At 37.4% G+C, this 125,677-nt stretch overlaps 1 protein-coding gene and 1 long non-coding RNA gene across 2 annotated transcripts; one reads left to right on the forward strand and one right to left on the reverse strand.

The window, feature by feature from the left end:
- Nucleotides 1-7,342: 7,342 nt before the first annotated feature.
- Nucleotides 7,343-100,361, forward strand: LOC135733724 (Fc receptor-like protein 5). The gene is made up of 19 exons (XM_073813728.1): nucleotides 7,343-7,376; nucleotides 7,526-7,786; nucleotides 12,371-12,634; nucleotides 17,386-17,646; nucleotides 20,918-21,196; nucleotides 55,765-56,031; nucleotides 66,284-66,553; nucleotides 74,163-74,432; nucleotides 79,031-79,300; nucleotides 80,576-80,836; nucleotides 83,274-83,561; nucleotides 90,949-91,218; nucleotides 92,956-93,051; nucleotides 95,854-95,955; nucleotides 97,178-97,234; nucleotides 97,322-97,396; nucleotides 97,473-97,559; nucleotides 97,933-97,989; nucleotides 98,100-100,361. The coding sequence occupies exons 1-19, from the start codon at nucleotides 7,343-7,345 to the stop codon at nucleotides 98,144-98,146; spliced, it is 3,516 nt and encodes a 1,171-aa protein (XP_073669829.1). The 3' UTR covers nucleotides 98,147-100,361.
- LOC135734095 (uncharacterized) lies at nucleotides 21,289-25,800 on the reverse strand. The gene is made up of 5 exons (XR_010527152.2): nucleotides 25,188-25,800; nucleotides 24,568-24,615; nucleotides 23,517-23,584; nucleotides 22,497-22,613; nucleotides 21,289-21,801 (listed from the first exon to the last, which is right to left on the reverse strand). It is a non-coding gene; the product is annotated as an uncharacterized lncRNA (long non-coding RNA).
- Nucleotides 100,362-125,677: the final 25,316 nt, after the last annotated feature.

The following is a 125,677-nucleotide window of genomic DNA, read 5'->3' on the forward strand; positions in this document are numbered from 1 at the left end:
GTAGCTCTGTGTTGAATCACGGGCTATGATCTCGTCCAGGTTGCCATCCCGTTGCTCTCGGTCTCGGCGCTGCAGATCGTTGGCGACATTGGGCAGGAGGTCAGATGTCGGATCGTTGAGCAATGCCTCCAGCTGGTCACAGTGGTTGGCAGGGCTGGGTGATCTGGACACGTTGGCGCACTGGTGGGTGACAAAACACAAAGAGCCAATACAAGTCCGCAGAATTTTAACGAGCTAAAATGAAAAAAAAAAAATATGGGCTATGTGGGTCTAACTGACGTGATCAGCTAGTGGCACAAATAAAACTATTATCGGGGCCTTGCTTCGGCGGCACAGATAATTAGTGTGGGTAAAAAGGGAAAAAAAATTAGTGAATGGACGATGTGTTTTAACCTATTGGTCGCTTCAGACATTTGGTTAATCGTTCGCATTACTAATACTTTTTCTCATGGTTTGTGCAGATATGGTTTTTCAGCCCAAAATAAAATAAGATCAAAATAATTAAAGTTAATTAATTATAATGATAAAATAAAATTAAATAAAAAGCAAATAAAAGGTGAGAAAGATAAATTGCTGAAAATAAAACAAATAAAATAAAATTGATAAAAATAAAAGAGATTCAAATAAAAATAAACTGAAAAGAAAATAAGACAGCCAAACAGACAAAGTCAGAAGGCTGAGAAATGAAAAGGATGTGAGAGGAAAATAGGGATGAGAAGGGGATCCCTGTTTTAGCTTAGCAGGTTCTCTACCCTAGATTTAATGACAGGGCCTTACAGGGAGAGGGCACTATGAAGTCATGCGAGCTAGGGGAGTGGCTTAGCTAGAGTGGCTGGGCTAGGCCCAACTTGCGAGGGACAGGGGGCTTATCCTATTGCACCAGTTAGAACATAAATGAATTCACTGAGAATGGGACTTATGGGGCTAGATTCTATTCACAGTAAAGAACTGATTCAATTAAAATTTAAAAATAAATCAAACTGCATTCAATTTAAATTCAAACTTAAATAAAAAACAATCTCTACGGTAGAAAAGAAAATGAGAGATAGTAAGGAGAGGGAGAGAACAGCGAAAATGAAATAAAATAAAATAATATAAATCAAAATCAAAATAAAAATAAAATAAAGAAATAATAAATTAATAAAGCCACAGCAATATTAATTATTATTTATAATTTAAGACCATAACATTCAATATGTAGGAAACAAAACTACAAAGTAGTAAAATAACCTAGATATCGAAGTAAGGTCAGAAATCCAAGTTTGACTCCTGTCATACACTTCCCAAAAGAGTTTATGAGAGGGCCAAACGAACTTTCCCCACCAGATGGCGATATTTCGCCCAACAAACAAAGAAAGCGGAAGTCAGGCGTAAAGTGAGAGAGAAGGAGAAGTGTTAGACACTCAGGACTGACATCTAGTGTTAGAACTAGGTAGTACGCTTTAAACTGACAAAGATTCGCTTCCATACAATAATTACATCGGCGACCGCTGCGTTGCTAAGACTACGGATGTAATTTGAGCTGTGTTCGTCCGGTGCCAGTTTTGGCTTACGTTACCGGGACACACAATAAATAAAAGTCTAACGGGCTTTCTTCTCCGTTGACATAAGTTACTTGATCAAGGTTTATCTCCTTTAAAATTGAAAAGTCTTACAATTTTAAAAATCCACGTACGTGAATAAAATGGAAAAATACAATAGACAGCTTCTCTAATTGTAAATCATTTCCTGGAGATTTAACAAAAAGGCCTTATCAGATGGGAGTACTCACTCGACCACCGCTTCGCTCTAAATAAAGGAATTATCATCTTTATTAGGCGGAATTAGACGGTAATGCAGCGTATCAAAGGGTTTTTAATACGGTTACCTTAAAGACTGCAGTTAACTATACATAACAGGGGCGCGAGTCTGTTATGTCCTGAAAATGATACAGGAAATTACATTTTCATTCATACCAATATAAGAACGGACACAGTTATAGCTGATAGTTCTTTTCATTCACACAATGCAAAACACATTTGACTTGTTAACTGTTTTTGCTCAGAAATGATGTTTAAATCTGCCCGCATTCTCCACCATTAATATGTAGCGAATCAGCGGGAAGAGGAGAACGGCATTATTTAAAACACCATACACCTCCAACCGAAACACTACGGGAATTTAAGGGAATTTGGGGAAATTCCCATATTTAGCTCAAATAGAATAATAAGTACAATTAACTAATTAATTATACAAATTATTAAGATTTTAAACTGATTTAGCAGAATAATAATAACAATTAATTAATGTATTTGTCCAGCAAATACTCATAATTGTTCATTTAAGAAGTTAATTCTGTGGCCTTTAGAAAATAACATTCTTACTGCTATAAAGTATTTTTAAGCATGTAGCTTTAAGATCTTAACGGCAGATTAAGTGACATTTATTTCATGAGCATTGAACACAGAAACAATTCAATTGTGAAATGCAAAACCGGTTTATTAAACTACGTTACACTACAAAAACACACAAGACTAACTATACATACAAACAACAAACAAGAAACATATGAAAGAGAAAGAATGGAAAATTAAAAGAGAGAGAGAGAGAGAGAGAGAGAGAGAGAGAGAGAGAGAGAGAGTGTAAAAGAAGGGCAATATCACTATAGACTTAACTTCTACACAAATCATCAGAACTCTAAGAATCACCTTAATTAAAAGGGGCACTAACTTTTTACAGCGAATGAACAAGCGATACTTGCGTTTGGCTTTTGTGAGGCACGTGTGTACGTCCAGCTGTATGGGCGCGTATGCGAGGAAGAGAGTTCCTGAGTTTGTGGTCACGTGACGGAGTCCTTGGAGGTGTCCGTAGGAGTTGTTCCTTTTTGGGTTAATCCGTCGGTCTGGTTAATCTGTGGCGATTAATTTGTCCAATTTGTTAAAGTTTGTCCAAGTGTCAGGGTGCCCGAAAATAGAAGGATAGGGGTCCCACAGCAGGAAGCTGAGCTGGGAGCTGAGCTGGGAGCTCAGCTCCACGCCGTGAACGGCGTGTCGTCGAGAACTGTAGGCCAACTGTGTGCTGATGAGCGTCGATGAATTGGGGTGCAGGCCTCTTAACCTGAGTTTAGACCAACCCCTTGAAGTTCAGATGACCAATCCAAAAGGGTGTTGATAGAGTAGGAAAACTTTGTCTTTGTTTTACCAGACCCATTTGCATAGATGGACTATGCTAAAGATTTTGTTAAATAATAATTTTGATTAATATTTAACAAGTTTGATATCAGTTATGGTAAGATGATGCACATCATTGATCAGGAAAGGAAAAGGGGGTTATTAAGAGTGTAAACAAGGTATGGTTTGAAACACACATCAAATAGTAATCTCATGAATGTGAATTATGAGACATGCTAAGATGAACAAAGCATCCCTATAGTGTTACAAGAAAGTGGTTCATTACAGATACAAACATGCAATACAAGGATATATAATATATACAATTTAAACCAATTTATTTGGGTCTTAGCTGTGAGACAGACACATTTTTGTGTCATGGCTGCTTTGTCTCTGCTCACGGTTTGAAGTTTGCTTTGAGGTGTTAATTTGCTTAGACTGGCACAATAAAACAGCCAGAGAGAGAGTCGATAGGTCTGGAAATGTGTGTTATCAGGAGATTAGGATCTTCTGATGAAAGCGTCCGAGCAGACCTGGTGACAAAACTCATTCTAGGGTCACAGCATGAAACCGTTAACGACCCAGACTGAAGAGACCTCCAGTGAACGTCCAGCCAGATGTTACAGCTTATAGCTTTATATTCAAAATATTGATCTTACCGGGCGGCCGCAGGGGAGACCTCGTCAGGCATGTGTCCGCTGCACAGGGCTCGTACCACGGCAAGCGAAGGCTATCTTTGGTTCTCAGCCGGAAAGCAGCAGTGGAAGACGCTAGACCTGGATTCCGCTATCTTCAGTTCTCAGCCGGAAAACGGCAGGGGAAGACGCTAGGCCTGGATTCCGCTGCAGGGCTTGTGTCGACCGCGAGTAAGGCTTCTTCTTCTTCAGAGCAGCGAGAGGTTCGCGCTGAAGGAGAATGCGAATGAGTTATAGGGCATAGTCCTGCCCCTTTCCCGGGCTCGAACGGCATAGGTCTGTAATTTTTACAGACGTTAACCAATAGGCTTCAATCGCGGAGTAAACAGGAGTTCCCCCCCCCCCATAGCGTCAGCAACTGATGCAATGCGAAGTGAACCATATTGAAAGGGAACAATCATTCTCTGGAGCAATCTCTCTCCTCAGAACGCAAAAACATCGCAAGGTAACTGCAAGGTAAGCACTGCAGCTTTTAAATTGGACAATTGATAATTTATTTTATCATGACGTGACTATTAAAACACGTTATGAGATATCGCCACTGATATATTTATAAGCAGCATGCAAAAAACATCTGTAACACTTATAAAAAACTGTTTTATATAGTACTGACAAGAGCAAAGTCTAATAATAAGCAAGTGCTCGTATCACGCTAAGATTAAATGGGAAAGCAACGTTATTTAAATATAGTTTTATTTACTTTTACCTCGCACCAAAACAATAACAACACAAAATATGAAAAAGAAAACAAGTAATAGTTTCATGAAACCAAATACTGCAGTGTCACAAGTTCTACAACAATGCTTAGGTGCCCGCAGATGCGCCTGCCTATTAATCGGCCTAATTTTGCAGTAAAATCGGCCAAAGCCAATTTTTTTAATATGCCAAATATCGGCCAAATTATCGGCACGGCCGATAAATCGGTCGACCTCTAGTCAGCAAGTTCTCTGACTAAATATAAAAAATCTTAAACGGTGTTCCGAAGATGAACACAGATCTTACGAGTTTGGAACGACATGAGGGTGAGTCATTAATGACATTATTTTCATTTTTGGGTGAACTATCCCTTTAATTGTAACACAGCTACTTTACATATTTCTATAGGGCGAGCCATCAGTGCTTTTGGTCTTTTTCTCTTTATGTCAGATGATGATCTCTTGTGAATTTGTGAAAAGTTTTGATGTGTTTTGGTTGAGAAATTGAACAAAGAGTGTTTTGGAGGCATACAAGTTAATTTCTTCATCTTAAATATTTTTCGATTTCCAAGTTGGGTGTGTAAGTCATCAAATTCAACCTTATATTATTTTAATCACTGTCTTGTTACATAAAACATAACAACATTTTGAAACATGTCAGCAACTCCTAGTAACTGTAGCGATTCAGCGGGAGGAGGGGAATAACGTTATTTAAAACACTATAAACCTCCGACCGACACACTACGGGGATTCCCAAGGGAATCTTAGATTTTAGCTCAAAAGGGAATATTATGTATAATTAACTGTAATTAACTATACAAATTTAGCAGGATTTACCTGGCGTAGCAGAATTAATAATAACAATTAATTAATATGTTCGTCCACCGAAGACATATATCCATAATCGTATATTAACGTCTAAGAAATGTTATTTCATGGCCTTTAAAATTAACCTTCTCACTGATATAAAGTGCTACTCGCAGCTTGTAGCTGGATCCAAAGGCAGAAATAGTGACTTTTTCATGAGCATTGAACACAGAAACAATTCAATTGTGAAAATGCAAAACCGGTTTATTAACTACAAACGAAGTTCACACAACGACTAACTAAACATACACACATACAATAACATAAAACATAGATGAGAAAGAAAAGATTGAAAACGAGAAAGAGTAAAAGATTGGCAATAGCACTATTGCTTAACATCTGCACAAACCATCGGAAAATCTCTAAGGATCTGATGGTAGTTTCTGATGCACGCGGGTGCGAGCAGGGAGAGAGAGAGAGAATCCAGGTGTGTTCGTAAGTCCGTTACGTTGTTCCGTATGGCGGATTGTTCCGCGTAAATTGTCCAAACTCGAAGTGCAAAGTGCAAGCCAGGAAGACTGTCCCGAAGAGTAAGAAAGGGCTCAGAGAAAAGATGATGAATCCGAGGGACTCTGGGTGAGTCTCAGCGAGTTTCCAAACTGCGCTGACGGGTTACCTGAGTAACCGAGCGACTGAGCGAACTGAGCGGTCTCAGCTACTGAGCTACTGAGCAGTGATGGCTTGGGCGATAGGCCGTTTTGACCTTTCACGCGCCCAGCCCATTTTAGGTGAATGACCAATGTGCGAAGTGTTCGATCGCGCGGGAAACAAGCCTTTGTTCTTTCAGACTTCACATTTGCGTAATTGCATAATGATAAAAGTTTGTTTCCATAACTATTCAAATCGATATTAAATGACATTGATGCGGCTTATGGTAATATGATACATAGCAATGACTAGGAAATAAAAAGTAGATTAATTTGATAATAGACAAGACATGGGTTTAAGATCACGTTAAATAATAATTTCATACCTAAGATATGAACCATGCTACAGTGAACAAAATCTAACTAAAGTGTTAACACACCGTTACATCACATATACACCATCATGCAGTAAAGGGATATAAAATATATATACATTTAAACAGCTCATTGTGATCTTTAAACGTGGTTTCATCAGAGACCTATAGTCTGTGCCCCCTGCTGTGTCTCTGGCGATTGTCGTTCGATTGGCTCTCAGGTTTCTCTGGTGGAATTCCTTTGAACCTCCTTTGACGACTGCATTTGTTTTAATTGTCGCCCATTTTACAACCTTGATAGGTGATAGAGATCTTGACAATTCTCACAAAGGAGACAGGGTTATCTAATTATCACAATTTTAGGGCTTTTACGATCCAGACGCCAAATGGCCCCGATATGACTCCGAGCCATCTGTTACATAACTGATAGCTGGGATTGAAAACATTTCACACTGCGGGGTTACAGTAACACAGTGTTACAATTAAGCCTCTAGTATACAATGATAATGAAATAAAAACAATGTAAATATTTATCAAAATGATAACTGTCACTTACAGTGTAATTGTAAGATAACGGTTAGTTAACGTTAAATTAGATGCATTTTATTTTCTACATTTGTAAATGTAGAAATGGTTTCATAAACATTTATGGTTTTAAAGATATTTTGGAGCATCTAAACCCACCCTTTCCCTAAACCCATCCAGTTTTAACCATATAAAACACAACACGTAAGCAAAAGTACAATCACAGGTGTTTATTGCATAAATTGACCAAAAAAACTGCAATATAAAAGTATAACAAACAAATTTGCGTTGCAAACCTTGTGAACAGAAGCCATACGATCACTTTATATGAAGAAATCCATGAATGTAATGCAAACAGTCCGATCTCATTCAAATATAAACCGGAACATAGATCATGATGCAGTCGCTCACGACAGCCAATAGCGCTTCAGTTCCATAGCTAACGTAATGATGAAATCGGTCACGAGACACATGAGAGCCAATGGTATTTCAACAGTTAAACAGATAACCCAGAGTTACATTTACCAGTGTTTAATGACATGGAGTTAACTTTTTCAAGTGTGAAAAGCCTTATGTCAGTAGTCATGTTGTATTAGTGTTTATAGTGTCAATCTCATTTTCTTCTTTCCTCAGCTTCACCCAAAGCTACAGTGAGAGTAACACCAGACAAATCTGTGTTCACTGGAGAGACAGTCACTCTGAAGTGTGAGATAGAGGATCAGTACAGTAACTGGAGATATCTGTGGTATAAAGACACAACTGGAACTTCAGTGTTTGAGGGAAACATCTACACCATCAGTTCACCATCAGATCAGGATAAGTTCTGGTGTAGAGGAGAGAGAGATGGACGACCCTCATCACAGTACAGTGATCATGTGACTCTCACTGTTAAAGGTCAGTAATTAATGTGATTGGATCACTTTTTTAAGGAAACATTTGTCATTTATTTGTCAAAAATGTATTGCCAGTTTTAGTCACTTTATTTGACAAAAAAAAAAATGTATAATCAAAGAACAAATGGTTTCCTTTTCTCACCATTTTTTTAATGGGTTGAAAGAAAGAATTTAAATCAGTGTCAGAAGTTAACAATTGCCAATGTTTTTTTTTTATATATACCCGTAGATAAGGTTACACATGGGCGAATATGTTGTGATGAAAGTAAACAATATTTTTTACATTTTTGGTTTTTGTCTAGTCTGAAGTATATTTGAATCTGTTTTTTTAAACGCATCTTCATTCCATGTGGATGGATTCCCCATCCCAGGAATCTTTTTATTATCCCTTCCGACTAAAATCCAAATCGAAATGGATGAGCAGCCATGATTTTCTATGGGCAGTGAGCGTTATGCGCGGTGTTGATGTACGCCGAACGCCTTGCTTTTTTGTCATCTGTCGCAGTGCGCGTCTTTAAAGGAGCACTGAAAGCGAAAAAGCTCCCGATATCATTTGCGTTTTTCTATTATCCAATTGAATGAGGGGAGAGGCGGGCCTTCCGTTGTGGTGACAGAAGTTTACAGTTGTTTGGAACAACGGACTCCACTCACTCTCCTGTGTGTTTGTGCACCTCTCTTCCTCCATCAAGGTCATAGCAAGCGTCCTCTTTTTAAAGTTTCTGCTAATATGACAGTTAACAGCAAAAGAGCGCTCACGCTTCAATATTTGCTTGACAGGACAGCTGCCTCGGTGGTTGCCTATATAAAAAGCCACGCCGCACTGCTCTTTTTTTAAAGTGAACAAAGAAAGGCAGTGCAGTGCAGCTTGCGTTTGCAGGTGTTTAAAACTCGTTTGGTCTGATTGGCACCTTAGCCTGCCCTGATTTACATTAAAGACAACATATCACGAAAATCTGAGTTTTCCTATGTTTAAGTGTTATAATTGTATATAGTAGTAAACCATTCTCTGCAAGCATGTGAAAAAATAGGTCATTGAACTTTGGCTCCCCCTGTGATGTCAGAAGGGGATAATACAGCTTAATCTGCACTATCAAACTTGGCATTGGCTGCAGAGTTCAGGTCATTTGCAGTTAAAATTACACACCCAAAAACGGCACATTTTGCTCACACCTACAAAGTGGCAATTTTAACATGCTATAACAAATCTATCTATTTTGAGCTAAAACTTCACAGACATATTCTGGGGACCCCAAAGACTTATTTGACATCTTAAAAAGGTCTTGTAAAATGTCCTCTTTAAACTCTAACTGCAATTTTTGAAAAAAGCAAGAGCAGAACATGGAAAACAAGCGATGGAAAAACAGCATAAACATACAAAAAAATTAAATATGAGCAGAAAATATCTGAGAGAAGAAAAAACTTTATAAAAACTTTTTTATAAAAAAGAACCCTTGACTATGTATACTGTATTAGACTTGATTAGATTAGTTGTAGTGCATTAATGTTTTGCTGTTTTTTGTGTTGCTCTAATTGCTTCTATTGTTGCCTCATTTGTAAGTCGCTTTGGATAAAAGTGTCTGCTAAAAATGACCATAATGTAAATAAAGTAATATAAACAAAGAAACGTGATTTTGTATGGGATTTTGATAACTTTGCATTGGTCTTCCAGTTTTGTGCAATATAATTTTAAAATGTTGTGCTGACGCTTATTATCTTTTCATTCACTCTTATTATTTTTTGATCTGTGACCACAATACATCAGGTAAAATATTAAGCCCATAGAGTGGGGCACAACCTACTGTAACACCTTTTGGTTTTGGCACAATCTTTGAAAAAATATTTGAGTTCGATTAAATATACTTTTACACAAGCAGCACAAACATCTCTGCTTCAAATGAACACTTAAAGGGCACATGGCTCAATCGTTTTTTATTGTTTAATACTGTTGTCAGAGGTCTACTTGTTGATGATCTCTTGTGAATTATTGAAAAGTTTTGATGTGTTTTGGTTGAGAAATTGAACAAAGAGTGTTTTGGAGGCATAAAAGTTAATTTCTTCATCTTAAATATTTTTCGATTTCCAAGTTGGGTGTGTAAGTCACCAAATCCAACCTTATGTTATTTTAATCACTGTCTTGTTACATAAAACATAACATTTTGAAACATGTCAGCAACTCCTAGTAACTGATAGCTGGGATTGAAAACATTTCACACTGCGGGGTTACAGTAACACAGTGTTACAATTAAGCCTCTAGTATACAATGATAATGAAATGAAAACAATGTAAATACTATTTATCAAAATGATAACCGTCACTTACAGTTAATTGTAAGATAACGGTTAGTTAACAGGTAAATTAGATGCATTTTATTTTCTACATTTGTAAATGTAGAAATTGTTTCATAAACATTTATGGTTTTAAAGATATTTTGGAGCATCTAAACCCACCCTTTCCCTAAACCCATCCAGTTTTAACCATATAAAACACAACACGTAAGCAAAAGTACAATCGCAGGTGTTTATTGCATAAATTGACCAAAAAAACCGCAGTATAAAAGTATAACAAACTATTTGCGTTGCAAACCTTGTGAACGGAAGCCATACGATCACTTTATATGAAGAAATCCATGAATGCAACGCAAACAGTCCGAACTCATTCAAATATAAACCGGAACATAGATCATGATGCAGTTGCTCACGACAGCCAATAGCGCTTCAGTTTCATAGCTAACGTAATGATGCAATCGGTCACGAGACACATGAGAGCCAATGATATTTCACAATCAAAGATGACGTATAATCGCTTCTTCTGGCGGCAGTTTTTGAATCAGTATCTGATATCTACGGTGGATTGTGATCAGTTTTGCGTCTTTTCCTCATATAAATCGATCGTTTGGCCTCGGTACACTTGGAATATTTCAAGTAATTTTTGAAAAAAGTTGTGATTGTTTTGTATGCTGTGTTTTATATCATATAATAAATAAATGGGTACGTTATTTGCCCTAAATGAATGCCTGAATAGTGTAATGTGTAATAAAATACAATATATCCTGGCAGTTTAAACTGAAAATCATATTCAAATGCAAGTCATTACAGCAAAATTATACCCCAAAATATAATTTCATACCCTAATATATAAATGTTCACCTGTGGCCGGTAGAGGCGCTAATTTAGTAAACACATCTGTTGGTCGTATTTGAGGGAATGGACAAACGACCAAAACAGTCGTATAGGTTGGAGGATATCTTGCAAAAAGTGTTAGGTTGTGCCCCGCTCTCCCCTACCGTTACCATGAAATAAAATAACTCATTCCGTAAAATAGATTTTTGGTCATACCGCCCACTAAGAAACATAGTTTTTTATGGTAAATTAGCTCTGCGGCCCTCCGACAAGATGTCCATCTGAGAAATTGCCCCAAGCCAGTTTGAGATTGAGACCCCTGTACTAGAGGTTGTTACTGATTGTACATCTGTCTAAAAAGATAGATTTGCCCACATCTATTCATCCATTATTCTTTATCTAACATCCTTGTATTATACATCAACTGTAACAGTATAGAAGACTGCGGAGACAGAGGTAATGACAAAGTTTACTGATAGTTTGATGTAAATGAAGTAAAATGGTTAGATGAATGTCCAGGTGAAGATCCAACCCACACACGCACACACACACACGCACGCACGCACGCACGCACGCACACACACACACACACACACACACGCCAGGTCACAGATGCAGAAACCAGGAAATCCTAAATCCTTCTTGGACGACGATGAATCTCTGGTAGTGAGAGATAAAGTCAGGTTAGTAGATCCAGCATACAAGCAGTAGCTAGCATATACGAGACCGGACAGTGTGTGTGTGTGTCTGTGAGAGAGCGTCTTTTATCAGAGGTGACGTGATTTGAATTCGAGTGACGAGGATCTGGTGTGCTGAGTGAGAGGAGAACCTGGCAAATCCGTGACATCAACACATATGGATATTTTTTAAAGGGATGCACAATTGGGGAAAAATTTTTTTTCTTGAAATGTGTCCTCTGTATTTGACAGCTTTCATACACAGCCTATAAAGTAATGTAGGGAATAGTAAATGAGGGTATAGGGGGGTTTTCAGACACAACTACGGGATGTGTAAACAGTTGTTTCGGCATTTGAGAAAAAAGTGATATGAAAAGGTGTTGGTAAACGCATGAAATGAATTAAAAACCTCCCAGAAGGTTTTAAACAGCCAAAAATGATTTGTGTGGTGACATTTTCTCTCACTGGTGCAAAAGTAAGACACAAATAAAGCAGACAAGCACTGTATTTATCTAAATAAATTAACAGTGCTGTATTTATTCAGTCATGCTGTTAAAAAAGCAAATATGCAAAATGTAAACATTAACCCAGACTTTAGTAATGTACATTGTGAAACAGGAGGGTTTTTTGACCCCTTGTGAAGGATGAAATGTTAAACAGATAACCCAGAGTTACATTTACCAGTGTTTAATGACATGGAGTTAACTATTTCAAGTGTGAAAAGCCTTATGTCAGTAGTCATGTTGTATTAGTGTTTATAGTTTCAATCTCATTTTCTTCTTTCCTCAGCTTCACCCAAAGCTACAGTGAAAGTAACACCAGACAAATCTGTGTTCACTGGAGAGACAGTCACTCTGAAGTGTGAGATAGAGGATCAGTACAGTAACTGGACATATAAGTGGTATAAAGACACAACTGGAACTTCAGTGTTTGAGGGAAACATCTACACCATCAGCTCACCATCAGATCAGGATAAGTTCAGGTGTAGAGGAGAGAGAGATGGACGACCCTCATACTCACAGTACAGTGATCATGTGACTCTCACTGTTAAAGGTCAGTAATTAATGTGATTGGATCACTTTTTTAAGGAAACATTTGTCATTTATTTGTCAAAAATGTATTGGCAGTTTTAGTCACTTTATTTGACAAAAAAATGTATAATCAAAGAACAAATGGTTTCCTTTTCTCACCATTTTTTTAATGGGTTGAAAGAAAGAATTTAAATCAGTGTCAGAAGTTAACAATTGCCAATGTTTTTTTTTTATATATACCCGTAGATAAGGTTACACATGGGCGAATATGTTGTGATGAAAGTAAACAATATTTTTTACATTTTTGGTTTGTGTCTAATCTGAAGTATATTTGAATCAGTTTTTTTAAACGCATCTTCATTCCATGTGGATGGATTCCCCCTTCCAGAAATCTTTTTATTATCCCTTCCGACTAAAATCCAAATCAAAATGGATGAGCACCCATGATTTTCTATGGGCAGTGAGCGTTATGCGCGGTGTTTATGTATGCCGAACGCCTTGCTTTTTGTCATCTGCCGCAGCGCGCGTCTTTAAAGGAGCGCTGAAAGCGAAAAAGCTCCCGATATCATTTGCGTTTTTCTATTATCCAATTGAATGAGGGGAGAGGCGAGCCTTCCGTTGTGGTGACAGAAGTTTACAGTTGTTTGGAACAACGGACTCCACTCACTCTCCTGTGTGTTTGTGCACCTCTCTTCCTCCATCAAGGTCATAGCAAGCGTCCTCTTTTTAAAGTTTCTGCTAATATGACAGTTAACAGCAAAAGAGCGCTCACGCTTCAATATTTGACTGACACGACAGCTGCCTCTGTGGTTGCCTAGCAATATAAAAAGCCACGCTGCACTGCTCTTTTTTTAAAGTGAACAAAGAAAGGCAGTGCAGTGCAGCTTGCGTTTGCAGGTGTTTAAAACTCGTTTGGTGTGATTGGCACCTTAGCCTGCCCTGATTTACATTAAAGAGGACAGATCACGAAAATCTGAGTTTTTCTATGTTTAAGTGTTATAATTGTATATAGTAGTAAACCATTCTCTGCAAGCATGTGAAAAAATAAGTAATTGACTTTGGCTCCCCCTGTGATGTCAGAAGGGGATAATACCACTTAATCTGCACTATCAAACTTGGCATTGACTCCAGAGTTCAGGTCATTTGCATTTAAAATTACACACCCAAAAACGGCACATTTTGCTCACACCTACAAAGTGGCAATTTTAACATGCTATAACAAATCTATCTATTTTGAGCTAAAACTTCACAGACATATTCTGGGGACCCCAAAGACTTATTTGATATCTTAAAAAGTCTTGTAAAATGTCCTCTTTAAACTCTAACTGCAATTTTTGAAAAAAGCAAGAGCAGAACATGGAAAACAAGCGATGGAAAAACAGCATAAACATACAAAAAAATTAAATATGAGCAGAAAATATCTGAGAGAAGAAAAAACTTTATAAAAACTTTTTTATAAAAAAGAACCCTTGACTATGTATACTGTGATAGAGTTGATTAGATTAGTTGTAGTGCATTAATGTTTTGCTGTTTTTTGTGTTGCTGTAATTGCTTCTATTGTTGCCTCATTTGTAAGTCGCTTTGGAAAAAAGCATCTGCTAAAAATGACTAAATGTAAATAAAGTAATATAAACAAAGAAACGTGATTTTGTATGGGATTTGGATAACTTTGCATTGGTCTTCCAGTTTTGTGCAATATAATTTTAAAATGTTGTGCTGACGCTTATTATCTTTTCATTCACTCTTATAATTTTTTGATCTGTGACCACAATACATCAGGTGAAATATTAAGCCCATAGAGTGGGGCACAACCTACTGTAACACCTTTTGGTTTTGGCACAATCTTTGAAAAAATATTTCAGTTCGATTAAATATACATTTACACAAGCAGCACAAACATCTCTGCTACAAATGAACACTTAAAGGGGACATGGCTTAATCGTTTTTTATTGTTTTATACTGTTGTCAGAGGTCTACTTGTTGATGATCTCTTGTGAATTTGTGAAAAGTTTTGATGTGTTTTGGTTGAGAAATTGAACAAAGAGTGTTTTGGATGCATAAAAGTTAATTTCTTCATCTTAAATATTTTTCGATTTCCAAGTCGCTCAGTCGCTCGGTTACTCAGGTAACCCGTCAGCGCAGTTTGGAAACTCGCTGAGACTCACCCAGAGTCCCTCGGATTCATCATCTTTTCTCTGAGCCCTGTCTTACTCTTTGGGACAGTCACCAAATCCAACCTTAAATTATTTTAATCACTGTCTTGTTACATAAAACATAACAACATTTTGAACCATGTCAGCAACTCCTAGTAACTGATAGCTGGGATTGAAAACATTTCACAAAGCGGGGTTACAGTAACACAGTGTTACAATTAAGCCTCTAGTATACAATGATAATGAAATGAAAACAATGTAAATACTATTTATCAAAATGATAACCGTCACTTACAGTGTAATTGTAAGATAACACTTAGTTAACGGTTAAATTAGATGCATTTTATTTTCTACATTTGTAAATGTAGAAATGGTTTCATAAACATTTATGGTTTTAAAGATATTTTGGAGCATCTAAACCCACCCTTTCCCTAAACCCATCCAGTTTTAACCATATAAAACACAACACTTAAGCAAAAGTACAGTCACAGGTGTTTATTGCATAAATTGACCAAAAAAAAAAAACAGCAGTATAAAAGTATAACAAACAATTTGCGTTGCAAACCTTGTGAACGGAAGCCATACGATCACTTTATATGAAGAAATCCATGAATGCAACGCAAACAGTCCGAACTCATTCAAATATAAACCGGAACATAGATCATGATGCAGTCGCTCACGACAGCCAATAGCGCTTCAGTTTCATAGCTAACGCAATGATGCAATCGGTCACGAGACACATGAGAGCCAATGGTATTTCACAATCAAAGATGACGTATAATCGCTTCTTCTGGTGGCAGTTTTTGAATCAGTATCTGATATGTACGGTGGATTGTGATCAGTTTTGTGTCTTTTCCTCATATAAATCGATCGTTTGGCCTATGTACACTTGGAATATTTCAAGTAATTTTTGAAAAAAGTTGTGAATGTTTTGTATGCTGTGTTTTATATCATATAATAAATAAATGGGTACGTTATTTGCCCTAAATGAATGCCTGAATAGTGTAATGTGTAATAAAATACAATTAATCCTGGCAGTTTAAACTGAAAATCATATTCAAATGCATGTCATTACAGAAAAATTATACCCCAAAATATAATTTCATACCCTAATATATAAATTTTCACCTGTGGCCGGTAGAGGCGATAATTTAGTAAATTCATCTGTTGGTCGTATTTGAGGGAAAGGACAAACGACCAAAACAGTCGTATAGGTTGGAGAATATATTGCAAAAAGCGTTAGGTTGTGCTCCACTCTCCCCTACCGTTACCATGAAATAAAATAACTCATTCCGTAAAATAGATTTTTGGTCATACCGCCCACTAAGAAACATAGTTTTTTTATGGTAAATTAGCTCTGCGGCCCTCCGACAAGATGACCATCTGAGAAATTGCCCCAAGCCAGTTTGAGATTGAGACCCCTGTACTAGAGGTTGTTACTAATTGTACATCTGTCTAAAAAGATAGATTTGCACACATCTATTCATCCATTATTCTTTATCTAACATCCTTGTATTATACATCAACTGTAACAGTATAGAAGACTGCGGAGACAGAGGTTATGAAAAAGTTTACTGATAGTTTGATGTAAATGAAGTAAAATTGTTAAATGAATGTCCAGGTGAAGATCCAACACACACACACACACACACACACACACACACACACACACACACACACACACGCACACACGCACACGCACACACACACACACACACACACACGCACACACGCACACGCACACGCCAGGTCACAGATGCAGAAACCAGGAAATTCTAAATCCTTCTTGGACGACGATGAATCTCTGGTAGCGAGAGATAAAGTCAGGTTAGTAGATCCAGCATACAAGCAGTAGCTAGCATATACGAGACTGGACAGTGTGTGTGTGTGAGAGAGCGTCTTTTATCAGAGGTGACGTGATTTGAATTCAAGTGACGAAGATCTGGTGTGCTGAGTGAGAGGAGAACCTGGCAAATCCGTGACATCAACAAATATGGATATTTTTTAAAGGGATGCACAATTGGGGGAAATTTTTTGAAATTTATCTTGAAATGTGTCCTCTGTATTTGACAGCTTTCATACCCAGCCTATAAAGTAATGTAGGGAATAGTAAATGAGGGTATAGGGGGGGTTTCAGACACAACTACGGGATGTGTAAACAGTTGTTTTGGCATTTGAGAAAAAAGTGAAAAAAAGTCAAATGAAATGGTGTTGGTAAACGCATGAAATGAATTAAAAACCTCCCAGAAGGCTTAAAACAGCCAAAAATGATTTGTGTGGTGACATTTTCTCTCACTGGTGCAAAAGTAAGACACAAATAAAGCAGATGTGCACTGTGTTTATCTAAATAAATTAACAGTGCTGTATTTATTCAGTCATGCTGTTAAAAAAGCAAATATGCAAAATGTAAACATTAACCCAGACTTTAGTAATGTACATTGTGAAACAGGAGGGTTTTTTGACCCCTTGTAAAGTTTGAAATGTTAAACAGATAACCCAGAGTTACATTTACCAGTGTTTAATGACATGGAGTTAACTATTTCAAGTGTGAAAAGCCTTATGTCAGTAGTCATGTTGTATTAGTGTTTATAGTTTCAATCTCATTTTCTTCTTTCCTCAGATTCACCCAAAGCTACAGTGAGAGTAACACCAGACAAATCTGTATTCACTGGAGAGACAGTCGATCTGACGTGTGAGATAGATCAGTACAGTGACTGGAGATATCTGTGGTATAAAGACACAACTGGAACTTCAGTGTTTGAGGGAAACATCTACACCATCAGATCACCATCAGATCAGGATGAGTTCTGGTGTAGAGGAGAGAGAGATGGACGACCCTCATCCTCACAGAACAGTGATCATGTGACTCTCTCTGTTAAAGGTCAGTAATGAATGTGATTGGATCACTTTTTTAAGGAAACATTTGTCATTTATTTGTCAAAAATGTATTGCCAGTTTTAATCACTTTATTTGACAAAAAATGTATAATCAAAGAACCAATGGTTTCCTTTTCTCACCATTTTTTTTAATGGGTTGAAAGAAAGAATTTAAATCAGTGTCAGAAGTTAACAATTGCCAATGTTTTTTTTTTTATATATAGATAAGGTTACACATGGGTGAATATGTTGTGATGAAAGTAAACAATATTTTTTACATTTTTGGTTTGTGTCTAATCTGAAGTAAATTTGAATGTGTTTTTTTTAAACGCATCTTCATTCCATGTGGATGGATTCCCCCTCCCAGAAATCTTTTTATTATCCCTTCCGACTAAAATCCAAATCAAAATGGATGAGCAGCCATGATTTTCTATGGGCAGTGAGCATTATGCGCGGTGTTTATGTACGCCGAACGCCTTGCTTTTTTGTCATCTGCCGCAGCGCGCACCTTTAAAGGAGCGCTGAAAGCGAAAAAGCTCCCGATATCATTTGCGTTTTTCTATTATCCAATTGAATGAGGGGAGAGGCGGGCCTTCCGTTGTGGTGACAGAAGTTTACAGTTGTTTGGAACAACGGACTCCACTCACTCTCCTGTGTGTTTGTGCACCTCTCATCCTCCATCAAGGTCACAGCAAGCGTCCTCGTTTTAAAGTTTCTGCTAACAGTTAACAGCAAAAGAGCGTTCACGCTTCAATATTTGCTTGACAGGACAGCTGCCTCGGTGGTTGCCTAGTAACATAAAAAGCCACGCCGCACTGATCTTTTTTTAAAGTGAACAAAGAAAGGCAGTGCAGTGCAGCTTGCGTTTGCAGTTGTTTAAAACTCGTTTGGTCTGATTGGCACCTTAGCCTGCCCTGATTTACATTAAAGACGACATATCACGAAATTTCTATGTTTAAGTGTTATAATTGTATAGTAGTAAACCATTCTCTGCAAGCATGTGAAAAAATAGGTAATTGAACTTTGGCTCCCCCTGTGATGTCAGAAGGGGATAATACCGCTTAATCTGCACTATCAAACTTGGCATTGACTGCAGAGTTCAGGTCATTAGCATTTAAAATTACACACCCAAAAACGGCACATTTTGCTCACACCTACAAAGTGGCAATTTTAACATGCTATAACAAATCTATCTATTTTGAGCTAAAACTCCAAATACATATTCTGGGGACACCAAAGACTTATTTGACATCTTAAAAAGGTCTTGTAAAATGTCCTCTTTAAACTCTAACTGCAATTTTTGATAAAAGCAAGAGCAGAACATGAAAAACAAGCGATGGAAAAACAGCATAAACATAAAAAAATATGAGAAGAAAATATCTGAGAGAAGAAAAAACTTTATAAAAACTTTTTTATAAAAAAGAACCCTTGACTATGTATACTGTGTTAGACTTGATTAGATTAGTTGTAGTGCATTAATGTTTTGCTGTTTTTTGTGTTGCTATAATTGCTTCTGTTGTTACCTCATTTGTAAGTCGCTTTGGATAAAAGTTTCTGCTAAAAATGACCATAATGTAAATAAAGTAATATAAACAAAGAAATGTGATTTTGTATGGGATTTGGAGTCTTGTGCAATATAATTTTAAAATGTTGTGCTGACGCTTATTATCTTTTCATTCACTCTTATTATTTTTTGATCTGTGACCACAATACATCAGGTGAAATATTAAGCCCATAGAGTGGGGCACAACCTACTGTAACAACTTTTGGTTTTGGCACAATCTTTGAAAAAATATTTGAGTTCGATTAAATATACTTTTACACAAGCAGCACAAACATCTCTACTACAAATGAACACTTAAAGGAATAGTCTACTCATTTTAATATTAAAATATGTTATTACCTTAACTAAGAAGAGTTGATACATGCCTCTATCATCTTAGTGCGTGCACGTAAGCGCTGGGGCGCGCTGCGACACTTCGATAGCATTTAGCTTAGCCAGAGATAAAGTTAGAAGTGACCAAACACATCAACGTTTTTCCTATTTAAGACGAGTAGTTATACGAGCAAGTTTGGTGGTACAAAATAAAACATAGCGCTTTTCTAAGCGGATTTAAAAGAGGAACTATATTTTATGGCGGAATAGCACTTTTGGGAGTACTTCGACTCGCCTGAATAATCCGCTCCCCTTCTCCCTCTCATAATGGGAGAGGGAGAGTGTTACTGCGCCAAGTCGAAGTACTCCCAAAAGTGCTGTTCCGCCATACAATATAGTTACCCTTTTAAATCCGCTCAGAAAAGCGCTACGTTTTATTTTGTGCTATCAAACTTGCTCGTATAACTACTCGTCTTAAATAGGAAAAATGTTGATGTGTTTGGTCACTTCTAACTTTATCTCTGAGTGGTACCATTGAATGAATGGGGCTAAGCTAAATGCGAAGTGTTGCAGCGCGCCCCAGCGCTTACGTGCACGCACTAAGATGATAGAGGGATGTATCAACTCTTCTTAGTTAGGGTAATAACATAGTTTAATATTGAAAATGGATAGACTATTCCTTTAAAGGGCACGTGGCTCAATTGTTTTTTATTGTTTTATACTGTTGTCTGAGGTCTACTTGTGACTGTAATGAGTCTGTCTGTGTTTGCCCTGTGTTTCTGTCTGTTGTTTTTCCCACTGCTGATTGTTTGCTCTGCCCACTTGTTTGTTACCATGGACATTCATTGGACTCATTAATTCCCTCTCATGTGCTGTCATGGTAATTCATTGTCTCTGCCTTGTGATTGGTTCTTGTCTTTTATATGTACGCTGTCTGTTCATTCACCTGTGGCTAGTTGTTGTCTAATGTTGTCGTTTGTTAGCCCTGTGTTTGCTCGTGTTCATTCTGCCTTGTCTTGCCTGTTCTTTTGGTTATTTAATAAATATATCTTAACTGCATTTGGATCCTCACTCGCCTCTGCCTTTCATCACAACAGTGACGTTCACGTGGTTTTTACATCCAAAAATTTTACACATATGGTTCTTGCATTTGTATGTTTAAAACATAATGATGTTTATTTAAATATTTTTAACTTGCAAGTATAAATAGTGTGCAGGATTATTTGTTCATTGACTTCCTAAATAACTGGTAATGATTTTAATTTAAGTGAAATCACTTCTGTTCATATTATTCTTCAGAAATGTTAACAACAAATATAATAATTTTATGATTTTAGATTTCTGATTTCATGTTAACAGACTGTGATGAGATTTATAAGATTATTTTCTTCTTTCCTCAGCTTTACCTACAGTGAAAGTGACTGTAGAGCCAAACACAAGTCCTGTGTTCATTGGAGAGACAGTCACTCTGAAGTGTGAGATAGAGGATCAGGACAGATCATTAAAATGGAGATATCAGTGGAGTAAAGCCACACCGTTTCACAGTTACACTGAAAACAGAGACTCCCTCACTATCAGTAGAGTTACTGAATATGATCAGGACCGGTTCAGCTGTAGTGCAGTGATACACGGACGACCACAGACGTCAATATCAAGCTCTGTTGATCTTACTGTGAAAGGTGAGTTCAGTCTTGCTGTAAAATTGAGAAGTTAACACAAAATAATCATATATCTTAGGGTTTTTAACATTGTGCTTAACCCCACACTGTAAAAAATTTCGCCGTAATTTTACGGTAAAGTACTGGCAGCTGGGGTTCCAGCAGTGAACCGTAATTTTACGGTTTCATTACCGTATTCTAAATTACGGCTGTTCTGTAAATTAATAGTAAAATACCGCAAGCCTGTTTTAGCTGTGTACCGTAATCCTATGGTTTCATTACCGTATTCTAAATTACGGTTGTTCTTTAAATTTACGGTAAAATACTGGCAGCAGGGTTTCCAGCTGCATACTGTAATCCTACTGTTTAATTACCGTATTCTAAATTGCTGCTTTGTAATTAAATAATAGAATGGCAAAGATAAGATGAGGAACCATAAAATTACCAAATAGGTTTGTGCAAAAATAACCCAGTCTATAGACATATTTAAACAAATTCAAGTTTATTATAATTTTTACACATCAATTTTGAGGTCATTGAAAAAACTTTTGTGAAAACTTGGGAAAAATGGGCCAGGAACATTCCACAAAGAGTGACTAGCTCTTAACAGGAACAGGTCAGGTAGTCTGAAAGATAAACATAAAAAAAAAAACTTTGTAAGCAGTGTGCTAAAAGTAAATTTAACACTACACGTGGCAGTAATAGTGTGTCTCTCATCATTTACTCACGCTCATGTTGTTACAAACCTGATTAAATATTTTTGTTCCGATGAACATGAAGGAATATATTTTGAGAAATGTTTGTAGACAAACCGTTCATGAGCCCCATTCACTTCCATAGTATTCTTGTTTCCTACTATGGAAGTGAGTGGGGCTCATGAACGGTTTGTTTACAAACATAACTCAAAATATATTCCTTCGTGAGTGCAAAAGTGAGTACACCCTAAGTGATTCCGGTAATGATGCCATCTTGGACTCAAGAGTAACTGCACAACATACCCATGTCAACGAGTGCTCACTACGTTAAAACTCGTGTGAATCATGTGAGTCCAAGATGGTGCCGTTACCGGAAGCTAGTTAATACAGTTTATAAAGTTTAAAATATATTTCTTACACAATCACAACCATTACCCCAGAAGACCTTTATTAACCTATTGGAGCCGTGTGGATTACCTCTGTGAAGGATGAATGCACTTTTTTTGGGGTTAAAAGTCAGAAAATGTTCCCTGATCCCTGGACATTTACTTAAATAACTCTAGCATCGGCTCGAAGTTAAAGCTATAGTTCATCTTAAAATGATTTTTTTATGTTTATCAGCTTACCCCCAGGCCATCCAAGATGTAGGTGACTTTGTTTCTCCAGTGGAACACAAATGTAGATTTTTGAGTCCAACCGTTTCAGTCTGTCAGTTGTATAATGCAAGTTGATGGTAACAAAATCTGATATAGAAAAAAAAAACATGCACAGACAAATCCAAATTAAACCATGTGGCTTATGACAACACATTAATATACTAAGAAATAAAACAATTGGTTTGTGTGAATAATCGAACAGTATTTATATAATTTTTTTAACCTCAAATGGCACTTTTCCATTGCATAGTACCCCACGGTTTGGTTTAGTTTGGGTCAGCTTACTTTTGGGAGCTTTTCCACTGGGTGCATTGCGTAGTACCCGATACTTTTTCCGTACCACCTCGGTTGGGGTTCCAAGCAACCCGAGCTGATACCAAACGTGACGCGAAAACACGAGCGCGTCAGCATTATATATGCTTAAATGCAACTTCAATGAGGCTCAGCGCAGCGCATTCGACTGACGCCACGGGTCGGGTGTTTATACAGAAACTGTCATGTGAGACATAGGTAGTGATAATCGCGATGTGCAAACATCTATTTGTGGTGGCCAATTTTAATTTTGTGGTGGACTGAAAAATAAATAAATGTATGGGAATGTACAGCGACACTCTCACTTGTATGATGTCACAGCAGTAGGCAGCGCAAATATAACGAGACGCCTATAATCCCTCCCACTCCGAAGTGTTACTAAACTCGATGGAAAAGCTAACCACACCAAAGTGAGGTGAGATGACCCGACCCAAACTAAACTAAACCGTGGAGTACTATGCAATGGAAAAGTGCCATAATACAACACTATCCCCAGAGCAATACGCGCATTCACATTACCTTCTTATTCATCTAATGTTTAATAGCGGGTTGCCACCTACTGTATGAGGGCACATATACACTATATGGGGTTTCCAATACAGTTAGTGGTGGTATGCACCTCCCAACCTGCTATTAAACAGCGCATTGAGCACATTTCTCATGATGATGACGACTCACCTGCAGTGTTATTTGTAGATCTAGTCTCGAATAAGCAATGTGACATGGAACCAGCATTTGCAGACACACTGTTAGGAAAGGTAAAAACTGAAGTTAATATCAAGTTAGACACCTGCGTCCATATTTATCAAGCTTCTCAAAATGCCATTTTAGTAGAGTGCTGAGAATACATGAAATGTACTCCTACTTTCAAACTTAAAGGGATAGTTCACCCAAAAATGAAAATTCTGTCATCATTCACTCACTCTCATGTTGTTACAAACCCGCATAAATTTCTTTGTTTTGATGAACACAAAAGAAGATATTTTGAGAAATGTTTGTAACCAAACCCTTCGTGGACCCCATTCACCTCCATAGTGGGAAAAAATAATACAGTGGAAGTAAATGGGGTCCACAAACGGTTTGCTCAAAATACCTTCCTTTGTGTTCATCAAAACAAAGAAATTTATACAGGTTTGTTACAACATGAGGGTAAGAAAATGATGACAGAATTTTCATTTTTGGGTGAACTATCCCTTTAAAGGGATAGTTTACCCAAAAATAAACATTTTGTTATCATTTACACAGCCTCAAAGCCTGTTTGAGTTTCTTTATTTTGTTGAACACAAAAAAGATATTTTGATAAATGATGGTAAGCACACAGTAGACTGTACCCATTGACTTCCATAGTATTTATTCCTACTATAGAAGTCAATGGGTACAATCTACTGTGCGCTTCATCATTTATCAAATTATCTTCTTTTGTGTTCAATGGAGTAAAGAAACTCATACAGGTTTTGAACAACATGAGTCTGAGTAAATGATAACATAATGTTTATTTTTGGGTGAACTATCCCTTTAAGTTTGAAAGTGATTTGATTTGTGTGAATGAGCTGTGTTCTGACTTCGCTCAAACTGTACATCAAGTCAAAGTGAGGTCTGACTATTTCATTAGTTATTGCGATTTCATTTATCCATTGCATTATAAAGACCAACATGCTATTTCACTTTTGAGCACTTGACTTGTGTTTGGTTCTGGTGGCTGTGCAAATATAAACCAAGTAATACTTACTCTTGTCTTTAGCCAATATAAAACATCAAGACACACCAAGAAAGGGATCTGAAAGAAGTAACCATAAATATACGACAGTTATTAATTCAGAATGGCCTTTAGCTCGTTTAAGTTTACTGTAAAACGATAACGTTGTTTTTCATAAGAGGGACCTGTTGAACAAATCCCATATTGCAATACCTGCGTTATAATTAACTAAACAATGTCAAATACATTTAACAACAAGCACAACACATTTTTATAAAAGATATAAAAAAACAAATAAGTTAAAAGATCTCCACTAACGTAAGCTCACGAGCTCAGTCAATCTAGGCGGGAGCTGAACTAAGCCCACATTGCAATACTTGGAGAAAACTTGCGTTATAATTAATTTAACTATGTTAAATACTTTTAAGAACAAGCATAACACATTTTTATAGAAGATATAAAGACAAATAAAAGATCTCCATTAGCTCACAGCTGCGCCGAGCTCAGCTCACCCCACTCAGCGCTCGAACGACACGAACCAACGGTCAACATCAAGGTTTATTATATTAGACATATCGAAATATACTGACAACTGAATAAACATCAATGTGAACTAATTTCAGTAAAGTAACCACGAATGTAAAGAAACTTACCTCATAATACCACCGAAACACTCGTCTGAGGAGAACAGCGGTTAATCCAGATTGCGCGTCTCCTGGTTTGAATAATCACGTGATCAAAGCATTCGGTATACGGACACGCGCCTTACGCGCCTCCGCCAATAATAACATAATAAAAGTAAATAAAGATATAAAAGATGAAAGTAAAGTGCTTCTTCCAGTGCTGCTTCCAAGAAAGAAAGTTGCCTGTTTAGAGCCAACATAGAATATTTATTTAATAAAAACAGAAATATTAATCGACTTTTAATCAAACTAAAGGTTTCATTATCGTGCAGTGTGTCCTCAATATTATTTCTACGTATACGTTCATACAGATTTTGCCCGGTTTATTGAATGAACAGACCTTTTATGACATTATTTATGGTTATATTAAAGGAGTTATGCAGTCCAAAACAAACGTTTACTGTAGTAAAACCATGTTTTGCCAATCAATAAAGCAAGACAACATGGTTAATTTTCATAAGGGTCCTCGATTAAAGGTATGATGTAGGAACACATATAGGATTTTAACTGTTCTTTGCTAGAAGTTAACTTTGAATTGGAACAGTACTTGGCCATCTACTGATGACGTTTCAAAATTATTCAGTCTTTACAAGTCCAGACAGAAAATGCATATTAATAAGTGGCCAACACATACCACTCAGTAATTTCAGTGCAGTTCCTCCCCCACGCTCACCACTCATGCAACCATTTACGGCAAGAAACTGTAAATTTATAAAACAGTTCAGTACCGTAAAATTAGGCCGTAAATTAACGGTAATTTTTTACAGTGCAGGTTATCTTCATTAAAGTCAGATTTTAACCCCGACGGTTTCAGCAGTTACAACATAAACAAAGGCTTTCGTGGAACACACGTAACTTCCGGTAAACTCCGCTAAGAATAAATAACAACAAAGTCCTTTTAGATTATTTTATTTCTGATAACAAGCTAAATAAACAACATGTAGATTAATATTTCATAGCTAAAGCGTATAAAAAAACGACACTGAGCTAACGTTGCTGTGTAAAATGTGTACTATAATGTATACAGTGTTAACAACAAACCGGCTGACAAACCTCCCTTCACACAGTCTCCCCTGTCTTTAGGAAACCAAAACATTTGCTATTTTTGACATGGTATTTGGTCCAGAGTTCATTTTAGCCACTAGTCAGACCATTAACAAACAGAAACCGGAAGTAAGGTTCCGACCAGACATGTAACCCAACAACGCACGTGCATCTGATGAAACCGTCTATAGGACAATGTTTTACACTTCTGGTGCCCACTGCACGTCCTGCTCACTCCGTGTCTGAATTCATTCACTCCTTTAAGTGGACTTTAACTGTCTTTGAAAGCTTAGTCATTGACTTGTTGCTCTGTCAGGCGGTGATTTAGTAGTCATCATCTCCTAAAACAGTTTTAAACAGTTGTCATAGGCATCATAATAAAGGTCTTAATATTTTAAAGCTGTAGTCTGTAACTCTGGCCTCTCTATCGCCATCTCTGATTGAAATATAAAATTGCAGTTATTTGCGGAGTAATGTTGTGTGCATGCGTTGTGCTTTGCCTTGCAACTCTGTGCAGATGAATCTGATGTCTGTGATCACTAGTGATGTTACGTTCATGAACGAAGCGTTTAAGGTGAACATGTCGCTCTCGTTCGAGCAATCCAATGACTCATATTTCTCATTCATTGAAATCTCCCTCCCTTTTTGAGGAGCAGGTACAATGAGGCCCAGCCTTTTTTCTCCCTTTTACAACAAGGACAGATGAGATGAACTATAACTGTATGTGTGTCTTAATACATTACCAATACACAAGAACATTAACTGTTTTCTCTCGCCTGATAAAATCATGCTCATTATTTCACATTTTAAGCTTTATTAAAAGCCTAATGAGTTTTTGTAAGAAGTCTATTTCATTGTCTTATAACACATAAGACACACATCTTAGCCACCTACTGGTGTATTTTTGTAATATAAAGAAATGGTCACTAAACAAATCAGTGATCAAATGGGAATGAATCATTTGTTGAATGAACTGAAAATGAACGATTCACTTAGATGAATCAAAATTCCCACCACTAGTGATCACTGCATGTGAGCGGATCTGCTATTATACATCCATATGACAGAAGTACATCCTAGAACATACGCATCTAAAGAAAACGACCGACCTGAACCCATATTAGTTATCAATTTTTCACCCATCCAAGCCTGTGGGAAACACTGAAGTCAAGTAATATATCTGCCGCATTTGTGAAAATGAAAAAGCAAGAGTTTCAACAGATGCCTAACCGGTTCAGATGAAGCTGTTTCTGCTTCAGTATTTAATCCCTACTAATGTTGAAAAGACCGGGTGATATTAAGCGGGTGTGCACACCAAAGCATTCAAAAGGGGCTGAAAATGCCAGGTGGACGCTGAATGTAGGTGCTAACCAGCTCAGAGTGTGATGTTTGTTATGATACTTCAGCTTTGTTTATCAGTCGTTGAACGATGCACCGGTTGGTTGTTGATATATTTTTCTCGCCTCCCCTCCACTGTGATTGGACGGCCGAGTGAGAAATGACATTGACAAGCTAAGCGTTTCACCCAAAGTTGAAAATTGTTTAACTCTTGAGTGCGGATAAACCACCAAGCACCAGTGCTCAGCGCCAGCTGCTGGTGCCTAAAAATGATCAGATGTAGGTATATCTGGAGCCATGAATGGAAGCAAACATTTTATTTGGATGTCATAATGCCTTTTACCTTGAAATGTCTCCGCATTTGACAGCTTTTATACACAGCCTATATTAATAAAGTAACGTAGCAAATAGTGAATGAGGGTATGGGAGGCTTTTTAAGACACAACCACAGAAACTATTGGATGTGTAAACAGTTGTTTCAGCATTTTAGGATAAAGTCAAAGAAAGTAATATCAAATGGTGTTGGTAAACGAATGAAATGAAGTAAAAACCTCCCAGAAGACTTAAAACAAATGATTTGTGTGGTGACATTTTCTCTCAATGATGCAGAAGCGAGACACAAATAAAGCAGACGTGCACTTTATTTATCTAAATAAATTAACAGTGCTGTATTTATTCAGTCATGCTGTTGAAAAAAAAATATGCAAAATTAAAACATTAAACCAGACTTTAGTAATGTACATTGTGAAACGGGAGGTTTTTTTGACCCCTTGTAAAGTATGAAATGTTAAACAGATAACCCCAGAGTTACATTTACAGTGTTTATAATGACATGGAGTTAACTATTTCGGTAACACTTTAAAATAATGTTCCATACCTAATAGGCAGTTACACAGGAAGTAATGCAGAACAAATGGTTAGTGCTGCATTAACACTGTTATCACTACTGTTAACTAATAAAGAAGAGCGATTAACTAATCAGTAGTTAATAGCATACTAATGTTTGGCTTAAGTAACAATTAGTTACTTATTACTTATTTAACAGTCATTATTAACTATATACACATGTTGAATAAATCCTGGTGAACAATACATTAACTAAGACATAATTAAAAAGACTATAAATTAACTACATCTTAACAGTTGCTGTAAATTAATTATGATGTGTGTGCGTGCGCAGGAATGATGTAGGTATGATGACAAAATTTTCAAAAACCCCTAAGCTCAAAATTTATCAGATGACTAGACAGAGCAGACATTCCCATTTACAAAGATACCTGGATTGTAAAAATGCGTTGAGGATTGAGAAAGTTATGATATTTTTTATACTAGAAATCAAATGAAAAAATTATATATGGACGTCTATGGAATGTGTGAGTCCAAAAATGCTGCTTATTCACATGTTTTTGCTTATAATTTTCTAATTTCATCAGATATTTGCATTAAATTTTAACAGAAGGTAGAATTTTGTTAGTTCTTTCAAATTAAATCATGAACATTGACTGTTTTAGTCGGAATGGGCATCAGACTTTAGTTGGAATGAGCATCGGACCCATGGTAACCATGGTTTTTAGATGGATGCCTGCAGTGGACGTTCTGACATGACGTTCACTGTAGTCTATTACCAGAAACATAATATGCAAATTTCCGCAATTTATTTAAATACAATCTCCTCCATAGATTTAGATTACCGTGTTTCAGTACCAAGATAAAATATATTTATTGTGGTCCATCTACCTTTTATTAGGGTCCAGAGTTAAGTGGAAGCACACCGACCGTTCAAACTGATTTTCACGCGTTTTTTTGCTGCAAAGGTCATTCATGGAGCTATGATACAGGACACATGGTTCGGCATATTTTAACCCCTTATGTGGCGCAAATCCCGTTTGAGTGGGGGGTGACAATGTGATGTACATCTTTAAATGAATATTTCCCTGGGATTTTTTGGGCTAGAAGCCTTATCTTGGTCTTGTTTTAAAGAAGACAATTTAGGGATTTTCACAGATGTGTTAGAAGGTGAAAATATTAAATATAAATATTATTATAGCAGTTTACCTTTATTTTAATATATAAAAATAATGCAATAACATATTCATTTTATAAATAAAATGTTAAAAATTTAAATGTTTCACACAATAAATAATGTAAACATGAAGCACTATGTCCCAATTAGTTGTGATCCAAATTAAGTTAAAATCACAAAAAAAAAGAGGTTGTGTCACACTTTTAGTGGTTTTACCAACAACTGCCACTAGATTTTGCTGCATACTCTTGTATACTCACAAACTAATAAATAACTGTCACCGCATTATTATTAATGCAAAAAGGTTTTAAAATATTAAAACTACAATCTGAGAGCTTTCTGTTGATATATATAGCTTGTCATGATTTTTTAGGTTTAGAGTAGGGGTTTATTCAGTGGTGTAGTGGTGCCTGGAGAAGTGGGTATACTCTTAAGTTATGCCTTAATTTTTTAAAAGTAGAAGTGGTACCCATGCCATCAAATAAAGAAGTGGGTATACCCTGCACTACACCACTGGGTTTAATGTTATAAATATGCACAAACAAATTTGGCCTACCTGTGGTCCCGTAACCTTTTAGAAACTCTCATGTAGTACGGCTGGTGAAACTCTTTACAGACATGCAACTCTCTGTTCTCTTAATCTCTTCATCACAAAGGCTTTGGGACTGTTAGCCTTAAGGCTCATATCACTGAGTATCTGCTGAAATATATGATGTAATGTATACATATTATGTGGTTCTAAGATTGTAATTTAATATTAATGTTTAGTATTATTTTAAAGGTCATGGTGCGATGAGTAAAAAGGTCTCATTTCTATAAGTCTAAGATATGATGGATTAAGGTTTTAGAACTTTGGATAGAAGATGCATTTCTTGTAGAGGTGGGGTTTTGCTTTGATATTTCTGGCTAGTTTGACCAGTTGCCAAGATACTCCTGGCTAGTTTGACCAGGTGCTCTTTAGTATTACTTGGCACAGGTAAAAACTGGATTTTGACCAGGTGTTCTTTAGTATCACTTGGTACAGGTCAAACTAGATTTTGGTAGTTTTCTCAAGCTGTGTATAAAAGGTGGCCTGGCAAAACATTCTGGGGAGGCATCCTGTAACCAGGAGCTCCCACACTTTGTGTGTAGCCTATACAAACCTTAGGGAGCCATTCTGTACCCAGAAGCTCCCACACTCTGTGTGTGTATTAAAACATCATGGAAGAAATCTGCAACAAGAATCTTCCTACACCATTTTAGGTGTATTATATTCATGATAGAAGTACTCTGTAGCCAGAGTGTCTATTGCCAGGTATGACTTTGTAACTTTTGCAAATGTTGATCATTTTAATTGGAATTGAATCATATTCTGTATTATATGATATTCTTTAAGCTGGAACCTGCCTGGTATAATAAATTGTTACATTTGATTCATCTAAATTCTTCAGAAGTTGTATTGATTTATTTGAATTCTTTCAGAAATTATTATTTCCAGTAGATTAGAAGGAGTCTGGTATTACCGCAAAATAAGTATGTCAGGATATGAGCACACTGGTGTTTTGATGTTGAATGGAGCATGGGGCACATTCACCAGGACTCTCAGATTTATGTCTATCACCTGCCTTAGCAAGTTGCATGATCGTGACTAAAGTAACTATTTTTATGACCGGAGCAAGCATGGGGCGGCCAGACGTAAAAATATTGGTAACACTTTATAATAACTTCACACTATGAAGCATTAGTAAAGCATTAGTTAAGCATTATTAAATAGTCAATTCATAATTTATTAAACATTAATAGACATTAGTAAATAGTTTATCAATGCTTTATTCTTGATTTATAAGCATATATATAATGTGTTTAATGATTGTCTTTTCATGCTTTATTAATTATCAATTCATCATTTCTAAAATAAGTATTACATTATTTACAGACCAGTTTTTAAGATGTTGTCAGTGGTTCATAAGATCATTTAGGAAGTGTAAATAAATTATTAATAAACTATTTAAACATTCATTTATACATCTTATTATTTAGACGTATAGTAATAAGTTAGTCAGTGTGTTAATAAATGCTTCATTAACACATATTCCTACTGTATTCATGATTAATTTAGGTAGTTATAAAACATTTAGAAGTGGTCAGTTAACTATTTTTGTGAGCTCATCTAAAGTGAGGACTATTTATGCTTTGTAAAGCTTTTATAAAGGAGATTTAAAGTCTCCATTATCTTTTAAAAAGGAAACAAACACAACACAGAGTAATGCAAAACATGAAACATATTTATTTCAAGATGCAAAAATTACACTGTACAACTGTACACTTCCAACGTGATCTCATGAGAATATGTGTGTATTTTTAAGTTTCAGTGTGGTTGTACCATACGTACATTTACTTACATTTAAATGACAGACAGGACTAATACGTAAAATAATTACGTATTTACAGATTTACAAACGGTACAAATTTGCACGTAAGTTATTCTTATTCATAAATATTAAAATCGCAGGCATTAACGTTTCTTACTCATATTAATGACATGTTTTCAGTCATATTGTCTGACTTATTTAAGACAGTTTATCCATTTACTTAATGAAATGATTATGATATTCAGATAATTTTACAATATTTATCATTTTAAAACTTAAAAAAAATAACATTTCTGTATTTATTTAACTATTTTTTAATATTTAGTTTGCCATGACAAACAAAAACGCGTTTTCCCTATGCAATACGTGTCATCTATGCAATACGTTATTATTACTACTAAGCAACAATTACACCAAAATACAACATAAATTCACAAAAGATGTTACTTTTATTCATTTGCTGTAATCCACATCTTTAAAATTCATACGATTCGGAGAAATAGATCCAAATTCAGCCCTCGCGCGTTCGTCATAGGCTAATATAAATTTGATTTCAAATATCCCGCCTCAAGAAGCTTTACGGCAGTGATATCAAAAGCTCATTGGCTCTTTGCGTGCCACGTGACATATTTGCGTCATTTCCATTTCCGTTGGTGTACTGAAATGTAAAAAAAAATGCGTCGTGACAGAAGGAAGGCGGATCAAAGTTCTCTTGGATTAAAACTTTAATACTTTTCTTTACTTTACTTCATATACTCCAGAGAGGACCTTGGCATTAAAGAACGTTTCAAACATTCCAGACCAGAAGTGCAGATTCTGGACATGTTTCAGTCCATTATACAACTTTTAAAAAAATATTTATATATTCACTTTCTTTGTTGTTGTTTATTTATTGTATTTTTTATGATATAGCAGAGGTTTATTTTTCCTTTGATATGAAGTGTATTGCACAGTTTAATTTTTGCATCTTGAAATAAATATGTTTTATGTTCTGTATTACTCTGTGTTGTGTTTGTTTCCTTTTTAAAAGATAACGTAGCCTTTAAATCTCCTTTATAAAAGCTTTACAAAGCATAAATAGTCATCACTTTAGATGAGCTCACAAAAATAGTTAACTGACCACTTCTAAATGTTTTATAACTACCTGAATTAATCATGAATACAGTAGGAATATGTGTTAATGAAGCATTTATTAACACACTGACTAACTTATTACTATACATCTAAATAATAAGATGTATAAATGAATGTTTAAATAGTTTATTAATCATTTATTAACACTTCCTGAATGATCTTATTAACCACTGACAACATCTTAAAAACTGGTCTGTAAATAATGTAATACTTATTTTAGAAATGATGAATTGATAATTAATAAAGCATGAAAAGACAATCATTAAACACATTATATATACGCTTATAAATCAAGAATAAAGCATTGATAAACTATTTACTAATGACTATTAATGTTTAATAAATTATGAATTAACTATTTAGTAATGCTTAACTAATGCTTCATAGTGTGCAGTTATTATAAAGTGTTACCAAAATATTAGTTTACCCGGCAACCTCTGACTAAGACCAGACTGGCAATTTTGTGTCCGTGAGATATACGCAACGGCCGGCGTATACTCTGTGCGATACCGGGTCCCTAATGAACGAATAACTAAGACTATGGGAATTTATAAATAATCAAACATCTAAATTATGATCAACAGATAATTGGAATAATGCACTAAATTCTTAGTATATAAATTGGAGTCAGATTATAATTTAATCACAGAGATCAGAGAAATAAATTTAATAAATGGAATTATTCTTCTAGAAGCGCTACGGAAGGAAAGAACACGTGATGCCTTCACTACGCCATTGGATACCTTCCTTGGGCCAGTGGGTGGCGTCTTACACTCACTATGTCATAATTTTCCCCAAATGGTAATGAAATACGAGAATTTTACACTATTTGAGCTTTCCAACAATATATAGTTCGTCACGATTTAGGTCTAGAAAAGGGTATTAGTGTTACAAACACTAATGTGGACAGCACCACTTAATATTCATAGTAGGAATGAATATTCACCTAACAGTAATATCATATTCTGATATAAGATATAAAGTGAGCAGACGTTCAAAATCAAAATATGTGATGTAGGATATAAGATATTTTATAAATCACACACTATAAATATGATAAAGATGCAGAAACAGATAGTTGCAGTAAAATAAGACTTTTTAATAATGTGAAGAATTCATTTCAAATGATTTGTAACCCTCTCCTTCTCCCTCCTTTTTTCAGTAAAGTAATATCAATAATCCGGTCTCTTTCTTAATTGTCTGGTAATATTCTATTCACAAAATACAACCAATAGTACGGTAATGCTAAAACGTACTTGGGAAAATAATCCCTCGGGCTTTATTTGCGATGGTCCGCCGATTAGAACAGGAAAATGCTCCACAGTGCTCTGGCACGCAACAAAACTAGGATTACGACCGGTTTAAGATGGCGGCCGTATTTCTCAGTCCACAGCGGCCAATAGGGCATCTAGTCTTCTATATGATATCTATGGCCGTTTCTCAATATGCGTCCTTGTCTGTACTTGTGTTCTTGTGGACTTGTGAAACGTCATCAGTCGCGGACCAAGTACTGTTCCAAATCAAAGTTCGCATCAAGCCCAAGTTCACATAAAATCCCCGGATGTGTTCTAGATCCGCCCATTTTATCGAGGATGCATCAGAGGAGACTTGTGTGGACTTATGACAGGGAAGTTTCCCAGAATGCATTTCGCGTCAGGAGTTCGTTCTTCCGAGTCTGAACTTGCAAGTTCGAACTACGAAGGACACAAGTCCGAGTTTGGCGTACTTGTTATTGAGAAACGGCTTATGAGTCACTCAGACAGCAAGTGCGCTGCGCGGCTAATATTAGAAAGAGCTGTTGTGTGATTAACTGAACACATCGATTCAACAAGAAATTGGAGTTATCTTTTCACAAACTGCTAAAGCTACAGAGAAGAGAAGCGAAACGAAACAGAGAAGAGATTTTGCTGCGATGCAAAGAAACAACCAAAGCCAGGCACATGGATTTACAGTTGCCATTTTGTGTTAAATAGTTAGCCTTTTTGAGTAAAATCTTATGTAAAATATCGCACTGACTACTCATAAATTAAATATTTAACATTTAGTAATCTGTGTAACTATTAAGTAGTTTTAAAGAATTTATTAAAAATATATACATTATGATGAGTCGTATGTTTCTACATGGATGCAGCAGAGGTTGCATAACGTTACTTTATGCCTTTACAGTACCATTTCTTTTATTTGTAATAGTGTTATAAAAGTACAGGATTGTGTCTTTACTAGGGGGTTACCATGATTTGTACCTTAGAATAAAGTTTCTTATAATTCATTGTGCTATTTACTAGTACATTACCATGTTTTTCACTTTAAAAGAATTGTCAAAATTGTAAGTTATTTCTTAAGATTTATGTCTTAAGTCCTGAGTAATAAATAATAAGTTACCGTGTTTTTCACTTTAAAAAATGGTCAAGATTTTAAGTAATTCATTAAGAATAGCGTGGTAATACTTAATTACTAATGGGTTACCATGATTTTCTTAATATTAAGAAATATAAGTCTTCCACACTTATAAACATCAATAAGGAGGGATATATCTAACAGAGGTTGAAAACATGGAATCTGTATTTTCTGAGGTAAGTTAGTTAGAGATTAAGAGGTGTCCTTAGGTTGTTTATGGTTAAATCAATAAGATAGAAAACAGAAAAAAAAAATGCAAAAAATTCAATGTATGGTAACATAAGAATTGAATCCTAGAGAGTTACCATATTTTACCCTTTCAGTGATGATAGGTAACATGAGTAATTCAAAGTAATTAAGTAAACATATTTTTTCAGATTGTATTATTTATAGTTACAGCAGTGGTTCTCAAACTGGGGCCTGAAGTAGTTTGTTTTAATCCGAATATGTGTATCAAATACTTTACCATTATGTTTTTATGTTTTTCTATATGGATATAACCAGTTATATGTATCACGTAGTGAACCATTGTGTTTGTAGGAAAATTACCAGCATGCATTGCAGTTTTTCAAAAAGTACATGTGGAAGGCAGTGGCGGCGTTTCACGAAAACCTAGGGTATGGCAAAAATTCTTCGTACAAGAAGGCCATTGAAATAACGAATCTATGGAACCACATTATATCTATGTGTACATACTCCACCAACCTGTACAAAATCATACTATGATTGCACGGATGTACACTTACTGACAACAATACGGAAGCAATGCAAATGAAAAACAAAAATAGAAATCATGGTTGTTTAAAATGCTTTTCAAATGTTAACATTCTTAACTAAGTGCAACTCCAGCAACAGATAAACTAAAACAAGATAATATCAAAACATACTGTAACATCCCTTCACAAATCTTGTCATGACAGCCACCAATAAACACTTATAAAAACACAAGAAAGACTTTTAATGATGTGATAGAGCACACGTAGTTAACCCAGCCAGCCAACAAACTTAGACTAAAACACTAAATAAAACTCTTAGTAAAACAGGGCTAAATGCAAAAACAAGTCTTACCTTTTGTCGTCGTGCAGTTTTTATTCCACAAGTCGCCATATTCAAAAACGCGCGCAAATAATTAATACAATTCACTTCGACTGCGCTACAATTTCCCAGTGTAAGAGAACATGTTTATATCCACAGAGAACAAATCATATTACTTCTGGAATAATGTATGCAATATAGCGCGAGTGTGGGGGAGAACCGTGAGTCTGTTTGAATGTTAAAACAAAAAAGGGAGTTTACTTGCGAAAATAAAGATTATAACAACAGCGGTCATCATGAAACCTCCTGCAAGGACTTCAAGCTGCACTGCAAGAACGACAGACTGATGACATCAAAGTACCGCGAGGGTGAGGCGAGAAATCATCGGAAGAGTTTGCTTTCAAACCGCTCTCGCGGCACGTTGATGTCATCCACATGTCGGTTCCTGTATTATAGCATGAAGTCGAGCAAACGTGTAAATTATCCATATTAGTGATGTACCAATGTTCCGATATGTTCTACTGAAAATATTTAAAATTATCTTTAATGAGCATCATTATAGCCTGTTGATTTCTGGTGTTTTGTCTGAATGCTAGGGTATGGCAACTGCCATACCCTGCCATATGCAAACGCCGCCCCTGGTGGAAGGTCTACATGTCGAGGGTATGTCCCAGGAATGTGACCACCATGTGTTTCTATATGATATAAACCATATGTTTCTTCGTGTTACAAACCCTTGGGAACAGAAGCATATGCTAAGGTCAATGTAAAGGTCATGGATTGCGTGCGAAGACAGGCTTAAATACTGTGGTACAGGGAAAAGTTTTTTAGTGAGTATTGGCGTTTTTGCCGGACTGCTCGGCTTTTATTTGTTTACAGAATCAGACTTTAATTATTGGTATATGACTGTTGATATGTAGTTAATTCATAGTTACTTGAAATAAGTCTTAGTTAATGTATTGTTCACCAGGATTTTTCAACATTGCAGTAGTTAATATGTAACCAGTTGTTACTTAACCCAAACATGCTATTACCTACTGATTAGTTAATCGCTCTTCTTTATTAGTTATCAGTTGTGATTTCAGTGTTAATGCTGCAATAATCATTAGTTCTGCATTAGTTCCTGTGTATTTTTGCAAACTACTTCCTCTCATCGCTACTTTTTAATGGTTTGGAGAACAATTACTCAGAGTTGCCCTCTGTCGTTTCACAGAATTATACAACAGAGAGCACGTCAAGCATAAAAGCCTCGTAGGTTTACTGGGAGCGCGCAGGTTCAAGGCGTAGAGTAAAGCCATGTGAATTGCGAAAGTGTAAACAAGGCTTCATCTGAACAAAGCTAAAGAGAAAGCGACTGTGTGCTGATTCCACCGATTGCCACTTCAGGTGTCAAATGGTCTTTAAAGAAAAACACCACCATTTTTCAATATTTTACTATGTTTTTACCTCAACTTAGACAAATTAATACATCCCTATCTTTTTTCAATGCGTGCCCTTCATCTTTGTGCAGCGCAGTAATATTGACGGAAGTTTGAGCAAAAGGGGGAATGGTCAGGAGTGATGATGTTACTGCGCGCCAAGGTCGAAGTGCTGAAAACTAAGTGCTACGCCAAACAATATAGTTCTCATTTTTTATCCGCTTAAAAATCGCCACATTTTGTGCCACCATACTTACTCGTGTAGCTACTCATGTAACAGTTTTTAAATAGGAAAAACATGGAAGTGTTTGGTGGCTTCTAAATTAATCCCTGTTCGGATCCTAAGGAATGAATAGTGCTAGGCTAAATGTCAACACATTCACAACGCGCTGTGCAAAGATGAAGTTTACGCATTGAAAAAAGATAGGGATGTATTAATTCGTTTAAGTTAGGGTAAAAAATATAAAATAGTGAAAAACGGTGGTGTTTTCCTTTAAGTCAAAAGTGTAGGTTTATTTGTCTGCGTTCTACACTCCGTCTAAAAATGCAAGTGTGAATTTGAATTTCCTTTCGTGGCAGTTATAATAACACAAATCACATCACACCCAATAACTCAATCGCCCTTGCTTCTTTTTTCACTCCAACATTCCAATTATTCCTGCCCACTAAAAGCTGCACTGATATATTTGCTTACCCTGATAGGTTATCTATGTAAACGATTTAGAAAAAGTTTCATCGATTCACAATTTATATCATCGCTAGCCTATGAATCTACAATATGTATTGTCATATGATATCACCCATCCCTAACATGCAGTAACGTTAATGCTTTAAACACTTTGACAAGCTACTTTAATCAACAAGTAGCACATCATCAGCTTATTCCAGAAAAGTTGCAGATTTAAGCCTGCATGAATGTTGGGGTTGGGGTTTGTCTGGTCTGAACTAGTTGATGCATGAAAACCCCACCCTGATAAAGAGGTTGACTGGCTCAAAGTATTTTGAAAATACAAAAATACTCATCTTAAATGTATTTAAATACAAATTACATTAGATTTTTTCTGAAGGCTTTAAAATACAAAATATTTTGTATTTTAAATACATGTATCTGAAATACTGCCCATCCCTGCCTGTGTGTTTGTGCTCCTCTCTTCCTCCATCAAGGTCAGAGCAAACGTCCTCATTTTAAAGTTTCTGCTTACAGTTAACAGCAAAAGAGCGCTCACGCTTCAATATTTGACTGACAGGACAGCTGCCTCGGTGGTTGCCTAATTAATATAAAAGCCACGCCGCACTGTTATTTTTTAAAGTGAACAAAAAAGACAGTGCAGTGCAGCAGCTTGCGTTTGCAGGCGTTTAAAACTCGTCTGGTGTGGCCCCTTAGCTTGCCCTGATTTACATTAAAGAGAACATAATCTGACTTTCCAGGTTTAAGTGCTATAACTGGGTCTCCAGTGCTTCTATCAACATTGTAAAAATTATTAATAGAATTTTTTTTAAGGTAAGTGGTTGCAGTCAATTTATTTAAGCTACATTTAAACAATAGTTTTATATTTTATTTTACTTTACTAATCTTTTTTGTTTAAATGTAGCTTAAATAAATTGATTGCAACCACTTACCTTAAAAAAAACTGATTAAATTCAATGATCTTTTTTTTCAGTGAACCTAGAAAATGTAAAAATAACAACCAATTAGAGTAAACCATACTCTGCAAGCATGTGAAAAAAATAGGTAATTAAAATTTGGCTCCCCTTGTGATGTCAGAAGGACAAACAGCATAAACATACAAAAAATTTAAATAGGAGCAGAAAGCATCTAAGAGAAGAAAAAACTTTATAAAAACTTTTTAATAAAAAAGAACCCTTGACTATGTATACTGTGTTAGACTTGATTAGATTAGTTGTAGTGCATTAATGTTTTGCTGTTTTTTGTGTTGCTATAATTGCTTTTATTGTTACCTCATTTGTAAGTCGCTTTGGATAAAAGTGTCTGCTAAAAATGACTAAATGTAAATACAGTAATATAAAGAAAGAAACGTGATTTTGTATGCGATTTGGATAACATGGCATTGGTCTTCCAGTTGTGTGCAATATAATTTTAAAATGTTGTGCTGACGCTTAATATTTTTTCATTCACTCTTATTATTTTTTGATCTGTGACCACAATACATCAGGTGAAATATTAAGCCCATAGAGTGGGCACAACCTACTGTAACAACTTTTGGTTTTGGCACAATCATTCAAAAAATATTCGAGTTTGATTAATTGTACATTTACACAAGCAGCACAAACATCTCTGCTACAAATGAACACTTAAAGTTTGTTTATTGAACCCACCGTTCTCATACAATGACAGTGACTGAAGTGCAAATGTTATAACTTACCCAGGTGGTGTTAGGCTGAGGAAAACAGGCAAATGGATCCCAGTGCGGATAACAGAAAAATCTTTATTTAAATAGTAATGGGTGTAAACAGACAGTAGCACGTCTGGGCGCTAAGGCCACTCCGAGGCAGACGGCTGAGGCGGGGAGCACACTCAGACACTGGGGAGAACAGCCACACACGTTCGGGCTCCGGCCAGACAAAACGAACGGTGGGAGAGAGTATGATACAACAATGAATCCAAACACGACACAGAAAGGGGATCCGCAATCAGCCCTGCAACAAGCACCCGAAGAAGCTGCGGGGGGAATCCTGCGGCGGGCAGAGAGAGTGAGAGAGTTAGTGGTGCTGAAGGGAGGAACTAGACAGCTCCTGAGGAGAATGACCGCCCTGCTGGACAGCGGCAAAATCACGATGAGCGTCCGCCGCTACAGCTGGAAAAGGCAGTCTTAAAAGCAGGGTAATGGAGTTAGCAGTCCTTAATACAGACAGACAATAAACAGATCTTGAAGCCGCCAGCAATCTCAGAGTTTCAGAAGTCAATCCTGGGCGGCAGAGGGCACAGATACAGGGTGGGAAACAGTCTATAAACTGACAGGAATTATCCAAGTACACAACAAGACAAAACTAGAAACTAGCAAGGCTAGCAACGGGCGAGTACATACACAGACTAACTTGCAACGAGATACTGAAAACACAGGGAATATATACTGAACAGATGAGGGGAAAACAAGCTACAGGTGAGGATGACACAATGAGAAAATCACACAGAGCAGGAACACCTGTGAGGGAAGCACATGTGAACCTGTGAAACAAACACAGGACAACCAAAGCACTAACAAGACAAAACCATAAATATATTTATATATATATATATATATATATATATATATATATATATATATAAACATTATATATATATATATATATAAACATTATATATATATATAAACATTATATATATATATATAAACATTATATATATATATATATATATATATATATATACAAACATTATATATATATATATATATATATATATATATATATATACAAACATTATATATATATATATATATATATATATATATATACAAACATTATATATATATATATATACAAACATTATATATATATATATACAAACATTATATATATATATATATACAAACATTATATATATATATATATACATTATATATATATATATATATATATATATATATATATATATATATATATATATATATATATATATATATATATATATATATATATATATATATATATATATGGAGAGTTTGGTTCCAAAACGCCATAAATCCATTTTGACAAATTTCGGTAAAAACGTGTTTTCTATACCAAGAAAGTGACAAGATGAAAACCACTATTTTCTGTTACAAACTTTCACATGGCATCTTAAGGTTATAAAAACATAAAAAATTCAAATCCATAACTTGATTTTCAAAGATTTATTATAAAAACGGATAATTTTTTCCACAAAATGCAATAAATCCATGACAAGTTTTTATGAATCAATCGCCTATATAAATGTGCATTCATCTTTGCCATGTTATATTCATTTAGTTGACTAGTTGTACACACTAATTAAAAATATAAACATTAATGTCATTAATCAAAACACTTACTTTGTGATATTAAGAAGTCATCGGTTATACTTGACGTTGTCGCTTAACAAAGCGATCAGCTGTAAAATGTTTTGGTCCTGCTCGATTTTCGTTGACTTTGAGTAAAATTATGGAAAGTTTTTCATAAGATCCCCTGGGCTCAATGTGTTATCATGACACGAACTTGATGCTGTCGGCCCGGCCAAACAAGCACCGGTCTCCCGAGTGCCTCTGCTTTAATTATTACATGTTGATAGCTTACGTTTCTTTTCCGTCACAGAAAACAAATCACAGGTTTATCAATGCTATTAAAGTATTATTTTGTTTTTGTTTGTTTGGTGATCACGAAGTACATAGTAGAAGAGGACAACTAGGATTCCGTGTACTCAGCGCGCCGCCATTCTTTGTTTACATTGCGTGAGGTGCGCTGTAATCTGTGGAGGAGTGGATTTATGGCATTCTGTAGAAAAGGGGGAGTGGCGTTTATTGCATTTTGGGAAAAAAGGGAGAAAAGATGACAGAATAACACTGCGGAAATTGGATTTTGCATTAAATTAAGAATTTACTTTTTAATACTGACCTGATACAATACTAATTCTGGCAGTTAGTAACTCATTTTTTTCAAAAATGGCGTTTATTGCGTTTTGGAACCAAACTCTTCATATATATATACATACACACCAGGGCCGGGTCTACAGGGGGGCTGAGGGGGGCATTGCCCCCCCAGATTTTCCTTCTGCCCCCCAAAAAATATTCAGCCAACCATAAAATAACAGAGTCTCTTTATACATAATATGTCTTCTGTTGGCAAAGCTAGTGTTTATGGCTCCCACCCATTTTTGTCTGATTAGCTTATTCAAGCATTAGAGCTTTCTTCAGCAGTATTTAACTCACATGAAAAGTACTACTGTTCTCTATGACGGTGACTAAAAAAACCGCATCTTTAAAATATATATCAGAAACGATGCAATTTAGTATTACATAAACGTAATGACACAACACATATTAAATTGAAACTTTTTTTTATAGTAAAACATGCCCAAAATAGCCCCTTATCCTTTCTTAGACTCACCTCATTACTTATTCATTCAAATACAACAGCCAATGGCAAGTCTCCAGCAGCATTTAATGTGTTTGTTTTAGACGTAGTTCTGTTTATTAAAATTAGAATATGCAGTTTGGTTGTGGCATACTATATAGAAGATATAATTGATATAAGATGGTTATACAGTAAATATACAGCATTGTAACAGCTGAGCATTGCGTGCAGTTTTACAATCAAATTTTAGAGTTTTTTTCATAGTCATCATCTCATTCAGCTCGCGTTTGAGAAAAAACTTCACACACAAAAATCTACAGACATTTAAGTTCAGGAGGAGCTTTCACTCCGCAAGGTCATCGTAAGGTAAAACGTTGTATTTTATAATGTTGCGTTGTATCAGGGACGTGCACAGGATTTTTTAGGGGCAGTTGCTCTGACCTATATAAAGGGCACCCCCCCTCCCCCTTAATTTTTTTTTTAAACTCACGGCCTATATGAAGGACTGAGAATAACAGGGTCTTTATTAAAATCAGCAAACATGTTTACCTAATCCCTACAAAAAAATTGTAGCCTAGGCTGCTTGTCTGCAAGCTATGATAGCTAGCTGCTATCTGTCTGATTATTTAGGCTTAAACGTGGCAAACTCAGCCTAGATTCATGAAGATTTTAACAGAGGTGGAAAGAGTAGCCAAAAACTTTACTCAAGTAAAAGTACAAGTAACTAAATAAGTACTCAAGTAGAAGTAAAAAGTATGCAATGAAAATAATACTCAAGTAGCGAGTTACTAGTTACTAATGAAAAAATAAATCTAGATATACACGCGCAAACACACACACACACACACACACACACACACACACACACACAATACAGTGCCCTCCATAAGTATCAGAACTGTAAAGACAAGATTTTTCTGTTTGCTTTGGAGACCAGAAATTGGTAAGATAAATATCAGTATGTCAGAAGTTTAGAATGTCACATTTTATTAACCTTTGTTTATGTTTCAACACATACATGCTTTAACAACAAAGAACAACAGCATTAAATGCTGACTTATGTGTGTTGTACACAAATGCACATAAGTGAATCAAACTGATCCTACACATTTTATGCTTTTCATGTGTAAACAATCAGGAACCAGCTAAGTGACCATTAAAAAAAAATAATGTGACAGATTCTGTACTTTTGTCTCATGTTCATCTTTTAATGTTTAGACATTTCTTGACTCCACAACAAACAGAAGAATACTTATGAAGGGCACTTCTACAGTATGTGTAAAACTGCAACATACACAAACAGTAAAGAAAAAAGAATACAAACACAGAATAGACAAGCATTTCAAATTAACAAATTAACTCTAGTCTCAATGTTGATGTAGCAGTGACAACAGTCACAGCATTTGTATAAAGTTAGAAATCTCCTAAGATGGTCTGAGGACATTGACAGTTTACACTTACATAAAAATTATTTTAGACAAAACTCATGTTTTCTTACGTTGTCATGTCACGTGTGTTTTGTGAGAATCACTTACATCATACAGTACGGTACACAGCGAATCAGATGTCAATCATCGATGGATTTTCTTCAATCTGTGCTAATGCTTCTGGAGGTTGCACGCGTTTAACTGTGTCTGACGATGAACGAACAGGTCGCGTGTATGTAATGGCGGGTACATGTGTGAAGTTTTGCTTTTAGTTAAAAGATTGGTAAATTCATTTCCACGTCACCCAACACTGGTTATATTCTGCGTGTTTCTACATAGGTTACGGGTAAAACGATTCCGTTTTTGCAGCGATCTGAACAATTCATTCAAACTGATTCGCGAATCAATTTAAAACGTTTGGCCCATTCGCTTTGTAAAGAATCGACTCAAAAGACTCATTTATTTGCAACACTTTGTAAGGAATCGACTCAAACGAGTCATTAATTCGCGAATGCGCCAGGAACACAGGATAGCAATTTAAAAATAAAATACAAATTTCGTAATTAATTAAAATACAGTAACGAAGGAACGCTGCATAGTGTAAACGAAGTAAAAGTACAATTTATTTTTTTCCACCTCGGAAGGGCAACTTGAGTCGAGAAGGGCATATGGGCAGTTGCCCGGGCAACCTGAGCAACCCCCCTGTGCACGTCCCTGCGTTGTATTATAATATCTAATTTGCTGTGTTATGTACAAAGCAGTGTGATTTATCTTTGGTCTCGTCGCAAATCCCACTTACAGTATTTTAGGGCTTGTGCTTTTGTCTGGTGCTGTTATAGGCAAACAGGATAACCTTTGACGAATTTGTCATGCATGTCAAATTGCTTTAATGATGTTTCAATATAGATTATTTAAAGCGTTGTGCTTTCTTGTGATATTTGAGGTTGCTGCAGCAGCATGATTGGGTCAGGAATTAATGAAAATATAGCTTATCACATATCACATTGAAAATGCATTATTTTAAATGAAGAAAATGTTTGAGAAGTGGAAATAAAGTGCCTTACAACTAAGTGTTTATTAGAAGAAAGGCATATGTTGGGTAGTTATAAGAATGGCTTTAATTTATCTATAAGTGAAATAATAGATTAAATGCAGTGTACACATTATTAAAATATAGCTATTTGTACAGCTTTGCATTAATATCACCTGCTTGCCTGATTTCATTAACTGACTTAATGTGTAAAACTACATTAAGTGTAATCATTATAACATTATAAATCATTGTAAATCTAATCGGATCTACTTTTAAAATTTGAACGTGCAAAATATAAATGGCCCTTTTTTTAAGACATAACCTATGCAAAATAATATTGGATTGAAACATCCATAATTTTAGTGTATGAATCATTTTAGTCGAGGAATGGCTGCCCACCCAAAAATCCTGACTGCCCCCCCAGTCCAGCAAGCCTAGTACCGGGCCTGATACACACACACACATGAAAACAGTACACTAGACTAAACAAGACATAAAAACAAAGACTAGAGGAAGCAAGGGAGCAGCGAAAAATTACAACACACAATGACAAGAGAATACAAGGGAGCGGGGAAAAGTCACAAGACACGGAAAAAACGTGGTCAAATATGACAACACTAAAACCACGTTCTCCCACACAAAACATAGTACTGTCAGAACCCTGCCACACTAGACTAGATATAATTACCCAACAGGACTCCGGCAGGATCTTAACAGGTGGGGTTCATCATAACAGACAGAGGGTTTGTTGTAACACTTGCTTAAAATTATTTTTAAACACAAATGATTCAATACTATTCTATCTAGAGGTTGTTACCATTTGTACAGCTGTCTATAATAGACAGATTTACACACATCTATCCATCCATTTATTACATCCTTCTATTATACATTAACACATATGGATAGATATTTTTGAAAGGGATGCACAATTTAGAGAGATGGATGACCACAGACTTCACAATCAAGTTTTGCTGTTGATTTCACTGCGAAAGCTGAGTAATTTTGCTGTAAAATTGGAGAATAAAGACAAGATCATCTCATGTGTTAATTATCAGATCCATTAGGGCTTTAAACACTGTGATTAACCCCAAGTTATTTTCATTCTAAACTCAGGTTTTTTGTTTGTGTCTAACCTGAAACGTTAATTTGAACATGTTATTTGAAAGTCTGGCCCAAACACCTGTTCAATCCAAATTGACGGATTCCCCCATGTTAGAAATCTTTTTTCCATCAACTTAGACTCAGAGCCGGTGCCAGACCATAACTAACAGGGAGGCACACGGCATCCAACGAGGGGGCACGCAATCAGCAACAATAACTTGCAAAAACAAGGCATAAAAACAACCAATACAGTGCAACCGCAAACTCATACAACTGGTACAGACTGTCAGCTCATTTCCCAAATAAAGTGAAGAAGATCACAAACTAATCAGTATTACCACAATCACATCGCAAACAAATTGACAATTATATGCTAATGTTCTAGTAGCCACACTTCACATTTAAGCCTTCATTATTTAAAAAGCACATAACTTACCTTTTAAAAAAGCTTAAGGCGGCGCGTGCAAACATTAAACTTGCTTAAAACGGTGTTCTTCCATTCGGTGGTGCATTTTCAAGTAAAATCCCTCTCGAAGGCCAGCTGAACTAACTGGGTCTTCCGTTTGTGAAGCATTGAGCGTCTGTGGTCCATAAAAACATTGCGCAGAGAGGAGAAAGAATTCTCACAGGTCACTGCAGAAGAGGCGAAAGTCAGCGCATGTTTAAACGCAGTCAGTACACTACACATAGTTTGCAGAATGCTTAGGTTACTCACGTAACCCCGGTTTCCTGAAATAACGGGAACGAAGCATTGCGTCAGTTTGCTGACGCTATGGGGGAAACTCCTGTTTACTCTGTGATTGAAGCCTATTGGTTAACGTCTGTAGAAAATACAAACCAATGACGTTTGAGCCTGCGCGGGGCGTGGCACACGTCCCTATATAAGCCGGGGAAATACGTCAAGAGCTCATTGATATTCGACTGAAGCGCGCAGCCGAATAACACTCGCTGCGTAGACTTTTCAGGGAACCGGGGTTACGTGAGTAACCTAAGCGTTCCGTTTCAATACGGTTCACTTCGCATTGCGTCAGTTTGCTGACGCTATGGGGAACGTAATCCCATCCCGCCGTGCATACACAATGGACTGAGGTGCCCTTACCGGAGAGACACTGCATGTGGCCCTAACCCAGCGTATACATAGCTCTAGCAAGCGCAAGTGAAAGCACCATATATGAGACAGTAATACGCATACAGTGAAGTTTCTAAACGCACCATGATGCATATATAATAGAGCACGAGACGGCGGGTTCCCTGAGCGCGCCGCGAGCTGTGCATGATTTATTAATAGGTAGCCATGACGGTGAACTCGCAGCGCACCGTGGAGGCATACAGAAACGCAGTCGCGTGAATCATTAAGCCGATAAGACCTGTGCTTGTAAGGCAGGGACATCCAGGCTATAAAATCTGACAAACTTAGACGGCGAGGACCAGCCGGCCGCGCTACAAATGTCAAAGATAGAAATCCCCGTAGACCAAGCCCAAGATGAAGCCATACCCCTCGTGGAGTGAGCTTTTAAACCAACTGGACAATGTTCATTCAGGGTGGCGTAAGCCAAAGCAATGGCTTCGACGATCCATTTAGATAGCCTCTGTTTAGTGAGCGGCATACCTAAAGAATGTTGTGCGAAGCTTACGAACAGCTGATCTGACTTGCGGTATGAGGCAGAATGGTCCGTGTATATTCTTAACGCTCTGACGGGGCAGAGCGTGTTCGGGGTTTGTTCGCCGTCCACCGGCAGGAGGGCGAGAAGTGAAACCACCTGAACTCTAAATGGCGTGGTCAAAACTTTAGGAATGTATCCCGCTCTCGGTCTAAGGATCACTTTGCTATTGTTGGGACCAAATTCCAGACACGACGGGTCAATTGAAAACGCGTGTAAATCGCCCACTCGTTTAACCGATGCCAACGCCAGGAGGAGAGCGGTTTTAAACGAGAGAGCGCGCAGGTCAGCCTGCTCGAGGGGCTCGAAAGGGGGACCGCACAGCGCTTTCAGAACCGTGGACAGATCCCAAGATGGGACCATGTTGGGTCGCGGTGGGTTTAGTCTGCGAGCGCCTCTGAGGAATTTAATGATGAGATCATGTTTTCCCATGGTGTGACCGGCGATAAGGGCGTGATTCGCCGTTATCGCCGCCACATATACTTTAAGCGTCGAGGGCGCGCGACCGCTGTCCAGCATTTCCTGTAGAAAGGAGAGAATATCTCTCGCCTGAGATAGGAGGTCTTTCCTCAGCGGTACTGGCCATGGTGCTGATGTTTGCCACGGTTGATTGTGCCAAAACGGGGCGATCAGAATTAACACGCATTTCGTCTCTCTTATCCTCTGAAGGACCTGTGGTAACAGAGCCACCGGAGGAAAAGCATATAGAAGACACGCCGGCCATGTTTGCGACAGGGCATCGTGGTGTCTCGAGAAGAAGATCGGGCAATGCCCGTTCTCGTCGGATGCAAACAGATCGATCTCCGCTCGGCCGAAGACGGTCCATATTTTCTCGACCGTCTGAGGATGCAGCCTCCATTCTCCCGGTGGCGGACCGCTGCGTGAGAGAATGTCTGCACCCGTATTGGCTACACCCGGTACGTGAGTCGCTTTTAACAAACGTACTTTCGCGTGAGCCCATAATAAAAGCCGTTTCGCCAGCCTGGATAGGGAGCGAGATCTCAGCCCTCCTTGGTGGTTTATGAACGAGACCACCGTCATACTGTCCGACCGCACTAGAACGTGTTGATGTTGGAGTTTCGGTCGAAAGTGTCGTAGCGCTAAGATAACCGCCCACATCTCGAGGTGGTTGATATGAAGCTGAGACAACTGGTTGTTCCACGCACCGAAGGCGGGTTCGCCGTCGCATTGAGCGCCCCAACCCGCCGCAGACGCATCCGTAGTCACCACTTTCCTCCTGCTCACGGAGCCGAGCTCCGGCCCGAGAGGAAAAGGTGAGGGGATGTCCATATCGAAAGCGCTTTTACGCAGTGGTATGTGATTTTGATTAATAAGCGGCCCGACAACCAAGCACTGGGCGGAACTTTCGCTTTCACCCAAAACTGAAGCGGTCTCATGAACAGCATTCCCAACGGTATTAGTGGGGATGCTGCTGCCATCAGATCCAGCATTTTTTGGAATCATTTGAGAGGGAGATGTGAACCCGCTTTGAACGATGCCGCCTCGCTTCAGACCGTGAGCACGCGTTCCTGTGTAAGCCATGCCCGCATCTTTAACGAGTCGAGCGTCATGCCTAAGAACGCGATTCGCTGCGTGGGGGTGAGCAAACTCTTCTGGAGGTTGATTTTGAACCCTAAATTCTCCAAATGCTGGAGTACAACGGTCTTGTGCGTAATAATTTCCCTCTCTGACTGGGCTAGAATAAGCCAATCATCGAGGTAATTCAATATGTGGATGCCGCTCTGTCTGAGAGGGGCGAGTGCCGCATCCACACATTTGGTAAATGTGCGTGGTGCCAGAGATAATCCGAAGGGCAGAACTTTGTACTGGTATGCTGTCCCGTCGAACGCGAATCTTAGAAACGGCCTGTGACGTGGTGCTATCGGAATGTGAAAGTAAGCGTCTTTCAGATCCACTGATATGAACCAATCGCCCGGTCGAATTAACGCCATGATTCGTCTGGCTGTAAGCATTTTGAATGGCCGCTTGGCAAGAGCGCGATTCAAAACGCGTAGATCCAATATCGGTCTGAGGCCGCCGTCTTTCTTTGGAACGAGAAAATAACGACTGTAAAAGCCTGATTCGCTTTGATCCGCTGGGACCGTCTCTATCGCGTCTTTTAGCAATAAAGAACGCACCTCTTCCCTGAGGATCTGCATGCGATCGTCTGGGACAGTGGTGTAGAGAACGCTGCGAAACCGGGGTGGTCTCCGAGCGAATTGAAGTGAATAACCGTGTTGGATTACGTTTAGAATCCAGCCCGGCATACCGGGGGTGGATTGCCAAACGTGAAGTTTGACGGCGAGAGTCGATATGCTTATGGACGTTAAGCCGTGTGTGTGTGTGTGTGTGTGTGTGTGTGTGTGTACAGAGGAGGAAATTTGCTCTTTTTGTGAAAAGGTAAAAAAAAATTTTTGCTGTTACAGCAAGGGTGTGTCCAGCGCCCGAGGGGACTGAAACACGCAGAACTTTCGAGGGCGGGCCGGCCGAAGCGGGACCAGAGCCTCTTTTCCTCCTCAGACTCTCTTCAGGGAGGCGGCGCCGGCGTCAGTCCAGCGTGATCCGGGGACGGGGACCGCGGCATCGAGGCGGGCCAGCTGGTCGTGCAGGACACTGCCGCTTGACCTCCGGTTCAGCTCTCTGCTGGGGCTGAGCTGGTGCTGGCTTAGGGCATTGAGCTGGCGGCGGTTTTGGGCGGCTGGTCTCAGACGCTGAGGCAGATAGTTTTGGTAGGAAATGCCGCATAGCCTGCGACGATTTCTGTGCCTCAGTGAAGCGCTGGGTGAACCCCTCCACAGCAGAGCCGAAGAGCCCCGACGGTGACACGGGCGAGTCAAGAAGGGCAACCCGATCCGTATCCTTGATCTCCGTCAAGTTCAGCCACAGATGTCTCTCCAGAACAACCAGGCTGGCCATGGCTCTTCCTACAGCCTGAGTGGCGACTTTAGTAGCGCGAAGGGCCAGATCAGTCGCGCTGCGCAGGTCTTTAAAGGTCGAGGAGTTTTGCCTGGTATACCTGCAGCACCGCCATCGTATGGAGAGCGGATGCAGCGTGGCCGTCGGCGGCGTAAGATTTTGACGCCAGGGTTGATGTCAGACGGCAGGGCTTTGACGGATGGTTCATCTTCGCTCTCTATCCGCCGGCTGAAGACGGGCTGAGATGGGCGGCGACAGTTTCCACGAGCGGCGGCATCTTGGATTAGCCGTGTTCGTCCGCGCCTTCCACTACAGAGAGGACGTGGGAGACGGCGCTCTGAGCTCGGGTGGAGTGGGGAGCACGCCAGGATTTGGTGAGCTCTTGGTGAACCTCCGGAAAAACGGCGCCTGCCGTTGGCGGGATGATTGACGGCGCCCGGGCTGCAGAAACCACTCATCCAGCCGGCTGAGTTGAGGCTCTGACAGCGGCGACCACTGGATGTTGAGCTCCGCTGTAGCTTGTGTCAGGATGCGGATGAGCTCAGAGTCGTGAGGACGCAACTCGGTTGGTTCTTCAGCGGCGGCGGCGTGGGCGTCGTCATCCGAAGCCGCCCAATCCTCTTACTCCTCAGAGGATGACATCATCTCCAAGTTGTCACCGGACCCAAAGGAAACCATGCCGCTAGCACTCGGCAGGGGGCGTAGGTCCTCATGGACGAAGGTGACGGGATGACGGCGGGGAGACAGCGCACATGGGGGATGAGCTGGCGTGGACTCGGTCTCGGGGCGTCTTCCAGCTTCACGGCTCCGCTGCTGTTTAGGCGGGAGAGCACGGGAAGCCTTCCTTTTAAAGATATCGAGGCGGGAGCGCAGCACCGTGATGGGAAGGAGCTCGCAGTGGGCGCAGCCCACCTCGGTGAGTACGGCCTCGGCGTGGGCAGGACCCAGACAGATGACACACTCTTTGTGGAAATCCTCCACAGGCAAAGGGGCTTGGCATGAGCCGCAATGCCGAAGCGACATTATCTCAACGCGCTTCTGCTCTTTTAGATGAAATTCGCTCTTTTATGCTCACCGGAAAGCGGCAGGGGAACACGCGGGTGTGTAGTAGTCCGCTGCAGTGCTCAGATCGACGGCGAGTAAGGGCTTCTTCTTCGGAGCAGCAAGAAGGTTCGCGATGAAGGAGAAAAGTAATGAGCTCTTGACGTATTTCCCCGGCTTATATAGGGACGTGTGCCACGCCCCGCGCGGGCTCAAACGTCATTGGTCTGTATTTTCTACAGACGTTAACCAATAGGCAAACAGGAGTTTCCCCAAAAATCTGACGCAATGCGAAGTGAACCATATTGAAAGGGAACTGTGTGGTACTTGGAGAAAATGAATTTTGTGGTCCAGTTTTGCCCCTCTGTTTTCAATTCTTTTTGCAACCTTAAAAAGTGTCAACTTCAAACTCTGCATCAACAATTGGTGATTGTGTCAGGTCCATTATGTGTTTCACATGTTTTTTGTCACCGAACATGCGTGCAGGGTACTGTTTTAATATTACTTGATTAGGCTGATAGATCCTGAGATCATCCACGGCCTGTAGATTTGAAAATTCTGCCTCGGCCTCATTAGCCCTAATCTCTGAGTCTGAGCCATCCGGCGTTTGCGTGATGTCAGATGGAGCAGGTGGTGCTGTTTGATAAGGCAGGGTACATACTAAATCTGAAGAAAGACTTGCAGAAGCAGAACGAACAATCCATTTTCTAATATCCATATTTTACACACCATTTCTATAATAAATTCTAGGATATTTTTCACAGAGGGTATTTGTTTTGTTTTTTATTGCATGTTAAAGATTACAAATAACATTTATTTAAGTGATTGTTGATTAATCTGTGCTCATTTATGTCCCGGCATCAGAGATGATGACAGTTTAACTGTATTTTACACATATGGTTCTTGCATTTGTATGTTTAAACCATAATAATATTTATTTAAATATTTTTAACTTGCAAGTATAAATAGTGTGCAGAATTATTTGTTCATTGGCTTCTAAAAAAAATTTTAATCCTAAAAAAACTGGTAATTATTTAAATTTAAAAGAAATCACTTCTGTTCATATTATTCTTCAGAAATGTTAACAACAAATATTATCATTTTATGACTTTAGGTTTCTGATTTCACGCTAAAAGACTGTGATGAGATTTATAAGATTATTTTTCTTCTTTCCTCAGCTTTACCTACAGCTAAAGTGACTGTAGAGCCAAACACAAATCGAGCGAGTGAACACTGACGTCCGCTCTGATTCTCACGTACCGAAGCTTCCTAAGCAAATGTTCAAACAGGCGCTATATCTTTACTAATCGACTGCAAATTTGAATATTATACATATGTATTCTCGACTGAACTAATCTTTAAACTACACCTTGTGACCAAGGAACGGTAATATTAAGAAACGGCTATTCTGTCCATCAAGTTATTATGAGATTCAAAGCAGCCGAGTGTTACCTGTCATTCTGGCCGCCCTCAAATCCGTGGCGGAAGAAAGTAGTTCCCAAACAAAGAGGCTTTTAAAATAACTCCGTTGTTGTTTTCTAGTTTTCGTTTTTCAAACTTGTGCCGTCGAACTGTTGTATAAAAGCGATATCGCTCTCGGAGTCGTGTGGTATTTGTTTACGTTATATCGTAACGGCTGTGATTGTCTCCGGCACTCGCCTGGAGGAGCTCTCTTATAAACAGCGAATTTTAAGTTTATAAAAATATTCAATGTAATAAAAGGTGCTGTATGACATGAAATTTACTTACTGTGAAAATAGACCGACTGAGCAAAACTCCAGTGCTGAAATATCCCAACTTCAGATCGACCGTAAACCTGACTGGAAACTTCTTAGCGCCAGGGAAAAATGTGCGTTTGCGCGCATGCGCAAAGATCCAACCTATTTTTTTTAACTGAATTTAATTAATTGACATGATTTGGATTTAAAAGACATTCAATTCACTTAAAACCTATTAATATATATTAATTAAAATCAAAAACTTAAAATAAATAGTTAAAACTAGCTAAATTGAATTATGCTTCATTTAATTGAGGCCATAATATTTTTTTTCAGTGCAGATGTAAAGCTAAGGTTCATCCAAACAGTCGCTAAGTTTGTCTAAATGGGTCTAAAAGACGCTAGATGTAGCAATAAGGTCGCTAAGTTGGCAAGCAACACAGTCACTGTGTTGGCAACACTGCTTCAGCCAATCCCCTTTTTTTAAGCAAGTAAGCCCCACCCACTGATTAACATTGAATTTGCATACAAGTTGAAAATAAAAGTGAACACGGAAATTAAAACGAAAATGAAAAAGAAAATAAGAACATAAAATTTAAAAAAAAAAAATGTTTTAATTTTGTCCCTATTATTGCTTGGGCATGAATAAAAAACCTTTTAAAAAATGTATTTAAAGATTCCTTTTCAAGCTTGCCTTTTTATTTTAATATTGTCAGTCTTGACTCAAGATTATATTGAAAATGAAATGTCAAATCATCAATTTAATTAAATTTTTTAATTTGGCCGGAATGATGCTTCATCACGTTAAAAATGAAAATGAAATAATTTAATATAATGTTTTAATTTTTATTTTAGCATTTCATTTTCAAATTTGGGACATATTTTGCGATTTTATTTTATAATTTAATTAATTATTTTATAATTTAATTAATTATTTTATAATTTAATTAATTATTTTATAATTTAATTAATTAATTTTAAAAAGTCCAAAAAAAAGCCTTCCATATACCATTGTTAAATGTGGCAAGGTAAGGAGACAGTTTTAAACACTGATTTTGTTCATTTTTAACTGAAAAAATGTTATATATTGCAGCTTTAAATAAAAATCACTTTGTTGATATCCTATTAGTTATTTAAAAACTACAATAATAATTTTTCATCATTTATCCACTTTCTTGAACACCTTTTAAATGTTTTAATCTTGACCCTCCTCAACCAATGACCTTACCTGTTGATTCACATGCGGGATACAATAAAGCAGGCAATAAAGTATCTGTGCTGCCTTAAAAAAAATGATCAGATGTAGTCATATCTGGAGTCATGAATGGAAGCAAACATTTTATTTGGATGTCATGATGTCTTTTACCTTGAAATGTGTTCTCTGAATTTGACCGCTTTTATACTATGTGTAAACAGTTGTTTCAGTATTTGAGGAAAAAGTCAAAGAAAATAATATCAAATGATGTTGGTAAACGCATGAAATTAAGTAAAAACCTCCCAGAAGGGTTAAAAAAAGCCAAAAGTTATTTGTGTTGTGATGCAGAAGCGAGACACAAATAAAGCTGACGTGCACTGTATTCATCGAAATAAACGAACACTTTTGTATTTATTCAGTCATGCTGTTGAAAAGCAAATATGCAAAATTAAAATATTAACCCAGACTTTAGTAATGTAGATTGTGAAACAGGAGGGTTTTTTTGACCCCTTGTAAAGTATTAAATTTTAAACAGATAATCCAGAGTTACATTTACTAGTGTTTATAATGACATGGAGTTAACTATTTCAAGTGCAAAAAGCCTTATGTCATTAGTCATGTTGTATTAGTGTTAATGTCAATCTCATTTTCTTCTTTCCTCAGCTTTACCCAGAGTTACAGTGAAAGTACCATACAGCCCTGTGTTCACTGGAGAGACAGTCACTCTGAAGTGTGAGATAGAGGATCAGTACAGATCATTAAACTGGAGATATGAGTGGAGTAAAGGCACACGGCGTGACACTGAAAACAGAGACTCTCTCACTATAAGTAGAGTTACTCAATCTGATCAAGGCCAGTTCAGCTGTAGAGCAGACATAGATGGACGACCAAAGACTTCACAATCAAGCTCTGTTTATCTTACTGTGAAAGGTGAGTTCAATCTTTATTATTTAGAGTTCAGCTGTAAAATGAAGGAAAAAAATCATCATATACCTTAGGGCTTTTAACATTGTAACATTAACCCCAGGTTAACACCAGGTTATCTTCATTAAAGTCAGTTTTTAACCCTGGATAGAGGACAATGTTTTACACTTCTGGTGCCCACTGCACGTCCTGCTCACTCAGTGTCTGAATTCATTCACTTCTTCAAGTGGACTTTAACTGTCTTTGAAAGCTTAGTCATTGACTTGTTGCTCTGTCAGGCGGTCACTGGGGACTCTTCGCAACAGATAATTTCACCAGATCCGTAAGAACGTAATAAACGGACATTTGCATGATGTTCCCTAGATGATCGTCTTTTAAAACTTTACCTGTGAAAACCGACCCGACAACTCAAATTATAAATCATTATTATAAGCTTACCATTATGGAAGGTTTTTTTTTTGGACTTTTTTAAATTAATTAATTAAATTATAAAATAATTAATTAAATTATAAAATAATTAATTAAATTATAAAATAAAAAATAAAATCGCAAAATATGTCCCAAATTTGAAAATGAAATGCTAAAATAAAAATTAAAACATTATATTAAATTATTTCATTTTCATTTTTAACGTGATGAAGCATCATTCCGGCCAAAATAAAAAATTAAATTAAATTGATGATTTGACATTTCATTTTCAATATAATCTTGAGTCCAGACTGACAAAATTAAAATAAAAAGGCGAGCTTGAAAAGGAATCTGTAAATACATTTTTTAAAAGGCTTTTTATTCATGCCCAAGCAATAATAGGGACAAAATTAAAATGTAAAGTTTTTTTATTTCATTTTATGTTCTTATTTTCTTTTTCATTTTCATTTTCATTTTCGTGTTCACTTTTCTTTTCAACTTGTATGCAAATTCAATGTTAATCAGTGGGTGGGGCTTACTTGCTTAAAAAAGGGGATTGGCTGAAGCAGTGTTGCCAACACAGTGACTGTGTTGCTTGCCAACTTAGCGACCTTATTGCTACATCTAGCGTCTTTTAGACCCATTTAGCCAAACTAAGCGACTGTTTGGATGAACCTTAGCTTCACATCTGTACAGATAGGCTATTGTGTCGATTGTACTGGCCAACGAGTGCAGGGTGGCGCTGTCACGGTGAAATGTGCGTCAACCCTCTGTGCATGGAGCTGGGCACCGAGCAGACTGTACGAGCTGACGCGTGGATGAGATTTGAGTACATTGTTTACATTTCAAAGGAGGAACAAACACTAAAAAGTTGCTGGTCCGCTGTTATGTATGTGCGTATTTTCACAAATCTGATCCGGTGAGGCGTCAGTTCATTAAATTGCAGACATACACAAACAGTCACTTACTTTTAAATGAACATTATCTGTGCTGTTTGTACCACCCGACAAGTATCACCCCTACAGTATGTGAGTCTTTCGGGGTCTACTCTGTACACTGCACTGGACACAACATAGGCTGCAGTTCTGACCATAGCTGAAGCGTGAAAGACGAGCTACGCACATAAATGCGGTGCGGTGATGTCACAGCAGAAATACATATTATTTCATGTTGTTATTGCTAATATAATTTGTTGTTTTAATAATATATAAGATTACTGCTTTCCTGGGGTGGGTTGTTGTGCTGTTAACAGCCTACCGCGTGATTTTGTTGCTTCTTCACCGCGGTAAAACAAAATCCCATACGGTCACAGCCCACAAATCAGCGTTACAAATGAGGACCACTTATAAATATGCAGGGTTTAAAAACTGGGCCGATCTGAACCCCGTTACAAAGGCTGAAGTCTGCTCCGGTGGTCCCGCGCAAAGGTAAGTTACTGGTCGCTGTGTATGTCCATTCTCATGAAATGCATACAAATAACACGCAGTGTGATTATCGCGCCAAATTTCATTTTTGCGAGCATATGATACACCAGTCCTTCCCGGATTTCGGCGCATGTATTGCACGATTATCACACTGCGTGATACTGTATGTGTATGCATATGAGAATGACTGACGCCTCACCGGATCAGATGTGTAAAATATTTTAAATGTGACATGTATTGTGTAGTCTGAAATTGCAATTTAATCTGTTTACTTCACATAGAGAGGAATTTCAGAAGTTTAATAGCTTACTCAGTAATATGTCGTGAAACACAAATAAGTATTAGTGATAATATTAGCAAACAACTTCCGTAATACATTCATTGTGAAATTACTTAAAAACCAAAAGTCACTCTAAGTGGGGGGCGAACCAATGATCGCTCCGTCATGGGAGTCGAGCGCTCCCAACCCGCAGGTACACAGCGCTTCACCCTCCGCGTCAGTCTCTTGATTAGTGCGGGTCGTGGGCGACGAAGCGGGGGGCACGGAGAGTGAACCACGCACACCCAGAGCGCTCGACCCGCATGACGGACCGATTGAGACATTAGGGAATGATCCCAGTCGGCATTTCAACGTTGATTCAACGTTGAATCAACGTCAGGTACCAACGTTGAATCAACGTTGGATTACCTTTCGGTTTTGCAAAAAATTTCAACGTTGAAATCACGACGTTGTTTCAACGTCACACTTTCAACATAGGTGAATTATGGTTGATATCATGACGCAATTTCAACCTTCTATTTCCTTGTTGTTTTAACACTAAATATAGATTTTTACTTTACACTGCAATACTCACTAAATTATTTACTGTAAACGTGTCATTTTTAGTGCAATTATCATATGAATGCAACTTGCTATGCATAACTTACAGTACAACCCCATTCATAAAACTAAACACTTAAGGAAGGTAAAGTTTAAATGTGGACAAATAAGATGGCAGGTGCCTACCCTTTCCAAATAAACATGAAAGCAGCTGTTAAAAATATTTTTTTATGGATAAAACACATTCTTTCAAACAGTTAGGTTTCCAGTTAGTAGTGCAGAGGTGGAATTTTCTAAATATATAATAAAGTCACAAAATATGAAACAAAATCATGTTTAAAAGTCATTTTATTAATCTGAATAGAAAAACTTTATTCAAGAAAAACTGCAAATATGAATTTTGTTGTTGGTTTAGTTGACAGTCTTCTTATGGCCACCACCACCCATCTATTCTGGCTCATGCTGTACTTAATACGATGACAGCATCTAAAGAGGGAAAAAAACACAAGATATTTAATTTTCAAAAAATGCTGCATTTTAGCCCATGTACAAAAAAAATCTTGTTATTGCACATCAGGGCAAGATGCGTTTTCTTTGAAAGTCTGACTTGAAACATTGCATAGCCATCTGATGAAAGAACAAAGTTGTGTTTACGAAGATGACAATGAGGTTCAATTAATATAATCTACAGTGCATTCAGAAATCATACACCTTTCACTTTCAATTTTATGTTGTTGCATGATACTGTAATTGTTTAGATATTTTTACAAAGTAACAACAGGATTTTAGAAACTTTTGCAAATGTATGAAAAAAGAAAACATATCATATTTACATTATACATATTCAGACCCTTTGCAACAACATCTGAAATTTAGCTCAGTTGCCTCCAATTTCTCTTGAGGTTGCTGAGATGTTTCTACACCTTAAATCGTCCTGATGAACACAAAGATTTTTTAAGGAATGTCTGCAACCAAACTGACCAGAAGCACCATTGACTTACATAGTAGGATAAAATAATACTATGGTAGTGAATGGTGCTTCTGATCGATTTGGTTACAAATGAATCCAATACTGAATGCTTAAGTGATATTAACTTTTCAACACCCCGAAATGAGATGCTTAACAAAGCAAACACTGACAGGTTGCTTTACGTGTGGGTCAAACAGCCTTTTGTGTAGTCCCTTACCAATGAAATCGAAGATGGACTTCAGAACCTCTGGACTGTCTGTGTAAGCCTTTAAACTCGCCCAGACCAGCAAGGCATCTTGTTAGCAGACATCCCGTCCTGATCAAAAACTTTTGATTAGGAGATGTTCTAATCCTATTTTTAATATATGTTTTACAAACTTACCACAGGTGATCTGGCAAAGCGACTTATGAAACAGCATCTTCCCAAATCTCCTCTTCAGGCTCATCTTAGCGATCATTGCATTTGATAAAGTTTGGAAAAAGAAAAACATATTTCATTAGTATAGAAATATAAATGTAATCTTTTGGTTAGAAATACAGAAAACTGTGGCCCAAGTACAACTTTTATAGAAATTAAGAATGTTTAAATTTTTTGTCATAACACTATTCATTACCTTTTAAGGGGGAATGATTTGGGGATCTGGAAAGACACACTACTTCACCTCTCTGTATTTTATCACACGTCTTCAAATTGCATGTTGATCTGCCTACAATTTAAAACACATAATAAAATAAAAACAAGTCATAGCCCCTTTTAAAAAGAAAACATAAATTGTGAAATACAAAACACTGCATCTTAATTATTAGGATTAGTAGAATTTGATTTGGTTACAAAACAAATATTAAATGCATTGTAAGGTTTTAGGGGAGACCCTTCACAAAAAAGAAATGGTAAATTACGGATTTCTATTACAACATGGTATCTTGGGGGTGCATTACCAGGGTAGGTGGTAGCTCATTGACAATTAAAAAAATTATGATTAAAGCCATAATACATAAAGATAAGAACAAATCAATGCTGTCATGTACACCACCACAAAGACCCATTTTTTTCTGTCAATATGAAGCCTCTATAAAACTTGCATCAACATCCACTCTGAACACTGGATTAACTTTTGTCTCTGTATACTGAAAACAAAGTGTTTGAAAAATGTAGGCCTGCATACTGTAGAAGGAATAGTGGCATACAAAAGAAATTAATAGCTGTGCTGAAAAGTAACCATTGTATCCTAAATTAGTTTCTTATATTTTCCTAATGACAATGTTTTTTTTTTTCCTAATGACCAGTCTTGAGAAAGTAGCAGGTGTTTTTAAAAAGCCACTCTCAATTCTCACCTGTGAAGTTTCTTGTGTTTGTGTGGCATTCTGTTTCTGATCTGACAACCCTTGCTGTCTGTTTCTTGTTCAATCTTGACCAAATATAAAAAAGAAAAATTAGTGCAATATTGGAAGAGAATTCTATAATGACTTTTATCAGAACATGAATACATACACTTGCATACTGCATTTAAAGGGACACCATGAAACTTTTTGGCCACTAGGGGGTGCTAGACACGTATTTTTCACTTCTAGCGCCCCTAGAGCCCACAAGCGCCGCAGCACTGTCGCAAAGGAAAGGAACTGGCCAACCTTAAAACTAAACTAAAAACTAAACCTTTAAAATGCTAAACGATCAACATTTTGAGACAACAGGGAGAAACGCAGTCATGTTACAACCTTCTGATGAGGAACTCATCGTGGCAGAAGCCATTTCTCAATCTGAAGGTTGCAGCCTCCGGATGTCGTATTTCTAAGCTGTATACGTCATCAAGACTGTCTTATTTCACAATATTAACAATTACAAAGTTGACTATTATACTTAGTTAATCGTAAATTGTTGCAGTATGCTTATGACTTGCGAATGTAATGCTCAGTTTACCTTAATAAACCAGGCTTGATGACGTGTGCAGCCTGCATATTTGACCTCCGGAGGCTGCAGCCTTCCAATTCAGAAACGACCAGACGTATTTCCTTGCCTTTTTCCAAACAAATATTGTTGCATCCTCTCTCTCTCCCCCTCGCCATCAGGATTTTCCGCAATGGCGCTCGTTATTCCTCTTTTTTGTGTGAAAATCGCTCCAAATCCAAGTAAACCGATGCGTTTAGGTCTGCCGCTTTGTAATACGTCACGCGAGTGACAGCGGAACGCAGCAAATGAGGAAGAGAGAAGAGAGAAACGCTCGGATCTGATTGGTGAATGAATAGGGTTTGGTTTTACACTGTGAGCAAGTTTGAGTGCTATAGCATCCTGGATTGTAATGTAAATATATCATAGACACAGTAAAAGAAAGGTAAATACGTGAACACAGCATCTGAATACAGGGAACTATATGCAATATAATCGCCGTAATTTATAAAGAACATCGCATTTATGTATGAATCAAGAGTTTATATAAAAAATTGCCTTCAAGGGGAATCGAACCCGGGTCGCCCGTGTCATAGGTCTGTGGCTCTAAAGACTGAGCCACAGAGTCACATAATAGAAACTGCTCTCTACACTCCTTAAGTAGCTTCCAGCAAAATTCACGTTAAAAACAAATTGTGTGGAGGAAGTGACATATGCCGTAAAGCAGTCGAATTTTGTAGTTTTTTTTTGTGCTCTGGTTACTACCAGAAACCCTAAGTTTTAAAATACGAGTAAAAGTGATACAGACCCCATCAGGCTATGGTAGACATGTCATTCAACCTATTTAAAGTCGATGTACTATCACAAGGGTCTTGAAAATTTATTATGAAGGTTGAAAAATTACATGGTGTCACTTTAAGTAAATACTGTAGAATAGCAGGGTTAACACAACATTACCTGATCCAGATGTAGTGGCTGTTGATGCATGAAAATCTCAGCATTGACATGATCATCATCACTATTCTAATTTGAAGGGCTCTGATAACGAAGACATTACAAAAGAATTATAAAAATATACTAAAAACAAGAGCACATTTGTCTAGATAACCATTATTTTCTATTTCCATTAAAACTTGCTTACTACTCAACAAGTAAGCAAAATTACACCGTTACAATGTATTTCAATTCGAATAGAACATGCAAACTTACACGACATGATATTTTCGTACAAAGGAGTTAACTTAAGTGTTTCATGCCGCTTAAAATCATGGATACTGCGCGAATGACCGCAGGTGCGATCATAAGCGTAACATGTAATTGACTCGATTGCCATGGAAACATGAGGGTCACGTCGACTATCTTGTCCCTTTTAATTTTATAACTGCATTTATACACATTACCCCGTCGAGAAAACCTCAGCATGATTAATATTGGATTCGACGCCCATGTTATCACGTCATCAATAAGTTTGGATTAATGTCATTAACACGAACTGCTAAACGTATCCGTTATTGCGAATTCGTGAGCCATAAAACCAACATCTCATCTAAGTTTTAACACTTTATCAGTAATATGAATTTGAGAAACTAAGCAGCTTAACACTGACCGGACCGCACCGCACTCGAGCTGCTCCTCCTTACAAAAGGCTGATAGGTGTCTGTGGCGCCTGTAAGACCTCTCGGATATAAGTTACGCTGACTGAACTACGAAATCAACACTTTTTCACCGAAGTTGTCCAAAAAAAGCCCCTACATTTATAACTAGTTGCTTTTCTGAAGCAAAAACAACCAAGTGGTTAAGTTGATAACACCACACCTCATATTAATTTATTAATATTCATAATAACGAAGTCCGATTTCGGCGGGAACATCCCGTGGACTAGTAAAGTAACTACTATAACGAATACATTCGCAACTAACAGACAAAAACCCGCTTTGGCATCGTGCTTTTTTGTCATACCACTTTGTATATGTGAATAAAATAACGTTATACGTTTACATTGACTTATATTTCCTTACCTCTTCTTTCTCTGAAGCATTTTCTCGTGTGATACGCAAGATCTCTTCTTCTTCTTCTTCTTCTTCTTCTTATGTTTTATGGCGGGTGGCATCCAACGTTAAGGTGCTACGCAAGATCTCGCAGACAGCCGTTAAAACAGTCCAGTCTCGTGTAATCTCGCGAGATTACCTCGCTACCTGTATATTCAATTATTTTTTACATTTTTTTTATAATTTCATAAATTTTATAAAATGAGTTTTTACATTTTTTTTCTGAATGATTCACATATTATAAAACATTATTTTATTGTCTCTCTGCAACCATTTACTTCACTGTTGTTTCAACGTTGTTTCAACGTTGAATCAACGTTGAACAAACAACTGACGTTATTTCAACCAAATTTCAACGTTGATTTTTAAGCATTTTATTAACCTTTTTCAACCGTTTACCATTCACCGTTGTTTCAACGTTGTTTCAACGTTGAACAAACAACTGACCTAATTTCAACCACATTTCAACGTTGAAGGTCGGTCATATGCCCGCTGGGATATTTACTCACCGCACCGCCTTAATAATAGCTGGCTCTGTTAAAACAGTGAATAACATCCTCTATAGTATTAATGCATCACTCGTTTGTATTGCGTTAATGATCGCAAGGTAACGAAAGATCATTAAGTTTATTACCTCATTAGCAGGGTATCATAATTCATTTCAAAGCTTGTCATTTTATTCTTAAGACACAAATTTAAGATATTCTTAAGAAAAAAAAAAGAGAACTTCTTAAGAAATGTTCAAGAATTGCACTTAGGAACATTCTTACGAACTTCTTATAATTTTTCTTAAAAACTTTCTCATTTTTTGTCTTAAGAATGTTTTCGTAAATCCGGCCCCAGCTTCTTTTAATGTTTGTTCCTCCTTTAAAATGTAAACAATCCACGCGTCAGCTCATACAGTCTAAATCAGGGTTCCCGAAATCTTACCCTGGAGGGCCGGAGCACTGCATAGTTTAGCTCCAACCCTGATCAAACACACCTGAGCAAGCTAATCAAGGTATTCATGATCACTAGAAAATCACAGGTGGGTAAGTTTGATTAGGGTTGGACTTAAACTCTGTAGTGCTCCGGCCCTCCAGGGTAAGATTTGGGGAACCCTGGTCTAAATGTTGCTCGCTGCCCAGATCCATGCACAGAGGGTAGACGCACATTTCACCGTGACAGTGCCACCCGGCACTCGTTGGCCAGTACAATCGACACAATAGCATATCTGTACAGATGTGAAGCTATGGTTCATCCAAACAGTCGCTAAGTTTGTCTTAATGGGTCTAAAAGTCGCTAGATGTAGCAATAAGGTCGCTAAGTTGGCAAGCAACACAGTCACTGTGTTGGCAACACTGCTTCAGCCAATCCCCTTTTTTTAAGCAAGTAAGCCCCACCCACTGATTAACATTGAATTTGCATACAAGTTGAAAATAAAAGTGAACACGAAATTTAAACGAAAATGAAAAAGAAAATAAGAACATAAAATTAAAAAAAAACTTTACATTTTAATTTTGTCCCTATTATTGCTTGGGCATGAATAAAAAGCCTTTTAAAAAATGTATTTAAAGATTCCATTTCAAGCTTGCCTTTTTATTTTAATATTGTCAGTCTTGACTCAAGATTATATTGAAAATGAAATGTCAAATCATCAATTTAATTTAATTTTTTAATTTGGAATGATTCTTCATCACGTTAAAAATGAAAATGAAATAATTTAATATAATGTTTTAATTTTTATTTTAGCATTTCATTTTCAAATTTGGGACATATTTTGTGATTTTATTTTTTATTTTATAATTTAATTAATTATTTTATAATTTAATTAATTAATTTAAAAAAGTTAAAAAAAGCCTTCCATATACCATTGTTAAATGTGGCAAGGTAAGGAGACAGTTTTAAACACTGATTTTGTTCATTTTTAACTGAAAAAAATTTATATATTGCAGCTTTAAATCAAAATCACTTTGTCGATATCCTATTAGTTATTTAAAAACTACAATAATATTTTTTCATCATTTAACCACTTTCTTGAACACCTTTTAAATGTTTTAATCTTGACCCTCCTCAACCAATGACCTTACCTGTTGATTCACATGCGGGATACAATAAAGCAGGCAATAAAGTATCTGTGCTGCCTTAAAAAAAAGATCAGATGTAGTCATATCTGGAGTCATGAATGGAAGCAAACACTTTATTTGGATGTCATGATGTCTTTTACCTTGAAATGTGTTCTCTGAATTTGACCGCTTTTATACTATGTGTAAACAGTTGTTTCAGCATTTGAGGAAAAAGTCAAAGAAAATACTGTAATATCAAATGATGTTGGTAAACGCATGAAATGAAGTAAAAACCTCCCAGAAGGGTTAAAAAAAGCCAAAAGTTATTTGTGTTGTGATGCAGAAGCGAGACACAAATAAAGCTGACGTGCACTGTATTTATCGAAATAAACGAACACTTTTGTATTTATTCAGTCATGCTGTTGAAAAGCAAATATGCTAAATTAAAATATTAACCCAGACTCTAGTAATGTAGATTGTGAAACAGGAGGGTTTTTTTGACCCCTTGTAAAGTATTACATTTTAAACAGATAATCCAGAGTTACATTTACTAGTGTTTATAATGACATGGAGTTAACTATTTCAAGTGCAAAAAGCCTTATGTCATTAGTCATGTTGTATTAGTGTTAATGTCAATCTCATTTTCTTCTTTCCTCAGCTTTACCCAGAGTTACAGTGAAAGTAACACCAGACAGATCTGTGTTCATTGGAGAGAAAGTCACTCTGAAGTGTGAGATAGAGGATCAGGACAGATCATTAAACTGGAGATATGAGTGGAGTAAAGGCACACGGCGTGACACTGAAAACAGAGACTCTCTCACTATAAGTAGAGTTACTCAATCTGATCAAGGCCAGTTCAGCTGTAGAGCAGACATAGATGGACGACCAAAGACTTCACAATCAAGCTCTGTTTATCTTACTGTGAAAGGTGAGTTCAGTCTTTATTATTTAGAGTTCAGCTGTAAAATGAAGGAAAAAAATCATCATATACCTTAGGGCTTTTAACATTGTAACATTAACCCCAGGTTAACACCAGGTTATCTTCATTAAAGTCAGATTTTAACCCTGGATAGAGGACAATGTTTTACACTTCTGGTGCCCACTGCACGTCCTGCTCACTCAGTGTCTGAATTCATTCACTTCTTCAAGTGGACTTTAACTGTCTTTGAAAGCTTAGTCATTGACTTGTTGCTCTGTCAGGCGGTCACTGGGGACTCTTCGCAACAGATAATTTCACCAGATCCGTAAGAACGTAATATGTACTATTCGCACGGGATTAGTATTACCTGGGGACCCTGTGTGATTTAGAAATTACCTCCCTACGTCTGAGTTTCGTGTGGCCGGTTCGCACGGGATAAGCAAAGCCTGTGATTTCACTCAAATTTACTGACTTATCTCCCTGATATAATGTTGAGGCTTTGCATAACACTATCACGCAACACCGCGACATGCTGTAAAAGGTACCTTTACCAAATCATATTTCGTTAAATCATACAGTGAGTGAACGTGTGGGGAAAAAAGTGAAACTGAGATGACAGAATTAGCGTCCTCTGCCTCTAGATGCCGTTTTAAAGATTAAAATTACTTTTAACTATCTGATCAACACAAATACAAGGCGCCAAAATATGATTGCTTACCAGCATTAAAACCGCTTTTAATAAAAAACGAATTTCTCTGCTCCGTGGACGAGTAGGCAGCAGCCAATGTAACGTCTGGCTGTATATTAACTGACTGAACCGCAACGAACACTTGACTCTCGCCTGGGCATTTAGATATGCAAGTTTTTCATCAACAATATCTGCGTGAAACATTAACATCATGATCATCTGCCGACTCGACTGTTTCAGCACGTCCTCTACGGAGAGTCTGCTTTATTAACGGCTTTTCGTTCGCTCCGCGTGAGCTAAATGTTTTTGTTCTGTACTTTTTTACTCGCATATATTTCTACATATTTTCAACCAAGGAACACACGGAATATAATATAAGTTATTATGAATAGCAGTTAAGCTTGTTCTGAAATGATGAAAAAATCCAAATGACTAAAAATGATCTTACAACTTAATTTCAAACGTTATAGATACAAATTGAAAATGTCCTAATATGTATTGCCTTCAAGCCTAAACAATGTTCTTTAATATAATATATATATATTCTCATAGGGGAAAGATAGCACCCTGCGTTCTACCTCAGTGCATCTCGTTGTTCTGGATTTAAGTAATAATCTTATTTTAATAAACAAGGTATACCACGCTAGTAAGCCACGCAAAATCACCGCAAATGACATTCCTTTACCACGACATCCATAGCTCCACCTAAACTTAGAGATCGCAAATATTGACAGTTCTGCATATTTTTAATCATCATGGACGAGAGAGACTGATTAGAATTTTAAAATTAGAAATATACTAATAAAGTCCTCAAGTTTCACAATGAAAGCCAAAAAAATCGAAGGGATGTGTCTCTGTATGTGCGCTTCACAGCTGCAGTGCGAGAGGTGCAGAAACTGAGAAAATAAATTAATAAAAAAGGCTCACTGGTAACAAATGCTGGCCAAATTACAGAGATGCCTATTCGCACGGGACTAATATTATCAGAGGACCTCGGTGTTCGGCGAAATATGGTAGGTCATTTGCGGAGGAATTTTTACTTTACAAATTACAGACATGGCCGATTCGCAAGGGATTAAGATCACAGACAACCTCTGTAATTATTACAAATCACTAGAGGTCACCAGGTAATACTAATCCCGTGCGAATAGGGCTATAAACTGACATTTGCATAATGTTCCCTAGATGATCGTCTTTTAAAACTTTACCTGTGAAAACCCACCCGACAACTCAAATTATAAATCATTATTATAAGCTTACCATTATGGAAGGTTTTTTTTGGACTTTTTTAAATTAATTAATTAAATTATAAAATAATTAATTAAATTATAAAATAATTAATTAAATTATAAAATAAAAAATAAAATCGCAAAATATGTCCCAAATTTAAAAATGAAATGCTAAAATAAAAATTAAAACATTATATTAAATTATTTCATTTTCATTTTTAACGTGATGAAGCATCATTCCGGCCAAAATAAAAAATTAAATTAAATTGATGATTTGACATTTCATTTTCAATATAATCTTGAGTCCAGACTGACAAAATTAAAATAAAAAGGCGAGCTTGAAAAGGAATCTGTAAATACATTTTTTAAAAGGCTTTTTATTCATGCCCAAGCAATAATAGGGACAAAATTAAAATGTAAAGTTTTTTTATTTCATTTTATGTTCTTATTTTCTTTTTCATTTTCATTTTCATTTTCGTGTTCACTTTTCTTTTCAACTTGTATGCAAATTCAATGTTAATCAGTGGGTGGGGCTTACTTGCTTAAAAAAGGGGATTGGCTGAAGCAGTGTTGCCAACACAGTGACTGTGTTGCTTGCCAACTTAGCGACCTTATTGCTACATCTAGCGTCTTTTAGACCCATTTAGCCAAACTAAGCGACTGTTTGGATGAACCTTAGCTTCACATCTGTACAGATAGGCTATTGTGTCGATTGTACTGGCCAACGAGTGCAGGGTGGCGCTGTCACGGTGAAATGTGCGTCAACCCTCTGTGCATGGAGCTGGGCAGCGAGCAGACTGTACGAGCTGACGCGTGGATGAGATTTGAGTACATTGTTTACATTTCAAAGGAGGAACAAACACTAAAAAGTTGCTGGTCCGCTGTTATGTATGTGCGTATTTTCACAAATCTGATCCGGTGAGGCGTCAGTTCATTAAATTGCAGACATACACAAACAGTCACTTACTTTTAAATGAACATTATCTGTGCTGTTTGTACCACCCGACAAGTATCACCCCTACAGTATGTGAGTCTTTCGGGGTCTACTCTGTACACTGCACTGGACACAACATAGGCTGCAGTTCTGACCATAGCTGAAGCGTGAAAGACGAGCTACGCACATAAATGCGGTGCGGTGATGTCACAGCAGAAATACATATTATTTCATGTTGTTATTGCTAATATAATTTGTTGTTTTAATAATATATAAGATTACTGCTTTCCTGGGGTGGGTTGTTGTGCTGTTAACAGCCTACCGCGTGATTTTGTTGCTTCTTCACCGCGGTAAAACAAAATCCCATACGGTCACAGCCCACAAATCAGCGTTACAAATGAGGACCACTTATAAATATGCAGGGTTTAAAAACTGGGCCGATCTGAACCCCGTTACAAAGGCTGAAGTCTGCTCCGGTGGTCCCGCGCAAAAGTAAGTTAGTGGTCGCTGTGTATGTCCATTCTCATGAAATGCATACAAATAACACGCAGTGTGATTATCGCGCCAAATTTCATTTTTGCGAGCATATGATACACCAGTCCTTCCCGGATTTCGGCGCATGTATTGCACGATTATCACACTGCGTGATACTGTATGTGTATGCATATGAGAATGACTGACGCCTCACCGGATCAGATGTGTAAAATATTTTAAATGTGACATGTTGTATTGTGTAGTCTGAAATTGCAATTTAATCTGTTTACTTCACATAGAGAGGAATTTCAGAAGTTTAATAGCTTACTCAGTAATATGTCGTGAAACACAAATAAGTATTAGTGATAATATTAGCAAACAACTTCCGTAATACATTCATTGTGAAATTACTTAAAAACCAAAAGTCACTCTAAGTGGGGGGCGAACCAATGATCGCTCCGTCATGGGAGTCGAGCGCTCCCAACCCGCAGGTACACAGCGCTTCACCCTCCGCGTCAGTCTCTTGATTAGTGCGGGTCGTGGTCGACGAAGCCGGGGGCACGGAGAGTGAACCACGCACACCCAGAGCGCTCGACCCGCATGACGGACCGATTGAGACATTAGGGAATGATATTTACTCACCGCACCGCCTTAATAATAGCTGGCTCTGTTAAAACAGTGAATAACATCCTCTATAGTATTAATGCATCACTCGTTTGTATTGCGTTAATGATCGCAAGGTAATGAAAGATCAATACGTTTATTACCTCATTAGCAGGGTATCATAATTCATTTCAAAGCTTGTCATTTTATTCTTAAGACACAAATTTAAGATATTCTTAAGAAAAAAAATGAGAACTTCTTAAGAAATGTTCAAGAATTGCACTTAGGAACATTCTTACGAACTTCTTATAATTTTTCTTAAAAACTTTCTCATTTTTTGTCTTAAGAATGTTTTCGTAAATCCGGCCCCAGCTTCTTTTAATGTTTGTTCCTCCTTTAAAATGTAAACAATCCACGCGTCAGCTCGTACAGTCTAAATCAGGGTTCCCGAAATCTTACCCTGGAGGGCCGGAGCACTGCATAGTTTAGCTCCAACCCTGATCAAACACACCTGAACAAGCTAATCAAGGTATTCATGATCACTAGAAAATCACAGGTGGGTAAGTTTGATTAGGGTTGGACTTAAACTCTGTAGTGCTCCGGCCCTCCAGGGTAAGATTTGGGGAACCCTGGTCTAAATGTTGCTCGCTGCCCAGATCCATGCACAGAGGGTAGACGCACATTTCACCGTGACAGTGCCACCCGGCACTCGTTGCATATCTGTACAATAGCCTATCTGTACAGATGTGAAGCTATGGTTCATCCAAACAGTCGCTAAGTTTGTCTAAATGGGTCTAAAAGTCGCTAGATGTAGCAATAAGGTCGCTAAGTTGGCAAGCAACACAGTCACTGTGTTGGCAACACTGCTTCAGCCAATCCCCTTTTTTTAAGCAAGTAAGCCCCACCCACTGATTAACATTGAATTTGCATACAAGTTGAAAATAAAAGTGAACACGAAATTTAAACGAAAATGAAAAAGAAAATAAGAACATAAAATTAAAAAAAAACTTTACATTTTAATTTTGTCCCTATTATTGCTTGGGCATGAATAAAAAGCCTTTTAAAAAATGTATTTAAAGATTCCTTTTCAAGCTTGCCTTTTTATTTTAATATTGTCAGTCTTGACTCAAGATTATATTGAAAATGAAATGTCAAATCATTAATTTAATTTAATTTTTTAATTTGGAATGATGCTTCATCACGTTAAAAATGAAAATGAAATAATTTAATATAATGTTTTAATTTTTATTTTAGCATTTCATTTTCAAATTTGGGACATATTTTGCGATTTAATTTTTTATTTTATAATTAAATTAATTATTTTATAATTTAATTAATTTAAAAAAGTAAAAAAAAGCCTTCCATATACCATTGTTAAATGTGGCAAGGTAAGGAGACAGTTTTAAACACTGATTTTGTTCATTTTAACTGAAAAAAAAGTATATATTGCAGCTTTAAATAAAAATCACTTTGTCGATATCCTATTAGTTATTTAAAAACTACAATAATATTTTTTCATCATTTAACCACTTTCTTGAACACCTTTTAAATGTTTTAATCTTGACCCTCCTCAACCAATGACCTTACCTGTTGATTCACATGCGGGATACAATAAAGCTGGCAATAAAGTATCTGTGCTGCCTTAAAAAAATGATCAGATGTAGTCATATCTGGAGTCATGAATGGAAGCAAACACTTTATTTGGATGTCATGATGTCTTTTACCTTGAAATGTGTTCTCTGAATTTGACCGCTTTTATACTATGTGTAAACAGTTGTTTAGCATTTGAGGAAAAAGTCAAAGAAAATAATATCAAATGATGTTGGTAAACGCATGAAATGAAGTAAAAACCTCCCAGAAGGGTTAAAAAAAGCCAAAAGTTATTTGTGTTGTGATGCAGAAGCGAGACACAAATAAAGTGTTAGGGTGGGGGAAAACAGGCAAATGAATCCCAGTGCGGATAACAGAAAAATCTTTATTTAAATAATAATGGGTGTAAACAGACAGTAGCACGTCTGGGCGCAAAGGCCACTCCGAGGCAGACGGCTGGGGCGAGGAGCACACACAGACACTGGGGAGACAAGCCACACACGTTCGGGCTCCGGCCAGACAAACGAACGGTGGGAGAGAGTATAGTACAACAGTTAATTAAATCCACTACACCACAAAAATGTTCCACTGCTTACTGATGGGGTAAATGATCCTCTGAGATGAACCAATGCGCGGTGCATACACCAGCCAAGCTGGACCGCGGCTGCAGACCCTGAATGGGTACGCTGGACAACGCCCAGCCAACTGGCAGTCGGAGCGGAGGAGGAGAGCAGAGCAGTGGACAACTTGGCAGATAGCACTGCAGTCCTTAAACAGGAAGATGGAGAAAACAGTCTCTATAACAGTCAGCGATCACCGAAACATTATCTAGAGAATGACTCCTGGGCAGCAGAGAGCACAGAATAAGGGAAACAATAAATGAACAAACTAGACGTATCAAAAGCACACAACAAGACAGGACTAGAAACTAGCAAAGCTAGTGGCTGGCGAGTACATACACAGTACTGACATTGACAAACGAACTTGCCAAGACACACTAGACACACAGGGATTAAATACACAGATCAGACGAGAGGATAACAAGCAACAGGTGAGGAAGACGAGAGGCAATCACACTGAACAGGAACACCTGTGAGGGAAGCACACGTGGACCTGTAAAACACAAACACAAGACAACTAGTGATGGGCAGTCCGGCTCTTTCCATTGGTTCGGCTCTTTCGGCTCAAGCTCCGGCTCTACATTTTAGTGATGGCAGTCCGGCTCTTTTCATAGATTCGGCTCTTCTGGCTCGGCTCCCTTAGAAGAGCCGGCTCCCCTGCATGCGTCTGAAGAGTCGGCTCTTCTCGTTCGCTACAAAGAATCAGCTCTTAGAGCCGGCGTTCGCGAACGACCCATCACTAAAGACAACCACAGTACCAACAAGACAAAACCATATATATATATATATATATATATATATATATATATATATATATATATATATATATATATATATATATATATATATATATATATATATATATATATATATATATATATATATATATATATATATATAACATATATAAATATATACAAATATATATATGCATGAACAGAACACTAGACTAAACAAGACATAAAAACAAAGACTGGAAAATGCAAGGGAGCGGGGAAAAATAACACACAATGACAAGAGAATACAAGGGAGCAGGGAAAAGTCACAAGACACGGGAAAAACGTGGTCTAATATGACAATACCAAAACCACGTTCTCCCACACAAAACATTGTACTGTTAGAACCCTGCCATACAAAACTAGATATAATTACCAACAAGATTATGGCAGAGTCCTAACATAAAGCTGACGTGCACTGTATTTATCGAAATAAACGAACACTTTTGTATTTATTCAGTCATGCTGTTGAAAAGCAAATATGCTAAATTAAAATATTAACCCAGACTCTAGTAATGTAGATTGTGAAACAGGAGGGTTTTTTTGACCCCTTGTAAAGTATTACATTTTAAACAGATAATCCAGAGTTACATTTACTAGTGTTTATAATGACATTGAGTTAACTATTTCAAGTGCAAAAAGCCTTATGTCATTAGTCATGTTGTATTAGTGTTAATGTCAATCTCATTTTCTTCTTTCCTCAGCTTTACCCAGAGTTACAGTGAAAGTAACACCAGACAGATCTGTGTTCATTGGAGAGAAAGTCACTCTGACGTGTGAGATAGAGGATCAGGACAGATCAATAAACTGGAGATATGAGTGGAGTAAAGGCACACGGCGTGACACTGAAAACAGAGACTCTCTCACTATAAGTAGAGTTACTCAATCTGATCAAGGCCAGTTCAGCTGTAGAGCAGACATAGATGGACGACCAAAGACTTCACAATCAAGCTCTGTTTATCTTACTGTGAAAGGTGAGTTCAATCTTTATTATTTAGAGTTCAGCTGTAAAATGAAGGAAAAAAATCATCATATACCTTAGGGCTTTTAACATTGTAACATTAACCCCAGGTTAACACCAGGTTATCTTCATTAAAGTCAGATTTTAACCCTGGATAGAGGACAATGTTTTACACTTCTGGTGCCCACTGCACGTCCTGCTCACTCAGTGTCTGAATTCATTCACTTCTTCAAGTGGACTTTAACTGTCTTTGAAAGCTTAGTCATTGACTTGTTGCTCTGTCAGGCGGTCACTGGGGACTCTTCGCAACAGATAATTTCACCAGATCCGTAAGAACGTAATAAACTAACATTTGCATGATGTTCCCTAGATGATCGTCTTTTAAAACTTTACCTGTGAAAACCGACCCGACAACTCAAATTATAAATCATTATTATAAGCTTACCATTATGGAAGGTTTTTTTTTTACTTTTTTAAATTAATTAATTAAATTATAAAATAATTAATTAAATTATAAAATAATTAATTAAATTATAAAATAAAAAATAAAATCGCAAAATATGTCCCAAATTTGAAAATGAAATGCTAAAATAAAAATTAAAACATTATATTAAATTATTTCATTTTCATTTTTAACGTGATGAAGCATCATTCCGGCCAGACTGACAAAATTAAAATAAAAAGGCGAGCTTGAAAAGGAATCTGTAAATACATTTTTTAAAAGGCTTTTTATTCATGCCCAAGCAATAATAGGGACAAAATTAAAATGTAAAGTTTTTTTATTTTATTTTATGTTCTTATTTTCTTTTTCATTTTCATTTTAATTTTCGTGTTCACTTTTATTTTCAACTTGTATGCAAATTCAATGTTAATCAGTGGGTGGGGCTTACTTGCTTAAAAAAGGGGATTGGCTGAAGCAGTGTTGCCAACACAGTGACTGTGTTGCTTGCCAACTTAGCGACCTTATTGCTACATCTAGCGTCTTTTAGACCCATTTAGCCAAACTAAGCGACTGTTTGGATGAACCTTAGCTTCACATCTGTACAGATAGGCTATTGTGTCGATTGTACTGGCCAACGAGTGCAGGGTGGCGCTGTCACGGTGAAATGTGCGTCAACCCTCTGTGCATGGAGCTGGGCAGCGAGCAGACTGTACGAGCTGACGCGTGGATGAGATTTGAGTACATTGTTTACATTTCAAAGGAGGAACAAACACTAAAAAGTTGCTGGTCCGCTGTTATGTATGTGCGTATTTTCACAAATCTGATCCGGTGAGGCGTCAGTTCATTAAATTGCAGACATACACAAACAGTCACTTACTTTTAAATGAACATTATCTGTGCTGTTTGTACCACCCGACAAGTATCACCCCTACAGTATGTGAGTCTTTCGGGGTCTACTCTGTACACTGCACTGGACACAACATAGGCTGCAGTTCTGACCATAGCTGAAGCGTGAAAGACGAGCTACGCACATAAATGCGGTGCGGTGATGTCACAGCAGAAATACATATTATTTCATGTTGTTATTGCTAATATAATTTGTTGTTTTAATAATATATAAGATTACTGCTTTCCTGGGGTGGGTTGTTGTGCTGTTAACAGCCTACCGCGTGATTTTGTTGCTTCTTCACCGCGGTAAAACAAAATCCCATACGGTCACAGCCCACAAATCAGCGTTACAAATGAGGACCACTTATAAATATGCAGGGTTTAAAAACTGGGCCGATCTGAACCCCGTCACAAAGGCTGAAGTCTGCTCCGGTGGTCCCGCGCAAAAGTAAGTTACTTGTCACTGTGTATGTCCATTCTCATGAAATGCATACAAATAACACGCAGTGTGATTATCGCGCCCAATCTCATTTTTGCGAGCATATGATACACCAGTCCTTCCCGGATTTCGGCGCATGTATTGCACGATTATCACACTGCGTGATACTGTATGTGTATGCATATGAGAATGACTGACGCCTCACCGGATCAGATGTGTAAAATATTTTAAATGTGACATGTTGTATTGTGTAGTCTGAAATTGCAATTTAATCTGTTTACTTCACATAGAGAGGAATTTCAGAAGTTTAATAGCTTACTCAGTAATATGTCGTGAAACACAAATAAGTATTAGTGATAATATTAGCAAGCAACTTCCGTAATACATTCATTGTGAAATTACTTAAAAACCAAAAGTCACTCTAAGTGGGGGGCGAACCAATGATCGCTCCGTCATGGGAGTCGAGCGCTCCCAACCCGCAGGTACACAGCGCTTCACCCTCCGCGTCAGTCTCTTGATTAGTGCGGGTCGTGGGCGACGAAGCCGTGGGAACAGAGAGTGAACCACGCACACCCAGAGCGCTCGACCCGCATGACGGACCGATTGAGACATTAGGGAATGATATTTACTCACCGCACCGCCTTAATAATAGCTGGCTCTGTTAAAACAGTGAATAACATCCTCTATAGTATTAATGCATCACTCGTTTGTATTGCGTTAATGATCGCAAGGTAACGAAAGATCAATAAGTTTATTACCTCATTAGCAGGGTATCATAATTCATTTCAAAGCTTGTCATTTTATTCTTAAGACACAAATTTAAGATATTCTTAAGAAAAAAAATGAGAACTTCTTAAGAAATGTTCAAGAATTGCACTTAGGAACATTCTTACGAACTTCTTATAATTTTTCTTAAAAACTTTCTCATTTTTTGTCTTAAGAATGTTTTCGTAAAGCCGGCCCCAGCTTCTTTTAATGTTTGTTCCTCCTTTAAAATGTAAACAATCCACGCGTCAGCTCGTACAGTCTAAATCAGGGTTCCCGAAATCTTACCCTGGAGGGCCGGAGCACTGCATAGTTTAGCTCCAACCCTGATCAAACACACCTGAGCAAGCTAATCAAGGTATTCATGATCACTAGAAAATCACAGGTGGGTAAGTTTGATTAGGGTTGGACTTAAACTCTGTAGTGCTCCGGCCCTCCAGGGTAAGATTTGGGGAACCCTGGTCTAAATGTTGCTCGCTGCCCAGATCCATGCACAGAGGGTAGACGCACATTTCACCGTGACAGTGCCACCCGGCACTCGTTGGCCAGTACAATCGACACAATAGCATATCTGTACAGATGTGAAGCTATGGTTTATCCAAACAGTCGCTAAGTTTGTCTAAATGGGTCTAAAAGTCGCTAGATGTAGCAATAAGGTCGCTAAGTTGGCAAGCAACACAGTCACTGTGTTGGAAACACTGCTTCAGCCAATCCCCTTTTTTAAGCAAGTAAGCCCCACCCACTGATTAACATTGAATTTGCATACAAGTTGAAAATAAAAGTGAACACGAAATTTAAACGAAAATGAAAAAGAAAATAAGAACATAAAATAAAATAAAAACTTTACATTTTAATTTTGTCCCTATTATTGCTTGGGCATGGATAAAAAGCCTTTTAAAAAATGTATTTAAAGATTCCTTTTCAAGCTTGCCTTTTTATTTTAATATTGTCAGTCTTGACTCAAGATTATATTGAAAATGAATCATCAATTTAATTTGTTTTTTTAATTTGGCCGGAATGATGCTTCATCACGTTAAAAATGAAATAATTTAATATAATGTTTTAATTTTTATTTTAGCATTTCATTTTCAAATTTGGGACATATTTTGCGATTTTTTATTTTTATTTTATAATTTAATTAATTATTTTATAATTTAATTAATTATTTTATAATTTAATTAATTAATTTAAAAAAGTACAAAAAAGCCTTCCATATACCATTGTTAAATGTGGCAAGGTAAGGAGACAGTTTTAAACACTGATTTTGTTCATTTTAACTGAAACATTTTTATATATTGCAGCTTTAAATCAAAATCACTTTGTTGATATCCTATTAGTTATTTAAAAACTACAATAATATTTTTTCATCATTTAACCACTTTCTTGAACACCTTTTAAATGTTTTAATCTTGACCCTCCTCAACCAATGACCTTACCTGTTGATTCACATGAATACGATTGAGGGATACAATAAAGCAGGCGATAAAGTATCTGTGCTGCCTTAAAAAAAATGATCAGATGTAGTCATATCTGGAGTCATGAATGGAAGCAAACACTTTATTTGGATGTCATGATGTCTTTTACCTTGAAATGTGTTCTCTGAATTTGACCGCTTTTATACTATGTGTAAACAGTTGTTTCAGCATTTGAGGAAAAATTCAAAGAAAATAATATCAAATGATGTTGGTAAACGCATGAAATGAAGTGAAAACCTCCCAGAAGGGTTAAAAAAAGCCAAAAGTTATTTGTGTTGTGATGCAGAAGCGAGACACAAATAAAGCAGACGTGCACTGTATTTATCGAAATAAACGAACACTTTTGTATTTATTCAGTCATGCTGTTGAAAAAGCAAATATGCAAAATTAAAATATTAACCCAGACTTTAGTAATGTAGATTGTGAAACAGGAGGGTTTTTTTGACCCCTTGTAAAGTATTAAATTTTAAACAGATAATCCAGAGTTACATTTACCAGTGTTTATATTGACATGGAGTTAACTATTTCAAGTGCAAAAAGCCTTATGTCATTAGTCATGTTGTATTAGTGTTAATGTCAATCTCATTTTCTTCTTTCCTCAGTTTTACCCACAGCTACAGTGAAAGTAACACCAGACAGATCTGTGTTCATTGGAGAGAAAGTCACTCTGAAGTGTGAGATAGAGAATCAGTACAGATCATTAAACTGGAGATATGAGTGGAGTAAAGGCACACGGCGTGACACTGAAAACAGAGACTCTCTCACTATAAGTAGAGTTACTCAATCTGATCAAGGCCAGTTCAGCTGTAGAGCAGACATAGATGGACGACCACAGACTTCACAATCAAGCTCTGTTTATCTTACTGTGAAAGGTGAGTTCAGTCTTTATTATTTAGAGTTCAGCTGTAAAATGAAGGAAAAAAATCATCATATACCTTAGGGCTTTTAACATTGTAACATTAACCCCAGGTTAACACCAGGTTATCTTCATTAAAGTCAGATTTTAACCCTGGATAGAGGACAATGTTTTACACTTCTGGTGCCCACTGCACGTCCTGCTCACTCAGTGTCTGAATTCATTCACTTCTTCAAGTGGACTTTAACTGTCTTTGAAAGCTTAGTCATTGACTTGTTGCTCTGTCAGGCGGTCACTGGGGACTCTTCGCAACAGATAATTTCACCAGATCTGTAAGAACGTTATAAACTGACATTTACATGATGTTCCCTAGATGATCGTCTTTTAAAACTTTACCTGTGAAAACCGACCCGACAACTCAAATTATAAATAATTATTATAAGCTTACCATTGTTAAATGTGGCAAGGTAAGGAGACAGTTTTAAACACTGATTTTGTTCATTTCAACTGAAACATTTTTATATATTGCAGCTTTAAATAAAAATCACTTTGTCGATATCCTATTAGTTTTTTAAAAACTACAATAATAATTTTTCATCATTTATCCACTTTCTTGAACACCTTTTAAATGTTTTAATCTTGACCCTCCTCAACCAATGACCTTACCTGTTGATTCACATGCGGGATAAAATAAAGCAGGCAATAAAGTATCTGTGCTGCCTTAAAAAAAATGATCAGATGTAGTCATATCTGGAGTCATGAATGGAAGCAAACACTTTATTTGGATGTCATGATGTCTTTTACCTTGAAATGTGTTCTCTGAATTTGACCGCTTTTATACTATGTGTAAACAGTTGTTTCAGCATTTGAGGAAAAAGTCAAAGAAAATAATATCAAATGATGTTGGTAAACGCATGAAATTAAGTAAAAACCTCCCAGAAGGGTTAAAAAAGCAAAAGTTATTTGTGTTGTGATGCAGAAGCGACACAAATAAAGCAGACGTGCACTGTATTTATCGAAATAAACGAACACTTCTGTATTTATTCAGTCATGCTGTTGAAAAGCAAATATGCAAAATTAAAATATTAACCCAGACTTTAGTAATGTAGATTGTGAAACAGGAGGGTTTTTTGACCCCTTGTAAAGTATTAAATTTTAAACAGATAATCCAGAGTTACATTTACTAGTGTTTATAATGACATTGAGTTAACTATTTCAAGTGCAAAAAGCCTTATGTCAGTAGTCATGTTGTATTAGTGTTAGTCTCAATCTCATTTTCTTCTTTCCTCAGCTTTACCCAGAGCTACAGTGAAAGTACCATACAGCCCTGTGTTCACTGGAGAGACAGTCACTCTGAAGTGTGAGATAGAGGATCAGTACAGTGACTGGAGGAGATATATGTGGTATAAAGGCACAACTGGGACTTCAGTGTTTGAGGGAAACATCTACACCATCTCACCATCAGATCAGGATAAGTTCAGGTGTAGAGGAGAGAAAGATGGACGACCCTCATCCTCACAGGACAGTGATTATGTGACTCTCTCTGTTAAAGGTCAGTAATGAATGTGATTGGATCACTTTTTTAAGGAAACATTTTTCATTTATTTGTTAAAAATGTACTGCCAGTTTTAATCACTTTATTCGACAAAAAATATTTATAATGCAAATAACCATTGGTTTCCTTTATTACCATTTTTTAATGGGTTGAAAGAAAGAATTTAAATCAGGGTCAGAAGTTAACAATTGCCAATGTTTTTTTGTTTTTTTTTTAATAGATAATACACATGGTTGAATATGTTGTGATGAAAGTGAACACTATTTTTTACATTTTTGGTTTGTGTCTAATCTGAAGTAAATTTGAACGTGTTTTTGAAACGCCTCCTCAATCCATGTGGACAGATTCCCCCTTCCAGAAATCTTTTTATTATCACTTCAGACTATCTGATCCGAAATGGATCAGCAGCCATGAATCCCACAGAGTATCGTCATCTTCCTCTTCGGCTGATTGGCTAGAAGAGGAGCTGTCAATCTAAAACTAGTAGACACATGTTGACATAAACGCCCGCCCTGATCTACATTAAACTCTAACTGCAATTTTATTATGGAATATTTAGCCCATAGAGCTGAACACCACCTACTGTAACACCTTTTGTTTTTGGCTCAATCTTTCAAAAAATATTCGAGTTTGATTAATTATACTTTTACACAAGCAGCACAAACATCTCTACTACAAATGAACCCATCGTTCTCATTAATGACCGAAGTGCAAATGTTATAACTTACCCCAAGTGGGGTTCATCGTAATAGACAGAGGGCTTGTTGTAAGACTTGATAAAAAACACTTAACAGTAAAGTCTGTTTACACATAAGATTAAGCGAGGATCTGGCAAACTCGAGCGTCACTTTTATCATAAACCCTTTCAACGCGTGTGTAGCAGTCACTTATTTTGACAAGACGCATGATGCCCATGGTTCACATGACGCGCAAAACACATTTTGAAATAACAAACCACACACATGATGGGCTAAATACATGTTGTGACGAGCTTCGCATCCTGCGCCCTCGAAAAAGAAGTCACTGGCCGCCACTGATACTAGAGGTTGTTGTTTGTACATCTGTCTATAATTACGTGACTTACACAGTCAACTCAGAAAAAAATAGGATGAACTAATTTATCAAGAAATGTTTACCTCCAAAACACTTTTTGTTCAGTATTTTTATGAAAACACATCAAAACTTTTCACTAATTTACAGGTGATCATCTTCTGTAAAATAGCTGTGTTACAATTAACCCCGCGTTATTTTGTGACCCCTCACCCCTACACATGATGGGTCCAGTTCCACATTAAATTATATATTGTCCACATATCCATTTAAAATATGTTTAAATCACCAATAAAAATACAGAATATATTTTCAATATATCTGTTCCATTGAATGTGTGAATGGAAAGGTTCGACTTCATTATTTATCACATATGTCAATAGTTAAAATAAGCTAAAATAATTTTATTTAAAAACATATGACGTCATTTCTACAATAATTTTTGGGATATTTTTGACAGAAGATCTTTATGTTTTTTCATTAAGTGTTATGGATTACAGATAATATTTATATGATTGACTGATTAATGATGATCTGTATTAATTTATGCCACAGTGACAGGTTAACTGTATTTTACACTTGTGGTTCTTGTATTTATATGTTTGAATACCTGAAGAAGGTCATTGGACTGTAACAATGTTTATTTAAATAATATTTTTACTTGCAAGGTTAAATAGCGTGCAGCACTGTAAAAAAATTCCGTAGAAATTTCAATGTTATTGCAGCTGGGTTGCCGGTAATTTACCGTAGATTTACATTTATGTAATTTACTGGCAAGAATTTGCTCAAAGTTCAATCAATTTTAAATATTAACAAGTCTTTATCTTTACAGAATAAAACTATACAATAACAACCTCATGCAAAGCATTCTGGGAACCAGAAGTCATCATCAACCTTTTTCTGTTTTTTGCTTCAGATTTTGTTTCCCAGAATGTTTTGCTTGATGCTGTTTTTTTAGTTTTACTCTATAAAGACAAAGACTTGTAAATTTTTAATGTTCATTTAACTTTGAACAAAATGTTGCCAGTTAAAAACATAAATTTAAATCTACGGTAAATTACCGGCAACCCAGCTGCAATTTCTACGGAATTTTTTTACAGTGAGGATTTTTTCTCTTTTCATTTATATTTTTGGTATTGGGCTTTGCCATTATCCTACGTACCTGTTAATGACTATGCAAGTGTGCTGGATTATTTGTTCATTGACTTCTGAAAAAAATCCCTTTTCTATTTAAAGTAAAACGTTTCTTTTTATATTATCCTTTAGAAATGTCAACAACAAATGGCATCATTTTATGAAAATATATATATTTTTTATTTAGGTTTCTGATTTAACGCAACAGATCTGTGAGGAGATTTATATTTTCATTTTCTTCTTTCCTCAGCTTTACCCAGAGCTACAGTGAGAGTAACACCAGACAGAACTGTGCTCATTGGAGAGACAGTCACTCTGAAGTGTGAGATAGATCAGTTCAGATCATTAAACTGGAGATATCAGTGGTATAAAGACACAACTGCAGTGTTAAACTTTGAGAATTACACTGTATACGGAGACTCTCTCACTATCACTGGAGTTACTGAATCTGATAAGGATGAGTTCAGCTGTAGAGCAGAGATACACGGACGACCAAAGACTTCACTATCAAGCTCTGAGTTTCATCTCACTGTAAATGGTGAGTTCAGTATTAATGTTGTTGTAAAATAGAGAAATAATGACAGAAACATTTTGTGTTAAATATCAGAGATACATTCAAGCTTTTAACACTGTGCTTATCCCCCGGTTATCTTTATTTTAAACTCTGCTATTAACCCCAGGAAAAGGACTGTTTTACACTTGTTGTTTAATAGCAGAGTTATCACATCATTATACATAATGCAGAATTAACCCCACATTTCAGTGCCAAAGGTGTGCAGTTTAAAACAGAGTTATGGTGTCATAATCTTGTCTTCTTGGTGCTTTTTTAGTTTTAGTTTTAGTTTTCTTTAGTGTGAGAGGATTGTGGCAGTCCCCATGTTCTGTGTTAGAAACACATGGCCATTGTTTGTTTCTGTGTGCCATGTTGTTTCCTTGTTTAGTGTTTGTTTTGTCACCCTCACTTGTTACCCTCATCATCTCTCTTCAGACTAAAAAATGCCTCATCAGTTAAACATATTTTAATTATGTGCCAAATTTCCATTACATTAAACCAATGTGATTGGTTGACTTTATTATGCTGACCCAATGTAATTAATATCAGATGAGTGTATTTTAATTACGCTGCAATTTTCTATGTAAAATAATGACATTAGTATAGTTGTATCTAATCATGTTTGTTGGATGCAATAATCACATTGAACCAATGTGATTGTCCTCAAACTTGGCTTTATTAGATTGATGTAAATTGTATTCAAATCAAACGTATCTTTATTATATTGATTCATTTAAGTTCCAATTAATTTTAACAATTGTTCATTGTACCAAAGCAGCTTCACATGAATAGAAAAAAAACACAGGAAAGCAAAGAACAACAAAGCATGGCAGTTTTTTATATATAGTTAAACCAATGTGTTTTGCTTACTGTAAGTCAAGCTTAGTACACTATGGCCTGGTTTCACAGATAAGGCTTAGCTAAAGCCAGGACTAGCCATCAGTTAATTTAAGATGTTTAAGCATCTTTAATAAACATGCTTTAGAAAAAGACATTACTGGTGTGCATCTTAAGCAAATTAGTTTCACCATCTTATTTTAAGATCTGTCATTGCAAGCTATTTTCAACAAAGACAGCTCAAACGTGTCTTAGTCTAGGACTAACCTTAAGCCTTGTCAGTGAATCCGGGATAAATATTTTACATTGACCCAATCCAAAACTTTCACATTAATGAAACATATTTTCTTGAATATGTCATTATTTAAATAAATAAAATACTTTTTCATTTTAAAATGATTTCTTTACAAAATTATAAGCAGTATTTTAAATGATCAATAAAACAGCAATCATTTAAATTAATCCAATATCTGTTCACAAATCTTTAAATTACAATAATAGATTTGTTTAAACAAGGCAAGGCAAGGCAAGGCAAGGCAAGTTTATTTGTATCGCACATTTCATACACAAAGGTCATTCAAAGTGCTTTACATAGAAATGAGAAAACAAAAATCAAAGATACATGAATTTAAAATATCAATTAAAAGAAAATAAATGTGATTTTAATAAAAACTGTTTAAATGTGTGAAAAAGGATAAAACAGGAATAAAGGTATAAAACAGTTAAAAATAAGAATAAAAACAAGAGAAATAGAAAATAATTAAAATAGTGCATATATAATATAGTGCAATCAGTTCGGACGCAGCATAGTGCTCATTCAGTAAATGCATAGCTAAACAGATGTGTTTTGAGTCTGGATTTGAATGTGGTTACTCTTGGAGCACATCTGATCTCCTCTGGAAGCTGGTTAATAGCTAAAAGCTGACTCTCCTTGCTTTGAGTAAACCCTTGGTATTTCTAGCTGATGTGATCCTAATGATCTGAGTGATCTGATGGGTTTATATTCAATGAGCATATCAGCAATGTATTGATGTCCTAGGCCATTGAGGGATTTATATACCATTAATAATACTTTAAAATCAATCCTAAATGTAACTGGTAGCCAGTGTAGAGACCTGAGGACTGGTGTGATATGTTCATATTTTCTGGTTCTGCTCAGAATCCTGGCAGCAGTGTTCTGAATGAGCTGAAGCTGTCTAATGGTCTTTTTGGGGAGGCCAGTGAGGAGGCCATTACAATAATCCACCCTGCTGGTGATGAAAGCATGCACAAGTTTCTCTAAGTCTTGTCTGGAAGCAAAACATCTAATTCTTGCGATATTCTTGAGATGATAGTATGCTGATTTAGTTACTGCTTTGACATGACTACTGAAACTAAGGTCAGACTCCAGAATCACACCAAGATTCCTGACTTGATTTTTAGTTGTTTGACCCCTAGCGTCAAGGTATGGATTCACCTTGAGAACTTCATCTTTGTTTCCAAACGCATGACTTCAGTTTTCTCTTTGTTTAACTGAAGAAAGTTTTGGCACATCCAAGTGTTAACTTTATCAATGCATTTGCACAGGGAGTCAATGGGGTTGTAGTCATTAGGGGATAGAGCTTAGTAGATCTGAGTGTCATCTGCATAACTGTGATAGGCAATTTGGTTCTCTCTCATTATTTGGCTTAGTGGGAGCATATACAGGTTGAACAGGAGTGGCGCTAGAATTGAGCCTTGCGGGACTCCACATGTCATGGATGTCCACTCAGATTTATGGCCACCTATACTTACATAATAACCTCTCCCTTCTAAGTATGACCTGAACCATTTTAGGACCATCCCAGAAAGGCCGACCCAGTTTTCCAGCCTGTCAAGAAGTATGTTGTGATCGACAGTGTCAAAAGCAGCACTGAGGTCGAGTAGCACCAGCACTGATAGTTTGCCTGTGTCTGTATTGAGGCGAAAATCATTTATTATCTTTATGAGCGCTGTCTCTGTACTGTGGTGTGGTCTGAAACCAGATTGAAAAATGTCAAAGAAACCATTAGAAATTAAGAATTTGTTCAGCTGATTGAAAACAACTTTTTCAATTATCTTACCTATGAAAGGAAGATTTGAGATTGGTCTGTAGTTGCTCAATACAGTGTTATCCAAGTTGCTCTTTTTCAGGAGGGGCTTAACAACTGCAGTTTTAAGGGACTTTGGAAAAGTCCCAGAGATAAGTGATGAATTTACCACTTCTAGGAGATCTGCTTCTAAACAGTTAAAGACACTTTTGAAAAAAGATGTTGGGAGTGTGTCAAGGGCGCAGGTTGATGTTTTAAGATATGTACTGTTTCTTCCAAAATTTTACCATCAACTGCTTCGAAATCAGACATCGTGACACAGGGGATCACCTTTCTGATATTATTGATTTTCCCAGAGAAGAAGTAAGCAAACTCACTGCATTTGCTGTCTGAGAGCATTTCACTAGGAATGTGACTTGGGGGGTTGTTAGTCTCTCTGTAGTAGCAAAAAGAGTGCGTGTGTTATTAAGTGTGCTTGCAAAAGCACACTTATTGTTCTTCTTAAGTTTTATTATTATTTTTCCCGGGTAGATTTTTTTGGCCAGCCCTAGCGACTAGACCATTTGACACAGAGACACCGTTCAAACTTTAAAATGTTCGGGCAGTACCGGTGTAAGTTGCTTGAGAAGATGACGTCACGGATCCATGTCGTTCTTCCCCCATATTGGATAGAACAGAAAACCTTAAAAAAGTTTCACAGGTCACAAATTTTCTCCAAACTTCACGAAATTTGACGTACATGATCCTTGAACCAAGCCTCGCAAAAGTTACTAGAAGGATTTTTGATTTTCGGAAGCGTTTGCCCGTCACAGCCCAAACTAAATGTGCGTCGACGCCGCCAAAACAGTAGTTTATATCTCAGGAACGCTTTCACGTATTGAAACCAAACTTTGTACATGAATTTGGGTCTCCAATGTGAGGATGCACAACATCAAAAGAACATTTGTTTTCATAAAATTTTACGCCGCCTAACAGGAAGTAGTTTATATCTCAGGAACGCTTTCACATATTGAAACCAAACTTTGTACATGAATTTGGGTCTCCAATATGAGGATGCACAACATCAAAAGAAAAAAAAAATTTCTAAAATTTTACGCGCCAAACAGGAAGTACTTCATATCTCAGGAACGCTTTCACGTATTGAAACCAAACTTTGTACATGAATTTGGGTCTCCAATGTGAGGATGCACAAACTAAATCGGCGGCACCAGAGCAAGCACACTTTTGCAGTTCATCCCGAAATGCATTTTCTAGTTTATGTTGCTGTTTATAATATTTAAAAAGAAAGTCTGTCTTGCTTTGCCTAGTTCCACACTGATATAGATAGTCTTTATAGATATTATAATGGACTACAAGTTTTGTCTTCCGCCACAGGCGCTCAGCTTTTCTGCATTGTCTCTTCATATTCTGCACCTCTGTTGAGTTTCTCCAAGGTGATTTTTGCCTGCCATTCTTCTTCCTGACTTTCACAGGAGCAATATCATTGATTGCACTCTTAACTTTCAAAATTAGAGGAATCAAGGAGAAAATCAACAGAGCCTGCAGATATGCTTGGTGTTAAAGATATAGCCTTCATTAATAGCACACTGGTGTTCTACTTTTAAGCATCTCTTTTTGACAGACACAGATCTAGTTTCAATAGTAGGAGAGATTAATATATCAAAGAAAATACAGAAATGATCAGACAGTGCTACATCCTTAATAACAATTGATGAAATGTTTACACCCTTACTGATAATTAAATCTAGAGTGTGTCCACGATTGTGTGTGGGTCCATGTACATGTTGAGTCAGATCAAAAGTGTTTAAAACTGCTGTGACATCTTTTGCCATAATGCTTTCTGGCTTATCTATGTGAATGTTAAAATCTCCAGCAATAGCAAAACAGTCAAACTCTGAGGAAATCGTTGATAACAGTTCTGTAAAGTCCTTAACAAATGCTGGAGAGTATTTTGGGGGCCTGTAAATAATGATCAGTAGAATGCGTGGAGTACCTTTCAACACAATACCTAGATATTCAAAAGACGGGTAATTCCCAAATGACACTTGCTTACATTGATAGACATCTTTAAAAAGAGCAGCTACACCTCCACCTCTCCTAGCAGTTCTGCAGACACTCATATAAGTAAAGTTAGGAGGGGCTGTCTCATTAAGGACTGTTGCACTGTAGCTTTCTTCTAGCCATGTTTCATTTAGAAACATAAAATCCAGGTTGTTTGTAGTTATTAAGTCACTGACTAGAAGTGATTTATTTTTAAGTGAACAGATGTTTAAAAGTGCTAACTTAACAGTACTAATTTTTTCCCTAACAGAAAACTTATTTTGATATGTAACAGGCAGCAGATTAGATAGATTTGCCCTACGGTTTGATAAGGCCTTGCTGGGCTTTCTATCATGTAATAAACCAGAAATAGAGAAAGATATAGGCACACTGAGTTCCTGCTTTTTATATATACAATCGAAAGTATTAGTATTTTCATAGCAGGAACCCGACACACATCACTGAGAGCCATTATCAGTTGTTTTTGGTTCACCTACAGTAGATGGAGGAGGGTGTGTGCCTTGGCGTTGTGTCAGAGACCGAAGAGCTCTCACAGGACGAGGAGGGGGAACTGGGCCCACTGGGTTTGGTGGTTTTGGGGCTTGGCGTTTTCTGGTTGAAATCTGGGGGCTTGCAGCAATAGAGTGGGATAGTTTAGTTCCAGCATAAACCAGTTCCTCCATTTTTCCGGAGAAGGTCAAAAGCGGGGATGCTGGAGAGGGGAATGACATATCTAGTGAGGAGTCCTGTTGCTCTGATGTGACAGGAGGCTGTGTTATGTTGTCCTGGTTTCCCTGGCTGTTTTCCAGAAAGTCGTCCTTGGGTGTTGAATCTTGGAGCCGTTCTAATCTGACACAGTCTGACTGTGGTGAGCTCTGTGGGCAGGACTCAGCTGAGATTGTGTCCATGAGCAGTGGTTGTTGTGGCTGCGTGGTGTTATCTCTGTCCTTGTGGGATATGTCGACGTCATGTCCATTCAGGTGCTGAAGAGAAGTCCTGTGGTCATTCATGCTCTGTCCAGGTGTGTGTGTGCCATTCAGGTTGAGTGGATTGGCACACACTGATGAAGGATGATGAAGGGAGAAATAGATATTGTCCTTTAGCACTCTTGCACCCAGTCTGTTTGGGTGGATGTCATCCTGTTTAAATAGTTGTCTCTGACTCCAGAAAAGATTGAAGTTGTTGATAAAGTTCAGTCCCTTTATGTTGCAGGTTTTTTGCAGCCATGTATTAAGTCCAAGCAAGCGTGAAAACCTATTTGTTCCTCTTGCTGGAAGTGGTCCACTGATGAACCACTGATGAACGGCTAAACTTTACATCAGATAACAACTAGAAAGATTTTATCTTACTATTAGTCAAATAAATGTTTGAATGTATCTGAAATGTAACAGTACATATTACAATTTGTTCTGAAAACAATAGACATTAGTTTTATAAGAATAAACGAGTGAAATTTACAGTTATGATGGTGAGGTGATGGATTAAACTATGGCTGAATGTTGGAATGTTGGATCCCACTGAGTCTTAATGTTTGAGATTTACTACTTGCAGTATTCATTAAGTTTTTAACAGTATAATTACAGTCTGTAGAGGTGCCTGAACTCTCTCTTCTGTTACACACTCATTTCATTATTTTATTTTAAGTAATAACCCATTAAGCCAAATTGAAATGTAAGGCCCTCCTTGAAATTGTTCTTTAAAAATTAAAGTCTAGTTTCAGATCTCTTTGTTGTGAGCTAATACTTTAAATAAACCATGAGGTAGATACAGAGATGAAGGGAAAACAGCAGACAGGAGGCAAATTGATGTAAATATAATAAAGATGGATAATTGAATAATCTTAGTTGCTTCAGTGCTCAATTGGCTTTGTAAATAGTCTGCCTAACTCTGTCCAGCTTCATCTAGCTTCACTTAACTAGTAACAAATTTAGCAGGTGTTATTATACCAAACACAGACAGTGGTTTCAGTAAACTGTGCTTTGATTGGATGTTGACATCAGTGGTGGCTCACCATTTCTTCACTTTGTGAAATTCTTTTACAGTAAATACTGTAGTATTAAATTGTACCATGAACATTATTTGAAGAGTTTGGTTCCAAAACGTGATGAACACCTTTTTTATTAGTTACCGCCAAAATCAGTATTCTATCAGGTCAGTATTAAAAAGTAAATTCTTAATTTTACGCAAAATCCGATATTTACCGTGTTATTCTGTCATCTTTTCTCCCTTTTTTCCAAAACGCGATAAACGCCAGTCCTCCGCTCAACAAATCACAGCACACCATTTCACGCATTGTTAACAATAATGGCGGGGCTTTGAATACTAGTTTGAATTCTAGTTTTCCTGATCTACCTTGTACTTTGTGATCAACAAACAAACAAAAACAAAATAATAATTTTGTTTTGCAATTAAGTAAACATTTGTGTAAATTGTTTGTCATTGTACAGAAAGACCAACACCTGAATTGTCTGTTTGGCCTCCTGGACATTTATACAGAGGAGAAACTGTCAATCTCATATGTGTCATCAATAGAGGAGGAGACATTAGCTGGCAGTACAGCTGGTATAAAGATGATTCAGACATTCAGCATTATGAAGAGAATTACACAATCAGATCTTTTAATGAGTCTCACGCAGGTAAATACACCTGTAGAGGAAATGAGACCAGTGGATCAAGATACTCACACATCAGTAATGCAGTTACACTGACAGTATCAGGTGAGTCTGTTTATCTGTTTTCATCATCATACACAATATAAAGTCATATTTAACAAACAATGACAAATTAAATTTTGTAGGTTTTAACCTGTAGTTTACCAGGTTAGTTCAGAGGCCAGGTCATAAACACATTAAATACACAATACATTTTAATGATGAAATAAGACGCATATAAAAACTGCTGATATTTTAAGACAAATAATGTGGAATTGTTTTTAATATTTCTAAGCTATTAATAGCTTTTCCAGTACAAACAGAAATGTGTTGTCGTGTTAAATTTTGAAAGATAAATTACAGGCTTGAATGAGAGACAAAATATCAGTGTATCAGTTTTGTCCCTGGTAATGAGCACAAGATGAACTGAATGTTTTGTTTAAGAGCTTTTATAGTCGCTCATGATGAACAGTTTAAATGTCTTTTTAATGTTTAGCTGTTCTGCAGGCTACTGAAACAAATAATTTTTATATTTATAATGTTGTTAAAATGTTCATGCCCTACAGAGCCGGCGCCAGACCATAACTAACAGGGGGGCATTTGGCTTCCAACGGTGGGGCACGCAATAGCAACAATAACTTGCAAAAACAAGACATTAATCAACAAATAAAGTGCAAGCACACACACACTCATACAACTGGTACAGACTGTCAGCTCATTTGCTGTATAAAGTGCAAAGACCACAATCTATGCGCAAAACTATTGAACTTCGACCGCGACGTGAGCGCAAGCTGAGCTATGCTGCGCTCGCGCTTTGCTCTACGCAACAAAAAAACGCCCTCGCGCGGCGCAAGCCATTGAAATGAATGGGTTTCATAGCGCAGCGCACACCGCGTCCTGGCTTGAAAAAAGCCGCTTTACCATAACCACGTCGTAATGCAGTTAACGGTCTATAGCCACACTTCACATTTAAGCTTACGTAATTTAAAACAACGCTAACTTACCTTTAAAATAGCTGAAGACGGCGTGTACGAACATAATCTTCCTTAAAACAGGGTCCTGTAGATTTGTAAATTCCACCTCGACCTCTAATCTCTGAGTTTGAGCCAGTCTGTGTTTGCATGAAGTCAGATGAAGCAGGCGGTGCTGATTCGTTCTAAATGTTCTAATATTCATATTTTACACGATCCATAAAATGCCGCGAAAAAACACGTTGCTAGTATCAAGTCACAAATATGCTAAAGACGTAAGACGGGTGAGACGCGGCAATACACCCAATCAGAGAAACTGGTCTATTTTAATTAAAGAAAACATATCTCAACTATTTCCTCATTTGATTACATTACAAGTCATGAAACATTCAATGTTTAATTATTCTTGATATATATTAAATTAATAAAAAACTTTGTAGAGGGGCACAACATATTTGGGGGGGCACTGCCCGCGAATGCCCACCCTTGACGCCGGCCCTGATGCCCTATTTGTTATTTTTTTTTAAATAAAGCATTTTATCCCTTAAAATGGGCGGTGACAACAATAATTTTGTCTTAAATGACTGATATAATTACACAATAAGAGAAGACACATTGTGTTACAGTATATTGTGAATTTAGTCATTGCTGCATGTGGTGTTGTTAGACACTTCAAGAGCAGATTGCCCGCCACTTTTATTCAGTCATGAATATATTTATATATGACAATACTGTATAGCACAGCAATGTTAAATATAATAGATAATATATGGCATTAGTTCAGTTTGCAAATGTTCTGGTTGTGTAAGAATCTCTGCTTCTTTATTCTCAGGATCTTCTGGTCTGATTGTTGGAGTGGTTGTCGGACTGAGCATCTTGTTTTTGATCATTTTCTTGGTTTTTCTGTGGTGGTACAAAAACAAAAAAGGTTTGAATCTTCTTTTCAAAAACTCCTTTTGTTTAAGTTACAGTAAAGCACTGCCGTTTACCGTGTCTCTGGTGGTCCTCCACTTTTAGTCCACATGACCAAACTTCTTTGTTTCCAATTGATTATACTACAGTGTGCAGTTTAGTGATATTTTAAACAGTAAGAAGTTAATTTATGCACACATAAAAAATTCAGTCAGAATGCATTCGACCTCTCGATAGGAAAATTGGGCAGTTCAGAAACCCTGTGGTGCTAAGCCTTTAAACATTTGAAATGCTGTTTACACCTGGTATTAAGATTTTGGTCGATCGGATCAACATGTGGATGGCGCTAAAGACAGGTGTAAACGAGGTGTAAACTGTTTTGAGCTTGTCCGCTTTCGACCACATTCAGAGGCAGTCAAAAACGCATGTGCTTTTGTGGTGTAGGTGCGCATGTGGTCGAATGTTTTCGAGCAGCCACAAAAGACCGCCTCTTAACTCTTTCCCCGCCATTGAAGAGTTATCTGGTCAATTAAGAGAAAACATTTGCATGAAAAACAGTTCCTGATGAGTTTTTATGGTAATCTGTAATACCAAGATTATCCACTAGATGGCAAAAATTTATTTATTTTACGCTCCGTGTATGTTTTGATAATCATTTCGAATCTGATCTCTATCAAAAACATTTTGCAACTTTTTTTTAACGCTGTCAGAGAAAGAGTTAAATGACAGCAGAGGGACTCACAGACCATCCCCTCAAATCATTTTTTTGCTTGTTTTATGCACAAAATCACTTACATTTAAAAATGTTGGTCTTAAAACTAGACTTATTTTCTTGGGTCGTTTTGCTAATAAAAAACCCCATCTTATTTTAAGAATGTTTAGATATTTTTACTGAAAACAAGACAAAAATACTAAGAATTTTTTTTCTTGAAAATCATTTTTGCAGTGTATAATTACAAATACCACCCATCTTTGCACGCCTTTAAATATGTATAGCAATAGCAACTCCAATTCCACAAAAGCACTAAACCCAATTAATAGCAGGTAGAAAAGAGTGAGAGTTGACAAACACTTCTAGAACGTGTTATTTATTAATGCAATAAAACTGTATATTCCACACTTATGAATCCTAAAACAAGCTTCATGCAATTGGTAAAATTTGCCATTGGATTGCTGACCTATTACAAAATACAAGTGCTGCTTACAGTAATATTGAAAACTGATTATTACTTCCAGTACTTACAGGAAAGTATTTACTAATTTCACTGAACTAAACTAGTGTGATTACAGTAATGGAGATTTTTAACATGATCTGTCAAGTGTGTTGTTATACAATAAACATATCTTTTTCTGTAAGCAGATCTCCTCGATTGTTTGATTTTGCTTGAAGAGAAATGATACGTTTTGAAACAGACAATCAACGAAAAATCTAAGAATCAGAAACACTCTCGTAGTCACAGAGCAAAGAGTGGAATTATTTTATTGCAGCTTTATCACCATATTTTGTGTTTTTGACTCTTATCAAGGGGTATCCATCTAAACTTGTGTTTTGAAAGCAGTTCTGCTTACCGCAGGCACTACACTCACTTCTCACTCGTCTCTCTACCTCTCCTCACTGACACTTTGCGTGCTGGTGCTGCCAGTGCCACCACCGCCACCATCATCATCACCAGCGACGTGGGTTGAAGGTCCTGCTGCCGCAGAAAACATTTGTGTTTTTAACACATTTTGCAGCGTCTGCCTGAAGAGCCTGCTTCTTTTTGTCGCGCAGTTTTGCTGCGCCTACCTTGCGTTTTCTCTCTCTCTCTCTCTCTGTTTTGACACGTGAACTGACCGACGATGCACGCTCGTTTGCACAGAAACCAAAGCGGTGATTGGGCCAGCTTAATGTCATTAAAAAAAAAATAACCAATGGGCTGCTGCTTAAATGTGAGTGGGCCGGTCTATCTAGGAAAAGAAAGGATGATGACTTTGCTGGTCAGTCATTGGGCCAGCTTAATGTCGTTAAAAAAAAAACCAATGGGCTGCTGCTTAAATGTCAGTGGGCCGGTCAGTCTAGAAAAAAAGACGCTAACTGGGCTGCTCAGACAAATATAGTATGAGATGTATCGGCCCAAAAAGTACGTCGGCCCACCGGGAAACTGCCCGGTTTGCCAGATGGCCAGTCCGCCCCTGGGACAACAGCTGTTGAAAGTGGACAAAAGAGACGGATTAAAATACCAGGTGTAAATGAAAATGTGTCTCTTGTCCACTTGTGATCCGATTGACCAAAACACATCTTAATACCAATTATAAACAGCCCCTAAACAGTTGTTTGTAATGACCATTTCACAAGCCGTTTACAACACTGGTCCAGAAGCACTTCCTCTTTTAAGTTTTTTTTTCACCACTATACCAACATTAGAACAAAATACAACCAAACAGAACATGTTAAAGGTACATATTAAGGATTTAAATATGTGACATTAAAAATACAAACAAACAAAACTAATAAACTGAAACAGGACCAGTGTTGTAAACCAGTGTTGTCTACGAAATCATTAAATTGTTTATAAAATAACAAACAATGGAAGATGGCAGTGTCATGTTGAAGTGTTTTGGGAGATGTTTAAAACAATTACTATTTTTTTGATCATGTTTGGTGTTGCTATAAAGGCCCAAAATTACATACTTCACCTTTAGTACAGCATGAAGTTCTGTCTCTTGTACTGTAAATAAATAACCCTGTTGGCAAACTGTTCAGATTAATGATTTATCTTTTTTGATCACACTTAAAAAGTAAATTTTCCTAAAGCAGCACTGTGTTTGTCTACTGTAGGTAAAGTCTTTAAGTCTCCGTCAGCTGTCAGTCCACAGCAGAACATCAGTCAGACATCAGATCAGAATCAGACTGAAGATGGATACACTCCACTGCAGTCTGGTCAGTTTACAGTAACATTTATACAGTATGAAATCTGCTTTTATAAGAGCTGATGCAGTGCATCCCAATATACACCCAGGACACACTAGCAACTGCATAGCAACAGGCTAAAAACACAATTAACCATCCATAACAGCCTCACGTGATGGTACAGAGTTTAACATGGGAAAATACCATATGCATTTTTTTTATGTGCATTTTTGGTAACACTTTCCTTGTGTTGCTTATAAGACTGACATGACACTTTCATAATCATGACATGACACGTGCTATGAACATGAAGGAGATTATATGCACGTTTACAACAACTGTCATTAAGTGTCATTTGTTCGTTTGGTGTCATTTTTAATGCAAAGATAACATTGTTTGAGATGTTGAAACTTGACATTAACAAGACAACATATCTGACCACTTTTTACCAGTGATACAAATTGAATTTGCCATTAAGTATTAATACTTTGTTATATAGTTTTATAACAGCATCATGAATATTCTTCAGTTCTTAAGTTTCCTGTTTAACAAATTAAATCAATCATTTGATAATAATAATAATAATAATAATAATAATAATAATAATAATAATAATTACAATTTGATAAAATTATATTTTATTGCATTTGGAGACTCACCAAAAATTAAATAAAACAGTACAATAATGGGTTAAGCAATATGCTGGTAAAACAGTTAATTACATTACATTAATTAAATTGATTAAATGATTTGTTAGTTTTATCTACTATGTCAGAAAATTTCAGAACCCTCTGTGTGAGGAAGAACAAGTTCTGTTTTTGTCAGTTTTTTATGTTTTGTGCACATAAATAAAGTTAAGCATAATATTTGGATGTGTATGTTGCATTTTGTTAAGGTATTTAAAATAATTTGACATAATACAGTATTAACACTTAATGACATTTTAATGACAAGTTTTCATAACAAAGACAATTTAACAATGTCATCTTTGCATTAAAAATGACATAATTGAACAAATGACACATGACAGTCATGAACGTGCACTAAATCTCCTTCATGTTCATGACGTGTCATGTCACGATTATGAAGGTGTCATGTCAGTTTTATGAACACCCCTTCAGGTAAAGTGTTACCGCATTTTAATCAATATCAATGTTTAACAATATTTCTGCAGACTTACTTTAATATAAAGATATAAAGCTTTTATAGATGATCTATTGAAACTTTTTATTATTTTGTTCCTTCATTACAGGAGATGCTAATATTTATGACTCTGTTGATGCAACGGACAATAAAGACGCAAGCTCAGGTAATGTATTAACCTCATCTAATATAGTTCATCTTACAAAAAAAGAATCAGTTGGAAAGTTTTAAGATTCAAATCATTTTTCTTCAGCAGTGACTCAGGCCGGCCCCAGTGATGCCATGTATTCACAGGTTAACTTCAAGAAAAATAAACTCAAGAGCAAAGGTAGAAACAACTAGAAGAGTAAAACTAAAGACTGAGGGAAGAAAACTCTTAAGCATTTCTTTATTCTTCATTGTAGACAATGAAAGTGAATCCGCTGATCTCACCTATGCTGATATTGAACTGAAACCTAAGAAAAAAATGAAGAAAAAGAAAGAGAAGAAAGGTAAAGAAACACAAAAGTCTCTGCTGAGATGTCTGCTTCATGATCATCAGAGAGATTTCAAATTATTTGTATTTTATTCATTATTGTCTTTGATAGCTGACTTTAACAGTGCACTGATTTAGATACCTAATGTTGTAGTCGTGCTATCTTAATAATATCATGCTTTCGTAACATGTTGAATCACACTTGTGGTGATATTCAGTACAACAGCATGATGTGAGGTGCTGTTATTGATCTGTAACATAAAATAAATGTTTATATTGACTAACTGACATGTCAGACAAAGTTACAAATAACTGAAACTGATTGCAGAGAAAAGACTGGGAATGTTGGGTTGTTTTTAATGAAGTTTCCTAACTCTCTGCATTTTTAGGGAGTACCAGTGAAGGTGATGACACTGTTTACTCTAAAGTGAAGATAGGAGATAAAGGTGAGATCAACTAAAACTAAAGTAAAAAAGCATCATTTAGTATTTAAAAATAAAGTTAAATATTAAATGATTCATACTAATTTTAGTCTTTTACATAAATTTTTTTTCAGGTGTTGCTTCTGGATCTGTTGATGTGACTTATGCTCAGATTAAATAAAAGCCCAAAGGAGAAAAAGATGGCAATCCATTAACTAATGCTTAATATTATCAATCCAAACCTTCATGTGCTTCAGAGTAAATGCTTGCAAATCTTTGATTCTCTAATAGCTATTTTTTTTAATTAACGTTTCATTTGTTAATGACGACTTGATGTTTAATTGTTCAATAGGTGATATCATAGCTAGTTAGTAACTGTACTGAAATGTTATATAATAATTTTGGCTTTGCCAGTTACAGTATCAATCACCGGAACCTGAAAAGTGAAAAAAAAGTTTGATCTGAATAGTTTAAAGATAAACATCAGTTTCTCCCTTATATTTAGTTACTGTTGAAGAAATAATGTAATAGTTTAGTTTCGACAGAGAGAGAGAGAGAGAGAGAGAGAGAGAGAGCGATTGAGTGCATCTAAGAGTTGGGTATTGGATGTAGGATATAGTAAATATCATGGTCAGTGTGGTATTAGCAAACCATTACATATTTATTGCTATAATAAGAGTTGTAAAGGTTTTGAATGATGTGTTTGTAGAATTCATATGAGATATAAAATATCTGTTTAATTTATTCGCATTTAACAATAGGTTACCCTACTGGACCCTACTGGTACTGACATGACTGTAGACTAATTCTTATGGAATAACATTTAATTTCAACAGCCCAAAGTCTAGTCATGCTCTGTACTGTTCAGTAAGATATATTACTAATAGTTATTTTATTTTATTATGAGTGGTGTAAATAAATCTTTTTTTTACTGATGCAAAATATGTTAGAAAAGATGCATAGTGGTGCAAATGCTAAGTTTTATCCAATGCACAATTTTTAAACTGATGCATCGCATCTTTAACCTTTTATACCGATGAACAGAGCGAATCAGGGAATCTTCCCATTCCTAGTGTTTGTATTAAAACTCAAGCAAACGTTTGTCTTTTTAAACGCTTTGTCACGTTTCATAAAGTTTATTGATTTGCCTTCCTTGATTTTTACTTAGACAGCTTCAGAAAAGGTCACTTGATTTCCAGTAAGGGAACATAGGGACCATCAATGCCCACTGGTTTTTGCATTGTATTGTGGTATTTTTTTGGGGAGAAACTTTCCAGTGCACTAGAAGGATTTTGCTATTGAGACTTGACCACCTGCTGGTCTCACGAACACCTCTGCCAGCAGCAAATTCCCAGGAACCTTTTAAAGTCCTAATATGTACCATTTTTGTACAGATATGTACCTTTGAGGTACCAGTATGCATCTTTTAAGTATAAAAGTGTACTTTTTGAAAAGGTGGGCTACCACCCCAGTGACAACGTTTATAACTTTTTTCTAAGATTGTACTATGATTGTTATGCATGTTTTTTTTCTTGTTTAAGAATTAACTAAATGTTTTTAAAAAATACCATTATAAGTTAAAATGTGTAATGTTAGAGGTTATGGTTGTATTTTGCAAATGTGTGCATTTTATATTGTATTAATCTATGTGCATCTTTTTATTCAAGTAATAGATTTTGAGATTTTTAATTCACAATGTCTGTTTTTGTCAGATTTTTTTCTGTATTTAAAGTCTATATTCATATTACAGTTCTCTTCAATAAATAAACTTAACACCAGCTATATCTGTAGTTTCTGTTAACTTACAGTATGAGCTTCTTGTTAGTGTACACAGTTTCATTATGTGTATTAAAAGAAGCTACTACTAACACACGCTAAACCCGAATGCTCAAAATAATTAAATAAATCAAGATTAATAATAGATCAATTCAATCTAACAGTCTAATTCACTTAATTCAGGATTTTTCATTTTATCATGTTCACTCAGCTTTTATTTATCCATTTAATTTGTGACATGAATGATTTTTGTTATTTTAAAGTAGCATTGAAGAAACTGGCCAGAGGATTTTTTGGTTCCCAACATGCTTTGCACTCAGCTGCATTAGTACATTTTAAAATTCAATGTTTTTATGTTTTTCTGCAGAGATGAAGACTTGTTAGAGTTTCATGTTAAGTTTATTTAAACAATTTTGTTATATTTTTGAGTCTTGTGGTTGTCATTGTGCATTGTCCCCAAGCTGTGTTACAAGATGGCTGTAATAGGTGTTGCCTCACTCAATGAGCAATAAATGTGCATGTGCCTGTACTGAGAGCTGTCTCTTCCAGTTCTTATTCTTTTTTGAGTTTTACAAGTCACAAATGTTTGACTTGTGTATATCAAAGAAGAAATAATACAGAGACTAGTACAGTGACTATAGTTACCACCAGTTTGAGCTTTGTTACATGTGAAGATTAAGTAAATTAGTCTTAAACTGTACACGTTGATGTGAGGAATACATTTAGTAACAACAACAACTCATTTAAAATAACAAAAGGTTTATTTACAAACTCAAATTAAGACAATCGGTTTCCCCAGTTAAAGTTGTTAGGTTTGCTATATATACAAAGCCACAAACTATGCACTTATAACAAGTTCAACATTTAACCTACTAGACATTAGCACATTTTTGGTTTGCACTTTTACATTTCTGATTTGAAATGATATTTTCAGACTGTGAAAAAACGCTAATTTATATTGTACTTGGCTTTCCTCAGAACCAATCGTGTTTTCTTAGAATTTGGTGCCTTTGACTCACCTACTACTTAAAAATAAAATAAAACCCTCTGAGTTTGTTCCTCATTAAAACTCTTTGTTCATGACAGGCAAATGTGGGAAAACTTCTGTGCATATTCTTCCATTGTTTCTTTACATAAAATCTTGATATTTATATTAAAGTACACTGCAAAAAATTACTTTCTTACCTAGTATTTTTGTCTTGTTTTCAGTACAAAGATAAAAAAAATCTTTCTTATTTTTTTCTTGAATTACATGTTTTTAAAAAGGTAAACTGATTTTAAGATTTCTTTCCATCCCATGTAACTTACCATATAACAAAAATGGTAAACAGTCACAAATCGCCAGACAGTTTGCAACTGACAAGACTTTAAGGGGACATATCATGAAAAACTGACCTTTACCATGTTTAAGTGCTATAATTAGCTGCCCTTGTGATGTCAGAAGGGGATAATACTGCCCCTTAATCTGCACTATCCAATCACGCCACTGCCATTTAGTGCAGAGATCAGCTCATTTGCATTTTAAAGGAAACACCCAAAACATTTTTGCTCACACCTACAAAGTGGCAATTTTAACATCCTGTAATAAAATATCTATATGGAATTTTAAGCTAGAACTTTACATACATACTCTGGGGACACCAAAGATTTATTTGACATCTTATATCTAAAATATAACTGCAAGCAGTCATGGCGGGCCCTCGCACATATTTTCATCGCTATATGGTGCCTCTCAGAAATTGATGCACGATGGGCATGTGCATAAAGTGCGTAAATATCAGTGGACTATTTTATGTTGTTACTGACCAATTTGGCGACTGTAGGTAAAGAAACTCTACATTTTAGACAAACGGAGGCGTTAATGAACCACTAAAGAGAAACACCTTTGTCTGATCTTTTTGTCCACACTTTACAGTCGACAAATTTCAAGTTAATCTAAGCACGCCAAGAGCCTTAAATATGCCTGAGCTAAAAGTAAAGTTCGACGCGATGCCATGGCAACAGCGTTCGAGATATCAGAAATCTGTTTGCAATTTAGCAAATGCAATGTTAGTTAAGACTGATAAATTATATTCTTGTCTAAAAATAAACTGGTGAAGTTTGTGACAAACATGTACGGTTATAAATTTTACCTAAAAACGTTTTAAAATTACTGGACTGATGTTTAAAAATAAATGTATAAAACAAGGAAACAAATGTATTCCTTTAAATATTTATTCTTTGTTTTATTATCTCAGAATATATTTTTAGAATTTATAATCATCAGTCATTTCTTCTGTTGTGTAGATGCTGATGTGATTCTGGACAGTCCTGTTCATCCTGTGACTGAAGGAGATAATCTGACTCTACGCTGTTTATATCGAAATAAAAACCCCTCTAACCTCACAGCTGAATTTTATAAAGATGGATCAGTGGTGCAGAGTCGGACTACAGGAGACATGATGATCATCCCTATAGTCTCAAAGTCACATGAGGGTTTCTACTACTGTAAACACCCAGAGAGAGGAGAGTCTCCAAAGAGCTGGATCTCCGTCAGAGGTGAGAGTCTATAGAAATGATCTCAAGTGATTTTGTTTGTTGTTGTTCAGATATACTGCATGATAACATGTGTTTATGTTTCAGGTGTTTATCAGGAGATGTTTGGCCTCAAGATTTTCATTTTTCTGCTGGCAGTTTGTCCATATCTGTTATCGACAGTCGTGCTGGTTATCAAATGCTGTAGACTTAGAGGTGAAACATCTGGGGCCTGTTTCAGAAAGGTGGTTAAGTGCAAACTCTGAGAATGTTAACCTGAAATGAAGGAAACTGAGTTTTCCGTTTCAATATGAGAGGCAGGTTAAACCTTAGACAGCGGGGAAAGTCAAGCCTGTTTCAGAAGGAGAGGTAACTTTTAGTAGTAAAAAGGATTAAGACCTCTTTAAGACCTCTTTCACGTGCTCTTGTCATGGTGAGTAATATCGGAGCTCCATTGAATGGCTTTTCATAGTGGTCGTGCTTGCGCTTAACTCAGACGCGGCGTCCGAAACCGCCTACTTCCATACCATAGTGCGAAGAGTAGTGCTTTTCGCCTACTATATAGTATGGAAGTATGCGGTTCCCTTTCAGTCGGTCACTACGACGTCACGTCGTGACCGACGAATTGGGAACTCGCTTAGAGAGACCAATCTGCTTCGTATACTACTAAAACGCCAATGAACTTGGCATTGAGATATTTGCATAATGCTGGCGCCGCCCCGCCAGGTGCCTTTATAAGCAGCAGGTGCAAATAGGGAAAATAGCTTTTTTTCGCTTCGAAAGCCGGCTTTATCTGCTACTGAGAAGCTACTTTACTCTGTTGGGATTTGATTGCTGAAGTTGGTTGAACTAGCAGTATCACAGCGGACGCTTCGCTTATTCCACGGCTCTACATCTGTTTATTGTTTTGAGTTTAGTGTGTGCGTTGCCTTCCTGTGCGCTCATCAACTAAGCATCTGAGTGAATTTCCCTAAAAGAGTGATACGAGAGAGCTTTGTGCCTTGTTAAAGGCAGCCACTCTCTCGTATATGCGGAGATCAGCGTCCTTTTCAGGATAGCTTTTCGCCGTGCGATCTTGGATGCGAGAAGTATAAGGGTTCCAGTGACGGTCACGAGCGCTGTCTTCGTGCTCAGGCATCGAGCTCTCCGGGGCTGCGTTCGTGGAGAGTTTCTGCTCTCTCTGCGAGAGCATAACCCTCTTGGATTGCGGAGACGACTGTCGTTTCTACGGGAACGCTGTCCGCGCCTTTGCAGTGCTGACGCCGCCATGGTGCGGCTGTCAAGCGCTCGCAGGGCGCCCTTCGCGTCACTACGCTGAGTAGGACGGAGGATGCGTCCTCCACCTACCGGCCTTCTCATCCTCAGCCGGTTGAGGCTCCGGTGGAGACTGCAGAGTCGTGTTCTACGATGTCTGCCGAATCCATTGGACCTCCTTCTGGTCCCGTCACTTCTGCAGCATCAGAGGGGTGTCCATTTTTCCTCCGAGGCAGAGTCGTTCCGGAGATGGCGGCCGTGCCCGCTCGAGCGGCGGAGACAGTAGAGTTGGAAAGGTTAACCCCTCTCCGCCCGAACCCTCCCGCCACAGGATTGGTACTTCGGAGCTGCTCTGGCCACTCGGTCCTCTCCTCCTGTGCCTTTCTTTCCCGACGGCACGAAAAGCTGACGTGATTTGCGGCCATCCGGCCGTTCAGCTTTCACCCCTCACCTCCCTCACCAACGGAGCCGCTAAAGGGACCCCTTCAGTGGAGCGGGATGTGTTCCTGGAGGGACCGCCCAACCCTTCCCTCCCGTGTTTGTAGACAGTCGTCCGGTTACGGACGCTGCCCATCAGGCATGCCGGAGAGGCGGCTTCGGCCCTGCACGCAATAACGTTGCTGTAGGCTCACCAAGGATTTACGAGGGAGGCCGCGACCTTCAGTCGTGCGATGTCCACCACAGTGGTTCAAGATCGCCACCTTTGGCTGTGTCTGGCTGACATGACGGACGCAGACGAGAACAACTTGAATGCTCCTGTCTCACAGACCGGCCTCTGCGGCGAGCCAGGGGAGTCGTACAGCTCCGCTGCGCAGACTGAGGCGATCTCCTAGGTCATGCCCCGGCGGAAGAGAGCTGCCCTTGGTCCACCACGCCGGCTCCTCAGTCTGCCTCTCGCCGTCGGCGTCCTGCGGCGACCACCTCCGTTCCCCTCCTCGGACCCCATCTCGGCAGCGCAGGGGAACCGGTCGTCAGCAGCTCGCCCCGCCCGCTTAGCCGCTTCCCGTGAAATTCGGGAGTTTAAGTGGCCAGTGAAGGGCGACCCGGATTGGCAGAGGATCACTCTTCAGGAGATGGAGCTCCTTCCCCCGATAGAGGGTCGGGTGGAAAATCCTTGGTTTGCATATGTTCCACCGGCTGTTTCGCCGGTACCCACTTAACCACACATAAGAGTGCATTCCTCTTCCCTCTCTAGGTCTCCGGAGGATCGAGAGAGCCGTGAGCGGGTACACACCAGCTCCCCTACCTCTCCTCTATCGCCAGCGGGTGACCTGAGGAGTCCGAGCTCTCCGCTGAGGAGACCGGACCACCAGCACCCTCATCGGAGTCTGCGCTCTCCGTAGAGGAGACCAGATGACCGTTACCCTCAGCGGGCTCAGGTCAGTGTCACACACACATACTGTAGATGTTTATGCTGTCACAGCAGACGCACCGGCAGTCCCACCTGTCTCGCTTCGCTGCCCCACCGCGGGTACTTCGGTAGTGTCGTTATTTCTCCTCGTACGGTGCCTGGGTGCTTGGCTTCAGTTCCCAGCCCGTTTCGTTGGGTTTTACGCACGATCCGCCTCGGTTACGAATCCGGCACACCCCAAAATTCGGGCTTTCGTTTCACTGTAGTGGAAGCGTCCGATGCACATGTACTGCGTGCAAAAATCGATATCCTGTTGGCGAAGGATGTTCGAGCCGGTCCCTCTTACCGAGATGATGATGATGATAGGGTTTTTCCAGCCTTTATCTCATAGTACCCAAAATACGCGGCGGGTTACGATCGATTTGATTTACGCACCGGCTCTACGAAGGTGTTCTTTTTGGATGATAACGCCGAGGCTCGTATTTCAATATTCAGATCGGTTTGCAGCCTTAGACCTGTAAGACATGTACTTATGTGTCCATCTCCCCTCGCTTTAGACCGTTTTTTCGCTCTGCGTCGTGGGGTGGGCATATTAATACTAAGTACACCATTCGAGCTGTCTCTCTCTCTCTCCGTGTCTCCATGTGTAGTCACGGCATTAAGATGTCAGAGAGAGAGCGTTGTTCGCATTCTGCTTTTTTCTACGTCGACTTATAATAGCCCGTTCTTGGCAGACGTGCGCGAACACAGAGAGTTAATGCTTCGGCATCTCGCTCGTTTAAGTCTTCAGGTCGTCTGGGAAAGAGCAACTTTGCCCCGTGCAGAGGATCCTTTTTCTCAGTATGGAAATAAGACTCGATCGACTAATTGGCGTGTTTAACAAGAGCGCGCAACCAGTCAGTTCTGACTTGCCTCGGTTTAATTCGAGGGAAGTACGCGGTCCCTCTGAAACAATTTCAGAAGCTCCTGGACATATGACAGCATGCTGCGGCTGTGACGCCGCCCGAGCTGCTTCATATGAGACCGCTTCAGCATTGGCTTACGATCGAGTCTCGAGGAGAGCGTGGCACACCGACATACACCGTGTAAACATTGCACCTGCGTGTCATTTAAATTTTTCCCTGTGGTAGACCCGGCATTTCCGATAGAAGATATGCCCCTGAGGGGTCTCCTGGCATTCTGCATATTGCAATGCCCTCAGCACGGGATGATCAGCCACGTATGACGGGCTTGCAGTCTCAGGGGTGTCATAGCACCCCAACTGCCGCGAGCGGTGCGCTGTATATCTGGGACTTGTACGCTCCGCTATGGAGATGCGAGGGAAGGATGTATTAGCCGACACCAGTAACATTGCGACTGTTGCGTTATTTACCGTTAAGGCGGTTTTGCGCTCTCGTCACCTGTCGCATCTCGCTCGTCATCTCCTCCTTTGGAGTCAGAAGCATCTGAGGTCCCTTCGTGCCATTTACATCCCGGGTTCGCTCAATACAGCGGACGCGCTTCCCGAGCTGCGCCCCCGGCGAATGGCGACTCCACCTCCAGACGGTCCAGCTAATTTGGAAGAAGTTCGGTTGTGCGTAGATCTGTTTGCGTCGCCGGACGATACCCACTGTCGCCTATTTTATTCACTAACCGAGGGCAGCCTCGGCGTGGATGCGTTGGCACACAGCTGGCCGCGGGGGGGCGTAAATACGCATTCCTTCCAGTGAGCTTTATTGCGCAGACACTGTGCAAAGTCAGGCAGGACGAGGAGAGCCTTTTATTAGTCGCCCCGTACTGGATTGGGTTTCAGAGTTAATGCTCCTCGCGACAGCCCCTCCCTGACGATTTCCCCTGAGGAAAGACTTTCTTTCTCAAGGAAGGGGCACATTATGGCACCCGCGCCCCGACCTGTGGGATTTCCATGTATGGTCGTTGAGCGCGCGCAAGGTTTAGGTGATTTATCGCAAGCGGTATCTAACACCATCGACGCGGTTCGAGCACCGTCCACAAGACGGGCTTACGCGCTTAAAGAAACCTTTCTCGTCACCCGGTGCTCTTCGCAACGCGAGGACCCCAGAGAATGCCCATTAACATTGTGCTTTTATATCTTTAACATAGGTTAGATGGTAGGCTGTCCCTCCGCCATTAAAGTTGATATCGCCGCTATTTCTGCTCATCACTCTCTTATCAACGGCAGATCAGTTGGCCAGCATGATTTAATTATTACATTTAAGAGGCGCTCGCAGGCTAAACCCCTCGCGCCCTCCCTCTTTCCTCCTGAGACCTGTCCATGGTGCTGAAGCCTTCAGGTCTCCCTTTTGAGCCTTTGCAGTCTACGAGTCTGAGGTTTTTATCAATGAAAACTCTGACCCTGATAGCATTGGCCTCCATGAAGAAGAGTAGGGGATTTACATGCATTCTCTGTTGACGATTCGTGCTTTTAGCTTGGTCCTGCTGTCTCACTGAGACCCAGACCAGGCTACGTGCCCAAAGTTCCCACCACTCCCTTCAGAGATAAGGTGGTGAGCTTGCAAGCGCTGCCCCCCGGAGGACGCAGACCCAACCATGGCTTTGTTGTGCCCCGTACGCGCACTGCGACTCTACGTGGTTCGCACGCAAAGCCTCAGGACCTCAGACCAGCTCTTTGTTTGTTATGGTGGCCAGCAGAAAGGGAAAGCTGTCACTAAGCAGAGGATGTCTCATTGGATAATTGATACTATCGCCCTGGCTTATAATCTTCAGGGTATTCCTTGCCCCTTTAATTTGAGAGCGCACTCCACACGGAGCGTTGCCTCATCTTGGGCTCTAGCTCGTGGTTCCTCGCTAACAGACATCTGTAGAGCTGCTGGTTGGGCGACACCTAATACGTTCATTAGATTTTACAGTGTTCGTAGTGAGCCTGTATCCTCTCGTGTTCTTTCCTCACCAGGGGGAGCACGGAGAACAGTCTCACAGGTCGGCTTGCAGCCTCCATCTGATGCTTCATAACTGTGTCAGTATGGAAGGCCTTCAGAACAAAAATGCGTAATGGTTTGAATTGTTCTTCCTCCGCTGCCTTGGCAGCCTTTGTTGCGGAGCATTGGCTGTCAGCCTTCACTAGCTGCATCCTCGCGAACCTACGTGTTGGCTCGGGCTCCACATTGTGTCCCACCGGGTTCCTTTGTGAGTATTTTTCCGTGGGGTTAATCCTACTAGCCCACGTTTCCCTTAGCAGAGCACTGCTTTGCTTACACAGCCACGGCTGTCATTTTTACCTCAACTACGGTTGACTTTCGCCCACCATTAACCCTTAAGACGGGTGGTGGCTTCCGCAGCGTTCCTATCCCGCTCAGGTAGGGCGCTTCCCAGTTGCTGGCACTTCTGTGGGGTTAAAGGAACATCTAGTGCCCGGCCTTCTGCCTTAAAACCTAATTCTCCTCCTCCTTAAGTGGAACCGGAGGGCTTTACGCAGACACTGGAAGAGGTCAGCCCCTAGTGGCGTTTTGATAGGGATTCCCAATTCGTCGGTCACGACGTGACGTCGTAGTGACCGACTGAAAGGGAACGTCTCGGTTACGGATGTAACCCTCGTTCCCTGAAGGAGGGAACGGAGACGTCACGTCCCGTCGCCACAGGTGCTGCCACCTGCTGTTAAGGCCGGTCACACTTTCCGGCTTTCTCAGCGAAAAGAAGCTATTTTCCCTATTTGCACCTGCTGCTTATAAAGGCACCTGGCGGGGCGGCGCCAGCATTATGCAAATATCTCAATGCCAAGTTCATTGGCGTTTTAGTAGTATACGAAGCAGATTGGTCTCTCTAAGCGAGTTCCCAATTCGTCGGTCACGACGTGACGTCTCCGTTCCCTCCTTCAGGGAACGAGGGTTACATCCGTAACCGAGACGTTTCGGACGCAGCGTCAGCCTACTTATTGAACTAAATAATTTCAGCTGTTCTGTAACCAAAAACTCTGATGCTGAGTCCCAATTCGCCTACTTATACTACGACCTAAAAGTATGTACTGTTTTTGTGAGGAAAACGTACATACTTTTGAGTGTCTAGCAAAAGAGTATGCACGTTCTGGGACATACTTCGATGACGTCATGCAACGTTAATGAAAACGTGGTTGCCTAGTTATGCACACCACGACTGTTAACAATATTTCATTCATTCTTATAACTTATGTCCAATATAATTTTATTTACTATTCCCATCTTTTTTTCTCATCGTTTTTTTTTTCACAATAAATTTTACAATGTGTTCTACCAAGTTGAGGAGTGAAGCAGGGCATCGTCGTAGAACCAAACTCAGGTCGTTTGTGAGGCGGCTGGTTCTGACGTTCATGTGCAATTTGTGTAAGAAAGCGACTTCAAAGTCAAAATATTTAATATGTTTATATTAACATAATAAGTTTATAGTATAACTATTGTTTAACGTATTTTATACTTAATTTTATACTTATGTATATAACTCAAAAATACCCCGATGAAAAAGAACCATGCTTTTACTATAGTAAAAGTGTAGTAACCATGTTTCTTTGGTTGTACTAATAAAGTTAACATTTGTACAGCCACAGTATTACTACAAATAATCAAGAGGGTCAGTGTGGTTAAGCTCCTCCCTCCCGCACGCAATGGGTTGTGGGCAATATTAGTCATTAGAGTGTGCATTGATCTGCATTTCGAATTCTAACCGGAAATAGTAGACCAACCGGGTATCTTTGGGATACACATTTCAACATACTACAATTAGGGACGTACAAATTCTAGTTTCGCATACTATTTAGGACGGATAGGATGCGAATTGGGACTCAACAAGAGTTTCCCATCTCAGAGTAAGTCAATTCAGAGTTTTTGAACCTCCTTACTGAAATGGGCCTCTGATTGTTTATATTGTTATACTGTATTTACTTTTGGACTAAACAACATCTAACATCCAGTTAATAATTGTGTTTGTCTGTGTTTAACAGTTTCTCACTCATCTGTTGAAGATCAGTTGCAGTATGCAGTAAGAGAAGATGAAACATCAATCTGATATGAATGTGTTGTGGGTGCAGTGAAGCATCAGTCTGTGATCTCTCAATAACACATTCACAAACTGAATAACTCCAGTCAATAACAATGAGTGACAATCACACAGGAATTCTGGAGTGAATCCCATTAATATTGATATGAGTGTGAATGTGATACAGGAGTCACACACAGTTTTTAGCATTTTTTAGCATAATATGTTTGTTTAAAGCACTTTTGTTGTTCTTTTCATAATTTCTATAACATATTTCTGAGTGAAACAGTATATTTAGGGTTTGCTTCAGCTAAAAATGTATTTCATAGATGGAACAATTTATTGCATTTTAATAAAATATATATTTTTTACATTTTACTTTTATTGCTAAATCCCCATAATGCATTTATGAAAATTTCAGGAAAAGCCGTTGTCAGTGGTGTTTGTGTAACAAATATTTAATAATGGACACATTAAATCAGATATGACTTTACGAATGTGTGTTGTTGTTTTCTTTTTAGTTTTATGTAAATAAATGATTGTTTAGTGAAGATGTTATTTGACTTCCACACACGAGGGGTCGCTGTGGTTCCTCTGTGTTCATTATTGTTTCACTGAGTCCTTCATTAATCGGATGAATCGGTTGCTAGTCCACACGTTTAAGTGTGAAACTTTTGTGTGGGAAACTTTCTGTCACGTTGTTGTGGTTGCTATAGGACTTTTAGTGAGCTGTTATGTGGTTTCTAGGCTGTTGTAAAATGGTTGCTATGGTGTTGTGGTCTCTATGGTTCTTGTTTCTCTCTGAGATGTGTTTGTCTGTTTCACTGTCAGAATTGTAAGTCAGATCATTTAGTAAAGTAACAGCTTATCTCCTTAACAGGGGCCAGGATTTCAGCTCTCAATCATCAAGCACAACTCTTTTTAATTAAAATTTATATTAAATGTTCATCAATGTTAACATATTAGTTTATTGTCTTGCTGGAGCCTGAAGTCAAAAACATTAAAACATTAAGAAAGTTTTATTAAAGAGCACCTATTGTCCGATTCACGTTTTTACTTTTCCTTTGGTGTGTAAGTGTGTATTAGTACGTTAACGATATGCAAAAGGTACATACCCCAAAGTAAAGGATGAGGCGAGTTATCGTCTCCAATGAAATCTCTTTTGACTATTGTTAGCCATATAAATGTAAATGTGTAAAGTAAACCATGACTTAAGTATGATTAACGTTAAAAAGTACCTGAATTACAAAATGTGAGGCACTCACAAATTAGATTTTAGGCATTACATCTGATATCACAGTAGATGCACTAAAAACATATATGGTAGACACTACTACAGTGTTGTCTTAATGTTTAAAGGAGCATTGCGTAGGTTCTGAAATTTCTAACCGTTACTGACACCAGTGGCCGTTATAGAAACTGCAGCCAGTCTCATGCTCGTTCTCGGTGGGCACACTCGTACGAGCATGACCACAACAACCAGAGTTGCCGTAGCAACCACAGACAGCTCATTGAGATTCACCAGCATGTTTACAGATGTAAGAAAAGTTAGTAGGCTACTGTAAGGTTTGACAGACCATATTTTATAAAAATGTTGCAGTGCTACTTTATATTTTCAACTGAAGTCTACTTCTAAGTTTCTAAGTTTTGTAACACTACACTGTAAAACACACTCCCGACACTCACAATCTTAATGCACTCGTGCTCTGAATAAAGATAATTCATATAAGACAGTAACTTTTGAAACGGTCCTGTGCTACATGCTATCGTTAGCATTACACCACAAAAACAATGCTATCGTTAGCATTACACCACAAAAGAAAAATATACCAATGCTCCAACCTGCGATTATGCAAAGAAGGGGTCAGCCAACACTCTCATACAAGTTACAGTGATGAGTACAAAAGTTGAAATTAGTTACAAATCTTAGTGTTCACAGGTATAGCAGCACACATCAGTGTTAGAGGTCTAATGAAGATAAAGTTCATTGTGGTTTTAGTTTCGGTTCTGTGGTTTATACTAATGTGTAAAAAACAACAGTTGTTTATCAGCTTCAATTAGCTTTAGTCCATGAATTTACAAACTAAGTCACCACTACAAACAATTATTATGTGTAGTTAGTGACAAATAAATGTTGGTTTACTCTATCCGATGCTGTAAGAAAAAGTCACAGCCAAACATTTGAAATACTGTGTTAGTCCATGTGATGCTTTATTTGTAGATTTATTGTATGCTACATCGCAGTTCACCTACTGTACTCATTTTGTTATGTGAAAGTATACTTCATATTTTTAAATGCTCAGCAAAACAGTACGCAAATAGTAACTTACAACTAGGCATGTGACAATAAATGCCGATATACACTAATAATACCTGGCCGATAGCTATTCTGAATTGCACAGTTAGTATTATGTAGCCTGACGTTGTCATACTCAATTCTAGCCAGAATTTGAGTCTGATACCGCTCCATTGGGCAATGATTATGAGGCGTGTATCAACCGAAAAATGCCTCTGCACTCAATTGGATAGACCTATGACCAATCAGAGCAACAGAGTGTGTGACGTATGTTGAAATGACGTCTTTTACAGCCTGACCGAACTGCTAGTTTTTTTCCCTAAAATGAGACTAAAATTATGATTATACTAAGTCTGAGTTAGCAAACATACATCAACACCTACTATGTAGGGGTGTCCTCGACTAAGGATTTACATATTCGAATCAGAATTTTCGAATCTTTCCATAGTCGACCGATAGTCGAATCATCTATGTTTGTGTGCATGGGTTGGGAGGGGGCCAGACCAGGTACAAATTGGTAACTTTTATTTTCTTTCACAAGCAGCACACATAAACAACTGTCTGATAAAGTGACCAAAACTGTCTTTCAAGTAATAAACGAAGACAAAACTGACGATGCATTTATATATATTTTTTTTAAGGTAAAATGTAAGGCAACATTTGTTTAATTATTCCTCATAACATTTTAAAGCCACGATCTACAGAACATCACACAAAAATACATTTTGATAACTAAACCTAAAAAAATAACAAAGGTGATCCTCCCTTGGAAACTCCGGCTACAATTCAGTGTTTTATTTAATTTGGAGATTTAAACTTTAATTTATAACAAGAAAAACACTGAAATTAATGATTTTATAGACACTACGCGTTATTATTTAGCACAGAAATACCTGCTTGCTTGCTTTGACTTTGATCTTCTCTGTATTCACTTTAGATACAGAAAGACCGGATGATATTATTTATTTCAGGAATCTCTTTGCTATCATTTGAAAGTGAACACCGACTGACCATAATATTAAATCACAAGAAAGACATTCGTGTCAGGCAGAAATAGGTTCGGTGCAGATACTAGTTTCCGTTTCATCACCGAAATAAAAAAAACGGCTTACCTGTTTTGTAGTTTAACTTTAAGATAGACAATATAACCACTCTGTTTTAAATACATTTTAAAAACTACTCGTCGAAAAACATCTGTTTTTTAATGTTTAGTTTGATGAACTCCTAAATATGAGACGCAGAGCACCCGTTCGGCTAAATTCCATGCGCAAGCATGGCCAGCACGCAATAGCGCAACATCGATACAACGAAAAGCTATCCAAAATTTACATACTTAAATTAGATCGGATTTATAATAAATAAAAATTTTTTTTAACAAAATAAGGTCAGAAGTAACAAAGTGCAGAACAAATATGCAAAATGCCTCAAGTGCGCGGAAACAAAACACAAGCCAAATAGTTAAATCAGATAACCCAAAGTGATTTATAAATAAAATAAAATATAGAAATTATTAAAAGAACGAAAGTCATAGTTTAATTTGCCAGCTTTGTCTTTTAAATGTCGAAACAAAGAGGCAAGGCTTTATTAACATAGAGACCTCTTATGGACGTGAAGCCCGGTCACAGGGGTTGTTGGATTTATTAACGCATTTTAAAAATATTTATTGAAAGCTGCTACTTCACATATTATTTGCAGCATTATCATAATATGCAGTATATTAATATATTGTGAGAAAGCTGTTATATGTGAAATCATATAATGTGTGCACCCATACGGCCAAAATTGAATGATCCTCATTTCATAACACATCTGCGACGATTTGACTATGAGATTGGTAGTCGAATCAGGCTTGTCCTATCGATGCATCGAATCTTCGACTATTCGGGGTCACCCCTACTACTATGTTTACAACATTTCATTTATATCACAACATTAAGTATTTACTAAGTCATACAGTAAGACTATTTCTTACCATTTGTATGTAACCCAGGTTACTATTGCCCACATAACCCTGAAGTGTAAAAGTGAGAACAGAAAATTACAATATGCATATGAGCATTTTATTTAGTTATTTGAGTGCCTGAGCAATAGCCTAGAAATCTAGACGCACCCTAGCGGCCGCAAAATATATTTGCTGCCAGGGTTTAGTCTAGGCACAATACACTTAACCGGTCCAAAAACCAAAATTTGGTCAGGCCAATCACATCGTGTGTAGCGTCTGTGGGGCGGGCTTAACATGATGACGACAGAGCTGCAACGGTTCCTACTTGAAAACAGAGAATGGCAAGTTTTGAGGGGGGCCAAGATGGCGCTGTTCCGAGCAGACATGCTGCGATCCTAATCCTCAGACATCGTCGAGATTTACATGCAATAAGTAAGGAAACGTAGATTTTTTTTACACATTTATGTTAATGACGTTTTAGGGACTATTAATTTTGTTTGAAAACTCGGTCATATGGGCAAACGCAAAGCAAAACATCACTCCGAGGCGAATATGGAGAAAACTGATAATATGGTGCCATCCCAACTTTTCGCTCCGTATCCTGCTGATACAATGCTAACAGATTTAACTGCTGATTCAGCTGATACAGCCAATCCAGAGAAATCTTTGGCAACTCCATTACCGTGCACCCCAGCTAAAAGCCCAGCAACTAAAAAAGGAAAGATTACATCTCCTGAATCCGACCTCAACAAGGTTATGGCTGCCATTCAGTCTCTTTCTGCAAAATGTGAAGTAATTTTCGAAAAGGTTACATCTATGGAGACAACGGTGAGAAACACTGATCAAGCCATTACCTTCCTAAATGAAACCGTGGAAAAACTTCTTAAAGATACCACCAATCACAACGAGAGGATCTCCGTGCTGGAAAAGAAGACTTCAGAATTGAGAGAAGAAAATAAACAACTCAAACTTCAGTTGCTGGAGGCAAACAGCTATCGAAGAAGATGGGGTCTAAGACTGCACGGGATGAAGGAGGAAGATCATCAAGAAAACACTCGCGATCTGGTGATCAAAGTTCTTGGCAAGATTTCCCCGAAAATAGCTGAGAAATTACCGGAGGTGGTGGATTCGGTGCACAGAATTGGAAAAAGGAAAGACGGCAACGCAGCGAGAGGTGTAATCATTCAATTCAGCATGCGTCACTTTCGTGATATCGTATGGAGGGATGCTAAAGGTTCAAAATTTCTGGAGGAAGCCCATCTCCGTTTAAAAGAAGACCTGTCACCTGATGAAAGAGCGGCACGAGCCAAGGTTTGACCGCTGGTTCAGAAAGCTAGAGAAGAAGGAAAGAGAGCGTCATTCATCGGTGCTTTTGCTTACATCGAAGGTAAAAAAATCAATATTGACATTTAGTTACTTAACATTAAGTGACAAAGGACATATACAGACAATTCATGTCTGATGTTTTCTTTGGACGATTCATTGTCCCAAACAACCTATAATGAAGACTTTTGTTGACATCTTGTTGCATGTAATATCCCGTTGGGTCTTTTGTTTTTTGTAACCAAAAACCTTAATCTAATTTAGGAGGTCTTGTTCATTATTGTTTTTTGTTCTTTTTTTCTTTCAACTGGATGACTGTTTATAATTTTGGGAAATTAGACTTTATTTCTCTCAATGTCAGAGGTTTAAGGAATATTGATAAAAGGAAGGCACTTTTTCTTTTCATTAAACACAGAGAAGCTCAAATAATTTTTTTCCAAGAAACACATTCTTGTGAAAATGATTTAAAGTTCTGGAAAGCGCAGTGGGGCGATTCTGTATTTTTTTGTCATGGAACAAACCATTCTGCAGGGGTCGCTGTTTTCACAAACAAATTTAAGGGAGAAATAGTGGAAACAGTTTACTCTGGAGAAGGGAGGTGGATTATAATAATTTTAAAAAAAGATGATACGAAATTTATCATTTGCAATGTTTATGGACACAATAATAATTCCTTGAATGTGTGTATGTTTAAAAAACTTAGCCAGATATTTCTAGACTTAAAAAAAAAATACACAGATGCTTATCTCCTGATTGGAGGCGACTTTAATGAAGCTCCCAATGATTCCATGGATAGAATCCCTCCAAAGACCAGTACATCTAAGATCTTTGAGTTGCTTTGTGATAATTTACAAGTTTCTGATGTCTGGCGTTTTCTACATCCACATAATAAGGAATATACATGGACAAATAATGATTTGACACGCAAATCACGAATTGATTTTTGGCTCTTATCTACTAATGCAGTCCAATTTGTTTCAGATACTTCAATCGGTTATTCACCTTTATCAGATCATAAATTCATTTCAATTTCCTTAATTGGTAAAGCAGACAGCTGTAAAAGAACTCGCGGTTATTGGAAATTTAATAAGAAATTACTTTTGGATACAAAATTTGTAGAATCTGTCAAGAATAATGCTTCTATTTTGGAAGATGAATCTATGAGTCAGATCCAAAGATGGGAGTTTTTTAAATTCAAAATCAGACAATTGGCTATGCGTAGAGGTAAAGAACTTAAAGTGGAAAATTCTAAAAGATGTCAGGATATTTTAAATGAGCTTCACAAATTATTATCTAAAGACACTTTAAATACAGAGGAGGAAACTTTATTATCTAACCTAAGAAACGAAATAGACCACCACTACTTAGAATTAGCTAAGGGTGCATTCATAAGATCTAGGGCTAAATGGTTGGAAACCGGAGAGAAAAACACCAGTTATTTTTTTGCTCTAGAAAAGAGAAATATAAAAAGAAATTGTATAACCGCTTTAAAAATTGATGATAGCATAAACAAAAACCCCTGTGAAATTAAAAAATATGTATTCTCTTTTTTTAATAAACTGTACTGCTCAAATTATAATGAAACTAATGCAAAATCCTTTCTTCAAAAAGTCAAACCTTACACTCCTGTGATCTCTAGTGAGTTTCAAACGCTTTGTGAAAGTGAGCTTTCTTTAGCTGAACTTACCAAAGCAATGCAATCTATGAAAAAGGGTAAATCCCCCGGCTCAGATGGCCTAACTATCGAATTTTATATATACTTTTGGGATATTATTAAGAGACCATTACTTAAAATGTATAATGAATGCTTTGTTAACGAAGAATTATGTACCACTATGAAACAAGGTCTTATTACCCTGATACCAAAACCTGGCAAAGACCCTCTCTCCCTTGACAACTGGAGACCAATAACATTGTTAAATTTAGATTATAAACTTTTATCATTAGTTTTGGCAAAAAGATTAAAATCTGGTCTATCTGAAATAATTAATGAAACTCAAACAGGTTTTATGCCCAAACGACATATAAGTTGTAATATTAGGCTAATTATGGATCTTATAGATTATGCCCATCATATTAACTCGGATGCAGTTATACTATTTTTAGACTTCTATAAAGCATTCGATACCATTGAGCATAAATTTATATTCTCTACTCTAGATTTGTTTGGTTTTGGGGAAAAATTTATAAAGATGGTTAAAATGATATATAAAGATATTAATAGTTCAGTTCTGTTGCAATTTGATACATCCAATAGATTTTCTATAAACAGGGGAGTTAGGCAAGGTTGTGGAATCTCCCCCTTTCTGTTCCTGTTGGTTGTGGAATTGTTATCTTTGAATATTCTAAATAATCCTGATATTAAAGGGTTAACAATTTTTGACCGTGAGATTACAATTTCACAACTTGCGGATGACACAACCCTGTTTTTAGAGGATACAACTCAGGTTGCGGGGGCCCTTGAATCTATTAATACCTTTTCACAAGCTTCTGGTCTAAAATTAAATATCCCCAAATGTGAAATTCTTTGTTTATATGATAACCTTGAAACCTCTGTAAATAATATACCCATCAAAGACAATGTGAAGTATCTTGGTGTCCAAATCTTTAAGAAAATTTCACTTAGACAAGAAATGAATTTCCTTCCTAAAATTAAAAAAGCAAAACTAATACTCAACAACTGGCTTCAAAGAGATTTATCCTTTCTTGGTAGAGTTCTTTTAATAAAAGCTGAAGGTCTATCTCACTTTATATACCCATCTCTCTCACTTTTTGTTCATGATAATACATGCAAAAAAATTAATAGTTTATTGTTTAACTTCTTTTGGAAAAACAAACATCAACATTTGAAAAAACAAGTTATCTGCGGTAAGAAAAGTGATGGAGGTTTTGACATGTTTGATTTTTTTGACGTTAATTATACCTTCAAAGTAAATTGGATAAAAAATTGTGTCAATTCACCAGATTCTTTTTGGTACTTTATTCCACAAAATATCTTTAAAAGAGTGGGAGGGCTAAAATTTTTGTTAACTTGTAACTTCTCTGCCTCTAAACTCCCCATAAAACTTTCTAAATTCCATGAACAAGCTCTGCTGGCATGGAAACTCTGTTTTGTTCACAATTTCTCCCCACATAAAGTTAAACTATGGAACAACGAAAGCATCTTAGTAAAGAACAAGTCAATTTTTTTTAAGAACTGGCATGAGAAAGGTATTGATTATCTTTGTGATATGCTAGATTCACGTGGGAATGTTTATTCTTATTATGATTTCATGTCTAAATACGATTTCCCAATTGTCCATAAGGAATTTCTTACAGTTGTTAAAGCTATACCTAATGGTCTTGTTCATTTAATGAGATGTCATTTATTATTTGAAGAAATTGTAAAAAGTGAACAGAGTTTTTTAGTTGAAAACAAAAGTATTTTTGACCCAAAATGTAGTAACAGAAATATAAGAAATGTGTTTCAGTCAAAGAAAAAAATCACTCCGAGGGGTAAATTTTTTTGGAATTCTTTAATAAATAAAATTAATTGGAAAAAAGCATGGATACTACCTTATAAATTTTGTGTTCCCAACAAAGTTAAATAATTACATTTAAAAATTTTGCATAACATCTACCCCACTAATGAGATTATATCTAAGTTTAGTAACACTAATTTGAATTGTACTTTTTGTAAGTTTGCCACTGAATCAGTTGATCATGTTTTCTTCAAATGCCCCCTTGTAAAAGAATTTTGGTCTGATTTATCAAAGTTTCTGGGTTCAAAATCCAACCTGATCATAGATTTAAATATGTGTGATATATTCTGTTATTTTTCTCATTGTAAACAAAATATAGAATATATAGGAAATGTGTGTATTTTAATGGCAAAATATTATATTCATAAATGTAAATTTTCCCCAACAGTTCCCAAATTAAACAACTTTTTGTGTGACCTTAATTACCTAATTATAACACTAACAAAAATTAATAATCAAAAAAGTGTCAAATTTGTGAATTTGTATAATGATTTGATGAATGTTACATAAGTCGCTTATTACCTCTGTATTTTATGTTATTTTTATTTATTTTTTATTTATTTATGTTTACGATTATGTTTTTTATTTGTTTTCAATAATTGCCTTTCTATTCTTCTTTGTACTTATTGTATCTTTGTCATCCAAGATAGTTTGATACTGTATCTTCATTTTTGTGTTCTATTTGCAATAAAAAAAAAAAAAAAAAAAAAAAAAACAGAGAATGGCTGCTGCTGCTGGCGAACAGCTATCTTTTGAAGCGGCTTTGGCCTAGGGTTGCCACCTGTCCCGGTTTTACCGGGATTGTCCTTCTTTTTAATAACCTGTCCCGGGAAATTTATCAACTCTCCCGGGACACTGAATGTCCCGGTTTTCGAACAGCTATGTGAATATGAAATTTAGCGCGCGCACGGCAGAGAGGGAGACCTTGCGTCTGTGTGTGTGTTTGCCTCATTTAGCGCATGTAAGACAGAGAGCATCCTGATTGGCCTGTTTCAGGACATCAACCAATCAATTGTCAGTGTGGGCGGGCTTTTATCTCTTCTCCCGAACCAAACTAATCAGTGTATCTAGAAACAGGAGCGCCATGGCAGAGGGAGAGTGCCCCAAAAGCGAAAATATAAGACACATTTTACAATAGACTACACGAAAGTGTATCCCTGTCTTAAAAGAGTTAAAATCTTGCATGGTGTAGAGTTTGTAACAGTGACTTCAGCTTTTCCCATGGCGGGTTAAATGATTGTAAAATACATGTTGAGGTGAGTTCAACAAGTTTAATTTCATGTGCATATTTGCTTGATGCTATTTAGACCTGTTTAGAGTTGCAATGGAATATAAATAAAAACAGTTTACATAAATAGTATAAGCAGCTTTAATAAATTGTAAACTTGATTTACATATTTTAACATAATGAACAAATAATTGGGTAACACTTTACAATAAGGTTCATTAGTTAACACATGAACTAATAATAAACTGCACTTATAGCATAAAGCAATTTTTGATCTTTGTTAATGTTAATAATACATTTATTTAAATCTTGTTAACAAAAAATAGTTAATGCACTGTGAACTAACATGAATAAACCATGAACAGCTGTATTTTTATTTACTAACGTTATCAAAGATTAACAAATACAGTAACAAATGTACTGCTCACGGTTAGTTAAAAAATAAGAATTGAAAAAAAAAGAGAATTGCAAAGTGTTGCCAATAATGGCATAGGCCTATAGAAATATTATGCTATGGGGGGGGGGGTGGCTTGTGAGCAAACCAATTGGCCGGGTCATCATCGATATGTCCAGGTTTTTTATCAGACATGGGTGGCAACCCTACTTTGGCCGCGACTCTGGAGGACTTAGACTTATGTTTTTCTTTGAGAGAAGAGCAAATAAACCCTACTGAAGTCCTTTTTAAGCAAGAAAGATGTGTTTGGAGTTTTGCAGACTGGTTACGGTAACTACGTCACCTTCTTCGTTGCTCTGATCCGTCATAGCGCTATCCTATTGCGTGCAGAGGCATTTTGAGGGACAACCTTATATCCCGCCCCTTGCATTGAGCCGTTTGTGTGAAGAGTTGCCAGACCTTACATCTTGATGTAGGTCTGGCTAACCAGGCTACCTGAGCAATACATTTCTGTAAAAAAGCAGTAATAAATATTCAAAAATCAAAAACGTGATTGTATTAAGAAATTGAGAATAACTCCGCCCTTAGATGATTACGTCATCAGTGCGCTGATCAGAAACGAGCAGTCTCTCATCACGGAGAGAAGTGAGATGGCCTTTCGATCAGATATGTGCATAAATCAGAGTTAAAAGATTGAGAAAAAGATAAATTGAGACGTTGGGCTGACTGATCCATCCAATGAAAATACAGCTTAAAGCAGTATTTCTAGATACATCGGGACTTTTTTTGATCGCTTTTGATTTGTTCTTGGTAAGTGAGCTCATAAATCATTATATTGAGTATGGTTTGTGTGATTTTCAGTCTATTGAGTCACGTGTTTTAACTGGCTCTGTAATGCATGTTTTTCGATCAAATTTCATTTAAAATAAGGTAATGTGTTAATATATTACTTATATTATGTGTTGATATGATGTTTAAAAGAGTTTATGTACATTTTGTTAACTTTATGAAAGTGATGACTGTGATGTAGTACACGTGTGGTTTGTAAACCATGCGGTCTCACGTGCTATGAGCTACAAGCTAATTAAGTGTGTGTTTATCGCTCTAAGATGTTATTTTTCATTAATATATGATGATGATGATAATAAGAAATGTTTAAAGAGAAAAGAAAAATGTTATCTGTAAATGTGTATTGATGCATTTTTAGCATTTATTGCAGTGAACTTGACCGTTTAAAGTGTAAATGCTGTTAAGTGGAAACTAATTTTGATTTTTCTGCCTTGTCTTTGCAAGGTTGGGGTTTTTTTTCTCTCCTTTTGTTTTTTTTTTTATTTGTTCCCCGATCTGCTACATCTCTTATTGAAATTTGATGAGGATTTCCTTGGATTCTGGAGTTTCAACTGTTTCTGCCAGTAATGAGAAGTGTTTTATATTGGTAGAAACTGGCGAGCCAACCGGTTTATTCGAACTTTGCACATTTTGTGTTCATCTAAATGGTAGGATTGCACTCATTATTTTTCCTGGACATTGCCATACCGTGAACAGAAAACGGTCTTCCATTTTTTCATTTTGTCGTGGAGTTGCATATTTGCATTAAGTTGACTGAACATTGAGAAAAGAGCACAAAGGACACTGAACTGATTAAAATCCTTTTTATTGGTTGTACATTTTGAAAGAGAACTTTGATTGAATTGTCATTAGACACATAACTTACCTGAGATTCACTGTTCCAATTGTTTTTTTGTTTTTTTTCTATATTGAGTTTTCTCTTTTCCTGAAAGGGAAATAGAAGGCGGTTAAAAGAAACTGTGAACTTAAACTGGTTGTATTTCTGTCTGTGGAAGCAACAAGAGTGTTAAAGGGACACTACTACTTTTTTTGGGTAAAAGAAATTTGAAGCTGGTATTATATATAATATATATTTGAATAATTGAATAGCTTTAAATTATTTTGAGAAGTTTTTCCAAGACCAGAAGACTTTTTGTACATTTTGAAGGTTTCATTTGAAGCTGCTATTTTGAGTTTATTTTTGTTGTTATTGTTTATTTTTATTTTCCTGCAAAGAAACATTTTAATACAAAAGAGATACTTACCTTTTAGTACAAACGGTTTCAGTCGTTATTTCCCTTGTCTCACTGCAACACTGGCTCTCGAGCGAATTTAAGTCTTCTGATCTGGTCCATAGAATTAGAAAGAACTGCTACTAGACTGTAGGGCGTGTGTGCTACATGTACATTAGTTGAACTTCATCCACGACGATAACCATTACGTTTGCTTGAAAAAGCCTAGCATGTCCCTCCACTTATTAAGCAGCTTCGATTCCGGGGTTCCAAAAAGAAGCTGGCAACGACCGTTAATTATATCCATCTCGTCGTGCACGCCGAGTTGCATCGCTGTGATACCCATTTCAGTTGCTTCTTTAACTTGGTCCTCCATAAGTGCGACCAACTTTTGCAGAATCCCGTAGAAAGGACGGTAAAAACATCTTTCCGATCAACAAATGCCCTGCTCGGGTTTCTCTGTTCCTCTTTTAAAATCAATGCTCTGTCGATATCTTTTAGAATAGACTCAATGTCAGAATCCACACATCTGAATTCTACAGCGGCAGCCGTTTCGTTGTAAATAGATTCAACACATGCACTCTTTGGTGACGCGGTTGATTACGTTACTGTTGATCATCTGTCCATCATCGTATAAAGCCCGCCCTGACAATTTGATTGGTCGACCAGCTTTGGGTCTCGCATAGTAGCTCCTCAACGGAGAAATCCCAGACCGATCTTCCCATCTTTTAAAATGTTGTGGGCGGGGCTAAGATCGTCTGGCACCCAGGCTAGATATTATGCATAGCTATATCATGTACTACGGCTTTTGATCAGTAAGTCCTTATCAATCTGAAATCGCTGTTAGTTTGAATCATTTATAACATGCATTTGAAAAAGCAACACTCGTCAAAACATAATTATTATACATATTCTTTATTATCATGAAAATACCTGAAAAGGTTTGAAGAACAGCAATATAAATACTGTATATGCTTAAGCCATATCTGGAGCTGTGTGTCATAGCTGCGTGTGTATAGTTCCTCGTCTGCAGCGCATATTGAGTTTCTGTACGAGAGCGCCCTCTGGCTTTTGAATGTAGCAGCATTTCACCATAATTCATTAAGAAGCATAGCAAGCATCATCGGCCAATATATCTGTGCACCCCTCCATACAAATTAACATACCAACATGTAACAGAAGTTAGTGTTATTGTCTAAAGTTAAACACACATCAACAGTCAAACACGTCAAAGTACTCAGCTACATTTCAGCTTTTCTTCATACATTATTTTTTATTTATGTAATATTTACTATAATAACTATAATTGATATATAAATCTTTCGGTAAAACATCACTTATGTAGCATCCCCGGCTGAACAGATGACAATTGACTCAACTGATGTTTATAAAAGATTTAATTTCTAGGACAAACACCGTAAGATCTGAATAAAAACAAACAAACAGACAATAAATTAGTCATTTGCCCACAAGTTGAACATAAATGTCCATAAACACATAATACATCTTAGACCATATATAGTGTGACAATAAATCACATTTTAGTCTACAGGCTAATTTAATATTACTCCCTTACCGTACTGTAATCCTTAATAATATGAAAGTCTCAAAGTTCACCAAACAGTACAAAATCAAAACAGTACCCTGTGCCCTTTGTCAGCCAGGAGCTTAGTTGGAGAAATAAACCTTTTTCACAGCATGTACAAAAACAATCACCTTACGTCTCCGGTAGCGTTAATCTTCTTCTTCAGTGAATTTTATTGGCAGTTTACAATCTTTGTGCATTACCACCATCTACTGGATCGAGGTGTGATCACATTGGGAAGTCAAAAATAAATGTATATATTAAAAAATAAAATAATAATAACAACATAAAATAATAACTAAATTGGGCTAAAGTCTTCTTGCTAGTTGTGTTTCTTTTAGATACTCTATCACTGCTTTGCTTATAGACTGTTTTCCAGATAGACTCAACAGGTTGATCAAAGTCAAAGAGTTCTTCAGAATACTGCCTACATATCAGAAGTACATGCTTCATGGTTTCTATTTTTGTACAATATGGGCAAATTCCTGTCTCATGTTTCCCTATTATATGTAAGCCACTGTTCAGTCCTGTATGTCCTAGCCTTGTGAGCCAGGTTTCTTCCTGTCGTGAAAGTGAACTGTTCATTTTAACTGTTACATTTGGTTGAATACTATATGCCTACCTTTTTCCCCTTTATCTTGCCAGAGTTTATGAAAACCATCTTTAATTATTATTTTCAGTTCTGATTTGCTGAGTCGAACCTGTACTTCTACTTGTTCTGCTTTGAGTGCTTCTTTTCCAACAAGTTCAACATCAATGGTATACCCATCTCTGTCTGTTTTGGCACATCCCCACAAGGTATTATATGCATTAAAATCCCCACATACTATAACTTTGGAGTTTTCCCTATCACATACACTCTCCAACATGTCCCTAGTTATTTTCTGACAAGGTTTATAAAAGTTTATTATTCTGATTTTTGTTTTGTTCACCCATGCCTCAATTATGATTATCTCAAGTTCTTCACAACCGTTGATAACTCTATAGTTAACACCATGGATAAAAGTGACTACACCGCCGCCCCATATAGCAAGAATTCTATCCTTGCGCACTGCTGTATATTCATACAATGTAAATTCCAGTGACGGTTTTAGCCAGGATTCCTGAATGCAACTAATGTTAGGTTTAACTGATTCTCCTGAATATGCTGTTTTAATTCTTGTCCGTTTGCAATTAGACTCCTCACATTCCACTGTAAAATGGTTAGCATCATTAATCCCCACCACCACATTTTGATTGTGAATCTGATATCCACGTTAAAAGTGTTGCATTAATGATCTCTACTGACATCTCTTCCATATGCAAGTACTTTTCTGCCGCTTTTGCAATTATCTTAGTTTACTCTTACAGGCTGCTGCAATGTGCCCAAACCGCTGGCACTTAAAGCATCTCATTGGGGGAGGGATATATGGCCTTACTATATAGCTGACATACCCAATTCTGATTCTTTCAGGGATTTTATCTTCCTCTAAAGTCAACAATACAGATAGGCTAGGCCCCTTAACA

The sequence above is a fragment of the Paramisgurnus dabryanus genome, chromosome 3 (genome assembly GCF_030506205.2).
Source record: "Paramisgurnus dabryanus chromosome 3, PD_genome_1.1, whole genome shotgun sequence".
Lineage (NCBI taxonomy): Eukaryota > Metazoa > Chordata > Actinopteri > Cypriniformes > Cobitidae > Paramisgurnus > Paramisgurnus dabryanus.

What these genes read in the sequence shown, in the direction of transcription:
- LOC135733724 (XM_073813728.1), top strand. Translation starts at nt 7,343, where the DNA reads ATGAAATCGGTCACGAGACACATGAGAGCCAATG. An exon ending in TGTTTATCTTACTGTGAAAG is followed by an intron (nt 79,301 to 80,575) that starts GTGAGTTCAGTC and finishes TTCTTTCCTCAG; the next exon opens with CTTTACCCAGAGCTACAGTG. An exon ending in ATACACTCCACTGCAGTCTG is followed by an intron (nt 95,956 to 97,177) that starts GTCAGTTTACAG and finishes CCTTCATTACAG; the next exon opens with GAGATGCTAATATTTATGAC.